We start from the raw sequence: 117,274 nt of genomic DNA on the forward strand, positions 1-117,274 counted from the left end.
GGAGGTGTTGAGGAGGGAGACTGGAGTATATATATAGTTGGTCCCATGTAAATATTCTGCAATTCAGTGGGCATCCCATATCCCCTTTCCCCATTCAAGTTAATTCCCCTCAATAAAAATACAAAACAAAGTGCATGGACTGTTTTCTGTCTTAAGAGTGACTGGAAAGCGTGTGCCTGGCTGGCCAAGGTGACAGGTGGACTACAATACTCAGCAGCCCTTACGTGGGTGCCGCTACATGAGTTAAGTGTATTTTTTTAACACGTATTTTTGTATTGATCACTACAGAGATATTGGTTGTGTGCATGTAGCGCTACCCCCTAAGAGACCTCTGGATTTTGGGTCCCCCTTCACCTGCATAGTCAGGCAACACCCATTTTCAGCAAGCAATCCACAGTCAATAATCCAGTCCATGAGCTTAATTTTGATAATTTATTGAGGGAATATAACTTAGATGGGGTTAGGGTGATATGGGATGCCCAGAACTGTATTTACAGAAGATTTCTGATGACAACGTGAACTGCTCCCACTTTCAGAATAGATCCAGGACTAAACTCCCACAGGATTAATCACAAGTCTTTGATGGATCCCCAATGCACCCAGTCCCAAACAGACAGCCAGTAATCTCATCCTTACTACAAAAATGCCAGTGCACCTAGCTTCACTGAACTTTTCCCCAAGCAGGGATGAAGGTGAGCTATACACTCTCCCGTCTGAAGGAAAGCTAGAATTTGCATCCAGCTGCTTTCTTCCTCGTGGCTTTGGGGTGGGTGGGGGGGTGAGGGGGGGGTGAATGTTTTGACGTTACTCACTTAGTTCCTCAAAATTCTGCAGCATAGTAGTGGCTTTTGTCCAGGCCTTAAAGACATGGATGAGCGAGTTTGTGCAGGCCAGTCAGGTTCCTCCACCCCAGAGTCCTGACCTCAACCTGATAGAAGACCTTTGGGTGAATTAGAGCGGAGACTGAGAGTCAGGCTTTTTCTCGTCCAACATCAGTGCCTGACCTCACAAATGTGCTTCTGGAAGAATGGTCAAACATTACCATAGACAGACTACTAAACCTTGTGGACAGCCTTCCCAGAAGAGTTGAAGCAGTTATAGCTGCAAAGGGTGGACCAACTCAATATTGAACGCTACAGACTAATGCCCTGTACACACGACAGGATTTTCCGATGGAAAATGTGTGATAGGACCTTGTTGTCAGAAATTCCGACTGTGTGTAGGCTTCATCACACATTTTCCATAGAAATTTCCGACACACAAAGTTTGAGAGCTTGCTATAAAATTTTCTGACAACAAAATCTGTTGTCGGAAATTCCGATCTTGTGCACACAAATCCGACGGACAAAGTGCCATGCATGCTCAGAATAAATTAAGAGATGAAAGCTATTGGCTACTGCCCTGTTTACAGTCCCGACGTACGTGTTTTACGTCACCGTGTTTGGACGATCAGATTTTCCGACAACTTTGTGTGACCGTGTGTATGCAAGACAAGTTTGAGCCAACATCCGTCGGAAAAAATCCATGAATTTTGTTGTCAGAATGTCCGATCAATGTCCGACCGTGTGTACGGGGCATAAGACTGGGATGTCATTAAAGTTCATGTGTGTGTACAGGCAGGTGTACCAATACTTTTGATAATATAGTGTAAAAAAAAACGCTGATAGTTTAATACTGCTTTAAAGAATAATTTGGGCATGGATATTTTTTACATAGTTACATGGGTCCAGTTTGGACATATAACTACAAAACGCTATGTGGGGCAGAAAACTAACACTGCACATCACCCAGAACACATCATCCCCACCGTGAAGCATGGTGGTGGCAGCATCATGTTATTTATTTTATTTATTTATTTCAGGTACTTATATAGCGCCGTCAATTTACGCAGCGCTTTACATATACATTGTACATTCACATCAGTCCCTACCCTCAAGGAGCTTACAATCTAAGGTCCCTAACTCACATTCATACACATACTAGGGACAATTTAGACAGGATCCAATTAACCTACCAGCATGTCTTTGGAGTGTGGGAGGAAACCGGAGTACCCGGAGGAAACCCACGCAGGCACCAGGAGAACATGCAAACTCCAGGCAGGTAGTGTCATGGTTGGGATTCGAACCAGCGACCCTTCTTACTGCTAGGCGAGCGTGCCACTACACCACTGTGCCGCCCATGTTATGGGGATCCTTTTCTTCAGCAGGGACAGGGAAGCTGGTCAGAGTAAATGGGAAGATGGATGGAGCCAAATACAGGGCAATCTTAGAAGAAAACTTGTTAGAGTCTGCAAAAGACGGGCGGAGGTTCACCTTCCAGCAGGGCAAAGACCCTAAACATACAGCCAGAGCTACAATGGAATGGTTTAGATCAAAGCATATTCATGTGTTTGAGTGGACCATTCAAAGTCCAGACCTAAATCCCATTGAGAATCTGTAGCAAGACTTGAAAATTGCTGTTCACAGACGTTCTCCGTCCAGTCTGACAGAGCTTGAGCTATTTTGCAAAGAAGAATGGGCAAAAAGGTCACTCTTTAGATGTGAAAAACTGGTAGCCAAAAAGACTTGCAGCTGTAATTGTAGTAAAAGGTGGTCCTACAAAGTATTGACTCAGGGGGGCTGAATACAAATGCACACCACACTTTTGCACATATTTTTTTGTAAAAAAAAAATTAAAAACCAGTTATCATTTTCCTTCCACTTCACAATTATGTGCCATTTTGTATTGGTCTATCACATAAAATCCCAATAAAATAAATATGTATTTGGTTTTAACATGACAAAATGTGGAAAATGTCAAGGGGTATGAAAACTTTTTCAAGGCACTGTATATAACATACCTGGCCAATGCCTCTGAAAGTTGGAAATCACTTAAGTACACAACACTGCTCCACTTGCTTCTGGGACCCATACTGAGCAGCTCGCCTAATGCATTCTGAACAAAGGAGGTCAGCTGCTTAGGCACCATTCAGAGATTCATGTGAAGAATTCTCTGGAATTCATCCTTAACCACTTCCCGCCTGGCATATAGCAAAATGACGGCCGGGCGGTGGTTGCGTTATCCCGACTGGGTGTTATATGTCATCCAGCAGGATAATAACTGCCGTGCGCCCGTGGGGGCGCGCATCGCTGCGATCGGTGGTGCGGTGTGTCAGTCTGACACAATGCTGCACCGATCTCGTTAAAGAGCCTCCAATGGAGGCTCTTTACATTGTGATCAGCCATGATTGGACATGGCTGATCACGTGGTAAACAGGAAGAGCCGTTGATTGGCTTTTCCTCACTCACATTTGACAGGGGGAGTCTATGCTGATTGTTTATCAGTGCAGCCCCCCTCAGATCCTGCCCAGGACCACCATCATGCCACCCAGGACCACCATGATAGCCATCTACACTGGACCACCAGGTATGCCCCCCCAGACCACCAGGGAAATGCAAATCTGTGCCAAGGCAGCTGCCAATCAATGCACAGGCAGCTGCCAATCAGTGCCCACTCACAATGCCTACTACTGCCAGTGCCGCCAGGGATGCCTATCAGTGCCGGGTATCAATGCCCATCAGTGCCGCCCAGCAGTGCCGCCTATCAGTGCCACCCATAAGTACCTGTCTTTGCAGCCTTTCAGTGTCGCCCATCAGTGCCGCCTACCAATGCCCATCAGTGCTGCATATCAGTGCCACCCATCAGTGCCGCCTACCAGTGCCCATCAGTGCTGCATATCAGTGCCCATTGTCAGTGCCCCTCAGTGCCGCCACCTCATCGGTGCCACCTTATCAGTGCCCGTCAGTGAAGGAGAAAACTTACTTATTTACAAAATTTTATAACAGAAACAAAAGCAAAAATTATTTTTTTTTCAAAATTTTCTGTATTTTTTTACTTGTTTAGCAAAAAATAAAAAATCGCAGAGGTGATCAAATACCACCAAAAAAATGCTTTTGGGGGAACAAAATGATGAAAATTCTGTTTGGGTACAGTGTTGTATGACCGCGCAATTGTCATTTAAACAGTGGCAGCGCTGAAAGCTGAAAATTGGCCTGGGCAAGAAGGGGGGTAGGTGCCTGGTATTGAAGTGGTTAAATATTTCTTACAAGTTCCTACCTGGATAAATATGTTTGGAATTACAAAAAAACAGCTTTTTAAAGTAGGACTTATTCAGGTGTCTCATTGACAACTAAAAACATTTAGGCTGGGTTCACACTTATGCAAACTGGATGCAGCTTTCTCCGCATCCAATTCCCATGACAGGAAACTGTGACCGGCTCTTAATGGAGCCGGTTTACACTTCTGCAGGGTGGCTGCAGAGTGGATTGCACAGGCCTCCTGTTGTGTCTTTGGTTCCGTTTCAGTATCAAATTCAGGCAAAAATTTGGGCCGGATTCGTCCCTGAAACGGAGAACAGGGACGCACCGGACCCCCTGCTGTGAGCCACATCCGATTTCAGTGTGACCCCAGCCTTAACAATCTTTTCTTTTTGGTATATCTTATGTGTTTAGTTATTTATTATTACATAAAAAAGCTTTTAAATGATCCATAACATAATAGTTGTTTATACATTTTGCATATATAGAATTAATGAATTATTTGAAAGTGTTTGATTAGTTAATTATTTTAGGTTATTTTTATATTTTAGGTTTTCAGAGTAGCTCAGGCTAAAAGGATAAATGAGTCCCATAATCATTCTTTCTAATACAAAATGAGAGTGCTATATGAAAAAATACAAATATTCTTGTTTTTCCTGCCAATGCAGCATAAATATGGTATATTTGTTTTTGAAATGTAATAACATAGTGCAAAGTGGGCGGGGCTTTAGGTTACATAATCTAACGTTGAATGTCCAATATCTCAAAAACCGAACAAACTACACCACATGTTATCACATTTTAAAAAATGTATACAATTTGTTTGTGCTAAGTGTGAGAGGTTTTATCAACTATAATGCGCAATATCTCTGAAACCAAACCAACACATACGTTCGTTTTTGCAGCACAAATCGGCACAGATGTAAGGCAAGCGAATCCTATCTTTGTTTTTAAATTTGAATAATGTTGGGGGCAAAGTTGGCGGGGCTCGATGTTGCATAATCTGAATTTGAGTTTCAATATCTCAAAAACCAAACCGGCTGAAACATTCATTTTTGTGGCACAAAATAGTTTTTAAGCTTAACAGCTGGCAGTCCCTCACCCTGTATCTTGGTTGTGTTCTGCCGCATGCAGTAAGCGCAAACTTTGCGTGTGCACAAGTGAGTTGTCTCAATAGGTGTATACAACGGATGTATGTCCATTTATTATAAATAAATTAACCTGCAAATAAAATAAATATTTTGGATGGTATTTCACCCATTGTTGTTTGTGCTAATTAACCTTGCTATTGTATGAAGGAGTTCTGTGTTGATAATGTTAATTGTGTCTTCTGAGCTTAAAGATGGCAAGTCTGTCCTAAAGGTCATGTCTCTTAGGCTGTCTAAAGGATTATATAATTAGCTCACGTTAATTAGGTTTCTGGTTACAGTTTGTCATCCTGCTGTATATATTTGTGTGAAATCTCAAATAAAACATTATTCCTGATATACTGGTCTGGTCTGATGTTTTACCCTACACTGAGCTACGACTAGTGAATGGGAAAGCTAAGGGGTCTTGGATTGTATAGTACCGGACAGAGGAAGCATTTACGGCGGACATCTTGAGTACGGGGTCCGTCACAGTATGTTAAGCATTTAAAGCATGTGAACGATAATTTGTTTAATGTTCACTCGTACCTTTCAATGACATTGCATGGCTTTGAAAATTCTTGTCACTGGTGGCGCTCTTTTGTCCTGATGGGCCTCAAACATATGGGAACTGCCTTGTGCAGGCCTTCTAAAGACGTCAAACTCTTTAAAATATACAGCATCAAAACTCATGTGGTTGCATGTTTGGCAAACATATGCGTCCCGCAATTTCAGTCAAATGAAAAGATAATTTCTTTTAGTAAATGTAACTCAATTAGAATGTAAAAATGCACATACCTTAAAAGTTTTGTCTAGATTAGTCAAAATACACCTTTTACATTTACAAAAATAATGTATAATATTAAGAACTAATGAAAATATAGTAAGGTACTTATAAATAAATGTTAGTTAATTTACTTTGATAATTTATGTTGAAAATTATTAAAATGTTATGTTAAAATTACAAGCCAACAGAATCATTTTTATCAGTGCAGGATTTGGAAGACTGAACTAACAGATGGTCAACAACGCATGTCCCATATGGGTATAAATCATCTGGGAAGGGTCCAAGACCTCCAACCGATATTCCCAGGGATATGGATGGTGAGAAAGAAAGCAGATCTAAGTGCTCACTGACAGACTAGTTTAAAGGGCTTTATTGATAAAATGCTACTCACAAACAGGCTTATGTAAAGCGCATTTCCAGAGCAGTATCGAAACTGGAAACTTCAAGATGGCAGCGAGTGACGTCAGAACGTAGCTCCTCCCCCGTACACGTTACATTTACAAGAGCTTCGTCAGCGGGTGGAGCTAACACACGGTACTCGTCCTCTTATATACACACACCCATAGTCTTTTATACTAATGAATGGTTGGGCTATAGACAGGAAATAACAGAGACGGAACTCCCAATCCCTAAATGTGAGACAAAAATAAAGAGAGAGATGATACCCTCTCTGATATGGTGGGATTTTAGAGGGAGGTAGTGTATCTGTTAATGGTAAGCCAGTACCACACGGGTTAATAAAAAGTATAAATTTTTATTAGGAATTGTTAAAAATATATATGCATTACAAACATAACATACAGGAACATCAACATGACCATAAAGTAGTTTGTTCAAAAATCATTCGTGATTAGTCAGCCGACATGTTTCGCAAAAAGTTTTGCTTCATCAGGGCATAAACGACATCACTGATTTATTCTAGATTGTATAAAGAACAAGTAATCATTAAGAATATGATTACATAATGGCCATCCATCAATACAAATCAAAGGCATGATACAGAAAATCTGGTAGAAAATTAATACTGGTAATGCTCACCTACTAATACAGGTCTAAAAGACAAAGCAGCCACCACCATTGCCAGACGTCACCTAGTACACCAACTGGAGCATAGTACCCATGGGTGTCAGATCCCAGAGGATAATGCCAACAGGGGAACTGGACCACGCAGATTAAGGCAAGAGTCTGGCAAAAAATGTGATAGAGGGAAATTCCTTAATTCCCTTAAAAGCAAAAAGTATATATGCAACAATAATGCTGTATCAGTTGTCCCACATTATGATAGGACAGAGGTAAATTCCAACAAGATATAATTGTAGAGAATAGGCTGACAAGTTCAACCTCCTATATAGCAATATGCTGTATATGGTATAAACCTAAGTATACAACAACATTTTTTAGAAAGCATTTTTACTTTATACTTTATAATTAAGTGGTAATAGATATATAACAATATGTAAAATAAAAGCTTAAAGGGTATAAAAGTGGCCCGGGTGTCTACACCAGAATTACTGTTGGCAATGCTATCTGCAGTTTAGCATATATAGTCATAGTGTTCACATGGGGGGGTGTGTCAAAGATATATATAAAAAATCAGATTGAAATAGTGTGGCACAATGGATCCAAGATGGCCCAATGGCAGGACAAGACAAAAGCACGCCAGTATGGACAAACATAACTATACATGATAACACAGCTTTATAAACCCCAAACCAACCAGGTACCAATATTCACGTGTAGGAACAATGGACATAAAAACATAAAGCTTACCTATAGAGGGAGTGTCAAGCAGTTCAACTCCTAGCAAGGAGAGCCAGTGCCTGCCAATGCCGATGGGCAGTCGCCGAGTGCGTCTATTAGACAGCACACTGGCGCCACCATCTTAAAACTGCGCGGTCCCACCGGAAGTGAAAAGGTCGCATACGACCTCCAGCATCACTTCCGGTCCGGACATCCCTGCATAGATGCGCGTGCACTCTCTGAGGGGGATGCGCGCACACTCACCCAGAGAGAGGCGCTGAGAGGCGTGAAGGGCATACGAGGGCAGATAGAAAAACTCCGCCCTCTAAGACAGGGACGTCCAAATCCCCCTGTCATAGGCTGAACGCAAACCAGTAAAGTACACTGCGGCATCAACATGGAGGGGCCACTCAACATTATCTGCAGTCTGTGCGGGACTGCAATGACAGCTATATACAAATATACAAACTTATACAAAAGCCTATACAGGGATCATTCCCTTATAGCAAACAAGCATGTATAGGCATAAATCTTAATGAAATTGATGAATACAAATGCACTAGTAATACCCCTAATCTCTATTTATGTTGTTTGATGGAAAAAAGGGGGCACATGGAAATTAAAGGGGACTAGTTGTGAAGGGTAAATGTGTCATCACAAAATAGGTTTATATGAGAGTGCTGTGTTGAGGCCAGGTGTGTGAGTAGCCTGTTGGCTAAAGATCCATTTGGCCTCTTTCTGAAGTATCCTTTTGTCGACATTTCCTCCCCTTTTGAAGTCAGGAATTACTTCTAAGGCAACAAAGGATACATAGGTAGGATCAAAGATATGATGAAGGCTAATATGCTTGCAAATAGGAGTATACAGTAGCCCTGCATCCAGATAATACAGATGGTCCTGGATTCTTTTAGCAAACGGACGTTTGGTTTTTCCGATATAAAATGCGCCGCAGCGGCATGTGGCGAGATAGACAATGCCAGTAGTAGAGCAGTCTGCATAGCCCCTGAGTTTGTGGAAGCCTCCTCTTGGGAGGGCGCATCCTGTACATTCGCTTATCCACGGGCAAAATTCACAATGTCAACAACAAAAGGTACCGTTGCCACCCTCTTCCCCCACTAATGGAGTTGAGGGCTGTAGGTGGCTATGAACTAAAGTATCCCTGATGGACTGGGATCTTCTGTAGGTAATCTGTGGTGCAGTAGCTACATACTTCGAAATGATGGGATCCTCAGAGAGGAAATGCCAGTTATTGTTGATAAGTTTCCAGAATGAATGTTGATGGGCAGTAAACGTGGTAATGAGTTTGGTGGTGGGATGTGGATCGCAAGTTTTTTGTTTGAAAATAAGAGTATCTCGTGTACTCTGTTTTGCTCGTTGATATGCCCTTTTCAGGACTTTCTTACTGTAGCCTCTATTAATCAACCTGTCATATAAGGCCTTCGCTTCCCGTTCAAAGTCTTTGTTTCTTGCGCAATTTCGTTGCAGCCGAAGATATTGACTGAAGGGTATACTATGAACGAGCGTACGTGGATAAGAGCTGGAAAAATGCAGTATGGTATTGCCAGCAGTCTCTTTTCTATAAAGGGTACTGAAAATAGACCCATCCTCATTGAGGAAGAGGTGTAGGTCCAGGAAGGGGATAGTGGTGATGTCCAATTGTATAGTAAATTTTAAGTTGAAATCATTATGGGAGAGAAGCTGCATAAATTCGGAAAGTGAATCCGCTGAGCCTGTCCATATGAGCAGGACGTCATCGATGTACCTCCGCCAGAGGAGAATGTGGAGGAGGTACATTGAGGCCCCGTCACTGGAAAAGAGGGCGCGTTCCCACCCCCCCAGGTATGGGTTGGCATACGATGGGGCACAAGAGGTCCCCATCGCTACCCCCTGTACCTGGAGGTAGGTGGCACAGTTGAAGAGAAACATATTGGTGGTTAGAATGTGTTCCCGTAAGGTGGTAATAAATTGGCCCATCTCCCAGCTGTTGGTATCTCGTTCCCTCAGGAATTCAGAAACCACTGCTATGCCCTGGGCATGTGGGATGCTCGAATATAATGCTTCAATGTCGATTGCTGCCAAGATCGCTCCTGGGGGTATGGTGAGTCCTTCAAGGACTTTGAGTAAGTCCAAGGTGTCCTTAAGATAAGAAGGCAGGCTTGTGACATGAGGACGAAGGTGGCTGTCTACATAATGGCTGGCAGTTTGAGTATGACTACCTATCCCCGATATAATCCAGGGGGATTTTGAATATTTTTGTGGACTTTCGGTAATGAGTAGAATGTTGGCGTGACAGGCCATTTGACTTCAAGATATTCACGAGTATCCCTATCGATAAGGCCTTGTTGGAATGCCCAGTCGATGATGGACAGATACTGAGATCTAGCTTCGGCGAGTTTTTGAGGTGGAACTTGCTGGTACCATTCACGATTATTAAGTATATTGTAACACATATTGATATATGCATCTTTGTTCATCACCACCACATTTCCTCCTTTGTCGGATGGTTTGATTAATAAGTCCTCTCTTTGCATCAAGTTGTTTAAGGCTATTTGTTGTGCTGGTGATAGATTGTTTGTCGCATATTTGGGAAGTTGCATAGCTTCAATTTGTTTGGTGGTTTGTTTCAGAAAGGCCCAGACTGCTGGGCATGTTTGGAGGTTGGGAAACTTTTGGGACTTAGCCTTGAATTTCACTGGTATAGGGGATGTTTCTATAGGGGGTTCTTATTCCTCAGATGAGGAGTCTTGAGAGTTACCATATCCCTCATTTTCATCCAATAGTTGGATCAATGTTTTGAGGGTCCTGAAGTCTTGAACTTTGAATCCCTTATATAGATCTTCATCTTTCTTTGCCCCCTTTCCCCTATCAGTGTCAAAGATATATTTGTATGTTAGATTCCTTGCAAAGATATGTAGATCTTCGACCAGGGTAAACTTATCAATTTTCTGTGATGGACAGAAGCTGAGTCCCAGTCTTAATACTTCAGATTCTATAGATGAGAGTTGATATGAGGAAAGATTGATGACATCTAGTCCCGGTTTGCTGTGGTCTGTTTGATGACAAATGGATCCATTTTCCCTGTCCTTTGTATCATTGGGGTGGCTGGGGGGTTGGGGGCGGGGCCTAAAGGGGCCGAGCCTACATTGGAACTACGTCCTTGATTAGATTTTGGTACAGCACCCAAATCTCGTGGAGGTAATGGTTCATTGTCCAGTATATCTCCAAACATAGGAAGGGAGGTAGTGGTTCCTAGAAGGGAGTCATTATGGGCTCCCTCCATTAAATCTGAATAAGAACTATTGGGAAGATGCCTTGAGGGAGAGACGATGCGTTTTTTGTTGGTGCCTCCTTGGGATTGATGTTCATTGCTGTTACCACGTTTGGGTAGGCGCCCCTTTCCATGTGGCCCACGTGTGAATTTTGTGTATGGTTTGTGAGATGAAATAGATGATGATGAGACAGAGACCTCAGAGTCAGATTTGTATGGTGTCCCCAGGCTTTTGTTTATCCGATATTGTCTACCCCGCTTATTACTCTGGCCTCTAGGCCAGCGATATGCATATCCTCCAGAAAATGCGAGTTTGTCTTTATAGAATTTAGTATCTTTTTTTGTGACAATATTCTTGTTATAGTTTTCTAGGTACTGTAGTAACTCATGTTCTCTCCTCTTAAAGTCAGTGCTGGTGGCAATTTGGTGTCCACTTATTCTGAGCATCTCTATTTATTTATCTAGTTCAATCAAATCTTTATTGTATTTAACTTTTAACATTGAGATCAGGTTTGCGGAACATTTATTTAGATTTTGTTCCCATTCCTCTTTGAAGGGTATATCAGTCACCTGAAATGATGGAAATATTTGTATTCTAAGTCCCTGAGGGCTTATTTTCTCCTTCAAGTAGCGATCAAGGAAGCAAATATGCCACCCCAGATTGGATTTTTTTCTCCGTGAGCCTTTTGAGCTTTAGGAAGAAAACATCCAAGCTAACCTCGATTTGTGTATGAGAAGTACAGGTACTTTGTATGTTGTCTAAAAACTGATCCCAGCTTGATCCTAAAAATTGTGACATTGTGAAATCAAAAGATAGGGGAGGGGGGGGAAGGAAGGGGGAAAGGGGGGAGGGGAAGGGAACATACACCCAATATATGTACACTGTCTTTGGACTCAGTTATATTCCTGATTACTGGTTCCTGATCCCGGCTTCCCATTTGACCTTGCTTCTGCTTAATACCTTGTTACCTTGCTGCCCGCCTGCTACCGAACCCGGCTATCCTTGTGACTTTGCTCCTGTTCCCTGCTTGACTCAGTGCTGTCTCCAAGTGCCTGTGCTGGCTGCCTGTCATCCCAGTTTCCTTGGGTCCAGCATACTTCTGTCTCCTGACAACAGAAATGTTCCTGCAAGCCACGTAACCTGAACCTGCAAGCTGGTGGGAGTTCCCCTTTAACATCGGCTGATCGACCGAGCATTATTCCAGCTCCTTACCTTATGTTCTGCCTACAACTCCACCTGCAAGTTCTGCAAGCAACACTTACAGGCACTTGTGTTACTCCTGACCCTAGCCACCATCTGTTCCACCTTCAGTGGGGCTTGGGCTGGAGATACAAGAGAGGCCAACCTACTCATATCAGACTCCTACTAGGTACTTGACAAAGATTCTCGCTGGCTTCAGCAGGTGCTCTGGAGGGGGAGGGAAAGTCACCTTTTTTTATTGGATTCATGTCCTTTATCACGTGGATTTTCTTCAGTGTTGTCTGGGACATCTTGTCCACCTCTTTCTTACTGGAACAATATTGGACTTTATTTTTATATTTTATTTATGTCTTATTGAGCTGTTATTTGCGCTGCACTCCTTTGTATTATCCCAATAAACAAGAACATTTGTCAGATTGTCATAGATAGTAACAAATACTGTACATTTATTGTTTACTAGGCAGTATGACTGCCATTTGAAGCCCTAGGAGCAACCTCCATATCACTTCAAACAGCTATAATAGAAAAAAAAAAAAAAAAAAAAAACACTTTGGTGAATGCCAGAATAACTGCATTATAACCCTAACATTCATTTTAGAGCAGGGGTCTCAAAGTTTTAGAAAGTCAACCATCACTGCAGCCCTCCACCAGTCGGGGCTTTATGGCAGAGTGGCCCGACGGTAGCCTCTCCTCAGTGCAAGACACATGAAAGCCCGCATGGAGTTTGCTAAAAAACACCTGAAGGACTCCAAGATGGTGAGAAATAAGATTCTCTGATCTGATGAGGCCAAGATAGAACTTTTTGGCCTTAATTCTAAGCGGTATGTGTGGAGAAAACCAGGCACTGCTCATCACTTGTCCAATACAGTCCCAACAGTGAAGCATGGTGGTGGCAGCATTATGCTGAGGGGGTGTTTTTCAGCTGCAGGGACAGGACGACTGGTTGCAATCGAGGGAAAGATGAATGTGGCCAAGTACAGGGATATCCTGGACGAAAACCTTCTCCAGAGTGCTCAGGATCTCAGACTGGGCTGAAGATTTATCTTCCAACAAGACAATGACCTTAAGCACACAGCTAAAATAATGAAGGAGTGGCTTCACAACAACTCTGTGACTGTTCTTGAATGGCCCAGCCAGAGCCCTGACTTAAACCCAATTGAGCATCTCTGGAGAGACCTAAAAATGTTCACCAACGTTTACCATTCAACCTGACAGAACTGGAGAGGATCTGCAATGAGGAATGGCAGAGGATCCCCAAATCCAAGTGTGAAAAACTTATTGCATCTTTCCCAAAAAGACTCATGCATGTATTAGATCAAAAGGGTGCTTCTACTAAAGTTTGGCCGGACAGCCAGCTCTAGGAAGGGTTCTGGTCGTCCCAAACATCTTCCATTTAAGGATTATGGAGGCTACTGTGCTCTTAGGAACCTTAAGTGCAACAGAATTTTTTTGTAACCTTGGCCAGATCTGTGCCTTGCCACAATTCTGTCTCTGAGCTCTTCAGGCAGTTCGTTTGACCTCATGATTCTCATTTGCTCTGACATGCACTGTGAGCTGTAAGGTCTTATATAGACAGGTGTGTGGCTTTCTTAATCAAGTCCAATCAGTATAATCAAACACAGCTGGACTCAAATGAAGGTGTAGAACCATCTCAAGGATGATCAGAAGAAATGGACAGCACCTGAGTTAAATATATGAGTGTCGCAGCAAAGGGTCTGAATACTTAGGACCATGTGATATTTCAGTTTTTCTTTTTTAATAAATCTGCAAAAATGTCAACAATTCTGTGTTTTTCTGTCAATATGGGGTGATGTGTGTACATTAATGAGGAAAAAAAATTAACTTAAATGATTTTAGCAAATGGCTGCAATATAACAAAGAGTGAAAAATTTAAGGGGGGGGTCTGAATACTTTCCGTCCCCACTGTACATTTAAATAAAATGAGAGATATTCCTGCGCTACCCGATTGGAAAAAGAAAGGAAGGAAAGGCAAAAAAGATAAAAGCTGTAGAGAACGTATGCGACTGCACAGCTGCACGCACCGGAAGAGGGCCAGGCATAAACCCAAATTAAACAGAAAATGAAAGAGGGAGGGGTGCTGCGCTAACCAGAAAACAGGACTGCTATAGATCTCCGTATGTGGTCAATTACTATGTGCTAATTGCCCATAACACATAAAATCGCATAGTAAAATAAAATCGCATGGTAAAATAAAATCGCACAGGTTAGCGTTGATTACTAAAAACCTTGTGAGATGTAAAAATGTTGTGGTAATCCAAAGAAATAATGTAAAAACGTCTTAATGTGGATAATAAAACGTGAATATATCTATAAACCATTCGATTCATATAAAACAGAATAATATTCTAATCAATAGTGCAGAAACATATAATATAAAGTGCTGGTGCTCAGGTGACCTGAATATATCTATTCAGACAAATTATTCCAAAACATGAAATAAAACAAATAAAAAATAAATACTGCAGTGATCAGTGGCAAAATAATAATATAATGACCCAACAGTAGTGATTCTAGAATACTGTGCTAATCTACAAAAATAATAAATGACATGCCAGTAAATCCAGCAAATAAAGTGCAAATGTCTTATAAGGGTGCACAGAAAAAGTGCTCAAAAAAACAGCAGTGGGGTGTCTGGGATGCAATTCACTCTGTGTCCTCTTTGTGCTACATACACTAGTGTGGGTAATGGCCCCTTACCTAGCGGTGCTAGGTCAACCGCAAAAAGAGTAGCTAAACCGCAGGGTCCTGAGCCTCAATCGCATCCCTATGTCCACGCTTGCCGGCGTTGAGAGATCCTTATGGCAGCTGGGTATGAATAGCTATAATCCTAGCTGGGGTCCTGGACCAGCGCGGGTCCTAGCTCATCCTCCACATCACAGATGTATATAAAGAGCGGATATACAGGACAAAGATACTAGATGGTGAAGTATGTTTTGAACAGGGTGGTCGCTTTATTCAAAAACATAGGTAAAATGTACTCACATTGAACAGTATAAAGATAAAAGCCTTTCTCCTATGAGCAGCGAGCTCGTAATGATTCCAGCAGTATGAAAAAGCCTATTCCGTCCCTACGCGTGACGTCACCGATCACGTGACTTCTTCAGGGGTGAACAAAATAGGCTCATTGTGGTCTTAAATAGTCTCTCCCATAGTGATTAATGGGCGGCCATTTTCTCGTAGCCGCGCCGGCCATTACTCAGTATCTTATGTGCGCGGCCATTTTTTTGGTTAGTAAAGGCTGAGTTGTCATACTCAATAGATAGATGCCAAATTAGCTGTGTGTTTCCATGGTCATGTGTAACTAAACATGGATACAGCCCAGTTCTATGGAAGGGGATCTGTTTATACATGTTATGCCATGTAAAACGGTCTATATTGATAAAATAGTATAATCTCGCTGAATCGCTGGCTAATAATTATAAATCTATAAAAGGCTGCCAATATGGTGCATAGAAAATTGATAGAAAATTATTTATTATTTAATAGATTAAAATGAATAAATTATTAAGAAAAATAGAAAAAATATTTAAAAATACTTTAAAAATTTTAAAAAAGAAAAAAGAAAAAATTCCTATATCAAATCTTTTTAATAGAATATTGTTATTTAAAAAGGTAAATTTGGATAAATGAAATATTCAAAAAAAGAGAATCCGCGGAAGGGTGATGGAATGGGCTTTTTCACTTCATATGTACACAGTGGAGGAACTACCGCCATAGCAACCCATGCGGTTGCTATGGGGCCCGCGATCGCTATGGTGCCCCGGCCCGCTGCCGAGTGTGGCCCTCCAGCCAGGCCCTCGGCATCGGCAAGCTCCTGTGCAGGGACAGAATAACCGGTGCCATCCCCGTCCCAGCGGCGTGACGTCACTCGGCCGGAGCCGCGATGGGAGGAGAGGCAAGAACTACTGCAGGCTGCAAGCACAGGCAGCGCCGCCGAGGAGGAAACTCATACACCGGTCCGTGACCCACTATTGCAGAGAGTCAGCAAAGCGATCACTCACATTTCCAGGTAGGGAAGCAGCACAACTAAATTAAGCTGATGCAGCCACCCAGTGATGCCATGCAGTCTGAAGAATACGAACTGTCTTTAGACTGTGACTTTGATTTTTGTAATATGCAGCGGGGGGGGGGGGTAAATGTCCTGCACTGTAACTGACTGCTGTATTAATGTCCTGCAGGCTGCACTGGTCACAATCACTGAGGAATGAATTTACTGGTCACTGAGGAATGAATTTACTGGTTACTGAGGAATGAATTTACTGGTCGCAGTCACTGATGAATGAATTTACTGGTCACAGTCACTGATGAATGAATTTTCTGGTCACGGTCATAGATGAATGAATTTACTGATCACAGTCACTGATGAATGAATTTACTGGTCACTGAGGAATGAATATACTGGTCATGGTCACTGAGGAATGAATTTACTGGTCACTGAGGAATGAATTTACTGGTCACTGAGGAATAAATTTACTGGTCGCAGTCACTGATGAATGAATTTACTGGTCACTGAGGAATGAATTTACTGGTCGCAGTCACTGATGAATGAATTTACTGGTCACGGTCATAGATGAATGAATTTACTGGCCACAGTCACTGATGAATGAATTTACTGGTCACGGTCATAGATGAATGAATTTTCTGGTCACGGTCATAGATGAATGAATTTACTGGTCACGGTCATAGATGAATGAATTTACTGGTCACAGTCACTGATGAATGAATTTACTGGTCATGGTCACTGAGGAATGAATTTACTGGTCACGGTCATAGACGAATGAATTTACTGGTCACAGTCATAGATTAATGAACTTACTGGTCACGGTCATAGACCAATGAATTTACTGGTCACTGAGGAATGATTTTACTGGTCACTGATGAATGAATTTACTGGTCACGGTCACTGAGGAATGAATTTACTGGTCACGGTCATAGATAAATGAATCTACTGGTTGCAGTCACTGATGAATAAATTTACTGGTCACGGTAATAGATGAATGAATTTACTGGTCACAGTCACTGATGAATGAATTTACTGGTCACAGTCATAGATGAATGAATTTACTGGTCACGGTCATAGATCAATGAATTTACTGGTCACTGATGAATTAATTCACAGGTCACAGTCACTGATGAATGATTTTACTGGTCACGGTCACTGATGAATGAATTTACTGGTCACAGACACTGATGAATTAGAAGTACTGTGCCACATGAGTGTGATAATCTGTTGTTCAATGGAATTAGTTTTTTTTTGTGGGGGGGCTGTTTGCAGGGGGGGCCCCATACAACATTTTGCTATGGGGCCCTGTGATTTCTAGTTACGCCCCTGTATGTACATCTACCTTTACTAGGGATGAGCTTCGAGTTTGAGTCGAACTCGAGTTCAAGTCGAACTCATGTTCGACTCGAACATTGGCTGTTCGCAAGTTTGCCGAACAGCGAACAATTTGGGGTGTTCGCGGCAAATTCGAATGCCGCGGAACACCCTTTAAAAGTCTATGGGAGAAATCAAAAGTGCTAATTTTAAAGGCTAATATGCAAGTTATTGTCATAAAAAGTGTTTGGGGACCCAGGTCCTGCCCCAGGGGACATGGATCAATGCAAAAAAAAGTTTTAAAAACGGCCGTTTTTTCAGGAGCAGTGATTTTAATAATGCTTAAAGTCAAACAATAAAAGTGTAATATCCCTTTAAATTTCGTACCTGGGGGGTGTCTATAGTATGCCTGTAAAGGGGCGCATGTTTCCTGTGTTTAGAACAGTCTGACAGCAAAATGACATTTTGAAGGAAAAAACTCATTTAAAACTACCCGCGGCTATTGCATTGCCGACAATACACATAGAAGTTCATTGATAAAAACGGCATGGGAATTCCCCAAAGGGGAACCCCGAACCAAAATTAAAAAAAAAAAATGACGTGGGAGTCCCCCTAAATTCCATACCAGACCCTTCAGGTCTGGTATGGATTTTAAGGGGAACCCCGCGCCAAAAAAAAAAAAAACGGCGTGGGGTCCCCCCAAAAATCCATACCAGACCCTTATCCGAGCACGCAACCTGGCAGGCCGCAGGAAAAGAGGGGGGACGAGAGTGCACCCCCCCTCCTGAACCGTACCAGGCCACATGCCCTCAACATTGGGAGGGTGCTTTGGGGTAGCCCCCCAAAACACCTTGTCCCCATGTTGATGAGGACAAGGGCCTCATCCCCACAACCCTGGCCGGTGGTTGTGGGGGTCTGCGGGCGGGGGGCTTATCGGAATCTGGAAGCCCCCTTTAACAAGGGGACCCCCAGATCCCGGCCCCCCCGTGTGAAATGGTAAGGGGGTACAAAAGTACCCCTACCATTTCACTAAAAAACTGTCAAAAATGTTAAAAATGACAAGAGACAGTTTTTGACAATTCCTTTATTTAAATACTTCTTCTTTCTTCTATCTTCCTTCATCTTCTGGTTCTTCTGGCTCTTCTGGTTCTTCCTCTGGCGTTCTCGTCCAGCATCTCCTCCGCGGCATCTTCTATCTTCTTCTCCTCGGGCCGCTCCGCACCCATGGCATGGGGGGAGGCTCCCGCTCTTCTCTTCTTCTTCATCTTCTTCTCTTCTTCTCTTCTTCTTTTCTTCTCTTCTTCATTTTCTTCTCCGGGCCGCTCCGCACCCATGCTGGCATGGAGGGAGGCTCCCGCTGTGTGACGGCGCTCCTCGTCTGACAGTTCTTAAATAACGGGGGCGGGGCCACCCGGTGACCCCGCCCCCCTCTGACGCACGGTGACTTGACAGGACTTCCCTGTGACGTCACGGGGAATGCCACAGGGAAGTCATGTTCCGTGCGTCAGAGGGGGTCACCGGGTGGCCCCGCCCCCCGTTGTTTAAGAACTGTCAGACGAGGAGCGCCGTCACACAGCGGGAGCCTCCCTCCATGCCAGCATGGGTGCGGAGCGGCCCGGAGAAGAAAATGAAGAAGAGAAGAAGAGAAGAAGAGAAGAAGAGAAGAAGAGAAGAAGAGAAGAAAAGAAGAAGAGAAGAAGATGAAGAAGATGAAGAGAAGAGCGGGAGCCTCCCCCCATGCCATGGGGGCGGAGCGACCCGAGGAGAAGAAGATAGAAGACGCCGCGGAGGAGATGCTGGACGAGAACGCCGGAGGAAGAACCAGAAGAGCCAGAAGAACCAGAAGATGAAGGAAGATAGAAGAAAGAAGAAGTATTTAAATAAAGGAATTGTCAAAAACTGTCTCTTGTCATTTTTAACATTTTTGACAGTTTTTTAGTGAAATGGTAGGGGTACAAGTACCCCCTTACCATTTCACACAGGGGGGGTGGGATCTGGGGGTCCCCTTGTTAAAGGGGGCTTCCAGATTCCGATAAGCCCCCCGCCCGCAGACCCCCACAACCACCGGCCAGGGTTGTGGGGATGAGGCCCTTGTCCTCATCAACATGGGGACAAGGTGTTTTGGGGGGCTACCCCAAAGCACCCTCCCAGTGTTGAGGGCATGTGGCCTGGTACGGTTCAGGAGGGGGGGGCCGCACTCTCGTCCCCCCCTCTTTTCCTGCGGCCTGCCAGGTTGCGTGCTCGGATAAGGGTCTGGTACGGATTTTTGGGGGGACCCCACGCCGTTTTTTTTTTTTGGTGCAGGGTTCCCCTTAAAATCCATACCAGACCTGAAGGGTCTGGTATGGAATTTAGGGGGAACCCCACGTCATTTTTTTTTTTTTATTTTGGCCGGGGTTCCCCTTAATATCCATACCAGACCTGAAGGGCCTGGTATGGAATTTAGGGGGACTCCCACGTCATTTTTTTTTTAAATTTTGGTTCGGGGTTCCCCTTTGGGGAATTCCTATGCCGTTTTTATCAATGAACTTCTATGTGTATTGTCGGCAATGCAATAGCCGCGGGTAGTTTTAAATGAGTTTTTTCCTTCAAAATGTCATTTTGCTGTCAGACTGTTCTAAACACAGGAAACATGCGCCCCTTTACAGGCATACTATAGACACCCCCCAGGTACGAAATTTAAAGGGATATTACACTTTTATTGTTTGACTTTAAGCATTATTAAAATCACTGCTCCTGAAAAAACGGCCGTTTTTAAAACTTTTTTTGCATTGATCCATGTCCCCTGGGGCAGGACCCAGGTCCCCAAACACTTTTTATGACAATAACTTGCATATTAGCCTTTAAAATTAGCACTTTTGATTATTCATGTTCGTGTCCCATAGACTTTAACGGCGTTCGCGTGTTCGAACGAACTTTTTTCCTGTTCGCATGTTCTGGTGCTCATCCCTAACCCTTACATAATGTCTCATGTAAATACATATGATCTGGACTACAGTGCAATTAACAGGGGAGGGAGGGAAGGTAAATAAGGCAATATCATAAACATATGCTGTTATTTTCTAGAGATAGCCAAGGGCATTGGAAAAGAGAGAGAGGGGGCCAAAACATGTTCCTAGGGGTATGGTAAAAATAAATAAGGTAAGATTAGATGAATGGGGTGTATAGAGAGATTGTTGTGTACACTGCTAATTAAAAATCACTTAAAAAAATTTCAATTCAAACTCGATATTCAAGCCTCTAGGTGCAAAAGTATCTAAAGTGAATATCCATTTGGATTCGAGCTGGCTGAGGGTCCTCACCTTATGCCCCCCCGCCAGTGCCTGACATACGGTTCAATTCCCCAGAATTTTAGTTGTGTGGGGTCTTTATTATGACACAACAGGAAGTGTTTAGATACACTGTGTTTGTCATACCCCTTTAGAATATTATTCACATGTTCTTTGATCCTTACCCGGAGGGGTACATTTAAATAGCGTGGTGTGTGACGCCCAGAAACAGCCTCCTTTCCTAGTCGATGCCTTGTACGGGGAAACGCGTCGGGTGGAGCCATAGGTCTTGATGTCACCACGCATCAGCTGGCTGCTTGAGCCACAGCTGTTTAAATATTGAATACCGCTTTTTGTTGGATGTCAGTGCCCATGGAAATCTTTGAATAGATTTTTTTTAAATTGAGTACTGCACCATGAAGCCTTTCTCTTCTATCTTATAATCATATCCATGAATGGAGTCCACCTTCTGGAAAACCTTGTAAGGAACATCGCAGCAGTGCCGAGCGGATATACGAGGAAGGATCCCGCTATCTTTAAGGCCTGGAGACAGACGATCTTCTGCTGAGTGATCCCTCCTGTGTGTGCTCGTTTGAGCCCTATAACCTGAGATCCACTGTATCTGGTAAGCGGCGTTGTTTGCTTTGATAATTGATGAACAGAAAAACCTCTTTGATGTCCTAAGAAGCCTGTATCTGTGTGCCATAATTTCAGCACTTTACGGACTACATTGCATAGGACTGTTTTTAATTTATCCCTTGATCACATGGTTTATTATGCATAGTATTGTTTTTATTTAATTACAGCACTTGTTTCCATTTTTTTGCATTATTTTGCATTTTTTTCACATAAAGAGGAATCTTTTTTTCTACTGTTTTTGGTTGTGCATTTTTTCTTTTGCACATTTTCACGAGCTGGATATTCAGTTTTTTTTAGATGCTGCACCAATTTTTTTAGTCAACATATTTTTGTAAAAAAAAAATCGCAATAAGCGCATATTAATTGGTTTGCACAAAAGTTATAGCGTCTACAAAATAGGGGCTAGATTTATGGCATTTTTATTATTATTATTTTTTTTGTACTAGTAATGGCGGTGATCTGCGACTTTTAGCGGGACTGCGACAATGTGGCGGACAGATCGGACACTTTTGACACTTTTTTACGACCTGCTGCCATATAACAATGGCGGATGGTCGGCAAGTGGTTAAGAGCTGTGGTTCTGAAGCCTAAACATGTTTTACCTTTATGCATTCCTTGCATTAAGGTAAAAAAATGTAGGCATCAAATGTTGCCCCTCACCCCTCCTTATACTTACCTGAGCCCTCATTCGATCCAGCGCTGAGCACATCTACAGTTTTTGTCTCCCCTCCCTTTCCGGTCTCGCTGGCTTTGCTGGGGCATCAGGAGCTACTGGCTCCCAGTGCTGTCAATCAAAGCCAATAACGCAGGAGTGGGGGGCAGGGCCTAGTCCCGTAGTCTGTGTCAATGGATGCAGCAGCGGGGCTCAGGAGTGAGCACGCATGAGTCCCCCATGGGAAGTGGCTTCCCGTGGGGGCACTGGATAGGAGGAGGAGCCAGCAGCACTGGTGGTGGGGGGACCAGAGAAGAGGAGGCTTGGGGCCGCTTTGTACAATTGCATTGCACAGAGCTGGTAAGTATAGATGTGTTTGTTATTTTTAGTAAACCTTTTTTTTCCTTTGCAATTGCTTTAAGCGATAGTAGAAGGAGTTGGAGCCGGGAGCTTGCATAATTAGTAAAAAAGATGGTGACCTATTAAAAGTCTGTCTGCACTTCTGAGACACAACAGAAGGTTGTGCTTTGCCTACTGTAGATCCACCAGGGTCAACCACATAGTGTGAGCTGCTCTTAATATAAGGAGGGTTTCAGCCTCTATCATGGTGGTCAGACCTGGCAAACTCCTTTAGATGCTCAAAAGTGGTCTGCTGCATGTTCTGCTCATTATAAGATATTTGAAAAGGCCACATTGCTGTGCATAAAGAAAAACATTCATCCAGTAAACAGGCATGACGGTTCAGGATTATTGAGCTCTCTCAAATGTGGCCGTCCATGCCAGAAGTTATTCACAGCATTCAAAAAGTAATAATTTAGCAGGGTTTCAGTACAGAAAAGTACCAGCATTTTGTTTGCCTATAATCATTTATGAAATTTTAATTTTGAATCCATATAGTACAGCTGTCATTAACAAAATGCAAGGGGCTGCCTTCCTGCTGGCTTCCTATAACCAATGTTATTTTTCCTGACTGTGAGTTTCGCAAAGTTCACTAGTTTTTTTGCCAAAAAACTTTGCAGGTTCACTGCCAGAAATATGAACAACCTTGAATGCAGTGCATAGTCTTTGTCCTAGTTCAGATGAGATACAAAAGCCATTCATTTAAACTAATGGATAACCCAACTCCACGTTTTATAAAAGGCTGTGTTACAGTGCCGGGACAAGGTCAGCGCCCAGGGTGAACATGCCAAACTGCGCTCCCCCAGGGTTGTGCATGGGTTAAATGCTCATTAATGCTTAGTACACATGATGAGAACATTGGATGAAAACAAGGGCATTTGGAGCGATTGTCTGATAATCTGATCAATAGTACCCAGCTTTCAAGAGCTGATTATGCCAGTTCATGTAAAAATATCACAAAATAAGCACAAAAAAATTTTTGTTAGAGAACAGAACAAATGATTTTCGTGTAATTAGCATGGTATTTAAAAAAGAAAATAAAAATAGGAATTCTGTAATTTCTCAGGTTGTCAGTAAAAAATGTGTTTCGCCAGTAAATTCCCCATGTTTTGTCAGTAAAAATTGCTGCGGGAGGTTGGCAACCCTGGTTTCTGGTCCGAATTCAGCCAAAATTTAAGACCGAAATTCAGACCTGAAACGGAGAACAGGGACGCACCGGATCCCCTGCTGTGAGCCGCTCCGCACAGCAGTGCGAACCCAGCCTAATAGATTCATCCATCCACACAAGAGAGGTAGATGCATAAATCCTCTTTACCGAGACATATTCTGACAGTGGGGACTCTCTGTCAGAATACACTGATCAACGCTGCAGCTGATTGGCTGAAAGCCGCTGGTCGAACAAGGTCTTCCAGCAGTCCCATTCTACAGAAGCTGATCTGATGGGGCGGCTTCTAACAGGCAAGGCCACACATAGATCAAAATTCAGCTGGTCCCTGCTAAACCAAAAGAATTGTGATCTGTGTGTACCCAGCTTTACCTTATTTCTTGGTCCACTAGGCTCTCCCAGGGCTGTGACTGGTCCTGTGGAGCTCCTGGGTGAATTGTGAGTGGTTGTGGTCACACGCTAGCCTCATCATACCATACAGGGACAGGGTTAATGTTTCTGGATGGTAAATAATAATGCTGAGTTCTGGGTGGAGGGAGGAGAGCACTGCAGCTGACTGGAGCAAGTCCAAGTTTTCCCCCAGCACTGCAAGGGTGGAATTTTACATCACCTGCTGTTTGTGGTCAAATCTTTACATAGATTAGAAATATCCTGGGACTTTTCGAGTGCTACATAGATGTAATCCACATACACACTATATTTTATTAAAATGCATGATTTTCATAAAGATACAGTGTGTGTGTGTGCAATACATCTATGTAGCACTTGAAAAGTCCCATTATATTTCTAACATATTTATAAAGATTTTACATTTACTTTAGTAAACCTGCACTGCAAGGGTCAGTACAGGTTTACAACACAGCATTGCACAGTGTGGATAGCAGAACAGGTCTGTATTTACAGGAGGAGAAAATCAGTCTGTTATCTGTCACTTATCTTCAGTTGGCCGGAGGAGAGAGGAAAGCTCCATGTCTGCTGAGCAGAAAGCAGTGATCAGGGCTTCAGTGTAGTGCTGTCTGCCTGCTCTGCCCACCTTCACTGTGGGCTCTCACTATCCGATCCAGCCGCCCAGCCTGTCAGGGATCTGTGCCCAGGAGAGTGTCTCTGTCCTTTCTGGGGAAGCCCGCAGCAGGTATAGGCACATTCTCGGCTCTGCTTTTGTACAGAATTAGCATCACAGAGGCTGAGACAAAGCATGATGCTCCAGTATTTTGGCGCGCCTTCCCACACTCCACCCAGGGCAGTGGTCCCGCCCGCCCCTTCCTTGTACCGGCTCTGCTGTGTTGGCAGGTGCCAACTGTATTATGTTTGCCTTTCAATTAAAGTTACTAGTTTGTGATGAACGGGTTAAGTTGCTGTGGTGTCTCTGCAATTTGGCTTGTGATGCATCCTGTAGCTGAGTTAGTAAAGTGGGCAGGGGTTGGTTCAGAGTGTGTTTGGAGATTGGTCATGGAACAAGGTAGGACCATACATGGAGAGATGTAGGGATACACCCAAATAGGGTTACCCCTCGGTGGTACCCAGGAATGGGGCTGTAATGAGTTTTATTATCTTTGTTGGGGAATGTTTGCAAGCTAAAGGTATGAGACACTGCAGGAAAGTCCAGTCCTACCTATTTAAAGAGGAATACTGACCATGTGATAACAGGGAATAAAGTTTTAACCTTCTGGGTAATGGAGAATGTCAAGTACAAAGAAGGAGAAGCAGTCAGTTCAGGTGAAGAGACTTTGGTGACTGGTAAAGAGGTTCTGTTGGAGCGGTGGATTGATGGCTTTATGATCCACCTGTTTTAAGCGGCAGAGACCCATATTCAGGGTTGCAGGACCCTCCTATGGACTTGGCCTGGACCATGAGTGTGCAAGGCCTCATGAAGTATGCAGCAGCTTCCCTCTATGCCTTTGGCAGTATTTCATGCTATTTGCCTCAAAGTAACCCAATATCCCTCAGTTGCAGGATAGGTGTTACTGGCAGGTGAAAAGACGGTATCCTTTTGGTTTGGGGCCTGGTGTAGTAGTTTAGCTTTCAGCCATGAGGGGTGCTAACTCACACAAGAGAACAATTTCATAATGCTAACACTTGATGAAGGTAATTATATAATGTTAATGGACCAAGGACCGTGCTGGGTATAATCTAAGCAGTTTTGGAAGAAATCTCATTGGATTAATTGAAAACTACAAATCAGGTAGAACTAAAAAGGAAAGAAAAGGAGTACAACTGTCAATGCAAACAAATTCCCAAGTCACACAAGGCCAAAAGTGGAATCCACCAGTGCATTTATAGCATCTCACAGAAGAACAACAGAGACTTGCTAGGACAACGTTATATGAAGAATTAGAAACTTTTGCAAAAAGGAGGGGGAATTTGGATGAATTCCTAATTTAAATATTTAGATAAACGTGATGGATAAGACACCAGTGCAAAAGTCTTATAACTTCGTACCAAAACCCCTGTACCAGGAAGTAAAGGTCTACATTCAGAAGCTGTTGGAAAGGGGATGGATATGAAAGTCAAAATTCCCTTACTCCTGCCCTGTAATCTGCATAAGAAAAAGATGGGAGCTTGAGACTATAGGGTTGATTTACTAAAGGCAAATCCACTTTGCACTACAAGTGCACTTGGAAGTGGAGTCGCTGTAAATCCGAGGGGAACATGCAAGGAAAATTAAAAGCAGCATTTTTGATTGTACATGATTGGATGATAACATCAGCAGAGCTTCCCCTCCTTTCCGATCTTCCCCCTATTTACAGCGACTGCACTTCCAAGTGTACTTTCAAGTGCACTTTTAGTGCACTTGTAGTGCAGAGTGGATTTGCCTTTAGTAAATCAACCCCTATATGTGGACAGACACCCTTTACCAGGAGTTCAAGACAAAATATCAAGACAATATAAGTGGCAACTCATGGTTCTCTATTCTAAATCAGGGAAGTGCTTACCACCAAGATATTATTTCTGAAGAGTCAAGGCATATGACAGCATTTAGTACACCCTGGGGTCTACATGAATGGGTTAGGATTCCTTTTGGTGTGATGAATGCCCTAGCAGCTTTTTAAAGATGCATAGAAGAGACACCGAAAGAACTAAGAGATGAATGTTGTGCGCCTTATCTTAAAGATGTACTCTGTTATTCCTCAACCTTTTCAGAACACCTTGAAGTACTGAGAAGGTTTTTCATAAGCTGAGTGTACATGGGGTGAAGCTGAGAGTAAACAAGTGTGAACTTTTTAAAAGAGAATAAATATTTCTTTGTAGACCTGTATTCAAATAAATCGAAAGGATACAGAAGTAGTGAATGCACTCAGAAAAAGAACACTAGAGACAGTGGATGAAGTGAGAAAATTTGGGCCTTGTAATGTAACATCTCACCATACTAGGGCACACTCTGCAGAGAGTAAAAGATGGGCTGTTCTGTTTTTTTGAAAGTGCTTGAATCAATGTTATCTTCAAGCTTTATTAATGACTAGAGAAGATTCCTGTCTCTCCGTGGACCAGTCAAGCAATTCCAATCCGACAAAGGAACAAACTATGTAGGAGCCTGCAAGGAATTTCAAATTGACACAGAAGATCCTGAGATTTACCTTCTAGGTCAGAGATGGACCTTCAATGACCCCACTAATCTCATATGTGATTGGCATAGGTAAAAAAAAATGCAGATGCTTATAGTTTGTCTAGAAATCTATTATGCAGTCAGGATGAAGTAGAGTTTACAAATCTGATCACACCACAGACTATTTCTGCTGCATGGAAAGGTGGCGGGCGGTGGAAAATGAGAAGGTCTCTGGGCACTGTCGTTAGTTCTACAACCAGAATCTACAGATCCCAGTAGTTTTCAAAATGTTGAAATTCAGGAAATTATCGCAAAGGATAAACTTTGTGCTGCCTAGCTGCAGGACGAGGCCATACATGCTATCATTGACTTTAAGAATAAAAATACTGAACCCACCAAAGTCAACAAGAGGTGCCTAGAGAGAAAAGGAAAACAACTTGCATGACTGGAATAAACTGACCTTTAGTGATGGGCTCGGGCGTGTTTGGATCGAGCCCGTCAGGAAGCCTGCACTGCACACCCCCAATCATAGGTAGTGTATGTATGTGCAGCTGCCAGTCAGGAAATGCCTCACTGCCTATGATTGGCGGTGTGCAATGACAGCTTTCTGGAGGGCTCGATCAGAACATGCCCAAGCCCATCACTACTGACCTTATGAGATGGCTAATGTCATTATGTAGGTGTTTCACCACTATCTGAGTTAACAGTTATGACACAACAAAATGGTTGTTCCAGAACAAAATGCCATTATAGAGCAGACAAGGTAATCCAGCTTGCAAGAGAGATTTTACTGGCCATTCTTGAAAAAGCAGATACTGTAACTAATTATGTCACGAAAAGGTGTAGTAGTCTGAAACAGAAACAACCAACAGTGCCAGAGTGGGCACCTATGGGGTGCATTAAATCTTAAGATTTTCTTTACCTAAAAAAGAGTGGTTATGAATACATATTGATTATAATTGATAATTAGAAAAACTGCAGCAGAGAAGATTGTCAATGACTTCATTCCCAGATTTGGATACCCTGAAAAATTATACCATGATTAGGGCAGAGAATTGGAAACCAACTTTTCAAAAGATTGAGACAATTGTCTGGAATAACGCATACTAGAACAACGACATATCATCCTCAAAGCAAACATGTTGAAAGATTAAATAGAAGATTATTGCAAATGCTTCGTACATTGGGAAAGGAAAAGAAAGTGTAAAGAGTATTTACCACAAATAGTTAATGCATATACACTATATTGCCAAAAGTATTGGGACACCCCTCCAAATCATTGGCTTCATATGTTGCAATCACCTCCATGGCCACAGGTGTATAAAATCAAGCACCTAGGCATGCAGACTGCTTCTACAAACATTTGTGAAACAATGGGTCGTTCTCAGGAGCTCAGTGAATTCAAGCGTGGTACCATGATAGGTTGCCACCTGTGCAATAAGTCCATTCGTGAAATTTCCTTTCTACTAAATGTTCTATGGTCAGCTGTTTGTGGCTGAGTTGCCGTTATTCCACTTAGTTATAATACCACTGAGTGGTAGGCCATGTAAAATAACAGAGCGGGGTCAGCGCATGCTCAAGCTTACAGTGCACAGAAGTCACCAACTGTCTGCAGAGTCAATAGCTACAGACCTCCAAACTTCATGTGAACTTCATATTAACACAACAATGCATAGAGAGCTTTATGAAATGGGTTTCCATGGCTGAGCAGCTGCATCCAAGTCTTACATCACCAAGTGCAATGCAAAGCATCGGACGCAGTGGCGTAAAGCACGCCGCCACTGGACTCTAGAGCAGTGGAGATGTGTTCTCTGGAGTAAAGAATCACGCTTCTCTGTCTGTCAAGCCAATGGACATGTTTGGGTTTGGCAGTGACCAGGAGAACAGTACTTGCCTGACTGCATTGTGCCAAGTGTAAAATTTGGTGAAGGGGGACTATAGTGTGGGGTTGTTTTTCAAGGATTGGGTTTTGCTTCTTAGTTCCAGTGAAGGGAATGCTTAAGGCGCCAGCATACCAAGACTAGAGTTGGGCGAACAGTTCAGGCCGAACATTGCCTGTTCATCCATTGAGAGAACAGACAAATTTGCAGGGCGCTCGGTGTGTGTTCGCCCTGCCGAACGCCCTGAAATACACTGCGCACTGCAGAGTGCATTCTGAGCCCCGATCGGGCAAAATTTTGCCCAATTAGGGCGCAGTGAATAGCTGGTTTTTGAGGAGCAGGCCAGGAAGCCGGCCACAGTGTCTTTAACAAGCTTCTCCACTGACAGCTGAATAAAAAAAAAAAACATTGCCGGCAATCAAAAATTAAAAGATAAAATGGTGTGCCCCCCAGTCCATACCAGGCCCTTCGGGTCCGGTATGGATTTTAAGAAAGACCCCATGCAAAAATGTAAAAAAGAAACGGTGTTTGGTCCCTCCCCAAAAATCCATACCAGACTCTTATACGAGCATGCAGCCTGGCAGGCCAGGAAAGGGGAGTGAGCGAGCCCCCTCCCTCCTGAACCATACCAGGCCACATGCCCCCTGCCCCAAAGCACATTGTCCCCATGTTGATGGGGACAAGGGCCTCATCCTCACAACCCTGAGCTGTGGTTGTGGGGGTTTGCAGGCAGGGGGCTTATCGGAATCTGAAAGCCCCCTTTAACAAGGGGACCCCCAGATCCTGCCCCCCATGTGAATGAGTATGGGCTACATAGTAGCCCTATCCATTCACCAAAAAAGTGTCAAAAAGTAACAAAAACACTGAGACCATTTTTGACAATTTCTTTATTAAAAAATAAAAAAACTGTGTCCCCTGATGTAGATTCATCGTCAATTATGACGCTGCCGGACCCAAAAAAATAAAAGAATCGCTCTGCTGTTAACTAAGGCACCCGCCCCCCCAGGGCATAGGACCTGGTATGGTTCGGGGGGGGGGCTCGCTCATCCCCCCCTTTCCTGACCTGCCAGGCTCCGTGCTCAGATAAGGATCTGGTATTGCTTTTTACAGACATATTATAACAAACAGGGTAGGGTGTTCCACAGCAAACAGATACTCTCTGGTCTCCAACAGTATAAAGCACATAACGACCATGCGGCTTCAGTTTCTGTTAGCAGGGTTTCCAGACAGCATAGCACTTGCAGCGGTGTCGACAGCAAGCATCCTAGACCCCACAGCGGCTGACACAAAGGAGAATTCAGCCATAACCGGGCTCTCCTCTTCTCTGTAGGGGCAGCAGACTCTCTCCAGCGCCAGACACACACAGCGACTCTCTTGCGTGGCAGCAAGCAGTAGCTCCTCCCATTGGTTCTTCTATTCACATAGCTCCTGGGTGTCTCTCAGTCCATCCACAGCTCATGTGATAAGGAATGTGATCTGCACTTTGTCACTTTCTCCAGGAAGACAGGGATTAAGTCCAGGAAACCTCTCTTTTAGCAGAAACGTTTGGGTTCTTCCCTATTAGTACAGATTTACTTAAAGGGGTTGTAAAGGTAAATTTTTTTTTTTTTTTAAATAACAAACATGTCATACTTACCTTCACTGTGCAGCTCGTTCTGCACAGAGTGGCCCCGAACCTGCTCTTCTGGGGTCCCTCGGCGGCTGTTTCAGCTCCTCCCCACAAGAACTAACCACCTTAATGCAAGCTCCTTCGCATGGTGGTTAGTTATTGGGGGCGCACTCCCGTGATACAGCCGGCGGCTATAGCCGCTCACTGTATCACTCGGCCCCGCCCCCCGGTGCGCCACGACATTGGATGTGATTGACAGCAGCGCGAGCCATTGGCTGCGCTGCTTTCAATCCATCCACTGTAGCCAATCAGCGACCAGGCTGAGCTGCAATAGAGATGACGGGAACGAGCAGCGGAGATTCGAGGTGTCAGGTAAGTAAAACGGGGTGGCTGGGGGCGGCGGTATTGTCAAAAGTTTTTTCACCTTAATGCATATAATGCATTAAGGTGAAAACATTTTTACCTTTACAACCCCTTTAATGTCACAGTTCACAATCCCCACAGTGCCATGGCAAAACTACTGAATTGCAGTTGGTTGCTAGGGACAACAGCAATAATGTAACTCCCCCCGGGTCTACTGAAGACAGAGTGTAACCTCCAGAGGCAGGGGGCGAGCTAGCATTTAACCCAGGGCTGAGTCCATAGTTATAATGGGGAGTTTGAAACAGAAATTAGCCTCCAAAAGCTCTATTTGTGATGTACCTGAGAGCAATGGTATGTCCAGCTGTTACATATCATTAAAGAGTCACCAAATGCTTATTAGAATGTGAATTGGTGCTATTTTTTAAACAAAAGTGCAGGGCCTAAGTGATCAAGAATGAATATAACAATATGATAATGAAAAAACAAAGTGTAAACAATCTACAATCTACAAAAACAACCAAACAAAAGCATGATTTTAAGGGCACTTTTACATGCTCTGACCCGATCGGACCCTCCAGTCTCCAATATGGAGCAGCGGGTGTCAACAGACGTGTCCGTTGACACCCGCTGACATCCAATCCGATACAGGCTGCTAAAAACAGATGGATGGGGATTCCTGCACCACCCGTCTGGTGGATCGGATGGCAGTTGGGTGCAAATGGACAGGCGGTCCGTTTCTATCCGACCACCCATAGAGAAGAGCAGGCTGTGTCTATGTCCACTCTGCATAAGTGGAGCGGACAGGGACCAGCCATCTGATTGCTCAGTGGGGATCAGCGGACAGATTGCCTGCCCAGCATTTGAGAGGCCTAAGAAGTGCATAGAAAGTCCCACAAACGTATGACTCTTAGTGGTAAATAAATAACTCCAACAGTTACCGGTGTATAGTGTTCAGCAAACAGCCTGAACATATCACCATGTGTTGCTCCAAACAACCACCTTTGCACACTCACCATCTATTAAGCTGCTTCAGAAAGAGCAGTGCAACTTGTGCAGTGGGCAGCTGGAAGTGAGGACGCTGACGCTGTACCCAAACAAAATTTACGGCCTTTTTTCGCACACATAGAGCTTTATTTTGGTGGTATTTGATTACCTCTTCGTTTTTTATTTTTTGCTCTATAAACAAAAAAATACCGACAATTTGAAAATAAAAACAATATTTTTTACTTTTTGCTATAATAAATATCCCAAAAAAAAAAAATGTCCTCCTCAGTTTAGGCCGTTATGTATTCTTCTACATATTTTTGGTAAAAAAATCGCAATAAGCGTATATTGATTGGTTTGCGCAAATGTTATAGCATCTACAAAATAGGGGATAGATTTATGGCATTTTTATTATTATTATTTTTTTACTAAGTAGCGGTGATCAGCGATTTTAAGCGGGACTGCGACATTGCGGCGGACAGATCGGACACTTTTGACACTTTTTTGGACCATTGACATTTATACAGCTATCAAAGCTAAATATAATAAATACAGTGATCAGAGCTAAATCAAGGGGTTAAATGTATGTCCTAGGGAGGTGTTTCTAACTGTGGGGGGATGGGACTGCCTGGGAGTAGAAAGAGATCGCTGTTCATAATCAGTATGAACAGCGGATCTGTCTCCTCTCTCCTGACAGAATGGGGATCTGTCTGTTTACATTGAAAGATCTCCGTTCTATCCCTCTCAGGAGTGAGGCACGCACATAGGCTCCGTCGTCACGCCGGGGGGCACGCGGGCACCCCCTAGAGCTCTTAAAGCAGCCAACCTGCCACAGAATAACTGCAGCAGCTGGTCCTTAACTGGTTAAAGTAGGACTATTCAGGTATCACATTGACAACGAAAAAAACATTTAGTAAATTTATTATCACATAAAAAAAAATGATCGTCCATAACAGAAAACCTTTTTGTTGTTTACACAGATTACATATATATATGATATTGATTAATTAATTATTTTAAAGTGTTTGATTAGTTAATCATTTGATTTAACTATTTAAAAATTGCATAATATATGAAAAAAATCAACAAACATAACTGGATATTCTGTTATGGGTTAGAATTCTATCCTTTAGACAGTGATGGCATCAGGATGAGTCTTCTCCAGAGGTTCTTTATCCTCTTCAACAAGTACCTAATAAACAAGAAGAGATAAGAAAACAGATTTATCAGATTGTCATATGGAAAAAAACAGCAAACTAGATAAAAAGAGAGTAACAAATACTGTATGTTTATTGTTTACTGGGCAGTATGACCGCCATTGGAAATCCTAGGGTGAACCTCCATGTCACTCCAAAAGCTATAGTGAAAAAAAAGAAAACTAAAAGGAACACTTAGGGCCATATTCATAAAGCAGTTAATCTAAAATTCACCAAACATGCACGTCAGGTTTAGGCTTTCTGGTGTATGTGCTTTAAATGATAAAGATTGATCCCCCCCCCCAGTGAATGTTTGGTGAACATCACTACTTTATAATTTTTTTTTTATTTAGTATTTTTTTTATTTGTATAGCATAGGGCAGCCTTTTTCAACCTATTTACCTTGAAGGAGCCCCTAGAAATAATTTACGTGTGTCAGAGAAGCCCTGCTAAATATTATTTTTATTTTAATATTATAATTTTGAAATTAAAAGTGTCACTCATGCAAAATTCAAAAATGGCTAACTAAAAAATATAAATATAAAGAGTATATGTCTGTGTTGTCAGCTGCAGCTAAAGTGACTCCACGTATAGATAGCCACGCTAACTCCAATGTGAATCAGTTACTGTGAAAAATAAAAATGATAGATGTAGCGCTCTCTACTTTTAGGTAGGTGCTGGGTTGGTGTTTTTCTAGTTGCAGGACTAGTGGCAGGTAAATTTAGCCAGGCCTGTGCTTCTATTCCAGGCCTGGTTGTTTTGATTTGGGAATGGGAGTGTTAGTATAGTGGGGGGTGTGGCCACCTACACTCTGGCTCAGAGATCCTCTCCTGCTTTCAGTGGAATTTTTCTGGAAGGGAGGCTGGGTTTGAGACCTGAGTGGCAGGCAGCTCATGTGGGGTGCTCTGACCAATCATTAATTTGCAATGGCAGGGGGCAGGCCTCCTATATAGGCTGGGGTCACATGCTTCCAAGGGGGGAGTTGTGAAGCACAGAAGAGACAGCATGGCGTGCTGAGGTGCTACACCGGACATCCCCATGCGGGGATGTGCCGTGTGCGCGGAGGAGGGATGGAGGAGCCGCAGGGAAAGGATATAAAGTTGAGGACCTTCATCTCTACAGAGTGCATCAGGTTTCTGTGACCGGGGAACACGGGACTTTGATACAAGGAGAAGGTCAGTGTAACGATGAAGAAGTAGAAGTGCTGGAGAGAGTAGCGTAGCAAACTGTGTGGCTGGGGAACACAGTATGGACAACAATGGACGGGCTGGAGCAATAGTCTGTCGTTTATTATGTGCTCAATTCACGTTTAATAACTTCCAAAGACTGAAGGGTGTTAGTATGCGGGTCATGAAGAAGGCGGTGCAGGTCTTTGACCTTAAAGAATTAATACCCCAAAGGAAGCATATCAAGTCGAGCAGAGGAACTATTCAGAAGTAGGGATGAGCCGAACACCCCCCGCTTCGGTTCGCACCAGAACTTGCGAACGGACCAAAACTTTGCACGAACATTAGAACCCCATTGAAGTCTATGGGACTCGAACGTTCGAAATCAAAAGCGCTAATTTTAAAGGCTAATTTGCATGGTATTGTCCTAAAAAGGGTTTGGGGACCCGGGTCCTGCCCCAGGGGACATGGGTCAATGCAAAAAAAAGTTTCAAAAACTGTCGTTTTTTCAGGAGCAGTGATTTTAATAATGCTTAAAGTGAAACAATAAAAGTGTAATATTCCTTTAAATTTCGTACCTGGGGGTGTCTATAGTATGCCTGTAAAGGGGCGCATGTTTCCCGTGTTTAGAACAGTATGACAGCAAAATGACATTTCAAAGGAAAAAAAGTCATTTAAAACTACTTGCGGTTATTAATCAATTGCCAGTCCGACAATACACATAAAAGTTCATTGATAAAAACGGCATGGGATTTCCCCACGGGGAACCCCACGCCAAAATGTTAAAAAAAAATGGCGTGGGGGTCCCCCTCAAAATCCATACCAGACCCTTCAGGCCGCAGGAAAAGGAGGGGGGGGGACGAGAGAGTGCCCCCCCCCCTGAACTGTACCAGGCCACATGCCCTCAACATTGGGAGGGTGCTTTGGGGGACAAGGGCCTCATCCCCACAACCCTTGTCCGGTGGTTGTGGGGGTCTGCGGGCAGGGGGCTTATCGGAATCTGGAAGCCCCCTTTAACAAGGGGACCCCCAGATCTCGGCCCCCCCCTGTGTGAAATGGTAAGGGGTACCCTACCATTTCACAAAAAAGTGTCAAAAACCGTTTCTTGTAATTTTTAACATTTTTTACACTTTTTTTGTGAAATGGTAGGGTACCCCCTTACCATTTCACACAGGGGGCCTGGATCTGGGGGGTCCCCTTGTTAAAGGGGGCTTCCAGATTCCGATAAGCCCACCGCCCGCAGACCCCCACAACCACCGGGCAAGGGTTGTGGGGATGAGGCCCTTGTCCCCATCAACATGGGGACAAGGTGCTTTGAGGGGGACCCCAAAGCACCCTCCCAATGTTGAGGGCATGTGGCCTGGTATGTTTCAGGAGGGGGGCGCTCTCTCATCCCCCCTCTTTTCCAGCGGCCTACCAGGTTGCGTGCTCGGATAAGGGTCTGGTATGGATTTTTGGGGAGACCCCACGCCATTTTTTAAAAAATTTTGGCGCGGGGTTCCCCTTAAAATCCATACCAGACCTGAAGGGCCTGGTATGGAATTAAGGGGAACCCCCACGCAATTTTTTTTTTTAATTTTGGTTCGGGGTTCCCCTAAGGGGAAGTCCCATGCCATTTTTATCAATGAACCTTTATGTGTATTGTTGGACCGGCAATTCATTAATAGTCGTGAGTAGTTTTAAATGACTTTTTTCCTTTGAAATGTCATTTTGCTTTCAGACTGTTCTAAACACGGGAATCATGCGCCCCTTTACAGGTATACTATAGACACCCCCAGGTACGAAATTTAAAGGAATATTACACTTTTATTGTTTCACTTTAAGCATTATTAAAATCACTGCTCCCGAAAAAACGTCCGTTTTTAAAACTTTTTTTTGCATTGATCCATGTCCCCTGGGGCAGGGCCCAGGTCCCCAAACACTTTTTATGACAATACCATGCATATAAGCCTTTAAAATTAGCACTTTTGATTTATTTCTCCCACAGATTTTAAAGGGTGTTCCATGGCTTTTGAATTTGCCGCGAACACCCCAAATTGTTCGCTATTCAGCGAACGTGCGAACAGCCGATGTTCGAGTCTAACTCACTCGAAGCTCATCCCTATTCAGAAGTAGTAAATCTTCAGCCAGATTGATAACTGGAAGCAATAGTCTGCAGTAAGGACTGGACAGGGGAAATCCATCATCAAGGCCAAGGCCATGGATAATAACCTATCCTTCTGAACTATTGGCATCTCATACATCCCTGATATCTCTCCAAGTTTCATCCCACAAATAAAAGCAAGAAAAAGGAGTAATTGACTGTTTATTGTCTGTCTGGGTGACTGAAAAGGGGATGGCAGCAGGGTGATTGGCGGATTGCTACAACCACATCAGCAGCCCCCATGGGAGTACCGCTACATAAATATGCACCAACACCACTGTGTACTTGTGCCCAATTATTCAGACATACAATCCTAAAATCATTATTTTGTTACAAAAATGTCCATGCAAACAAATGGTGATCATTGGTGTGTAATCACTCTCTCGGCTTCTGTGGACGGAGCGTCGTGACAGCCATTAATACGAATTGCTGGATAGACTTAGTGCCAGTCGGAGGGCACTTTTAAATGTGAGTTGGCAATTGTATACTCAGTGTTTTATTTAAATTCAATAAATATTTTGCGCAATGATAGTATTTCTCTTATTACATGACTGAGTGTGAGGGGAGATCATATAAGTGGACACAGGATCCCTGGTGAATTGGATGATTATGCTATAATGGTAAGGGTAATATGGTGAGTGAGAAATTTGGCTGGTGGAGGATTACACACAAGATTTGTGGTGAACAGCACGCACAGCAAGGAATTGGACACGTAAAAATTTTAGGAGTGTGATTACACACCAGTGATCACTATTTGTTTGCATGGACATTTTTGTAACAAAATAATGATTTTAGGATTGTATGCATGAATATTTGGGCACAAGTACACAGTGGTGTTGGTGCATATCTATAATTTTTATTGTTTTATTTTTCATCTTTCACAGTAACTGATTCACATTGGAGTTATCTATACACCTACACATCTATAGCTCATGACACATTAGCATGCTCAGTAAGTTGTGTAAAGTTTAAAAAAAAAAATAAGGAAAGTGACATGGCTAATGTATTTGAAACCCAGAGCAGGGCATTTTACACCACTTCCTGCTCTATATCACAATAAAAATGTTAATATAAAAATAATAATAATAATGGCCAAAAATAAAATGTAGACCCTCAAAAGTGTAGTGTCTCGTGGTGGATAAGTGCCTCTTATATTGGTGGTGAGTAGAAAAGCCCCTTTTCATTGGATGTCAGTAGGAAATCGCCCCCTTACATTGGTGGTGTTTGTAGAAAGGAGATTAATTTGCCACTACCTGAGGAAGCTCTAGCTACATCTGAGGAAACTCTATGGGATTCTGCTTGAGAAAGCTTGGTGTAGAGAATAGTTAAAAGCCTTGTCTGTTTTTTTTTACCTACTATTTGTGTCATTTAGAAGATTTCCTTTTGGGTCCTATGCCAGTAACCCAGCCAGAAGTTCATAGTGCCATAGTAACAGTCTTTTATCAAGCCCTAACAAAGGTCTTCTATTACATCTCATTGTGATTTTAATAACATCCACTGCTTAAGCCCTGAGAAAGGGGGGGCCTTCCCCTCAAAACACATTGGCTGTATTTGATGCTTTAAACCAATAAACATTTCAAATAGACCTCTAAGTGATATAAACTTTTGTACTAGGTGTTACTTAAAGTGGTAGTAAACTCTTGTTGCTTATTTTTACCTACAGGTAAGCTTTATTATATTTCCTAAACGTGCACCGTTTAGGAGATATTCTAGTGAGCAGCAGCCAGTGACGTCACCAGCGCATGCGCTCTGAAGGAATGGCATACCAGTGTTGTCCTTTCCGAGCTCTGTGTTGTGACTCCCATCTGCAGGAGTGACGTCATTGTGACACAGCCAATCAAGTGACTGCAGCCTGTGATCCCGGAAGGAAGACTGGGTGAAGATGGAAGCAGTGACAGTGGGCTTAGTTTCAAGGTAAGTCTTTCATAATGTGCTAGAATGCATACTAGCACATTATGCCTTTACCTTGTAGGGAGTGTTTTTTTTTTTTTTAAACTTGTCCATGTTTACTACTACTAGAGTTTATCATCTACTGAGCGCACTGAAGGGTAGCAGCCTTGGACCAGAACAATGTCCACCCATACTATTTCTTTATCACAGACCAGCTCCTTTGATGGAGGATGCATTCTACTGTATATTCATCAGAACCAAGCCTCACTTCCAATGGGACAATGCCATCACACACACAAACACATCAGACTTTTTCTTATCTTAGGAAACCGGAAAGGTAAATATGAAAATATTTTTGAACTTTCTATGTCTTCAAGCTCTGCAGCTTCCTGAGCCACTGCGGGTATTCAACACTTACAGGTTTGTCAAATACCTGCTCCTCTTATCGCATGCTGTCTGGTTTCCACTGTTGACTCATACATTCTGTAGTGATGAAAAAACCTGTGTAATTGCAGCATAGGGAGTGTTGGCATTTTCATATGTTTTGTACCTTATCTGGGCAGCAGGATCCACACAGACTGTTCAATCTGTAGATGATAGTAATGGTGGATGAGATCACTCCCCAGGAACCGATGATCAGCAGCATGACCAGGACTCCATATGAAAGATTCTGCCAACAAAAATATTAGGAAATGAAACGTAGTGAAATAAATACTGAGGGTCTGTTTGGAGTTCTATAAATCCAGTGAGATTGGTGAATTTACCAGTCAACACAAAGAACAGATTTTCTTACCCAATTCTGTTTTTTACTGTAACCACATAATCAAAATTATATGCTAAAAATCTTATCTAATTTCTTCTCTCTCCTTGATGTCGTCTTTTCTTGCTGAAAATCGACTTCTGATTCCTGGATTACTGCTGTGTCTTGACCAATGTAGGGCTTGACAGAGCATCATTCCTGCATAATTTGGTACAACACCTTAACCCCCCTTCTCCAAAGAAATTATATGAATACACCTGCAAGTATCTACAGAAGACTGCAAATCCAGAACCCTCTGTTCATCTAAGAAGATGTAATTTACATGTATTCCCTTGGAATTGGACATCTCAATTTCTGAAATCTTCCCTGCCAGTATCTGTCATTATTCTGATAGTGCCTCTGAAGCTAATAATGGCATTCTAATTGGCCAGGAAAATGGCGAGAAGGGAAAGAGTGGAGCTCCGAGTCAAGATAGCTTAACTACATGCCCACCCGCCTATTTAAAGCAATTCTGTCCCTTATCTAAAAACCTAAATTCAGTAGCCTGCTTTAATAGAAAAAGCTGGATGCTTTCCTCCCTGGCAAGTGTAAGTGAAATTGTCATACTATCGAAGAGCTAGGAGCATCCCAAACTGTGTTAAAAGAAATGTTCAGGGGGTTTAACTCTCCAACATTTTCCAATCTCTTGGTGTCTGTACTGTATTGGCTGAGATCTCTGGGCACACCTGCTGTGCCCATTATGAGACACTATTCCAGGTCACAGGAACACCCAAAAGCTGAGTCAGCAATTAGGCCAAGAAGATCTCACTGTTGGAGTAACCAATGCATATAGAGTACCAATGATTGACTAAGCTCACCAGGCTCAGCCTCTGAATATAACTAAAATAACACTTTTGAATTAAATAACCTATAAACAGCAAGCAACACTGCCACCACTAAACTACAAAGGCTGTACCAAAAGTAATGCAAAATTTGGCATAACTGTAAATTAATTAGCATAGGTTGTTCAAATTTCACATGTTGGTAGAGTAACACTTCCTCCATAGTAACTCTTCTTCTCTTCTGCTTTTGTATTGCAGGTGTTTCGGCAGTTATTCCACCTCACCTATTCGCTTAATGATAAATATATTTAGGTTACGTTCTATGAGGAGGTGAGTTGCCATCTAGATAAAGGAAGACCCATAGACGTGTATCTGGATTTTGCAAAGGCATTTGACACAGTTCCCCATAAACGTTTACTGTACAAAATAAGGTCCATTGGCATGGACTATAGGGTGAGTACATGGATTGAAAACTGACAACAAGGGCGAGTTCAGAGGGTGGTGATAAATGGGGAGTACTCAGAATGGTCAGGGGTGGGTAGTGGGATCCCCCAGGGTTCTGTACTGGGACCAATCCTAACTAATTTGTTTTAACAAACAACCTCGGGGATGGGGTAAACAGTTCAATCTCTGTATTTGCGGATGATACTAAGCTAAGCAGGGCAATAACTTCTCTGCAGGATGTGGAAACCTTGCAAAAAGATCTGAACAAATTAATGGGGTGGGCAACTACATGGCAAATGAGGTTTAATGTAGAAAAATGTAGAATAATACGTTTGGGTGGCAAAAATATTAGTGCAATCTATACACTCGGGGGAGAACCTCTGGGGGAATCTAGGATGGAAAAGGACCTGGGGGCCCTAGTAGATGATAGGCTCAGCAATGGCATGCAATGCCAAGCTGCTACTAACAAAGCAAACAAAATATTGGCATGCATTAAAAAGGGGATTAACTCCAGCGATAAAAAGATAATTCTACCGCTCTACAAGACTCTGGTTCGGCCGCACCTGGAGTATGCTGTCCAGTTCTGGACACCAGTCCTCAGGAATAATATACTGGAATTGGAGTGAGTACAAAGAAGGCCAACAAAGCTAATAAAGGGTCTGGAGGATATTAGTTATGAGGAAAAGTTGCGAGCACTGAACTTATTCTCTCTGGAGAAGAGAAGCTTGAGAGGGGATATGATTTCAATTTACAAATACCGTACTGGTGACCCCACACTAGGGATAAAACTTTTTCGCGGAAGGGAGTTTAACAAAACACGTGGCCACTCATTAAAATTAGAAGAAAAGAGGTTTAAACCTAAACTACATAGAGGGTTCTTTACTGTAAGAGGGGCAAGGATGTGGAATTCCCTTCCACAGGCGGTGGTCTCAGCGGCTAGCATCAATAGTTTAAAAACACTATTAGATAAGTACCTGAATGACCGCAAGATACAGGGATATACAATGTAATACTGACATATAATCACACACATAGGTTGGACTTGATGGATTGTGTCTTTTTTTTTTTTCAACCTCGCCTACTCTGTAACCATTAACAAAACAATGCTCTTGTCAATGGTGTTATCTCTGCAAACACTCTGTAGCCTTCTGTGGATTTTGGACAGCCTGCGCCCCGCTTATATCAAGAACTCAGAGACAGCACATTGTCTCCTCTACTTAGTTTTTTTTCATTGCAGTTAAATAATTCCATTACTATATTATAGAGGAAGAGTTACTCCAACAACATGAAATTTGAACAACCTATGTAAGTTAAGAAAAAGGTTATGCCCATTTTTGCATTGCTATCGGTACAGCCCTTGTATACTTATCACTGCTCTGGACACCTAACTACAAGCTAATCTCTTAAAGCTTCAACGACAATATGTAAGCAGTATAGATTTACATATCCACTGCATGCCTTTTGTTTTTGACCCCTCAGACCTTGGACAATGTAATATTAGAGGTTCAAGTACATGGCCAGTCAAAGCCATGTTTACTTTAGCTACCTCAACAACCTAACTCAAATAATAATGGGTGATGAATGATGATTATGTGTGATGTTACGTAATTATTTGAATTTGGTTGGAGGATGATGGATCAAGAATAAGCAATAATATTGGCAAGCAATATACTGTATAACATTATAAAAACAAATATCCAATGAAGGGTTTAATCCCCTGTTGCTGATGATGCCCAGAGAGCAAGGATAGAAGTGTAGTTACAATCATACATGCATGGTTTGATAAAGGTATATATTTTTTTAGAACCCAACTCCATGCAAAACCTTTTATCTAGTGTTGATAGAGCTTGTAAATGTAAGAACATCAATTAGACTTTTTTTTCACCAGTTCCATCCCCTTTGGGGAGATTTCCCCTCAATGTCTGTACTAACAAGTGATGGGAAATTTCTCTAGTAGGGACACCCTTTTTGCTGACTTTCCTTCCAGCCCCAGTGTTCTCATTTCTTGTACAGTATGAAAAGAAATGAAGAAGAATCTCCCCAATGGGGTCATGGGGGCATATACAAATTTAGAAACATGATACAATCAAAAAATGTTTAGACAGTATAAACTACCTCAAAAAAATATGAAACAATCATGTGGATGCATTGTGAAATACAGTTTTTTTAGGCACCATCCCTCTAAAGATACATGAGAAAGTGAAGTAATTTTCCCCTGACTTATGTCCTCCATAAGTTCTCAGATGTAATAATTTGTTGGTACTTTCTGTTTAAAGTACATTTAAGGTATAATATCTTATCTACCTAAATTTTAATATATGCAGCTTTTCTGTTGCTTGTTACTGGCATGGATTCTGATGAAGCCTTAATAGTGAAACACGTTGATCCTGCACGCTCATCTTTTGTGGACAGAAGCTGATTATATATAAGATACTGTAACATCTTTTCAAATTGTCCAGCAATGCATACAGTATATTAGACCTTATGTCTGTGGATTTAAAGACAATATTTGTTTTTATTATGTCTTAAAATAAGGATGTATACTTTTTAAGAATTTCTGACTTTGAATGTGCCATAATCAAAAAGTCCCTTATCTCAATCTCCACTCCCTTTCAGTGTAATCAGGAGAGAATGATTTCATTTTATCACACCTTGCAGGTTATAGTGCACTCTTTGGGAAGCTCACAGTGTGCAATAAAATCAGAGTAAGCTATTTCAGTACAGTAGAGGCATCTGTTCAACTGTGCAAGGATAAAGGAAATCGGGAGTTTTGCTTTAAAGTGGTTGTAAACCCTTACATATATCTACTGAAGTGACTATCCTCAGGTGATACGCAGAAAGGAAGCAAATCCCCTACATCATTTGTACCTATTTATCTGCAGCCTACATCCATTACAATTCTAGAATATATACAGCATTTCTGAGCTTAAGAAGGCAGTGGGCAAGAATCTGATGACACATAGGTCTCAGATTACACTCAGCTACCTGGTATGAGTGGAGGGAATGGACACACCCCCTTCTACACCGTCTCATAGGGAAACATGTACAGCTGAGGCTGTCAGTCACCTTCCGTGCACTTAAGAGTGTGAAAAGTGATGCAGATAACATAGGAAGGAGAGCGCAGCCAAAAATCAAACTCGGTACCTTGGATTAAGGATAGTACTCATTATAGATGGATGGTGAAAGCAAAGCCAGCTATTTGCTAAAAGTATTTAACGACTCATTTGATGATATAAATTACTTATAGTACATACCTGTTATGATCTAAATCATATCTTCTTTACTATAAGTATAAATAGAATACACCTTAACAGTGGTCACTCTTGAGTTTTATGGATAAGCTTGTGTATAAATTTAGATGAAACGTGTTATGGTTTTGGAAATGGGACCCCAAGCTTTTTTAATAAAACATTATTTACATTTAAAAAATATTGTATCCATATTATTGAAGGCGATGTTTTCTGTTTAAGCCTTTTGATTGTACTCTGTTTTTATATTTATAATTGAAGGAAATAGTTTTCACTAATTATTGGTATATTCATTTGTGATATCCGTGCGATGTCAACTCCAAAATACCCAAAAGTGAAAAGATAAAATGTTTTCTGGAGTTCGGGTTTAAAAAGTATGTAAAGATGAAGGCCATTCATAAAATGTTGTCACCATAAATAGATTGACAGTTTGCTGGCATTGATTCAGGTTCCAGTTGGTGTCTTGGATATACTGGCCGTAGCTGTTATTTGGTAGATCATCCGATTGATATCTGCTAGGCTGAGCACTATTTAGGAGACTTTCACATGATTTTGTTTCAACGTAACTGTGCCAATAAAACCTTCCGTCCTCAATAAGTGTAAGACCAGCAACAGAGACACAAAAAATCAGCAGCTGGCAGATAAAGGAGAGGAACACCTAAAAGGAAAAAAAAAACTATATTAATACATAATTTAAAACAAATAACATACAAAAGCCTCTAGACCAGCCATTCTCAAGAGGGTTCTGTGGAACCCAAAGATTCCTCCAGAGGTTTCTAGGGGGTTCCTTGAGTGGTGGTTGATTGATCTCCCTTTTGATGACGCTTACATAGTTATGGGGCGTGACACCAACAATCTTTAGTGGTGGCATTCTGTCCTCCACTGCTGAACTTTCTTATGACCACCAATGTTTGGGACATTTTTCCCACTGACCTCTGATGGATGGATGATGGATGTTTGGCCGAGCAAACCTCCGAATGCAGTGTGAAGCAAAACATTTAAAATTATATTATTATTATGATTATTTTTTATAACTGGGCCCCTTTAAGTATCACTCGCTATAGGAAAGTTTCTGTTACCCAGAGCACCACTGCAAGTTAGATATGGCTTTAAGACTCATCCCTTTAAATAAAATTGTGTTAGCAAGCTCATCTAAAGAACAAAATAGACAGCCAATCAGTGCCCACATTGTGTGATTTGTTTTTAAATTATTATCTTATGTTATGTTTGAATCTGCTTTGCATTATGTCATTTTGTAAATCATTTCTTGTTCTGCACTATGTTGTATTATATGCAGAGGTGTTTTGTTTTTACCAAATTATACTTGCGGGTCAATACCTAGGGCAGCAAAGATAGAGGGAGTAGCACCAAGTTTTCAAATGTCCAAAAATAGGATAATGTGTGTTCTTGTTTTGCTTCCCTCTTCTGAAACCATCTCTTCTTTATTTATTTTTTCTTGGTACTGACAAAGTCAGCAAGGGACTTAAATAATTGTTTTCAGTTACCACTACCACCTCTAATGTGGCACCAGGACAGGAAGGGAAGATGGTTACAGAGGACAAGGAGAAGGCAGCTGTGCTAAATGCTTTTTTCTCCTCAGTCTTCACACAGGAAAAGGAGTGGTGTACCAACCATGACAGTTTTATTAGTAACATGTCACAGGATCAACCCCTGTGGCTAACAGAGGTCAGAGTCCGGAAAGGATTAGAGAAAGTTAACATAAATAAATCACCAGGACCAGGTGGCTTACACCCCAGAGTCCTTAAAGAGCTCAGTCAGGTTACAGCCAGACCGCTATGCTTAATCTTCATGGACAGCTTACTGACAGGATTTGTACCAGCTGATTGGCGAAAGGCCCACGTGGTACCAATTTTTAAAAGAGGGCAGAGATCTATTCCTGGGAAGATAGGCCTGTCAGTCTTATGTCGGTTGTTTGTAAACTATTTAAAGGGATTATAAAGCACCATATCCAAGAATTTGCTGACTAAAACAGTATAATTAGCAGTAATCAGCACGGGGTTACAAAAGATCGCTCTTGCCAAACCAACCTATTAACCTTCTACGAAGAAGTGAGCTGCCATCTGGACAAAGGTAGGCCTGTGGATGTGGTATATCTGGATTTTGCAAAAGCATTTGATACAGTACCCCACAAACGCTTAATCTACAAGTTGAGGTCTGTAGGCATGGATCATAGGGTTTGTTCTTGGATAGAAAACTAGTTACAAGGTCGTGTCTAAAGGGTTGTGATAAATAACATATACTCAGAATGGTCTAGAGTGGTTAGTGGGGTACCCCAAGAATATATCCTGGGACCAATTCTGTTTAAATGATTTATAAATGATATAGAGGGTGGGATAAATAGCTCGATCTCAGTGTTTGCTGACGACATAAAGATGTGTAGGGCAATAACAATGCAGGATATAGAAACTTTACAAGAGGACCTGAATAAATTCATGGAGTGGGCTAATGCCTGGCAAATGAAGTTTAACATTGAAAAATGTAAGGTAATGCATTGGGGGAGGGGTAAAAATATAAATGCAAGTTACTCATTGGGGAGAACCGCTAGGGGATTCCAGGATGGAGAAGGATCTAGGGGTCCTAGTTGAAGACAGACTGAGCATGCAGTGTCAAGCTACGGCTACCAAAGCCAGCAGAATATTAGCATGCATTAAAAAGGGAATTTATTGGCAAGATATTGCCTATGCTTTATCCAAAATATCAGTCAATACAACTTTAATTGAAGCAAATTATAAAACACTTCTGCGTTGGTATTTGGTCCCGATCAGAGTTGCAAAGATGCACCCATCTGCGTCGCCCACCTGCTTGAGGCGTTGTGGCCAGATGGGTACAATGTTCCATGTTTGGTGGCAATGCCCTGTGGTCACTAGATTTTGGATTCGTATATTTAATCTAGTATATTCTGTGACGGGGGTTAATATACGGAGATCCCAGGACCAGCGCTTTTTCACAAATTACCTGATGAGGTCCCCAAAAAATCGACAAAATTAATAGCATATATTTTTCTGGCAGCTAGAATTACTGTTGCTAAATACTGGAAGCAGTCGATGGTTCCTCTTGATTACGTGAAGAATAAACTTAACTGGATCATGGTTAACGACAGATTTACCTGTGTCCTTCCTAATTCTACCAAGAAGTTCGATGCAACCTGGGACCCATGGATTCGCTATCTATCTACACCTTAAAGCGATTCTTTCTTTCTTTTTTTTCTTTCTTTTTCTTTCTTTTTCTTTCTTCTTCATTCCCCTTTTCTTAAAATGCATGTTGACCTGGTTATTGTTGCTAACTATGAGATGCTATGACAGAACATATATCTCTATGCTTACATGATACTAGTAGAAATGTATACAGGGGTTCCCTTCCCAATCCCCCCCCTCTTTCTTCCCTCCCCTCTGTTCCTCACAACATACATTATTCTCCCTGTACAAGTCATTCCTAATGCTATAAGTTAAAGTAGCTTGAGTCAACCTGTAACCGGTCCCTACTCGGTTAGAAATTTATTATTTTTTTTCTTTTCATTTGATTCTACAGTGAATGACTTAATATTTGGGGTTATATATTATGTTACATGGTTAAGTTAATTGGCATTTCCGCCAAAGACATTTTGCATTAAGTTTGCTCTGTTTATTATATAAAGGTCCTAAGTTTATGATTATTTGAAAAGGAGCACTATTCGTGGGTGCTCGATACTCATTCCTGTTTTTGTCACTTGTGCTTTATACAACATTGATACTTCAATAAAAATATTTAAAATTAAAAAGGGAATTTACTCCAGAGATAAAACGATTATTCTGCCACTTTATAAGACTCTGGTTTGGCAGCATCTGGAGTATTCTGTCCAGTTCTGGTCATCAATCCTCAGAAGGGATGTGCTGGAGCCGGAGAGAGTCCAGAGAAGGACAACTAAATGAATATGGGGACTGGAGGACCTTAATTATGAGGAATGACTACAAGCACTAAATGTATTCCCTCTGAAAAAGAGATGCTTGAGAGGAGATATGATAGCGTTATACAAATATCTCAATGGTGTTCCCAGCGTAAGTATGAAACTTTTCAGTCCTAGGGTGTGTAAGAGGACACGGGGCCACACGATGAGACTGGAAGAGAAGCTGTTTAACCTTAAGCTACGTAGGGGATTTTTTACTGTCAGGGCGGTACGGATGTGGAACTCCCTTCCACAATTGGTGGTGTCGGCAGGAAGTATGGATAGTTTAAAAATACTCTTGGATGGGCATCTTAGTGAAAACAATATATGGAGATATGGGAAATTATTATTTTTTTACACACGTACACCTATACAGGTTGGACTGGATGGACTGTTGTCTTTATATAGTTACATAGTAAGTAAGGTTGAATATTTAGTCACCACCAGCTCCCATATATTCCACCTTCAACCACCATGAGCCCCCAATGGGAAGCTCTCGCAAACCCTCTCTCGCAATAAGTTGCCCTAACACACTGGCATTCATAAAAAACCTTCCCTATAGTAGGGGGTATTTACACTTTACACCAATGTAAAATGACATTTAAAGTGACCACCTATGTAAAAGGGCAATACAGTGACCACCAATGTAACAGGGGCATTTACACTGTTCACCAATGCCTCCAATATAATAATGAATATTTGAGACAGCAGTTTGAATGCCGCTGGGATCCCAAGTGGATTCTACTTTGCATCTATGATTGATATTATCACAAAACTCGAAGTAATATTTACCACCTCAATACCAGACACTTTCACCCTCTTCCTGCCTAGGCCAATTTTCAGCTTTCAGTGCTGTCAAACAGTTGAGACAGAGCTTTGTTTTGGTTGTATTTAACCACCACTGTTTTTTTTATTTTTAGCTAAACAAAAGAGAAAAGACCAAAAAAAAAAAAAAAACTTTTTCTTCATTTCAGTTATAACATTTTGCAAATAAGTAATTTTTCTTCTTCACTGATGGGCACTAATGGAGCTGCACTGCTGGCCCCTGATAAGCTGCACTAATGGGCTCTGTTGGGCACTGATGGGGCTGAACTGATGGACACTGATATGCTTCACTGATGGAAAGCTGGACACTAATTGGCACTGTAAATGTGCCCTGTCACAGGAAAGCCAGCTATCAGCTTTCCTTTCCTCAGACAGTGACAGCACTGAGGAAAGGAAATGCCGATAACTGGCATTTGTTTACATGTGATCAGCTGTGGTTGGTGAAGAGCCAACATTATTGGCTCTTTATCCTGATCAGTGATGCGCTGTGTCCGAGGGACTAAGCTCGCCACCGATCAACATGCATGTGTGGCAAGAATGGGAGGACGTCATATGACGTCCTCCCAGAACAAGAGCGGTCCTGCCCAGCCGTCATTGTACAATGAGCCAGGCGGCAACCGTTTAAAAAGGGGGCATCTGGGTGATGTATAGGCTGCCCCCATACATAGGTAAACCTCCAAGGAAAACCTTGGGAAATATGTACTGTATATGGTTGGATGAAAGAATTGGGGCGCCACACCGAAATGTTAAAATCCAGTGTTGTTTCAAAACAACATTGTCAACATTATTGAGCACAATAGCCAAAGCATTTTGGGGTCCTCACTCCACCCCCTTCATCAGGGATTAAGAAAATGGCTGTTGGAGGCTGGAGATAAAAATCGGGAGAATTGTATGTTAAAAGTTTCAATCTCTTTCAGCAGCTGGTGTATCCAATGTATGTAATAGTGGCTAGTGTAAATACCTCTGTTACCATGGTCATTGTAATTTAAAGTTGATCTTCACTGCATCTGAGCAACACAAACCAAAAACACTATTTAATTCATATCTTTCTTTTTTTTTTCAATAATTTTTATTGAGGTTTAGAAGTAATGAAAGTTAACAATCTTTGTTATACATCAAAACTTAAAATGAGGTACATATTAAAGAATGTATATGGCAGAATATAATTACCAATCATGATCAAACACTGTATCTATAACAAGTGCTGACTGTAAGGTGAGCTGTGTAGTCCAATCCCCCCAGACACCCCACTTGGGTGCAAACTGTGTCATGGGGGAGCCTGGAACACATCTCCCCTGTAGATCCAGTGAGCTTTTAAGAATAAAATTTAACAACTTGGGGAAGCATTAACAACTTATATCAATATAAGGTTACCTGGTATGTAGACTCATAAGTACATGCGTATATTGATTAGGAATATAGAGGGATGTGTGGAGTATTACAAAATTGTTCCAGTGTTACAAAGTTCCGTTAGTTCCGAGTTAGTTATATCAGGGAGTGTTTATTCTTTCATGCCACTCTAGCCAGTGTGACCATTGTTTGGAGTTTGAAGGCAAGCGACCTTCGTATGTAGCAAACATTCATTCATAAGACCCATTGGACCCATTGGTGTGTACCAGGGTAGTTTTTACTCAAGCTATCTGAGGTTCTCCAGTGGCGGACAATGGTAAGTCTGGTGGCCAAAAGAATGTGGGTTATTGTAGTGTGGAAACAGTAAGGTATGTTCAGGAGGGCTAGCTCTGGGGAAGGAGAAAGCAATAACCCTGTCACTTCTGTGAGGATTCAGAATACCTCTAGCCAGAGTTTAGTTGTTTGTGTACATTGCCAGAGAAGTTGGAACAGACTTCCTATTTCTCCGCATTTTCTCAAGCACAGTGGTTGTGTGGTAGTGTCATATGTGTGGAATCTGGATCATAGAGGGAGTAATGTACCATCTAAGGGTAATTTTGTAAACTAGTTCCCAGAGGCTCAAGGATGTAGAGGCTTTGTAATTAGTTTTAAGTGCTGTTCACCACTGGGATTCGGTGAATGAGCATCCAATATCTCTTTCCCATTTTAATAATGGTAGGGATTTTCTAAAAGATGTCTTGTCCCCTAGCATAATGTAGAACAGGGATATACCTTTTGTGTTTGCTGTAGATGATGAGAGATATGTCCATACGAGGGGGTGTACATCAGTATGTAGGTGCGGATTGCAAAGTAGACAGTGTGTTATTTGTGTGTATTTATAGTAGTCCATCGGAGTGAGCTGGAAAGAATTTTGTAGTGATGTGAAGGGTCGAAAGAGGTTGTTAGAATAGAGGTCTGAGACAAAGTGAATGCCTTTGTCTTGCCATGTTTTTGTTGAGAGATTGAGTATTAGTATAGAGAACACAGATATCGATAGTGGTATTCTATAGGGGGAAGTTCCTTTGGAAGCATTGGTTAGTAGGTATTTAAATGCCAATCTCGAGGCAACAATGGTGGGTGAAAAATTAATACTCTGTGTGTTCCTTTGAAGTGAACTGAGTAACCAGATGCTGAGAGCCCGACCAGGGACTTGGTATGTTTCGATGTCTAACCAGGGGCTTGTGTATTCGGGTATGAACCATGTTTTAATTTGGGCAAGTAGTGCAGCGTTATAGTAATCTCTGAAGTTGATGAGTCCTGCTCCTCCTATCAATTTATGTTTTATGAAAGTGGCGCGGGAGCATCTCGCTATTTTTTTTGCCATATGTAGTGTCCAAGTATATTTTGCAGAGAGGTAAAGAATGAGCTAGGGATTGAGATTGATAGTGATCAGAATAGGTAGAGTAGTTGCGGTAGTTTATGCATTTTAAATGGTCTACCTGACCATGATAAGGCAAATTTGGGGAATTGTTCCAATTCTTTTGGGAGGCTGTTCAGGAAGGGAGTATAGTTAGCTTGGTAGAGGTAGGATGTTTTGTTGGTTAGTTTTAATCCTAAGTAGGAATTAGAAAACAAATATCCGTACACATGGGCTAAGGAATCTAATTCTGATTGGTGTGTGGTAGGAATTACTAGGGGCAGAATACACGATTTAGAGTCGTTCACTTTATAATATGAGACCTCGTTGAATTCAGAGTTTTTTGTACGGATGCCAGGGAGGTTGTGGGGTTAGTCAGTAATAATGTCAATGTCAACAATGATAATATCATCTGCGAACAGATTGATTTTGTGTTCAGTGGTTCCGATTTGAAAACCTGAGATGGTACTTTGGGTTTTTATTTTCTCTGCTAGTGGCTCCATAACTATATTAAAGAGGATGGGAGAAAGAGGGAATCCTTGTCTGATGCCGTTACTTATGTCAAATGTTTTGGATAGCATGGAAGAACAATAGACTGGAGCTGAAGGGTGGGAATATAATGCCATTATCGCTGAAAGTATATGGCCCTGAAAACCGAATTTCTGTAAAGCCATGGCTAGATATTGCAAGTGTACTCGATCAAATGCCTTCTCTGCATCCAAAGATAGGAGCAGAGAAGACATTTTGTGTGTCTCAGCATGATGTAGGATGTTAACCATCCTTCAGGTAGTGTCTGAGGTTTGACGACCTTTTTTGACAGTAGGGTACATCTCTCTCCTTTCTGTTCATCTGACATGCCTGCCCTGTGCCTGATGCTGGGCCTCCATTCTATGGTCTCCTCCCCCTCAGCTCCCTGGTGAGATGTATTTCCGCTGCCCCCTGCCTTGGGCCACCCCCTCGGGGCCCATTACCTGACAAGTAGGTACTGGATTACTAGCTCTGGCTTCATGTTGTTGTCCAATCATAACCTATACTCCAATACATTTTACTTGTTGTTACAGACATCAGATATACACATTAGCCCCTGATGAAGCGAGGAGAGCTTGCAAAATGCTTATTACTCTGTGATCACCATGGACACTTCATTCAAAGTCCCACGGCGAATTTTGTTTCTCTGGACGACCTTTTGTGAAGCCAGATTGATCGGGTGGATAAGGGTTGGATTAAGGTCAATCAATCTGTTCACTATGATTTTAGCATATAGTTTTATGTCATGATTTAATAAGGATATGGGATGGAAATTTTGTGGGGTATTGGGTTCCTTCCCTTGCTTTTAGCATTTCTTGAGGAAAGGAGGCAGAGGAAGCAGGATTGTTGAACAGCTGGACTAGATACCTATTCAGGATAGATTTGAATTGTTTGTAGTATTCCCCTACAAAGCCGTCTGGGCCCAGGGATTTATTGTTTGGTAGGCTGTATATGGCTCTGTCGACTTCTGAGATTGTGAAAGGAACGTTTAGTGTTTCTATTTGTCTGTCAGTTAAGTGTGGAAATTGTACTGAGTCTAAAAAAGCTTGAATGGAGGTGGGATTTGGTTGTGTTAGGTAAGGTTCATTTTTTAGGTTATACAGGGCACTGTAATAGGCGCTGAATGTATCAGCCATATCTTACGAGTTTCTTAATTTTTCTTTTGTGGTAGGGTGGTAGATGAAGGGTATGCTTTAACATGTTGCCCTTTGGCAACAAAGCTGGAAAACTCCTAGCCCAGCAAATCAGAGCTGTAAAAGTGCATTTTGCAGCGTTTCTGGACTTTGTCAAATTTTTCTAGAAGTAGCAATCTTAGTTCTAGACGTAGTTGGATTAGTTTGGATTTAAGATCAGGGTGTGGTTGTTGTTTATTTAGTGAGTCAGTGCTTTGAATATCTTTTAGTAAGTCGTCAACCCGCTGCTTCCTTCGTCTCCTGTCCCTTGCACCAAGTTGAATAAACATGCCTCTCATAAAAGCTCATAAAAGCTTTGTGGGAAGCCCACAATATCGAGGTGTCAGATACTGAGTCATCAGTCACTGAGCCACTGAGTTAGAAAAAAGGATTTAAGTTCTTGGTAGAGGAGCAGTGAGTATTTGGGAGATTGGAGGATCTGTGTGTTTAGTCACCATAGATATGCTGGAGAAGGAGGGCTGGGATGTCCTCTATGGTAATGCTCCTGGTGAATGGTGAGACCATGTGGTGGGAAAGATGTTGGATTCTGATACTTTCTGTAAAGTCCATTGGTCAAAGAGGAAGAAATCGATGCGGGAGTAGGAGTTATGACAGGGTGAGAAAAAAGTATAGTCCCTCTCTTCTGCGTGTTGGCATCGCCATACATTGTATAGTTGGAATATAGGTAGCAGTGGTCCCAGGGAGGGTTTGCATCGGATAGAGGAGGAATCTAGGATGGGATCCGAGGTGATGTTAAAATCGCCACACCATATGTTTGCTCCCTGTTGCACAGTACTAACTTACTTGTGGAGCTTATGTAAGAAGCATAGCTGATGTGTATTAGGGGTATATCCTGTAATGATGGTATATACAGCATCGTTAATGGAGCAAACGAGGATGATGTATCTGCCATCATGGTCTGCCTTACAGGTATGGAGCTGAAAGGTAAGTGTATTTTTAATGGCAGCAAGGATGCCTTTCTTTTTGGCTGAGGCGCAAGCAGAGAAGGTGATAATGAAATTTTTTGTGCGTGCAGCATGGTGGATTGGAAGTCTGGAAGTGGGTCTCTTGTACACAGAGAATGTTACATTTTGATTCTTCTGCTAGTTTCCATAGAGATCTTTTCGCAGGATGGTTGAGACATTTGGTATTGATGGTTAGGATTGTAATGGCCATAGTGGTAGTAGATTATACGGTAAGACTGTGGTTTGGTGAATTTGAGAGATTTAGAATATTTCTTGAGGAGATATCTTGTTAGAATCGATGGAAATAGCAGTATGTTCCGCTGGATTCTATGAGATGTTTTAGGAGTTGTGGTTGGTAACCAGATGTAGGTACTATGAAATGTGTAAAAGGAAGAGAACAAGAGAGAAAAGAAAAAGGAAAAGTTATAACAAAAAATCTAGGTCAATAGCTTAGAAAAGACTTCCTGAGCGTGGGCACAACCGATGCCAGGAAGGTAAAAAAAATTGGGGTGAAAAGTTTCTGAGGCCGAATGTGGACTTGCATGACACAGGACCTTGTAGAGGTGGGTGTTTCTGCGGTTGCTGTTTAGTGCGGGTGATGACTGTTCGTTCTCTGAGGCAATGGCTGGTTTTGTTTACTCTCTTCATTGCTCTGATCCATGGGTGTTGTAGCAGGTGGATCTGGAATGATATGCCATCTCTGTAGGAGGTGTAGACCTTCTTGGAGTGTGGTCACAATATGCTTAGAGCCATTGTGGGTTACAGACATTTTTGTTGGTGCTATCCATTGGTATAGGATTCTGTGATTGTGCAGTGCCTTGGTGATGGTGCTGAGTTGCCTGCGGCGGTTTAGTGTGTGTTGGGAGAGATCTGCAAAAATTTGTAGCTGACTGTATGTGTTTCCCAAGACTTTCATTTTTTTGCATGAGTTGTTCCTTTACATGATAAAAGTGGATGTGGAGGAACACATCTCTAGGTACTGCTGCGGGTAGGAGGGATGGTTTAGGGAGCCTGTGTATGCGGTCAATGACCAATTCTATGTTTTTCAATTCAGGCATGAGAGATTTTATTTTTTTTTTCTTTGTGCTACTTCAATTCTTTTGGGGTAGTTAATTCACCTTGTCGGTTCATTCTATTCCCCTCTCACAATCACATCATTGTAGCTCATATTCCCCCTTTTTTTTCCTTTTTCCCCTTTCTCTCCTCCCTTCCCTTTCCTTCCCCTCCCTTTCCCTTTTATCTTATAATATGCACTCTCCCCTTTCCCCCTTTTTTTTTAATATTGAAAATTTATATAGTGTATATAAATACATTTATTCCCCCATACCAACGTTAAGTCTTATACCTCCCCCCCTCCATCCCCCCCCAAACCCCTCTATCTACCAGTTATACCAGTTATGATTCCGGACCTTTCTCTCGATTTCTCTTCAATGTTCCTCTTATTAGTTACCTATATTTTTCTTCTGTTCCCTTTCTATTCTCGACCCTAAGCTCCCATGACTTCGGAGTATCTCAATGTTAGTTTGAATTTAACCCAATCCTGCCATTTTTCCTTGTAGACTTCCAAATCCTCACTATCGCTAAACCTCAGGTACTCCAAGTTTTCTATCTCGTTTACTTTATTGCACCAGTTCCTCATTGTGGGTCTTAATGGTTCCTTCCAGTGTCTGGGTATAAGACTTTTGGCTGCATTTAAGAATGTCGGCAATAGGATTCTCACATATTGTTTAGTTGGCATATTTATCCCATGAAATAAGCAACACCACGGATCGTCTGGGATCGTTATGTTGGTTATTTCCCCGATTGTTTGCCTTATCTCTTCCCAGTATTTATTAATTTCCGGGCATTGCCACCAAATATGGGACAACGTCCCTACTTCTTTACACCCTCGCCAGCAATATTTCGACTTTTCGTCTTGATATTTGTATTCTTTATCAGGGGTAATGTGCCATCTAGCTAAACATTTATAGTTTATTTCTATCATATTCCAATTTACTGTAGTGACGTGTACCCGGCGCAATATTTGTTTGATCTCTTCTTTGTTTAGAGATGTTCCGAGTTCGGACTCCCATTTTTCAATGTAGGATGGTATCTCTGGTCCTATCTTTTCCAAAAGTACTCTATATATCTTTGAAATCACCTTCTTCTTTCCCTTATCGACACAGATTTTCTCTAAAGGGAGCAGGTTTGCTTCCGATCTTATTGGCTGGGGTAGAGATTCTATAAAATGTTTTAATTGGTTGTACTGCCATTCTTTAATCGATCTCCACTCCTCTTTACTCTTTAAGTCGTGGTATGTGTAGATTCTACCCTGCTCCATGATGTCTTTCAATTGTGCGTTTTCTAATGTTATCCATTTCCCAAACCATACTTCCATTCCGGGGGTAAAATATTCTGTGTTAGTAAGTGGTATTAGTGGTGAGTTGTATTCCCATTTTTCTTTCTTGTGTAAATGATCCCATATTTTTAGTGCGTTACCAGTGATATTATTTGTGCCCTTCCCTAGTTTTCTGAACCGTGGCGGGATCCATATTATTTTACCTAAATTAACTGTGCTCATAGTGCTTTCCATCTTAACCCATCTCTTTTCTCTATTTTCTTTTACCCATTCTACTATCCGTGACAATATTACAGCGTTATAATAGTTTCTGACATCTGGTGCACCCCAACCCCCTCTTGTCTTTTCTTTAGTTAATTGTGTCAAACTTATTCTTGCTTTTTTCCCTCTCCATATAAATTTAAGAAATAGCTTCTGTATTGTTTTGAAAAAAGCCTCCGGAAGTGGGATCGGTAACATCTGCATTTTATACATGATTTTGGGTAGGATGACCATTTTAAAAATGTTAATTCTGCCCCCCCAGGATAGGTTTCCTGTTGTTCTATTTAACTCTGTTTTAATCTCGTCCAATAGAGGGAGGTAATTTGCTTGATATAAGCTTGCGCTGGTTTTGGTTAACTTAACCCCTAAATACTTGATTTCTTTTTTACCCCATACTAATGAAAAGTTTTTTTGGAGTATAACTTCTTCCTTTTTTGATATATTGAAAGTTAAGGTCTCAGACTTCCATGGGTTTATCTTAAAGTTTGATACCTCACCATACTCTTTTAAAGTCTTCATTAGATTTGGCAGGGAAATTCTTGGGCTAGTCACATAAAAAAGAATGTCGTCCGCGTACGCCGCTAACTTATGGGTTTCCTCCCCCACCTTTATCCCCCTTATGTCTGGGCTCTGTCTTATCTTGGAAAGGAGTGGTTCCAGTGCCAACACGAACACCAGGGGTGATAATGGACACCCCTGTCTCGTTCCGTTGAGCATTTCGAACGGTGCTGATAATGTCCGATTTATCCTTACCCTTGCTGTAGGTCTGTTATATAAGGTCTTAATACGTTTTATCATTTTCTCACCTAGACCTATCTCTTCCCACGAACGCTGCATGAGGCCCCAGTCTACCCTGTCGAATGCTTTCTCAGCATCAATCGACAGGAGTAGACCTGGGGCCCCACCGTCCTTCATCTTCTGTATTGCTAACAGGGTTCTGGTTCCGTTATCTCTCCCCTCCCTCCCGGGGATGAAACCTACCTGGTCTGGATGTATTCTATTTGGCATTATTTTTTTCAACCTGTCCGCAAGAATTTTTGCGTATATTTTAGTATCTAGGTTTAGGAGAGAGATAGGTCTATAGCTGGAACATAGCGTTCCATCTTTCCCTTCTTTTGGGATAACAACAATAGTGGCCTCCAGAGCTTCCTTACGTAGTTCCCACTTCTCCCCAATCCCATTCATGTAGGAACACATTTTTGGGACCAAAATATCTTTGAATTTTCTATAATAGAGTTTCGTCAGGCCATCTGGCCCAGGACTTTTCCCCGCTGGTGTTTCTTTTACTATTTTTGTTATTTCTTCCTCAGAGATAGGGGCTTCTAGTTGACTGATTTGCTCCTCCTTCCTGTTTCTGCTCTGCCTCTTCTTTAGTTCTTAGTTTATTGATGGTGTATAGGCTCTCGTAATACTCCTGAAACTTCCTGGCAATTTCTACTGTTTTATGTACAAAATCCCCTTTACCTGTCTGTATTTTGTCTATATAGTTTGCTGATTTTTTTTTCGCTAGGGCCTGTGCTAGATATTTCCCAGGCTTATTCCCATATAGGTACCTTTCTCTTTTTACTCTGTTAAAAATCCTTCTTGTTTCTTGCTCTATAAGGTCTCTCATCTCCTCCCTCTTGCGGCTGAGTTTTAACAAAATTTCACTATCATTTTTATTCTTATAGAGCTGTTCTAGTGTATCAATTTCTTTACCCAGGACCCTTGTGTTCTCTCTGGTACTCTTTCTCTTCTCCGCCCCCTCCTTAATCATGATGCCTCTAATGTAGGCCTTATGGGTTTCCCACACCGTCATTTCTGATACCCCTTCCGTGTTATTTTCTTTGAAATACATCTCTAATTCTTTTTTCACTCGTTCTTCTATTACTTTATCATGCAGAAGTTCCTCATTTAGTCTCCACATATTACTTCTGTTGTTAAACTCTCCTATCTTTAGTTGTAGCGTCACTGGTGCATGGTCGGAAAAAGTCATTATGCCGATGTTTGTGCTAACAGCCGCCTCTAAGAGCCTATGTTCTATAAAAAAAAAATCCAATCTAAAGTACGACGCATGGACAGGGGAGTGGAATGTATAGTTTCTTATTTTGGGGTGCTGTACCCTCCAAACATCTACCAGTTGGTATTGGTGCAATTTCTGTTTTAATTTGTTCCTCCATCTCATTCCAGTCCCCTGTACATGTGACGTACTATCCACCTTTGGTTTCATACAAAAATTAAAATCACCCCCCATTATTACACCCCCTCTCTTGAATTCCATTAGATCTGCTGTTGACTTCAGTAAATGACCAACAGAGTTTTTGTTTGGGCCATAGATGTTTGCGAGGGTGCACTCTACTCCATTTAATTTTCCTCTCAAGAATAAGTACCGCCCTTCAGGATCCACCCTTCTCTCGTCCAAATCAATTTGTACTCCCCTCGCGAACCCTATGGCCACTCCTTTTGCTCGGCTGATCGGGGAATCCCCATAATACCAAAGGGGGTAATCTTTCGAAAATATTTTGTAGTTCTTATTTATGGCGAAGTGGGTCTCCTGCAGCAGTACTACGTCCGCCTGCAGGAGTTTAAGTTCGCCCACTATATTAGCCCTTTTCATGGGAGCATTTAAACCACGTACATTATAGGTAATTATCTTTAAGCCTTCCAGCCTTATTTACACTTTTTTATGTTTGTTCATATCTCCTTGGTAAAGTGAGGTCCTTATCCTTATTTTTCCGTTGTTTTCTTGGTAGATACCCCCTACCCTCTCCCCAAACCGCCCCCCCACCCACCCCAACCCCCCCTCCCCACTCCCCCCACCTCCAACCTCCCCCCTCTCTGTTGGGGGCGTCTGGTCTTTCCAAGACCTGAAAACCCAGGGGCCCACCCTCTCCACCTAGCCCTCTGGTTGTCCCCCTTGAGGTGGAACTCGGACTAGGCATCTCTGTATCCAGTGCTCCCCCCTGCTTCGGGGATTGCCCATGTCTGCCCCCCCCTCACTCCAGCCCACCCCGGCCCCCCCAACCTCCCCCCCAGCATCTTTCAATTACTACTTTGTTATTTCCATACTCTTTGCGGGTTCGGTTCTGGTTATCTCCTTTTGGATTTGAAAACTGGCTTCCAGGTCTGCTGTTCTTCATTGGGGTCCCTATTTCCAGTTCTTTCCCACCAACCCGGGACTTCCACTAATGGGATCCCTAGACGGTTGCAAAATGTTTGTGTTTCTTCCGGAAATCTTAAGGTTGCCAAGCGGCCCTCTTTGTACCCGTTTAAATATTCTTGGGGTTTTCCAGCTTGTTTAACTTCATGCGCTTTAAGCTGGTCCAGTAGAGGTTTTAACACTCTTCTCCTGGCCAGCGTTTCCGCTGCCAGGTCTGCGAAAATCTGTAAGTTCGTCTCTCCGTACTTCACTGGTATGTTCTTTTTCATATACGCCTTCACTGCTTCTTTGTCCTTGTAATTGTGGAATCTCGCTATCACATCTCGTGGGACGTCTCCGTTGATTACTGCGGGCTTGCGGATCCTATGAACTCTGTCAAATTTTATTTTACCGCTCGTATTGGATGCAGTGATCATTCCCCCAAAAATTATATCCATCTTTCCATGTAGGTCTTCTTTTTCTCCTTGTGTCTCGGGAAGGCCTCTTATTCGCAGGTTCTTCCTTCTGCTCCTGTTCTCTTGATCTTCTATTCTATACAGAATACTTCTTTGTTCTTTTAGAACTTCCTCTAATTGTTTTTTGAGACCATCGAGCTCTTCACCATGTCTGTCCAACCTTGTTTCCGCCTCTTCCACTCTTTTTAGAGTTTGATTCATATCTTCTCGTAAGGAATCAATTTCTCCTTTTATTGAGGTTTCCAGCCTCGCAAACATTTCGGCCATTTCGCCTTTTGTTGGTAATTGATTTTTTAATTGGGCTTCAGCTGTTTCTTCGTCCAGTATCTCATCACTTACAGTGTGGGAGTCTATCTCTGCTGGTTGTCTTCTTGTCCCCATCTTTGGTAGACTCTCCGGGGCTTTGTTCTTAGCCCCCGTTTGTTTGCCTGGGCTATTTTTACTGCTTTCCTGTACCATGTACTTCCTGATGGTACCCGGACTTGCACTTGTTCTCGGCTGGTTAGATGCCATCCCCTTTGTTGATTTGCCTCTCATGCCTTCCTTCCTATTCCCTAGTATTCAGGAGTTTCCACCCTGCCTTACCTTCTATTACACTGATCCCCTCCCCTCCTCTCTAATCGCCTTGTTGGACTGGTTTTGCCTACCGTCCGGGGTGGGTTCCTAAGTTTTGGCGATTGACTATTGTTGTCTAATTATTGCCTAACGTGGCACGGTCCTGCCAACAGTACCAGCAGAGGGGGTGTTTAGTGTAATGGTATTTGAGCAAAATATATTCCTCCCCCGGACCTCTTTAGTGCATTATAATATACTCTGTTTCTCCAATCCACTATACCTCCCCCGCGATCGTTTGGTACGCTATTTCTCAGCCCCTGCTACCCAATTCTCCTGGTTCTCTCGCACCTACGAGCGTGCCCCTCTTACTCCCACATGTCCACTGTGTGTTAGCAATATTAGTGGTGTAAACTGTCTTCTATATTAGATATTCAATAGTTCTTGCAGGTTTCTGATCCTAATCAGGGGTAGGAGCAATCGAAGATTTGGATGGAAGCTCCGCTTTGACTTGCTTAACCTGTATATGACTTTTACAGTTCTTATGATTGTTATTTCCTCCTCATGGAGGCGGCTTGGCGTTATTAAGAAGAAGCCTCGTCCTGCCCCTCACGCTTCTTGCCCCTTCGCTCCATCCAACCTATGACCATAAGATTTATACAGAGTTCTACTACCAGGTCATTTCGTCTAGCATCTAGCATGGGGATTACTGTTTTAAACTGATCCACATTAGGAGAAATTGGAGAGAAAAAAAAAAACACAAAAAACCAAAAACAATACAGTCCTGCTCACTCTTCAGCATCCAAAACACAGGGCATGTAGGGCATTATGTACAACATTAGAGGTTTGGTGTAAATCAATTTAGTTCAGCTCAAGTTCCTCCTATTGCTTGCCATTACCCTTTTTTTTTTTTCAAGTCGTTTGCTTCCATAGATCTGATGCCGGAGGGTTACAGACCGCCTCCCCACAGAACACGTTCCCTTTCTTCTTTCTTTTTCCCTTCTCACTTACCCTCTGTCTGGGTCTCGGCGCCTTGAGGCTCTTACCCTGTACCCGGCAGCTTCGGCTCTGCTTCTCCTACTGCCATGCCCCGCGCAGCTCCTTCAGAGTCCATCAGGCTACTACATCGCTGTGTGTCTCATGTGCTCCCTGCCCGGAGCCTGTTTGCACGCACCACACGCTGTACAGTGCCAGGAGCTGTCTCTATGTATGCTTCTTTCTTCAAGGAGCTGTGGGAACCGAGCGCTACCCCAGCCACTGCCAGCAACACTCATCCGCACCTCCCCAGCTCCCAGCCCAGCCCGGAGGGCATGGGGGTATCCGCTCCGACACGAGCCCGATGGAGAACCACAGGTAAGGCAGGAGACGCCAGATATAAGAGTATGCTACGGCAGGTCACAGAAACACGGGGTCACAGAGACCCGAGGTACAGAGGGGGGCCGCAAACGCGGCTATCGCTGATACTGTTCGATGGGGAGAGCATCAGGGGGGCCCCGGGCATGAGAGATTTAATCAGGCACTGCCCGTATGAGGGTAGGCCAGAGAGTTGCACTGATTCTGATATTCCACAAATTTGAATGTTATTTCATCGGGATTTATCCTCAATGTCCGCCAATTTGTCTTTTATCTACTTGTATCTTGTATTTGTTTCTCTTGTGTGTCAATGATGTCATTGACTGTGGAAGTAATGCCACAAATATTGGTTTCAACATGACTGATTCTATCCTCCATGAGATTTAAACTGTGGCCTAGATTCTGCATGATAGACAGCATATCAGTTTCAAGGGAGCTCCTTAGGGACACTAACACGTCCTTTAAGGTTGTGTCTGCTGCTTTCCCCACTATGGGGCAACCAGTGATAATGGAGTCGTTTTGCAGATTCTGTTGCAGCAGTGTGACTGGCTTATGAGGAGTATGGCTTACCTCACTGTGTTCTGCAAAGGGATCCAGTCTCATTCTTGCTTTGGCCGGGCTACTGGAAGCACAAGATCGTGGTGGGGATAACTGTAATCTCATCACGCGGTATGTGGGCCCTTCGGGGTTGAGCTGGGAGCTTGCCGACTGCCTGGGCTGTTGAGGAGAGATAGAGAGACGCTGCTAGTGCTTCTGTGGAGATTCTGCCCACTGCGCCATTTTGCCCATGCCTCACGACCGGTTAATATGAGTATTCCATGAGCTTTTAAGGGAGCCGGCTGTCTTTCCTCTTCTGTGCTATGGTCCTCGGAGGTAGCTCATGTACTATCGCAGCTCTGATATTTGGGATTTTCTGCTGGAAAGCAGGCAGACGCGGTGTATGTGGTCCTGTGTGTGGAGCTCACTTCTCATGCGTCCATCTTGTCCGTGCGCCGGCCAAGCCCCCTTTAATTCATTTTTAATATTCAAAGCAAACTCCCCCATCCACCCATGTCTCTAGGCTTAATTTTGTTGAGAAATCACTTTGAAAAACACCCCCTAGCATTTCTGGCTGTGGCCATCTTGAGCAGATCATTTATGCATCATTTACTTTCTGGAATCCATCTGTCCTTAGCTCAAGCATACATGCAGGAGAGTGTGCTTGGCTAAGAAAACCATTCCTGAAGACTCCTGGAATCAGGGCCGGGTCCAGCATCCTCAGCTCAGCAAGAGGGGCCTGGGTAGCCTTACAGATGATCGGTGTGGTGGTGGGAGGAGTTAAAAGCACCGATCTTCCTGTGTAGCTTTCAATGAAGCAGCCGACAGTCGCTTCTCCTCCTCTCTCTCTTGCAGCTATCAGCTGCTTCATTGAAAGCCAGACAGGGAGATTGGTGATTGTAACCCCCACTGCCCCACTGATCATCTTCGACTGCCCATCAAATGTCCCTCAATCTCTGGGTCCCCTGCCCATCTCCCCGTGTCTTCCTCCGGCTCCTCATGCCCTCCTCCAGCTCCCAGGCCCCACACTATATAAAACTGCTTACACGGTGCAGAGTAAATAATGCAGTGTATTGAAGTGGTTAACGGGAACCTTATGACAGAATTAAGAAAAACAACGGCATGGGCCCTTTGGGTCTGGTAAAGATTTTAAGGTGAACTCCACGCCAAAATAAAAAAATTGGCGTGGGGTCCCCCCCAAAATCCACACCAGACCCTTATCCGAGCAAGCAGCCTGACAGGCCAGGGAGGGGTATGAGTGAGCGCCCCCCCCTCCTGAACCATACCAGGCAGCTTGCCCTCAGTATTGGGAGAGTGCTTTGGGGCGCATGTTAATGGGGACAAGGGCCTCTTCCCGACAAACCTGGCCGGTGGTTGTTGGGATCTGCGGGCGGGGGGCTTATTGGAATCTGGAAGCCCCCCTGATCCCGCCCCCCCCATGTTAATGGGTATTGTGTATCGTACCCCTACCCATTCACCAGAAAAGTAAAAACCACAAGACATCACATGACATCAGAGGGGGCGGGGTCACCCAGTTACATCAATGGGTTACCCCGCCCTTGCCAATTTAAGAGCTGTCAAAGCGTAGAGAGAGCAGTCACCGGGAGGCCTCCCATGGAGGTGGAGCGTTTTCATTTTTGCTATTTTTCGGGTCCATCAGGCGGTGGGATTGACAATGGATTTACACAATTTTTTTTTCTTTTTTAATAAAGGATTTGTCAAAAACTGTGTCTTGGGGTTTATACTTTTTTGACACTTTTTTGGTGAATGGGTACGATGTACCCGATACCCATTCACATGGGGGGGGGGCCTTGTTATGGGATGCCCACTTAACTTTAGCTTCAGGGACATTCTTCCTATATACAGTATCTACATACAGTCTCTATGTACAGCCCTACTTCTTCCTCCAGCACACGCTTGCAGAACCCAACTGGATCACTGTGAGAAGATCTGACAATCACTCAGTCAGATTAAAGGCAATATAAATTAAAGCAGAAGTAGGGTGCTACTACCCAATATGATCAGAAGATTTTTTAGAGCTACCTGGGTGCGGAGAGGCAGTCGCACAGCTGCAGTAGCAATCATGAGAAAAGATGGTCCACAACTCCTTGCTTGCTCTTTAAAATCTTCAAAATTTATAGATTCTCCATAAAAGAAACAGACAGCAAATGGAAATGCGTTTCAGCCTTGTGGGCCTTGTTCACTACAAATGCCATATTCAAAAATGCCACAATATATAGCGTATAAACCCCTCCTGGCAGCACATGTCAATAATTAGCCAATTAGTAAATAATCAGAGATACTTGGAGAGGTGAAACACCATACATGGACAGACATAGATTCAATCGAGATACAAACATGATTGGTTCCATGATCAAAAAAGGACATTTAAATCCAAGAAAATAGCAATACGAAAACTAATACTGAATAAAAAGAAAAAATTTTAAAAAGTAAGCAAGAATGCCCAGTGGGGAGGGGGGGGGACAAAAACAAAAAACAAACAAACAAATAAATAAATAAATAAATAAAATATATAATAGTACTAAAACGGAAGAGGCAGGTAGTGCAAAAAAGAAATCAACATAAATGTAAATCTGGGTCCCATCTGAAGTTTAACCCCTGAGGGACCCTGTTTTATTAATCTAAATATCCGCCATGCCTCTATATCTAAAAGTTGTCTGTTCCTATCACCACCCCTGGGCATAGGAGTCAATCTCTCAATGCCAGTAAACCTAAAGGAGGACATGTTACCAGCATTCTTTAACCATTTCAACCCTTTCCCCTCTTCCTGCCCAGGACAATTCTCAGCTTTCAGTGCTGTCGCATTTTGAATGACAATTGCGCGGTCATACAACACTGTACCCAAACTAAATTTTTATCATTTTCTTCCCATAAATAGAGCTTTCTTTTGGGTAATATTTGATCACCACTGGGTTTTTTTTGCTAAACAAACTAAAAAAGACAGAAACAACGAAAAACAACATTTTATGACCAAAATTTTTGAAAAAAAATATGTTTTCTCCTTCACTAACGGGCACTGATAAGGGGGCACTGATGGGCACTGATGAGGAGGCACTGATATGTAGAATTGATGGGCACTGATATGCAGCACTGATGGGCACCGATAGGCGGCACTGATAGGCAGAACTAATGGGCACTGATAGGCGACACTGATTGGCACTAATAGATAGCACTGATGATGATGTACTGACAGGTTTTACTGATGGACACTGGCACTGTGATTGGCATTGTTGGTGGCACATCTGATGGGGCTGTGCTGATAATCAATGTGCGTTTGGATTACAATTATGTTCTCCTATTCTTGTTTTTAAAGCACGTGTGGTGCATCCAATGTACTGCAGGTTGCAAGACATGCAGCAGATCTGATACACTACATACTTAATGTCAAAGCTTTCTCCAGTGGTTGCTGAATTGAAAGATTTAGTGCATAAATTAACATGACAATATCTGCACGTTTTAAAGTTGCATGGGTAGCAACCTGTATATGAGAGCCAGGTGGGTTGGTATTTTTTGGATGAAAACAAGCTAGGTGACAGCAAGGAGCCCAAGGTTGGTGCTCGTCTTCTAGAAAAACGACAGCCTGATTTTAAAACTTTGTAGAGAATTTTGTCTAAGTAGAGGATGGGAATATTTTCATTAGAAAGAAGATCCTCTCTACTCTTGGCCCTAGCATTATCTAATCCTCTCTGTACAACTGATTTGGGGTAGCCCCTTTGGTCTAGTAATATAGTTATAGTCTGGCATTTCGCATTGAAAGGGGCTCGAAGGAATTGCTCCTCTGATGCCAGAGTGAATTCTCCAACTGGGATTGCACAAATTGTGTGGGATGGGTGGCAGCTGGTGGCAAAAAGAGTAGTATTTCCCGAGCATGGCTTTCTGTAGGTGCAGGTGTGTATACAGTAGCTTTAGTATCTGGATCCCCACACAGGGAGATATCCAGAAAGTCAATGCTCAGGGAGTTAAAAGAGACTGTTAACTGAAGATTCGGCTCATTATCATTAACAAAAAAATGTAGAGTCATCCCCACCCCACACCATCAGCAGATCATCAATAAAGCGACCATACCAGACTAGATTGTCTGCAAAGGGGTTGTCCAAAGAGAGGAGCCCACTATGAGCGGGACCCTGAGGCCCCTTGGTTGTGTTTCAAAAATATTACAGTGTCCAGCTTGTACTCTTCCTCATGTGGCTACTGATGCCAGTACCACCTCTTCAGGCACTGCCAACCCACCTGGCTGCAGCTTCCCCTTTACAAGCCCTCCAGACTAACTTCTCCACCACAGTCCTCCAGACTGACACTCTGAGCCCAACCGGTTGATTTTCAGGAGATCTCCCAGTAATGCTGACCTGCTCCTGCTGTCCTCTCTCCTTGCTTTCGTGCCTAAAGGAAGAGCTTCCTCCATGTGTTATGGCAGGATCCTTCCAGCACCAGAGCCCCGGACAAGGTCACTCCCTCTAGACTAGGGGGCACCCTTGGGGGCCACCAACAGCCTCCTCAGCACTCCATCTCGATTTTTGGCCTGCCCTCCTGCCAATCCTTTATTGGGGATTGGCTGAGGCCCTCATAAATATGCCAAGCAGCTTCTCCTAATCTCCACTCACTATGTCTATAACATTCTCCAATGTTCCAGAAAACAGGGGGAGGCACCAGAGAGGCTGCTAGGATGAGTCATCCAGCCCTGAGTCACTGAACCCTGACCCAGATTCACAGCTCAGGCTTAGCCGTGAGCTAAAGAAATTTGCCTACACTCACACCTAGCACAACCAGAGGGTGCTATATATATATTTATAGTCAGTATAATATATGTTAAATTTCTAGGAGGGTGGCCGAAGATGGGCTCTTTTCTCCTTTCTACCCTGTCCCTACTAGAGCAAAGTTAAATTAACGTTTATATTTACTTTTATTTAGATTACCTTGTCAACAAAAAGCCAATGGGTTTTGGGGGTTCAGAAGGTCTCTCTTCAGCAGTGCTCAGTACTGTTGAACAAAGTCTGTAGTGGGCTGATAAAATTGAAGGGATTCTGAGAGATAATTAGCGCAATTGGGTTAAAGAGGAGCTCCAGGCCCCTCAGAAAGAAATAAAAGTCAGCAGCTACAAATACTGTAACTGCTGACTTTTAATATTAGGGCACTTACCAGTCCAGGAATCCAGCGGTGTCCTCACCCGAGCCAATTTTTTGATCGGCTATCAGGTGCTGCCACTGCCATCTCCAATAAGGGAAAACGGCAGTGAGGCTTCACAGCCAGTTCCCTACTGTGCATGCATGAAGCGCACTGCGCTCTGTGATTGGGCTGGCTGCAGGGGAAGGAGGAGGGGGCAGTACTTCCGGGTCAGTTCGCCACTGCGAACTGAGTGGGAAGTGGGAGTGGGTAACTGTCTAAACCAATGTAGCACCTGTAGTGTATGCTATAATTAAGGTAGGTTTGTTAGCATAGGAACATTTTTTTGGCTCAGGTCTAAGCCTGAGCTGTGAATCTGGGTCAGGGTTCAGTGAGTCATGGCTGGGTGACTCATCCTGACAGCTCTTCTGGTGCCTCCCCCCGTATTGGAAGGTTGTAGAAACTTCTAGAGCTAGTGGGTGGAGGTTAGGAGGAGCTGTTTGGAATATTTATGAGGGCCTCCGCCAATCCCCAGAAAAGGGCTGGCAGGGGGCGGGTTCACCTCATAAATAGGCATGAGCCATGACAGCAGGGACAGTTGAGTGGAAGATGGAGATAAAGTTCTGTGGAGAATATCGGTGGTCCTATAGGGTGCCCCCTAGCCTGGAGAGGTGACCTTGGGCTGAGGCTGGAAGGACCCTGCCACAACACATGGAGGAAGCCCTTCCTGGAGGTACAGGAGCTAGTTGAGGACAGTGTGAGTACAGCAGAACTACTGGGGACTTTAAAGGGGGAGACTGCCATACATAGCCAGTTCTCCCTGAAGACCACATTCTGCCAAGTCTTCATCCCTTCCCTGGGAGATCTCCCGCAGAGTCAGCCAGGTGGGCTGGTGTGAGTCTGGAGGACTGTGAAGTAAAGTTAGCCTGGAGAGCTAGTGAAAGGGGCAGCAGCTGCAGCCAGCTGGGTTGGCAGTGCCTGAAGAGGTGGTGCTGGGACCAGTTGCCACAGGAGAGAGAGAGTGCAAGCTGATCACTGCGTACTGCTACACAACAAGGGGATTCAAGTTCCTGCCTGCAAAGGGCCATTGCTAAATCTGACTGTACCAGTCAGATTCATCTACAGTGATCCAACTGGAATCTGCAAGCAAGTAAAGTGCAGGAGAGACAAATAGGCTGTATATAGATTGTATATAGGTTATGTACAGGAAGGTATCCCTGAAAATGTTATGATATAAAGAGGTACCCCGCGCTGCCCAAACTAGTGGTAGCAGCTAACACAACAAACAGATAATTTTGTTGAAATAACAGAAGTGCATAAGTGTAGCGCTTAGATAATTGGGTTGGTTAACACCAACTATTAACTATAGAAAGTGAATTGCAATATATCAGTGTGGCTAATAAAAAACAGAAAATCGCAAAAATACCACATATGGCATGTGTCTTGTGAATTAAACAATTAAATGCAAAAAAAAATCATATATAAAGAAAGTCCGTGAAGAGTTTTGAAAGCCAACAGTGTGTAGTGAAAAAAATGAATGAAGATCCTATTCACCACATTGGCATAAAAAATGGAATAGATAAAAAATGAAAACACCAGTGTAATGAAGCTCCCACCAAGGCAGATGTAGGCTTACCAGATAGTTTGAACTCAAGAGAACATACGTTCTATATATATAGGCTTAAATCATAAACCGGCAACCAGGATGGAATCTTGGGGATCCTCTGCGGTTGGAACCCAGGGCGTCCCGAAACTTTACAAACAGTTGATCTCCATACGGGGATGGTTGCACATCAGGTATGTATGTTGTATGTTGATTAATTGGGTGAGGGGCATGAAAAGAAAGGGCCACATAGCATAATTCCGTATAAACGTGAGATTCAGTAATGTCTGTATGCCATTTCCTAACAAGTCCCTGAAGATGTTGCTAAAGTGTTGTTGCTTAAGTCAAGTGGGCATCCCATAATCTCCCATCCCCATCCAAGTTATTAACCCTCAATAAATCACAAACAAAGTCACTGACTCTTCTTTGTCTTTGAAATGCCTGTGAAAATTTGGTGTGCCTGGCTGTGCAGGGTGGGGGATCCCAGTTCACTGTGGCTCCTTAGGGGGGTGAGCTACATCAGGTACCCACTCCCCCCTCCCCCCTCCCCCCCACCCTAAAGGGGCCAAATGTGGCAGCGCAGGAGGAGAGAAGGCAGACAGGCTAAAGTGAAGCTTCACCATATTATTCTATTACATTGGGGGTCAATGTAAATTCCCCTGTTACATTAGTGCTCAGTGTAAATACAGCACATATGTTACATTTGTAGTCCCACTTACGTTAGTGGTCAGTGTAAATCCCCGTTACATTGGTGGTTAGTGTTATATTCCCTTCTACATTGGTGGTTAGGGCTAATGCCTACTCAATTAAATAGGGGTTCAATGGAAAAAGGGCCCTGTTATTGGTGTCACCGGGTATACGGTCCCTATTCGTTGGTGTCAGCGAAACCCCCCTCTTCCCTATTCATAACTAGTCAGAGGTTAGTTACCTAAAGCAGAAAATGATGGGAAATTTAAAAAAAATGGGAAAACTTGTTCTGGTGACAGATGTTTAAGAGGGAAATATCCCTAAAAAAATTCTTTTCACTTCTTGAATCTTTGAAAACGCGTGAAACATGTCAGGACTGAGCCCTGCTGCTATCCAATAAATAGGAAAAGTTGTTGCAGCCCTGACAAAAGCGGCTCCAGACAAATTTGCTTGGTGCTGTATACTGGAAGTATAAGGAGGAAGCTGATGCGGCACGCACTTGCGGGGGTTGGGCAAGGTCAAAAGTGGGTGTGGCCAAAATAAAGAGTGTTTGTTCACAGTCTATGACTCGTAGTTTGTGCGATTTCTCTGCAGACTATTTACATGCCCCTGACTCCTCTCTGCCATTGCTTATTAGCTAGAAAAAGTTAAATGCAAACTCTAACTGAAGTGGTTAGGACTATCTAACATATACAGCATGGCAGTCAGGATGTAAAAAAGCAACAAGGAATATGAAGTGAACACTTTAAGGCTTGCTGGCAAGACAAATGGTAAATTACAAGCACATATATACCACAGAACAGTTAACAAGAATATGAGGCCTACATACCAAAAAACCATGATTCTTTATGTAAGCCACAACTTCAGATAGTCCAGCGAGCATGAGCTAAAAAGTGTAAAAATAATTGAATGAAAATTATGTAAAAAATAATCACAGTGTTAAAGGCAAGGATGTTCCTGCCTTGAAGCAGCATTAGAATACTTTCCCATTTGGCTATCCCTAGTGGTAGTTTGAGAAAATCTTCTGACCTCCTCTCTTTGGCCTTAGCTGTCCCCTGTCCCATGGATATTGCAGAAGCAGTGTGGCAAAGTAAAATATATTATTCCTCTGCTTTCCTCAGACCAGACAGCAATCCACAAAGTTTTGGTGATCCATCTCAAAATAATTCCCACCACTACATGCTTTCCAAGCCTCTGCTTGGTTCTTCTGCTCTTTACATCAGAATAATATGACTGCCCCATCACTATTCCTTTTGCTTTTTGATAATTTTTAGCTACTACTACTTTTCAGTTCTACTTACAAACAGAGGGAGACAACAGGAAGTGAGAGGAAATCTACACCTAGGAAGGGAAATTCACTCCTGTATGAGTTATTATGGGAAAAAGGTGTCTCCACTGAAAATTTAGCACCAATCCTTGTTTCCACAACAACCCAAAATGATCTGTTCCGACTTGCAAACAAATTTAAATTAAGAACAAACCTACAGGGACAGCCTGTATATACAAAGTATCTCACAAAAGTGAGTACACCCCTCACATTTTTGTAAATATTTTATTCTATCTTTTCATGTGACAACACTGAAGAAATGACACTTCGTTATACAAGCTGTACACTCACTACTTTACATTGTAGCAGTGTAAATTTGTTGTCCCCACAAAATAACTCAACACACAGCCATTAATGTCTACACCACTGGCAACAAAAGTGAGTACACCCCTAAGTGGAAAAGTCCAAATTGGGCCCAAGTAGCAATTTTCCCTCCCCAGTGTCATGTGACTCGTAAGTGTTACAAGGTCTCAGGTTATTGCTGTGTCATGGGCCTTGTCGGCCTAGGCCTAGGGCGACACTTTGCGGGGGGCGGCAAAAAAGCCGATCCCGCGCGAAACCCCCTCCCCAATCTGTCCTCCCGCGCACTCGAACTCTTCTTTTACCCTCCGAGTGCGCGCACGGTATTACGCACAGTAGAGACAAGTGGGAGTGCCGCCCCCTCCCGCCTCCTCTCCTCCAAGCGCCAGTAATTGGCCACAGGCATTCCGCCCTCTTCCTCACCAGTCTGTGCCCTTCCCCGCCCCATGTCGGAGGTGTTTGCGCAGACGTCATCCCGTGTCAGTGGAATGGGGAGAGAGCGGGTGCACTGCTATTGGCTGTGTGGTGATCTGTATGTAAATTGGGTCAGCGTGCCCAACCAAAACAGTTTGGAGGAGCAGGGTTAGGGGGTGGTGATTGGGCGTGTCGGCTGTCAGCAAAGTGCATCTGTTCCATGCATGCCTAGTGGTAGAAGACATTTTGTGGGTGGGGTTAATACTGGGGGAAGAAGTGACAGGTGGTCTTAGGGATTTTTGTACTGGAACCTTACAGGATAATGACAGGCAGAATTATTTGTCAGTGAGCTATGTCTGCTTCTTATTCCAGAGCCTCAGCCCTCACCTGCAGCACACATACTATGCAAATACTGACTTCATTACAAGTCAGGCCACACCCAAGTCAAACCTGTGCAGTGGAGGTTAACCACGCCTCTTGCCCCACCCACCAATTCATTTATTTTATTTCTAGGAATCCACTGGAAGTTCAACATGGAACCCCATGGCAAAGAACTCTCTGAGGATCTGAAAAAAAAGAATTGTTGCTCTACGTGAAGATGGCTTAGGCTAAAAAAAAGATTGCCAAGACCCTGAAACTGAGCTGCACTGCAGTGGCCAAGACCATACAGTGGTTTAACGGGACAGGTTCCACTCAGAACAGGCCTCGCCATGGTCAACCAAAGAAGTTGAGTGCACATGTTCAGCATCATATGCAGAGGTTGTCTTTGGGAAATAGACGTATGAGTGCTGCCAGCATTGCTGCAGAGGTTGAAGGGGTGGGGGGTCATCCTGTCCATCGCAGAAGGAAGCCTCTTCTAAAGATGATGCACAAGAAAGTACGCAAATAGTTTGCTGAAGACAAGCAGACTAAGGACATGGATTGCTGGAACCATGTCCTGTGGTCTGATGAGACCAAGATAAACTTATTTGGTTCAGATGGTGTCAAGCGTGTGTGGCAGCAACCAGGTGAGGAGTACAAAGACAAGTGTGTCTTGCTTACAGTCAAGCATGGTGGTGGGAGTGTCATGGTCTGGGGCTGCATGAGTGCTGCCGGCACTGAGCTACAGTTTATTGAGGGAACCATGAATGCCAACATGTACTGTGACATACTGAAGCAGCTTATGATCCCCTCCCTATGGAGACTGGGCTGCAGGGCAGTATTCCAACATGATAACGACCCGAAACACACCTCCAAGACGACAACTGCCTTGCTAAAGAAGCTGAGGGTAAAGGTGATGGATTGGTCAAGCGTGCCCCACAGATGCTCAATAGGATATAGGTCTGGAGACATCATCAAATGGAAGGTGGAGGAGCGCAAGGTCTCTTCCACTCCTCCATAACAACATCACAGAGCTGGTGGATGTTAGAGGACTCCAGTGGCAACCTGCGAAGCTCTGGTGACTCCATGGCCAAGAGGGTTAAGGCAGTGCTAGAAAAAAATGGTGGCCACACAAAATAATTTAAAAAATTTGGGCCCAATTTTGACATTTTCACCTAGGGGTGTACTCATTTTTGTTGCCAGTGGTTTAGACATTAATAGCTGTGTGTTGAGTTATTTTGAGGGGACATCAAATTTACACTGTTATACAAGCTGTACACTCACTACTTTACATTGTAGCAAAGTGTCATTTCTTCAGTGTTGTCACATGAAAAGATAGAATAAAATAGTTACAAAAATGTGAGGGGTGCACTCACTTTTGTGAGATACTGTGTGTGTGTGTGTATATATATATATATATATATATATATATATATATATATAGTAGGGACGGAAAGTATTCAGACCCCCTTACATTTTTCACTCTTTGTTATATTGCAGCCATTTGCTAAAATCATTTAAGTTCATTTTTTTTCCTCATTAATGTACACACAGCACCCTATATTGACAGAACAACACAGAATTGTTGATATTTTTGCAGATTTATTAAAAAAGAAAAACTGAAATATCACATGGTCCTAAGTATTCAGACCCTTTGCTCTGTATTTAGTAAAAGCACCCTTTTGATCTAATACAGCCATGAGTCTTTTTGGGAAAGATGCAACAAGTTTTTCACACCTGGATTTGGGGATCCTCTGCCATTCCTCATGGCAGATCCTCTCCAGTTCTGTCAGGTTGGATGGTTAACGTTGGTGGACAGCCATTTTTAGGTCTCTCCAGAGATGCTCAATTGGGTTTAAGTCAGGGCTCTGGCTGGGCCATTCAAGAACAGTCACGGAGTTGTTGTGAAGCCACTCCTTCATTATTTTAGCTGTGTGCTTAGGGTCATTGTCTTGTTGGAAGGTAAACCTTCTGCCCAGTCTGAGGTCCTGAGCACTCTGGGGAAGATTTTCGTCCAGGATATCCCTGTACTTGGCCACATTCATCTTTCCCTCGATTGCAACCAGTTGTCCTGTCCCTGCAGCTGAAAAACACCCCCACAGCATGATGCTGCCACCACCATGCTTCACTGTTGGGACTGTATTGGACAGGTGATGAGCAGTGCCTGGTTTTCTTCACACATACTGCTTAAAGTTAAGGCCAAAATGTTCTATCTTGGTCTCATCAGACCAAAGAATCTTATTTCTCACCATCTTGGAGTCCTTCAGACGTTTTTTTAGCAAACTCCATGAGGGCTTTCATGTGTCTTGCACTGAGGAGAGGCTTCCGTCGTTCCACTCTGCCATAAAGCCCCGACTGGTGGAGGGCTGCAGTGATGGTTGACTTTCTACAACTTTCTCCTATCTCCCGACTGCATCTCTGGAGCTCAGCCACAGTGATCTTTGGGTTCTTCTTTACCTCTCTCACCAAGGCTCTTCTCCCCCGATGGTCATCCCAAACGTCTTCCTTTAAGGATTATGGAGGCCACTGTGCTCTTAGGAACCTTAAGTGCAGCAGAAATTTTTTTTGTAACCTTGGCCAGATCTGTGCCTTGCCACAATTCTGTCTCTGAGCTCTTCAGGCAGTTCCTTTGACCTCATGATTCTCATTTGCTCTGACATGCACTGTGAGCTGTAAGGTTATATATAGACAGGTGTGTGGCTTTCCTAATTAAGTCCAATCAGTATAATCAAACACAGCTGGACTCAAATGAAGGTGTAGAACCATCTCAAGGATGATCAGAAGAAATGGACAGCACCTGAGTTAAATATATGAGTGTCACAGCAAAGGGTCTGAATACTTAGGACCATGTGATATTTCATAAAAAGAAGGAGAAAAGAGGAAAATCTTTCTCCAAAGCAAATGGGATTTTGCAAGGAAATACTATGCCCATCAATAGTAGGTAAAGATCAATCGAGTTGATAAAAATACAAATTTTATTTGAATATAGTTAAAATATATAACAAAAATTGACATTTATAAGAGAATATGACCATCCAGTAGTATATTTCAGAATTCATACGTGACTATCAGCCAACATGTTTCGCAAAGAACTTTTCGCTTCATCAGGGCTAGACACGATATCACTGATTCATATTAACTGTATAAACAACAGACAATCTAGAGTTACATAATGGTCATACATACAATCAAATCATAATAAACCAATTCTAAAATGAAATATTTATTTCAAAAATTCTCACCTACTAATAAGGGTCAGAAGAACAGAGCAATCACCACCATTCACCGGGCATCAGCTGTTGAACCAACTGGTGCAGATTATCCCTGGGTGCCAGATCCCAAACGGACAATACCAATAGGAGGACTGGACCACAAAATTAAGGGCAAAAAACTGGTAACCCGTACTGAAAAAAGAGACAGGAAACCAATAAGTTCCTATACACTAAAGATTGTAAATAATACTGCTACCTAGCAGTGAAATGATATTCAATCATAATTATTAATAAATACTGATCAAACACTCACATAAATCTTTTGGATGTGGGGTCTATTTACTAAATTTGCATAGGGGTAAGGGGCAGCCTATTAGTGGCTGAGAGGGCAAAAATGCTAAGGACACCCCCTCATATTTTAGGGGAAGGGATCCTCCCAAATAGCAGATAATGAATATTGAAAACAATGTATGTGAATAGTCAAACCTCAGTACCTTGTGTCAAAATGCTGACAATCTGATGGGGTAATAAAACCCTCCAAGAAATTACATAAGGCCATATATCATTATCCACCACATTCAACGATAGTGAAGTATAGGGACGCTGTTACTAGGTTTGCCCCCATCATAAAGCAGCCTCCCCCAGAACGTAAGACAGCAAGCAGAGACAAAATACCCACATAGGCATAGACTTACCCCTAGTAAGGAGGTAGGAGGGAGAAGCCTAGAGTAGCTCCTAGTCAGGAGAGTGTGTACTGTATCTGCCCGTCGCAATGGATGGCTGCAGGATGCGCCTAACAGACAGCACCAGCGCCTCCATCTTTTGAATTGTGTAGTCCCACCGGAAGCAATAAGGTCACGATTGACCTCCGGCATTGCTTCCGGTCCGGACGTCCCTGCAAGGGATGCGCGCGCATCCAAGGGGCGAATGCGCATGCATAAATTTCAATGGTATAGAGGGTGTTATTGGACCTGTTTCTTCCTCAGATGGGGAGCCTTCGGAGTTTCCATATCCCTTGTTTTCGTCCAATAATTGAATTAACGTTTTGAGGGCCCTGAAGTCCTGCACTTTAAATCCCTTATAAAGGTCTTCATCTCTCTTCACCGTTTTTCCCTTATCGGTATCAAATATGTATTTGTATGTTAGATTTCTTGCGAACATGTGCAAATCCTTCACTAGAGTAAACTTGTCCATTTGCTGTGAAGGACAGAAGCTAAGTCCCAGCCTTAGTACCTCCAATTCTATCGGTGTGAGTTGATATGATGACAAATTAATAACATCTAATCCCGGTTTACTGCCGTCTGTTTGATGACAAATGGGTCCATTTTTCCAGTGCGTTGTATCATTGGAGTAGTTGGGGGATTGAGAGCATGGCCCAAAGGGGCTGGGCCTGTGTTAGAGTTACGGCCTTGATTGGACTTAGGTACAGCACCTAATTCTCGTGGAGGTCCTGTTTCAATGTCTTCAAACATGGGAAGAGGTATAGTGGTTCCTGGGAGAGAGGCACCCGAGGCTCCCTCCACTTGATCTGAATGCGAACTGTTGGGAAGATGTCTAGAGGGAGACATCATACGTTTCTTAATAATACCTCCATGGCCTTGATGTTCATTACTATTTCCTCGCTTTGGTAGCCGCCCCTTTCCATGTGATCCCCGTGTGGATTTAGATGATGGTTTATATGATGAAACCGACAATGATGACACAGAGACCTCAGAATCAGATTTGTATGGTGTTTCTGTGTTCTTATTTGTCCGAGGGTATCTCCCTCGCTTGCTATTTTGGCCTCTAGGCCATCGGTAAGCATAGCCTCTCAAAAAGGCAAGTTTGTCTTTTATAAAATTTACTCTCTTTCTTCGTAACAATATTTTTATTGTAGTTTTCTAAGTATTGTATCAATTCATTTTCTCTCCTTTTAAAATCCATGTTTGTAGCAAGTTGGTGTCCATTTGCTTTGAGTGACTCAATTTCTTTATCCAGATCGCTTAATTCTTTACTGTATTTGGTTTTTAACATTTCAATCAGGTTTGCGGAACACCTATTCAGATTCTGTTCCCATTCTTCCCTGAAGTTAGAATCAGTCAAATCAGAAACGCACTCTCTTCTCTAGTGAGGGGGCCGCGATGTACCTCTGCCACATTCTTCTTTGGCGGAGGTACATCGACGATGTCCTCCTCATCTGGACAGGTTCGGTGGAACTACTCAATGATTTTATGGAACTTCTCTCCCACAACAACTTTAATCTTAAGTTCACCATTCAATTCGTGACGGTTACCATCCCCTTTTTGGATTTGCGTCTTGTCCTCGGAGAGGACGGTTCCATTTTTAGTACACTTTATAGGAAAGAGACAGCTGGGAATACTATCTTACACTTTTCCAGCTCCCATCCTTGCACGCTGGTATATAGTATACCCTGCAGCCAGTATGTCCGGCTACGACGGAATTGTGCCAAAAATGAAGATTTTGAAAGAGAAGCAAAAGCACTCTATGACAGGCTGCTCAACAGAGGCTACAGCAAGAAAGTCCTGAAAAGGGCCTACCAACGAGCCAAACAGAATGCACGCGACACCCTTATCTTTAAACACAAAGTACGTGACTTACATCCCACCACAAAATTAATTACGACGTTCACAGCCCATCAACAAAGAGTTTGAAGTCTTATCAGTAATAATTGGCATTTCTTCTCTGAGGATCCGGTTATCTCAAAGTATGTAGCCAATGTGCCACAAATCACCTACAGAAAGTCACGGTCCATCAAGGACACTCTAGTTCTCCTGCCTGTGGATCAAAGAAGGCACTGGATGCCTCCTCCCAAGAGAAGGCTTCCATAAGCTTAAGGGTTATGCCGACTGCTCCATGACAGGCATCGTTTACCTGGCTATGTGCCGTTGTGGCGCGTTTTATATAGGCAAAACAAAACGTCCATTTGCCAAAAGAATCCAGGACCATCTATATTATTTAGATGCAGGGCTACTTTAAACTCCCATCTGTAAGCACATTGGTCTTTGATCCCAGTTTTGTCTCCTTCTTCGCTCTAGAGGTCATACCTAACTTCGAAAGGGGAGGAAATGTAGACAAAATAATACTGCAACGTGAGGCCAGATGGATATTTAACCAACGAGCGACCTATCCACCTGGCCTCAACACAGCACTCTCATTCAAACCTTTTCTATGATGGGTGGAGCTGGGATGATATGATTAATGTACAAAATGATGTTATGAACAGCACTTATAGTTGTGTCATGTGCCTTTAAATTTTCACATTTCATATATTATACATACAGGACTTTTCTGTTGAGTCTCTATTTACCTTCTGCTTACTAGTCCCATATTTGGTATGCCCAAGTATCTACTAGATGGGGCAATCCCTTATGTGTGGTGGGAAAGATGCGGGGCACTATTATCGTGCCTCGGATCTCTCTACCCCTATTGTCCCACCATAGAAGTGATCAACTAATTACAACGTACTTTGTTAAATTATATTAAGCCTATGCATGCATGTTTTGCTTATAGGGAAGGATCCCTGTATAGGCGTTAGCAGGTAATTATATATATAAAGCTACAAATGTTTAAAATATATAGTCCTTGTTGGACTACTTTATCTGCTCCCCCTATTCCCAGACTATCTCTGTGATCTATTGGTGGCAGGGGCCTTAGATAGGGGGACTCGGACATCCCTGCTCAGGGGGTGGAGCTGTTCTCTTCCGCCCCTACTTGCCCTTCACACCAGTGAGCGTAGTATGGGCAATGCGCGCGCACCCTTGGGTATAAATGCGTGCGCATTCACCCCTTGGATGCGCGCGCATCCCTTGCAGGGACGTCCGGACCGGAAGCAATGCCGGAGGTCAATCGTGACCTTATTGCTTCCGGTGGGACTACACAATTCAAAAGATGGAGGCGCCGGTGCTGTCTGTTAGACGCATCCTGCAGCCATCCATCGCGACGGGCAGATACACACTCTCCTGACTAGGAGCTACTCTAGGCTTCTCCCTCCTACCTCCTTACTAGGGGTAAGTCTATGCCTATGTGGGTATTTTGTCTCTGCTTGCTGTCTTACGTTCTGGGGGAGGCTGCTTTATGATGGGGGCAAACCTAGTAACAGCGTCCCTATACTTCACTATCGTTGAATGTGGTGGATATATGGCCTTATGTAATTTCTTGGGAGGTTTTATTACCCCATCAGATTGTCAGCATTTGGACACAAGGTATTGAGGTTTGACTATTCACATACATTGTTTTCAATATTCATTATCTGCTATTTGGGAGGATCCCTTCCCCTAAAATATGAGGGGGTGTCCTTAGCATTTTTGCCCTCTCAGCCACTAATAGGCTGCCCCTTACCCCTATGCAAATTTAGTAAATAGACCCCACATCCAAAAGATTTATGTGAGTGTTTGATCAGTATTTATTAATAATTATGATTGAATATCATTTCACTGCTAGGTAGCAGTATTATTTACAATCTTTAGTGTATAGGAACTTATTGGTTTCCTGTCTCTTTTTTCAGTACGGGTTACCAGTTTTTTGCCCTTAATTTTGTGGTCCAGTCCTCCTATTGGTATTGTCCGTTTGGGATCTGGCACCCAGGGATAATCTGCACCAGTTGGTTCAACAGCTGATGCCCGGTGAATGGTGGTGATTGCTCTGTTCTTTTGACCCTTATTTGTAGGTGAGAATTTTTGAAATAAATATTTCATTTTAGAATTGGTTTATTATGATTTGATTGTACGTATGACCATTATGTAACTCTAGATTGTCTGTTGTTTATACAGTTAATATGAATCAGTGATATCGTGTCTAGCCCTGATGAAGCGAAAAGTTCTTTGCGAAACATGTTGGCTGATAGTCACATATGAATTCTGAAATATACTACTGGATGGTCATATTCTCTTATAAATGTCAATTTTTGTTATATATTTTAACTATATTCAAATAAAATTTGTATTTTTATCAACTCGATTGATCTTTACCTACTATTGATGGACATAGTATTTCCTTGCAAAATCCCATTTGCTTTGGAGAAAGAGATTTTCCTCTTTTCTCCTTCTTTTTATGATATATGTGTATTAGGGATTGGGAGATCTGTCTGAATTATCCCCTGGTTATAGTCCAACCATCTATATTTTTTATGTGATATTTCAGTTTTTCTTTTTAAATACATCTGCAAAAATGTCAGCAATTCTGTGTTTTTCTGTCAATATGTGTACATTAATGAGGAAAAAAATGAACTTAAATGATTTTAGCAAATGGCTGCAATATAACAAAGAGTGAAAAATTTAAGGGGGTCTGAATACTTTCCGTCCCCACTGAGTTACGAACGGGTTAGGGACTGCCTGTTTGTTCTTAAGTCGGATTTGTTCGTAAGTCGGAAGCGCATGCGCAGAACGGCAGAGACGTTGTTTTCGGATGTTTTCCAACGTCGTTTTCCAATGGGCCCACCGATGCCGCCTCCCGTTCGTAAGTAGGAGTCGTTTGCAAGTCGGAGGTTTGTAACTCGGGGACCTCCTGTATATAGTTTTATTGGTTGCCATTTTTTCCCACCTTGCTGTTATTAGGAGATCTTGTGCTAGCCTCTTCTGGGTTAAGGCCTTGGGAGGGAATTAACTTTATTATCCTATTGATTGCATTGTAGGGTTTGAGTGGTAGTGACCTGAGGAAGTGACGTGTTCAACCCAGTGACGTGTTCCTCTTCCAGTGTGTCAGAGTCCTATTGTCATCTGTGCGCAGAAATGAACAGTAGGTCCCTGAGAATGGATCTACAGGGATCCTCTGTGCTGATCCAGAAGAAGGGGCTGGGAATATCTTAAAAGTGCCTGCATATTTTCTATCATTTTAAGCGCATTGGATGTGTTATTTTTGAATTATATATAATAAACTGTGTTACACTAGGGCCGATATGCGCTCTCTCTATATTTTTATCCTTCTTTAACCACCTCCAGTCTGGGCCAATCCAGACATTTCTCTCATACAGTACATGTAAAAATCACCATATTTTTTTCTAGAAAATTACTTAGAACCCACAAGCATTATATATGTTCTAAGCAGAGGCCCTGAAAAATAAAATGGTGGGTGTTTACAGGACAAAAAACACTTTAATGACTTAGTACATGCAAGCACACTATGATACCCAATTTGTGATAAAATATAGAAGATGATGTTACGCCGAGTACTTAAAAATCTCCATAGGCGATGCTTTAAGAGCCATTACAGTTTACCAGTTTAGATTTAGAAACTAGAGGTCTTGGTGCTAGAATTTTTGTCCTGATTCAAATGGTCAAAGAACCCATCGCTTTGTCCTGAACTTGAATAGTCAAAGTAACAGGTTTGCTATGTAAAAGTGACTGCGGCAGGTTGTACTCACCGAAATTCCCATCCAGAAAGGGGCACCTGTAAAGAAAACAGGTAAACTTCCTCCATTTGAATTTATTGTAATCAAACCCACTGCAAGACACATGACGCCCAAGGGGAACTGAGAGACCTACAGTATGAAAGAAGAGAGTATTATGGTTTAATAAATATGGTTTAAGACACTTTCATTTCCAATCATTTTTATTGAAGAATTCAAAAGATAAAAGGTTCAATCAATATTGCAAGGTGACATTTGAACCATGCAAAGATAGAATTGCATAAGGTAGAAGCCTAGATCTAAAAAAAAGCTCAAGTTATGATAATACAAACAAGGCCAGTTATTGGTTGGGGCTGTTGCCATTTAACAGCATGGAGCACATGGAAGGGTGATGCATTTTAAACAAAAACAAAGAAAGAAAGATTCCTAGATAAACTTACCAACCAGCCCACAACAAACTGAATTGTCCTGCCTAATGGTACATGTTAAAAACAGGAGTTTAGTTTGCATACATTTTCAAATGTAAGTATAGCACCCTCTAGTGTGAGAGGAACTATAGTCTGACTCATGAGTCATGAAACCTAAATCAGGGTTTACTAAAGTTTAGGGGTGGGTGACTCATACAGGCAGCTCTCTGGTACCTCTCCCTGGGTCTGGAAGTTTAGAGAAACTTCTAGAAGTTAGTGGGCGGAGGCTAGGGGGGCTGTTCTGCATGTTAAAGGGAGCTTAGCAAATCCCCAGGCAGTGGGCCTGGCAGGGGACTAATTGAACCCTTAAATATGGATGAGTAATTCCAGCAGGAGCGTCGGTTGGAAGATGGAGATGCAATGCTGAGGGATCCCTGCTGGGGAGGGGCTCTACCTCAGGCTAGGGCTCAGGTGGCTGGCCTGGAAGCATCCTACCACAGGAGAAGTTGAAATGAGGCTATCCCGAGAGGCAGCAGGAGCATGGAAAGAACAGTTTGAGTACTACATCATGGTGCAGGGACTGACAAGGGGAGAGACTTCCACATGTAGCAGGTCTCTCTGGAAGATATTGGTGTGTTTAAATCTTCCCTACCTTGCCCTGGGAGATCTCCAGAGAATTAGTCAGGTAGACTGGTGAAGAGAAGCAGCCAGGTGGGCTTGTGGAAGAGCAGTCGGGTGGGCTAGCATTTCCTTGCTTTGTGCATTGGTGCGCAGTCATGTTGGAACAGAAAGGGGCCATCCCCTAATTAGGAGCATGAAATTGTCCAAAATGTCTTGGTATGCTGATGCCTTTAGAGTTCCCTTCACTGGAACTAAGGGGCCAAGCCCAACCCCTGAAAAACAAACCCACATCATAATCTCCCCTCCACCAAATGATTTGGACCAGTGCACAAAGCAAGGTCCATAGACATGTATGAGCGAGGTGGAGGAACTTGATTGCCATGCACAGAGTCCTGACCTCAACCCGATAGAACACCTTTGGGATAAATGGAGTGGAGACTGCCAGCCAGGGCTTCCCGTCCAACATCAGTGCCTGACCTCCCAAATGCGCTTCTGGAAGAATGGTCAAACATTGCCAAAGACACACTCCTAAACCTTGTGGACACCCTTCCCAGAAGAGTTGAAGCTGTTATTGCTGCAAAGGGTGGGTCAACTCAGTATTGAATCCTACGGACTAAGACTGGGATGCCATTAAAGTTCATGTGCGTGTAAAGGCAGGTGTCACAATACTTTTGGTAATATAGTGTATATCATATTTACTTGTTTTACACTTTTTTGGGAGGTATTTCTTCACTTACTTCCTGGTTTCCATGTCTAGGCAAATTATGTCATACATCCCAGGAGTCTTCTGGAGGGAAGGGAGGGCTCTCAGCTCAGCCCATGCCTAGAGATGGCCACAGCCAGAAATGATAGGGGGTGTTTTTCAAAATTATTTCTCAGCAAAATAAAACATGGAGGCATGGATAGATGGGGGAGTTTGCTTTAAATATTAAAAAATAATTATATAGCATTTTTGGTTTGTGGTGCTCAGATGCAGTGCAGTTCCACTTTAATGTAGAGTGCGGTACATTGCATACAGAGTGGACTTGTGTGTTGTACAGAGTGGCGTGGTGTGAAGTATATAATGTACAGCAGAGTGTACACAGTGGAGAAGGATGTAGACATTCAGCTTAGACATGTGCAGAACAGAAAAATGTGTTTTGTTTCGCATAGATTAATCATTTTACTAATTTTGTTTAGATGATTCGTTTCAGAATTTGTTTAGTTTTGTTTTCGTTAAATTTCATCTTGTTTATTAATATTCCAACGAATTCCAAATTTTCGGAAAGATTCAAATTCAGATCGGTCTAAAAATCATCGACCGATTTGAATTCTGTATGAAGAATAGCTGGTTGTTAAGCAACGGGCCAGGAAGACGGCCGCTGCGTCCTTAGCAACCGATGACTCATCAGCTGTCAGCAGGCTTCCCCAGTGACAGCTGAAAGGAAAATAAAAGAATGCAACAGAAAATTCAGAAAAAAACAGCGTGGGTTCCCCCAATACATACCAGGCCCTTTGGGTCTGGTATGGATTTTAAGGGGAACCCAATGCCAAAAGATGAACAGCGTGGGCCCCCCCAAAATCCATACCAGACCCGTTTAGACCCCTGATACCTCACCAAAGCCCCCAACAGGACTGATAAAAAAAAAAGAATTGTAATAAATCTATCTACCATCTACTGCTTGCCTTCCTCCCCCCAAAAAGCATTGTGAAAAAAAATGTGTAGCCCCCTGGTCCTAAACTGGGGCTACTATGCAAGTTTAGTTTTTGGCTGGGCTGTAGACAGCTCAGACTGAGTGTGCAGTTTATATCTGGCCTTTCCCTAAGCTCAATTGGGTTATGCATTTCTCAGTGTTGCCAGGTGTAACTGGTACCTCAGGCCTTAGTATGAGGTTGTACAACGAGACAGAGTTATAAATATTTATATTTCTTTCAGCCAGCCCAGTAGGAGAATCATGGCCCTGGTCCATTTTGGGAGAGGATATATATTTGGGGTGGGCCATGTGCTCGCTCTCTTGCCTCAGGCCGTCCTGCTGAAGTGAGCTCTGTTCTTAGGCCCAGAAGCCTGTCTGCAGCCTATGAATGCTGAGATGGTCCTGAGGCCGTCTTGCCCGTGTGGAAAAAGCAAAGCCAAGCCAAGCCAAGGTGAGAAGATCCAGGAGAGGATCCTTGCTGGAGAGACCCAGAATGAAGGCTAAAAAAAAAAACGTACTTGAAGTGTTGCTGGGACGGCTTAAAGGTTCTGGCACTGTGAAGCTGTACTTTTTCTGGATCCGAGCAGTCTGTAAGTGATCTGCTGCTGGTATCTGAGACCCCTACTACCTTTTTTTCCAAATTCAACATCAAAGCTGTGAAAAGATCAAAAGTGACTGGCATCCATCTTCTGTTCAAAACTCCCTATTATAGCCCTGGAGAATATGCTAAATCGCTCCATGCCTCTGGAGGTATCACCACGCTTTTAGAAGACCCAGGGGGTGCAACAAATGAAAAAAAAAATGAAATTGTAAAAAAATGATTTTCGAAAAAAATATTAATAAAAAACTACTGACACCGTACACTGCACCACTGACTCTGTCCATTGCCCTACTGACTCCGTCAACTGTCCCCCCCTCCCCCATTCCCCCAGAAGCACTGTGAAAAAAAATATTTGAAAAACAGATATAAAAAGATAATAATAAATTGTAAAAGATAATTAAAAACAAATCTACTGACACTGTCCACTGCCCAACCAAATCATTGCAAAAAAATAATACAAGAATAAATAGTAAAAAATAATAAAAAATAAAATAAAAAACACTGTCCATTGCTCTACTGACACCATTCACTACCCCTCAAAAAGCATTAAAAAAAATTGAATTGTAAAAAAATAAATAAAGAACTACTGACACCATCCTGCACATACATTCCACACTTCTCTCCTTCACATACTACCAACCGTCCTTACACTCTGCACCCCTCTCCTGCACATACTACCCACCATCCTACACTCCGCACTCCTACCCTGCACATACTACCCACCACCATACACTCCGCACTCCTCTCCTGCACATACTACCCACCGTCCTTACACTCTGCACTCCTCTCCTGCACATACTACCCAGCATCCTACACTCCGCACTCCTTTCCTGCACATGCTACCCACCGCTATACACTCCGCACTCCTTTCCTGCACATACTACCCACCGCCATACACTCCGCACTCCTCTCCTGTACATGCTACCCACCGCCATACACTCCGCACTCCTTTCCTGCACATACTACCCACCGCCATACACTCCGAACTCCTCTCCTGCACATGCTACCCACCGCTATACACTCCGCACTCCTTTCCTGCACATACTACCCACCGCCATACACTCCGCACTCCTCTCCTGTACATGCTACCCACCGCCATACACTCCGCACTCCTTTCCTGCACATACTACCCACCGCCATACACTCCGCACTCCTCTCCTGTACATGCTACCCACCGCCATACACTCCGCACTCCTTTCCTGCACATACTACCCACCGCCATACACTCCGAACTCCTCTCCTGCACATGCTACCCACCGCCATACACTCCGCACTCCTCTCCTGTACATGCTACCCACCGCCATACACTCCGCACTCCTTTCCTGCACATACTACCCACCGCCATACACTCCGAACTCCTCTCCTGCACATGCTACCCACCGCCATACACTCCGCACTCCTCTCCTGTACATGCTACCCATCACCATACACTCCGAACTCCTCTCCTGCACATGCTACCCACTACCATACACTCCGCACTCCTCTCCTACACATACTACCCACCGCCGTACACTTTGCACTCCTCTCCCTGACTATACTAGCCACTGCCGGACACTCCACACTTCTATTCTGCACATAATAATCACCATCATACACTCTGCACTCCTCTCCTACACATATTACCCACCGCCAAACATTTCACACCCCTGTCCTGCACATACCACCCACCGCTGTACACTCCCCACTGTACAATCCCCATTTAACATTACCACATTCTGCACCATGTAAGTCATCTCAGACTCTATTTAACCACACCCCCTTTAAGCCGCGCACAATATTTAGCCCAATTTAAACCACACCCAGTGTTTGCTGTGGTGCGCTTAGCGCGCTATTTTTTTTTGTATCGATGCCCACTTTTGATCTTGCACACAGGCCCACTGATTTCATGATATGCCCCTGCAAAGTGGAAAAGTGAACGAGGATCAAATAGAAAGGAGTGGAAGATCTTTAGGACACAGGGGTGGAGAGGTGGTGGATGCACAGCACTGAGGAATGAGGCAATGTCTTGACTTTTTACAGGAAGTGTAAAAAATATGCAAATAAATTTACCATCCCATATCCTTGGATCTATCTGCTTATGCGTCTTCTTTTCACCATGTGCTCAGTTCAAGCTGTTGAGATATTTGGCTTTTTTTTTTTTTAACCACTTCCTTCCCCGCCTTTTGTCATATGACGTCCGCAGATATCTCTAATCCTGGACGGGCGTCATATGATGTCCTTGGCTTCCCGTCGGTATAGGAGGCACGCGCGCTCCCGCCGCGTCACAGAGGAGCAGATGCGCATGCCTGGCGGGCGCGATGTCTGCCGGGCACCTGCAATCACTCGTGACAGAGCAGAAACGTGGATCTGTCAGGGGAGAGGAGACAGATTGTGTGTTCCTAGTATATAGGAACACTGATCGGTCTCCTCCCCTAGTCAGTCCCCTCTCCCCACAGTTATGCCCCGTACACACGGTCGGACTTTGTTCGGACATTCCGACAACAAAATCCTAGGATTTTTTCCGACGGATGTTGGCTCAAACTTGTCTTGCATACACACGGTCACACAAAGTTGTCGGAAAATCCGATCGTTCTAAACGCGGTGACGTAAAACACGTACGTCGGGACTATAAACGGGGCAATGGCCAATAGCTTTCATCTCTTTATTTATTCTGAGCATGCGTGGCACTTTGTCCGTCGGATTTGTGTACACACGATCGGAATTTCCGACAACGGATTTTGTTGTCGGAAAATTTTATCTCCTGCTCTCCAACTTTGTGTGTCGGAAAATCTGATGGAAAATGTCCGATGGAGCCCACACACGGTCGGAATTTCCAACAACACGCTCCGATCGGACATTTTCCATCGGAAAATCCGACCGTGTGTACGGGGCATTAGAATCCCTCCCTAGGTAACACATTTAACCGTTTGATCGCCTCTTAGTGTTAACTCCTTCCCTGCCAGTGACCTTTATACAGTTGTAGCACTAACTCACGGTGGAGCTGCTGGTTTAAGCGGGTCTCTTACCTTCACCTTGCTTCCCTTGGTTTCACCAGCACCGGGTCTAGGGGTTCCATTGAGTTTACTTCTGGACAACACACGCACCAACACTGGAGTACGTTTTCAATGCTTTATTGAACAAGCAAACTTTAGGAAGTAGCAGGAAAGAGGCGGAAAAGGAAACTTTCAGGAGAAACTCAAATATCTTCTTATAGAATCTTAGCGACAAATGTCCTGGTAGAATTCAGATAATTAAGTGGAATGTGCTCCCCTTGTGGGACACACTCCTTGCTCGTCTGGATAGGCCTCTCTCACCAGTCTAGCAGCCAGTACGCAGCACGAATCAAAAGTCTCTGCCACAGACTTATTTGGGGGGTAAATTGATACGATCCTCTGCCACAGGATGTATCAGATTTTCTCTGCAGTGAAAGTCAGTCACAGTGCCTGAACCTTTAAGCTGAACCGGCAACACTATGCTGTATAGTTACTTCTTTTGGATACATCCTTCGACCGAGGCACCAGGCCCCTCTATAGACCAGCACACTGCATGATCTCTCCAAGACGGGTCCTCCCCTGGGATCTCCTTGGTTGTCCAGCTTCGTCACACAGGTCCGACAGCTCAGGACCATTCCTCGGCCGCGGTGGTAGGCCTCAGACAAGCCTCTGGGCCCACCACTACTAGTAAAATAAATATATATAATAATAAAAATGCCATAAATCTATCCCCTATTTTGTAGGCGCTATATTTTTTGCGCAAACCAATTAATATATACGCTTATTGCGATTTTTTTACCAAAAATATGTAGAAGAATATATATCGACCTAAACTGAGGAAACAATTTGCTTTAAAAAATAAAAATCAGGATATTTATTATAGCAAAAAGTAAAAAATATTGTGTTTCTTTCAAAATTGTCGCTCTTTTTTTGTTTATAGCACAAAAAATAAAAACCACAGAGGTGATCAAATACCACCAAAAGAAAGCTCTATTTGTGAGGAATAAAAAAAAAATGCAAAAAATGTCATTTGGGTACGGTGTTGCATTACCGCGCAATTGTCATTCAAAATGTTACAGCGCTAAAAGCTGAAAATTGGCCTGGGCAGGAAGGGGGTGAATATGCCCTATGACCCTGCCCCCCACAAGTCCGTACCATACACATCCTTTACACCTAATAAAACTTCTAGGTTTCTTCAATAGCGATGAGCCAAGTTGCCCTGCATTTGGTCCGAGTAGGGACCGGTGAGCTTCAAAGAGCACCTACTAGCACCCGTGACTTTCCTAGGAGCCAATGACAGTGGAGCAGTAGAAATACAATGGGCTGAACAGGCCAAAGTTTGTTCCTTAACTAGGTTCAGACAGAACTGTCAGCTCATTCCTAGTCTTCAACACAGAATTATGATCAGCCCTCAGTGCTGCAGAGAATGGTCCTTGTGTACTTATTAAAAAGCCAGGCTGTGTTGACTCTCGCCCAGGGGGTGTCTTAATGTCAGCCTGGGCTCTCTTGAAGTGGGTTGAATGATACTAGTCATCATTCTGAATGGAAGAGGAATTGTGGCCCACGATGGAGGATATACTCATTACATCATTTGACCTGTTGTCATTATGAGAACCCACAAATTCAACATGTAACCAGTCTAACCTAGAGAGTCACCAGAACTCCAAGAATATTCTTTTTTCCCTCTGATTTATTATAAAAAGTTACAATCATCTAATGTTTTGGCCTCACAGGTTCCTTTCTCAAGCCAAAATAGTACAAGTTTTTCACAATACATCACTGAAAAAGAATACCCTTGGAGTGCTAGTGACTTTATATATTCAGTGGCAGAGGCAAATGTAGAAATAGAGAGACTGAATATTGAACCTTGTGTTCAGGACTGTGTAACCTGGACTGTAGCTGATAACTGCTGTGGAACTTCTTCCTTTGTTGCTGCTTTATTATCCTTCAAAAAAGGAGGGGGGGGAGGCCGGAGGCCACATGGGACTTTAAATGAGGCAGTAGACAGGTTGGAGTAAGGTAAAAAAATGTGTACAAGTTTATTAGTAAAAAATTCTGAGTATACAGCACATGTGAAAGGTTACGTGTGCATGCGCACAAACCATAGCCTACATGAATGCATGTGTAGACAACAATCAAAGAAAGTGTATCTAACCATATATAATTGTAACAAATATACACTGTACAATAGATGCATAAATATATGCTGGGGAGCACAGAACACATGATGTAAAAGGTGAGTATGAAAAATAAAAAATAAAATGATGAAGTACATCAAAAAATTGATCAATATCAGATCCAATTAAAAGCCCAGTGGCTGCATCCTTGGTGCCCGACGCGTTTCTGTGAATACACTTCTTCAGGGGCGGATGCTACAGGATTTCTGAAATTACAAAATATGAAGCCATCAAAAAATAAAAAATAAAAATAAATACGACCAGAAAGGACAGTATGTCAATTTCTGGGTACTCACAATGTAGCCAGACTGTGGTACAAGGCAGGGACTGGGCACGGAATATGCTCTCCCCCGGAGCTGGGGTGGCAGGCACTTGAGCGCAGGACAGGCGCACACCGGCATCATCCTCAAAGCACAACCATCATCTCCACAACAAAGCCAATCATGGGTCAGGGTGGTGGACAAGGATCTAAAGTGGATGAGTAAATCCATGAGGATAATCAAAATGCTGGCACTTAAGAGTAAGGGGAGTAAAGAAAGTAATATGATCATGGGGTATTACCTTGGAGGTGCTTGAAACCAGAGCTAACCACCACTGTGGCGTCTGCATGGTGTAGAAAGGAGAGGGGAGGATGTGCCCGGGGCGACGCCTGATATGCGTCCCGACCGCGCCAATGATTGCCACCGACGTCACGCTACGGGCCGACAGTGCGTGGGGCGGGGCCCCTGCTCGGCGGCAGGGACCCACCCAGGCTGACGCCATTGCGTACAGCTACGTCGGCACCAGATGGAAAACAATGCGCCCGCACAGCGGCGCCAACTAGTGACGTCATGCGCAGGAGCATTGCGTGGCGCCGATGCGGTGTGGGCATCCACCCGATCCCCCACACCAAACCAGCCCAAAAACAAGGGGGCGGACGTGGGGGGGATGGGGAGGGCACGCAGAACGCATCGCAGCTCCGGGAGAGAAACAACCCGAAGCCCAGAACCCAGCCAACACACTGGATAGTGCAAGGTGCGCCCAAAGTTGAAGCAACATGTAGTTGCACACAACTATGTGTGTGGACCATAAAGGTACACTGCCACACATAAATCAACCCCAACAATGGCCAGCAGGGGATAACTGCTTGGCAAACTGTCTACTGCCTCCATCCCTATTGAAATTTAATGGAACGGTTGGGACTTTGAGTGAGGCATGGGGTTGTGCCTCCATCCCGAATACATGAAAAAAGGAGGGGGGGGAGGCCGGAGGCCACATGGGACTTTAAATGAGGCAGTAGACAGGTTGGAGTAAGGTAAAAAAATGTGTACAAGTTTATTAGTAAAAAATTCTGAGTATACAGCACATGTGAAAGGTTACGTGTGCATGCGCACAAACCATAGCCTACATGAATGCATGTGTAGACAACAATCAAAGAAAGTGTATCTAACCATATATAATTGTAACAAATATACACTGTACAATAGATGCATAAATATATGCTGGGGAGCACAGAACACATGATGTAAAAGGTGAGTATGAAAAATAAAAAATAAAATGATGAAGTACATCAAAAAATTGATCAATATCAGATCCAATTAAAAGCCCAGTGGCTGCATCCTTGGTGCCCGACGCGTTTCTGTGAATACACTTCTTCAGGGGCGGATGCTACAGGATTTCTGAAATTACAAAATATGAAGCCATCAAAAAATAAAAAATAAAAATAAATACGACCAGAAAGGACAGTATGTCAATTTCTGGGTACTCACAATGTAGCCAGACTGTGGTACAAGGCAGGGACTGGGCACGGAATATGCTCTCCCCCGGAGCTGGGGTGGCAGGCACTTGAGCGCAGGACAGGCGCACACCGGCATCATCCTCAAAGCACAACCATCATCTCCACAACAAAGCCAATCATGGGTCAGGGTGGTGGACAAGGATCTAAAGTGGATGAGTAAATCCATGAGGATAATCAAAATGCTGGCACTTAAGAGTAAGGGGAGTAAAGAAAGTAATATGATCATGGGGTATTACCTTGGAGGTGCTTGAAACCAGAGCTAACCACCACTGTGGCGTCTGCATGGTGTAGAAAGGAGAGGGGAGGATGTGCCCGGGGCGACGCCTGATATGCGTCCCGACCGCGCCAATGATTGCCACCGACGTCACGCTACGGGCCGACAGTGCGTGGGGCGGGGCCCCTGCTCGGCGGCAGGGACCCACCCAGGCTGACGCCATTGCGTACAGCTACGTCGGCACCAGATGGAAAACAATACGCCCGCACAGCGGCGCCAACTAGTGACGTCATGCGCAGGAGCATTGCGTGGCGCCGATGCGGTGTGGGCATCCACCCGATCCCCCACACCAAACCAGCCCAAAAACAAGGGGGCGGACGTGGGGGGGATGGGGAGGGCACGCAGAACGCATCGCAGCTCCGGGAGAGAAACAACCCGAAGCCCAGAACCCAGCCAACACACTGGATAGTGCAAGGTGCGCCCAAAGTTGAAGCAACATGTAGTTGCACACAACTATGTGTGTGGACCATAAAGGTACACTGCCACACATAAATCAACCCCAACAATGGCCAGCAGGGGATAACTGCTTGGCAAACTGTCTACTGCCTCCATCCCTATTGAAATTTAATGGAACGGTTGGGACTTTGAGTGAGGCATGGGGTTGTGCCTCCATCCCGAATACATGAAAAAAGGAGGGGGGGGAGGCCGGAGGCCACATGGGACTTTAAATGAGGCAGTAGACAGGTTGGAGTAAGGTAAAAAAATGTGTACAAGTTTATTAGTAAAAAATTCTGAGTATACAGCACATGTGAAAGGTTACGTGTGCATGCGCACAAACCATAGCCTACATGAATGCATGTGTAGACAACAATCAAAGAAAGTGTATCTAACCATATATAATTGTAACAAATATACACTGTACAATAGATGCATAAATATATGCTGGGGAGCACAGAACACATGATGTAAAAGGTGAGTATGAAAAATAAAAAATAAAATGATGAAGTACATCAAAAAATTGATCAATATCAGATCCAATTAAAAGCCCAGTGGCTGCATCCTTGGTGCCCGACGCGTTTCTGTGAATACACTTCTTCAGGGGCGGATGCTACAGGATTTCTGAAATTACAAAATATGAAGCTATCAAAAAATAAAAAATAAAAATAAATACGACCAGAAAGGACAGTATGTCAATTTTTTTTTTCATGTATTCGGGATGGAGGCACAACCCCATGCCTCACTCAAAGTCTTTATTATCCTTCTGTCAGTGTTGACTGGGTTAAACTGAATATTCACTAATGCAGAAGTGCAGCAGCCATTTTTAAGGAAACCTCCTTGCAATGCTCATCTATGCATTATCTCTATTGCAAGGGGCAGCCATCTTGGCTGGGTCTGGATCAGTCCATGTTATGCAACAAAGCAAGAGTCTTAAAGATAGACAGGGTGTAGACTGGGCTACTGCTGATAGCTGAACAGAGCCCTACCATAGCTGACCACAATTGGGAGAGACCTCAGAGAATCCCTAATCATGCAGGACCTTGCCTCGGAGACTGGGAAGCTTCTCCCTGGGTGGGTTGTTCTAGAGAGAACCCTTCCATTGCTTGTAAGGAAGGAAAATAGGGACTTTCTCAGCAGGATTGAAAAAGGGAAATCACAACAACTCTTTTCTTGTCTGGAACCTTGAACTGAACCAGAGTACGTGCCCTGAGTCTGGTAAGAGACTGAAATGAACTCCTACTGTTTTTCTGCCTACTTGTAGTTTCCTCATTGAGCTAAGAAACCTCTTTTGTTCCCTCTCACTCCCATTTGTTTGGAGTGAGCAGCACACATGAGTATTGAAACGAAATACCTGGGGCTGTCCCAAACATGCCCCTGGTAGAAAAGGAAATAGGACTATCTCAGTGCCGAAGGATTAGGCAGGAATTATAATAAAAATAACATTTTATTAATAGAAAAAAGGTTTCAAGGAGTCGATGAACCCCAGAGATCATAAGGGGCACAGAAATATAAATCTTGACACAGTCCTTGAGGACTAAGGATGAGTTCAGGCGTGTTCGCAAACTGCACGTGCAGAGTCCTTCAGGAAGTCGGCACTGCACAGCGCTAATCACAAGCAGTGAGACATTGTCCCGATGCGTGGCTGCAGAGATCGGGAAATGCCTCACTGCCTGTGATTAGCGCTGTGCAGTGCCGACTTCCTGGAGGGCTCTGCACGTGCAGTTTGCGAACCTGCCTGAGCTCATCCTTATTGAGTACTGTGTCAAGATCTACATTTTGGTGCCTCTTATGATCTCTGGGGTTCATCGACTCCTTACAACCATCACTGTGCATTGTTCATACAAAAGGTTGCAATCATGTTTTTCTATTAATAAAATGTTATTTAATATAATTCCTGCCCAATCCTTGGGTACCGAGATAGTCCTATTTCCTCCATTCTACCAGGGGCATGTTTGGGGCAGCTCCAGGTATTTCATCTTAATATCAAACCATTATGAACAATGGTACCTGCCGCCACCTTTAGATCAATTCGATTGAGGCATTTCTTTAAATTACACATTAGTTGAGGTCATGAGCACTGCTCTATGAACACTACAAGTTGAAGAGTCCCTAGTCAAACTGGGGAGCAAGCAAGAGAGGATGGGTACGTTACTACCAGGGATGAGCTTCGAGTTCGAGTCGAACTCATGTTCGACTTGAAAATCGGCTGTTCGCAAGTTCGCCGAACAGCGAACAATTTGGGGTGTTCGCGGCAAATTCGAATGCCGCGGAACACCCTTTAAAAGTCTATGGGAGAGATCAAAAATGCTAATTTTAAAGGCTTATATTCATGGTATTGTCATAAAAAGTGTTTGGGGACCTGGGTCCTGCCCCAGAGGACATGGATCAATGCAAAAAAAAGTTTTAAAAACGGCTGTTTTTTCGGGAGCAGTGATTTTAATAACGCTTAAAGTCAAACAATAAAAGTGTAATATCCCTTTAAATTTCGTACCTGGGGGGTGTCTATAATATGCCTGTAAAGGGGCGCATGTTTCCCATGTTTAGAACAGTCTGACAGCAAAATGACATTTCAAAGGAAAAAAAGTCATTTAAAACTACTCACAGCTATTAATGCATTGCCGGTCCGACAATACACATAGAAGTTCATTGATAAAAACGGCATGGGAATTCCCTACAGGGGAACCTCGAACCAAAATTGAAAAAAAAAAAATGACGTGGGGGGTCCCCCTAAATTCCATACCAGGCCCTTCAGGTCTGGCATGGATATTAAGGAGAACCCCGGCCAAAATAAAAAAAAAAAAAAATGACGTGGGGTCCCTCTCAAAATCTATACCAGACCCTTCAGGGGAACCCTGGCCAAAATAAAAAAAAAAAAAACGGTGTGGGGTCCCCCTAAAAATCCATACCAGGCCCTTATCCAAGCACACAACCTGGCAGGCCGCATGAAAAGAGGGGGGGATGAGAGAGCGCCCCCCTCCTCAAACGTACCAGGCCACATGCCCTCAACATTGGGAGGGTGCTTTGGGGTAGCTCCCCAAAACACCTTGTCCCCATGTTGATGAGGACAAGGGCCTCATCCGCACAACCCTGGCAGGTGGTTGTGGGGGTCTGCGGGCAGGGGGCTTATCGGAATCTGGCAGCCCCCTTTAACAAGGGGACCCCCAGATCCCGGCCCTCCCCCCTGTGTATAATGGTAATGGGGTACAAAAATACCCCTACCATTTCACTAAAAAACTGTCAAAAATGTTAAAAATTACAAGAGATAGTTTTTGACAATTCTTTTATTTAAATGCTTCTTCTATCCTCTATCATCCTTCGGTTTCTTCCTCCATCTTCTTCTTCTTCTGGTTCTTCTGGCTCTTCTGGTTCTTCCTCCGGTGTTCTCGTCCAGCATCTCCTCCGCGGCGTCTTCTTCCCTTCTCCTCGGGCCACTCCGCATCCATGGAGACCCCACGCCATTTTTTTTTTATTTTGGCCGGGGTTCCCCTTAATATTTATACCAGACCTGAAGGGCCTGGTATGGAATTTAGGGGGACCCCCACGTAATTTTTTTATTTTAATTTTGGTTCGGGGTTCCCCTGTGGGGAATTCCCATGCCGTTTTTATCAATGAACTTCTATGTGTATTGTCGGACCGGCAATGCATTAATAGCCGCGAGTAGTTTTAAATGACTTTTTTCCTTTGAAATGTCATTTTGCTGTCAGACTGTTCTAAACACGGGAAACATGCGCCCCTTTACAGGCATACTATAGACACCCCCCAGGTATGAAATTTAAAGGGATATTACACTTTTATTGTTTGACTTTAAGCATTATTAAAATCACTACTCCTGAAAAACGGCCATTTTTAAAACTTTTTTTTGTATTGATCCATGTTCCCTGGGGCAGGACCCAGGTCCCCAAACACTTTTTATGACAATACCATGAATATAAGCCTTTAAAATTAGCACTTTTGATTATTCATGTTCATCTCCCATAGACTTTAACGGTGTTCGCGTGTTCGAACAAACTTTTTGCCTGTTCGCATGTTCTGGTGCGAAGTGAACAGGGGGGTGTTCGGCTCATCCCTAGTTACTACATACGTTAGGACCATGGAGAACAAATGCACCGCCCCCTGACATGAAGTTCGATCAGAGAAGAAAAGGAAATGGGAGATTTGGAGGGGTCAAGAGAAATAGAAGATACTTTTTAAAGTTAGGAATATACACTTAAATAGAATTGTCTTTATTTATGTATTGTTTTTAGAAAAACTGTTACATTAATGGGCCCTAAAAACAGGGTGGATTTGCAGTGTCAGGCTTACTTTAGTTTGTTTTTTATTTTCCTCCATACAGATGCATTGTATTCTAAAAGTGGATATTTCCTGGTTCACTCAGCATTCTGACAAGTAGTGGCCATATATAAAAACAAAAATACAAGCTATTCCAACTTCTCCCTTTGACTAGGGTTATGGAAAAAAACAAACCTGTACACAGGGCCGGATTTCCCACAAGGCCACCGAGGCCAGGCCTCGGGGCGGCAGTGGTACAGGGGCGGCGCCGCTCCTGCAACGAATTCTCGGCCGCCCCCCACACTAACATAGCAGCATGTGATGCAGCGCACCCGGGCGCCAGAGAGGTGGGGGCGCTGAAGCACTAGAGTGCTCCTCTCCCTCCTCTTCCTCCTCTCTGTGTGTGTCCAGACTGAGGCGGCGTCATCCGCAGGTCACCGCCGCTGCTAGTTTTACGATGCTCAAGCCTGTCCCCCCTCCCTCCTCCTGTCAGAGAAGAAGGAGAGCAGCCGAAGGAGATCGGAGCGGCTGGTCTCTGTGCGGGGGAGGGGGGAGGGGCGCGTGTTCTCCTGTGTCCTCCTGCGTCTCTCACTCCCGCCCAAGCCTGTCTCCATCTGTACACTAATGGAGGGGGGTTTGTCCTGGGGGGTCTGTACTAGTGAAGGGGGGGTTTGTCCTGGGATGTCTGTACTAATGGAGGGGGGGTTGTCCTGGGGGGGTCTGTACTAGTGAAGGGGGGGTTTGTCCTGGGATGTCTGCACTAATGGAGGGGGGGTTGTCCTGGGGGGGTCTGTACTAGTGAAGGGGGGGTTTGTCCTGGGATGTCTGCACTAATGGAGGGGGGGTTGTCCTGGAGGTCTGTACTAGTGAAGGGGGGGTTTGTCCTGGGATGTCTGCACTAATGGAGGGGGGGTTGTCCTGGGGGGTCTGTACTAGTGAAGGGGGGGGGGTTTGTCCTGGGATGTCTGCACTAATGGAGGGGGGGTTGTCCTGGGGGGTCTGTACTAGTGAAGGGGGGGGGTTTGTCCTGGGATGTCTGCACTAATGGAGGGGGGGGGTTTGTCCTGGGATGTCTGCACTAATGGAGGGGGGGTTGTCCTGGGGGTCTGTACTAGTGAAGGGGGGGTTTGTCCTTGGATGTCTGCACTAATGGAGGGGGGTTGTCCTGGGGGTCTGTACTAGTGAAGGGGGGGTTTGTCCTGGGATGTCTGTACTAATGAAGGGGGGGGGGGGTTGTCCGGGGGGGTTTGTACTAATGAAGGGGGGGGGTTGTCCTGGGGGTCTGTACTAATAGAGGGGGGTTTGTCCTGGGGGGGGTCTGTACTAATAAAGGGAGGGGTGGTTTGTCCTGGGGGGGGGGTCTGTGCTAATGGAGAGGGTTGACCTGAGGGGGGGTTTGTACTAATGGAGAGGGGGTTGTACTAATGGAGGGGGAGTTGTCCGGGGGGGGGTTTGTACTAATAGAGGGGCGTTTGTCCTGGGGGGATCTGTACTAATGAAGGGAGGGGGGGTTTGTCCTGGGGGGGATCTGTACTAATGAAGGGAGGGGGGGTTTGTCCTGGGGGGGATCTGTACTAATGAAGGGAGGGGGGTTTGTCCTGGTGGGGGTCTGTACTAATGGATGGGGGTTTGTCCTGGGGGGGTCTGTACTAATGGAGGGGGGTGGTTTGTCCTGGGGGGGGTCTACACCCAGGAAAGTACACCCAGGACTCCAGAGGGAGAGGACACTGCTGAGGGAAAACCATTAGAGAGAGAGAACCCGGCTGCCCTGTGCCACCAGAGGGAAAGCCACACAGCCTGGTGCCATCCCTGGCGGAGAAAGGAATGGAGTCATTGCAGGAATACAGATCTGGGTGCTACCCAGCGGAATCGCCACGGGCAATTCAGAGTGAGCTGACTCCTGATCAGAGGAACCATTGCTGTATCGCTGGGTCAGGTGAGAGGGCCGATCGGCCATTATCTACTAATGTCCATAGGAACTGCAGTCTCTGACCGTCTCCTGTATCATGTCTGCAGTCTCTGACCGTCTCCTGTATCATGTCTGCAGTCTCTGACTGTCTCCTGTACTATGATTGCAGTCTCTGACCATCTCCTGTACTATGATTGCAGTCTCTGACCATCTCTTGTATCATGTCTGCAGTCTTTGACCGTATTATGTCTGGGGGCTCTTTCTGGTGGTGTGTGTGTGTGTGTGTGTGGGGGGGGGGGGGGCGGCATTGAAGGGCCCGGCCTTGGGGCGGCAAAGGGAGTAAATCCGGGCCTGCCTGTACAACCTGTTTGAGCAGATTGTTATTCACCTGTATGGGAGCTTAACCTCCCTGGTGGTATGATTATTTCAGATTTTAGGTGCTAAAAGCGGTACCATTATTTTGCACAGAAATTTGGTGTTTTATATTGTAGGCCTGTAATTCTTAGGAATAATTCACTTAAATCTGTCCAAACAAGAGTCTAGTAGACATCCCGGGTATGATAAAGTTTAAAAAACGAAATAAAAAATTATAATATAATAAATAACTATAAATAATTATAACAAATAATAATATAATAATAATAAAAATTATTCAATAACGTAACCAAATCATAAAGACTGAAATTTGCTCAGTTGCAGAATTGTCTCTTTCGTTAGTTTTAGTGTTTGATGACGGATTTCCCCACAAATCACTATCACTCATTTCTGCGAGTGATTCTAATTTATTATCACTGTTTTCTAGCTGGTCTAAAGCTACTTTTGATGTAAACGGACGGTTTTGGTTGCTATGGACATTCTCCAGTTTCCAGGCAGAAAGAACAGTTTTTATAATATAAAACTGCATGCAGGAAACTGGGCAAACCACTGGGGACGTGTAATTATTTGATACAGTACTGTAATCTGTAAGATTACAGTGTACTGTATATGTATTGTGTGTTTCACTTTTTGAATTTGCCGCCGAACTCCATCCCTGTGCGTCGCAACGCTCGCAGGGAACGGAGCTCGGCACTGTGAATCGAGCGAGACACGGCGGCTCGCAGATCACAGCAGGGAGACATCGCAGGATCCAGGGGACAAGGTAAGTATCCTCTACATGGATCCTGCGATGCGATCCCGAGTCTGGCTCGGGGTTACCGCTTTTGGTATTGAAAATCCACCCCAAGCCAGACTCGGGAATACCGCCATGGGGGTTAAGGCCTGGTTCACACCTATGCATTTTTTTTTAGTGCATTTTTAGTTTTGCAGAAACACACTATAGTCCATTTAACATGGTTTTCTATGGATGTAGTTTATATCTGTGCATTTTATGGAAAGGGTCAGGATTCTTTGTCTGGTTTTTGGTTCCATAGACGTCAATGGTTTAAAGATGTGTATTGAAAAATGCAAAATGCACCTGCAATATGCAAACTACAACCTGTCCAAGTGTGAATCCTGCTTTAAGGAAGGAAAATAATTTTTTGTCTGTAAATGTAACACTATTCCCACCTTTAGTTCTTTGACATAAACACTGGCACAGCAATACTTTATATTCCATTCCACTAGCTAGGAGCATGGACCAGGCATACTACAGCTAGGAAACATCACCATTTTTTTTCTATAAATTATAATGAATGAGCTTGCCCAAAGTTTGGCATCTCTCAGACTCTGGGTTCAGACCTCTATTTTGTGTTATCCAGGTACTCTCATACACCCTTCCTATCTCTAAATTATTCCTAATGATGATCTGAGCTGCGTTGGCCATCTACCGGCTCGGGAAGGCAGCTTACTATTAGGTGATGGGATGTCAATCGTGTGATTTAAGGTGGGGGACAAATGGGAGCACTTTGATGGAAGTGAAGTGGAAATGCACCATAGCCGCTGAGTTAGCAATATTTTTTTCATATTTACATCTCTAAAGTCAGAAAATTGAGCTGAGCCAGTAACACAATAGGAATGCTGGCATTGCCAGCCAAGATCTGGTTAGTTCCCAGGGATGCTCATTATCTCTGATTTCCATGTATTTACTGCCACTAGTTGTCTTACCCCAAGCACTACAGGCAGTGCAGTAGCCTTCCCAATGGATGTAGCTGGTGCCTCCCTCCGAATCTTCCTCATGCTATCAAGACGGTCATTAAGGGAGTCCCAGAAGGTTCGTTGTGATATGTTAATATTGATCACTGATCCCTCTGCAGTTTTGCAAGAAACCTTTCCATCCTCCGTTGTCACTACACTGACTGACATTCTGTAAATTTAGAAATAAATGTTGTGAACAAACTGAAATTGCACTTCTGAATCAGCTTGCAAGCTAAAACAGTATATACATCCCACCAATATATGCGTACTGTATTTTGTTTAAACTTTTCACATTATCACCAGCCAGTTATTTTCACATTTCTTCTATGGAGATGGAAACGTTTAAAAAAATCAAAATTTTGTTCAAAATTTCAGTGAAAATCTGGAGAGTTTGGCAACATTTTACCATTTTTTTTTACTTAGAAAAATGCCTTTCATAAGTACATAAACAATTACCTTTGTGGCAATCAAAAATTTCCAAAACTAACGAAGGTGTGTTGCCTTATGCACCAAATGCCTCTGGTATAAAACGTAACCTTTATGAAGGATTTTTTAATAAATCGTATATAAACAACTGTGTGTGTGTTTTTACTTCAAGGAAGAGTTACTTGTTCAATCTAAGGCCCCATACACACTATCAGATTTTCTGCTGATTTTTTCCTTTAGATTTACCAAAACCATATAAGATGAGGTCAAACCTTAGGAGTTTCAATTTGTATGCACTCATATTATATGGTTTGGTAAATCTGAAGGAAAAAATCAGCAGAAAATCTGATAGTGTGTATGGGGCCTTAGATTGAACAAGTGTTGGTGTTGATGGTCAGTAATTATCACGAGCTCTGCTCTGCAAACTTACACCTGTCCCTCCTAATCAGAGAGAGAAAAAGAGATGGGGTGTTGTAAGTGTGGGCATTGTAAGGCATACCTACAACAAAAGAACTTGTGAACCCCAAGGATGGTAAAATACTCATTGTGAACCCCAAGGATGGTAAAATAGTCAAGTTACAGTAATTTTTTAATTGTAGCTCAGAAGGGGTGATATATGCTGCAAAATGTCCATGCCCACTTATGGACACTTATATGTGGGAAAGACAATTCGCCAATTCAGGTGTCATGTCCTGGAGCATATAAATGACACACTGTTAAAGAACGATGGACCTATAGCAAGACACATGTAGCAAATGCATGGAGTAAAACCCAGATCGTTTGAAATTTTGGGTCATTGAACAAATTCAACTTTGGCCGAGAAAAGGAAATTTAAATAAAATTCTGTTAAAAACTGAGGCGAGATGGATATTGCATCTCAACTCACTCTCTTCACATGGGCTGAATGAGGGATTTATATATCTGCCATTTGTGCATGAGTAAAGTTCTTTAGTATGCATCTGGATGCCTCAAATTTGGTATATATTGATTGTGTAAATAAAAGGAGGAAGAGTTGGTGATGTGGAGTATGGGGCAGCCAACATGGTAATATAAAGGTTGGCAGAATAAAAGGAGGTCTTCTATGGGTCGCAAACTTGAAATAAAAACCTGTGTTAGCTCAACCAACCCTATGGTAGCACATATCTATGGAATTCACTCACCATACAAACATGATTAGCAAAAAAGATTTATTGATATCAAAGGTAAGAAAAAGACATTAAAAAACATTATACATACATTAACATCAAAGCTATGAAAACAAAAGGACCATCTCTGGACAGGTGGTACAAATTCACCCAAGTTGTAGAAGCACTGGGAATGCTGTAATACAGCTGGGATGATATCCCCAGGTCTAAACGACCTATGAAAAGTGACCCAAATGTTGATTCAAGGTAAAACTGTTATTTCAGAAAGGGAGGATAGATGTGGTCATACCATGAAGTAAAAGCTATGATATCAATAGTTCTCCTGAACTGCATTGAAGAACTGTGGACAAGTGGATGATTGTATTACGGTAGAAGTTGGCTGTAATGAAGTGGGGGAGCGTTGCTGGGTAACAGTGGTCAAGAAGAGGTATGCAAATGGAATAGTGATAACTTTGGATGACCGATAAGGTACTGTGTGGCTCACTGGAACCATAGAAACATAGTACTCCTTGGCCTCCCTCTCACTGTACCAATCAGAGTCCCTATCCGCTCCCAAACCCCAAATGAAACAGCAATATGAAGACGTAATCCTTTCCAGAATATGATAGTTCTTCCCAAAGAGTGGTAAATATATTGATACTTATCAGCGTGTGATTCAGTCCACAGTACGGGGTTCGGGGTAGATTTCTCCCTTGTCTTTGAAAGCATCAACCTTGCAAGGTATGTAGAACCATGTATGGGTCAAAAACATGTAGTCCAGAGATGGGCCGAACTGTCCTGACCGGTTTTTCCCTGTCGGCTGCATCAGAGGCTGGTTGCCAATGCAATCCCCTATCTTCTATGGGTCACTGGAAGCATTGTAAGATGACAAGTATAAGTCCTATCTATAAATACTTCCATACATTCACTTTTTCCTATCTGGAGGACCTGCCTTCTGTCTTCCCTCCACAAGATGGGGATAACGCAAAAGTATGTGCTGCCAGAGTGGTAGCTATCTTGGAAAAATATTATAAATAGATGGTCAGAGGAGTAGGAAGCAATTTTTACCATGTGGGAATAGTTTTTCCCCCATGATTTTTGTTTCACGCTTTATGTTGGTGGGCCTTACATTTTTCTTTAAACACCCCTTACAGAGCTCTTAATTGAGTGAAACATGTAGGGTTTCCTTTTTGTTTTTGGGGGCACCTTTGTTTATTTTTGGAGTTTCTCATATATGGTTTAATAGGAAGGGAAGTTTGGTTTATGTTTTGGTAGTTGGTCAGCAGTTCTAGTAGCTTGCAATTGGGAAGCTTTTCAGGTAGCAAGACTTACTAATTTAATTACTCCAGCGCAAAATAGGTACCTTCAACTAGGCTATTGGATAGAGAGAGTTTATTTGATGGGAAGGCATTTTTGGAGACTATTACATGGGAATTAAAGTAATCCAGAGTAATATAGGTACCTTTAGCCAGCCTATTGGAAGGATAGAGTTCAGTGGCGTCTCCAGCTTTCATATTTAGGGGGGGGGGGGGGGCACAGGAACAAAAGTAGGGGGGCCAACTATAAAATGCATTTCTTTACCCATACCCAGGGTGTGCTACGTGCAGAGTACTGAGTTCAGGGTGTGCTGGGTGCAGAGTACTGAGTTCAGGGTGTGCTAGGTGCAGAGTACAAGGTCCAGGGTGTGCTACGTGCAGAGTACTGAGTTCAGGTTGTGCTACGTGCAGAGTACAGAGTGTGCTACATACAGATTCCTGGGTGTGCTACGTACAGAGTCCAGATTTCAGGAGTGCCACATTTCAGCTGAAAAAAAGCCTGGAGTAAAAGTATACAGTGCAAACACTGTCTGCAGCCATGAAAGATACAGCCACAGCACCTGTGATCATCATTATCATGCTGATGATTACACTGTACTTCAGCATGATAATGATGATCACAGGTGCTGTGGCTGTATCTTTCATGGCGGCAGACAGTGTTTGCACTGTATACTTTTACTACTCTTGTGAAAAGTAGTAACATCAGTATATTGTAGCAACATCTGCAGTCTGAGTCTCACTCTAGTACTATACTAGCCTGCTGGCTGAAAGAAAAAAATATATTTAAAGAAGAAGTAAGCCCTCTATCGAAGCGACCCTCGTTCACCTCCTCCGTTGCTGACATGTTGACTCGGCGTGTCTTCCGGGTATCGCTGCTCCGGCGCTGTGACTGGCCGCAGCAGCGATGATGTCACTCCCGCGCATGCGTGCTGGTGCCACCACTAACGGCATGATCGCCGTTAGAAACGGCAGGCTCAGTGCACCTGCGCCCGATGTCTACGACGCATGCGCCGTAGACATCAGTGCTGCTATTTCTGCCAATATCTCCTAAACCTTTTAGGTTTGGGAGATATTTCTTGCACCTACAGGTAAGCCTTAATCTAGGCTTATCTGTAGGTTAAAGTGGTTGTAATGGGTTTTCAACCACTTTAAGGACTGTAAAGAATGTATGAGGCTGCAGAACAGTTGGAAGTAATCTTGGAATGAAAGGGTTCCATGCACACAGTCAGTGTGTGGACTCCTAGTTTGGAATGCCCAAATCTGAGACTGGAGGCTGCAGGATGTGTTCAGTGCAGATTTATGGGAGTGAAGAGAAGAAAGTAACAGCAGATAGTGAACTGGAAAGGGGAGGGGGATGAGGATCGGTGTGAGTGTCTGATCACTGCATAGTCTTATCAGGAGAATGTGGAGCCATGTAGTACACAGAGGGAAGGAAAGTAAAGCTGGGGGTGAAAGATGCCGATGTATCAGGAGAAAGTGAAAGTAACTTTTCTCCTCTCTCACCTCGATCATTGCAGGAACTTCTGCAGCTTCTGGAAGCCCGCGGGATGAATTTGCAGGGAAGGACAATGCACTGTGTGTACTCATTGGCTGAGGAGGCAGAAGCACCGCCCCCTGCTGCCTTCCCAGCCAATAGGTAGCTGAAGCTCACGATAAGTGCCTTCATCCCTCCTGACATCATACGGGACCTCTCAAGAACCGACCTGCTTTACAATGCAGGCAGATCGGGGACAAATGTATTTTCAGCCGGTATCCAGCGTCTGCAGTTCGGCTCCTGCAGCTGATAGGCTACACTAGCCTGACTGCTGTGAAATTGACTGATGCTCTGGGGGGGGTTTGTCCCTGCATGGAACAGCTAAGAGCCCGAGAGCCGCCATTGATGTCTCTCTCTCCCCTCCTTCCTCTCTCGCACTGAATGATACACAGACGATCTGCTCCTTCTCCCCCTCCCCTCTCCTGTGTGTGCTCTAGGGAAGTCAAGTGTGAAGCCAAGCGAGAGAGGAAGGAGGGGAGAGAGAGACATCAATGCTGGCTCTGACGTCACTGTTTGCTAGATACGAGGCAGTTATAGCAACCAGTGGCCGGGAGTAGACTCAGGAGGTGGATCCAGGGGCCAGCAACACAGTGGCTCAGTCCATACCTGTCCCCTGCATGCAAGTGTCCGTTTTTTTTAGTTGGGGGCACATAGGGGGGCACAATATAATGTTGGGGGGGCATGCCCCCCTCTGGCCCCCCCTAGTGATGCCACTGATAGAGTTTACCTGATAGGCAGATTTGGAGGCCCTTATATAGGAATATTATTGAGATCTCTATACTGGAAGATTGTTCTAGGGATTCCAGTTATTTATTCATAGACTATCAACAGTCCATGTGAAGAAATGGAACAGGCAGAGACGATCGTAGAAATTTATCCAGCAACCTCTGAAGTTTTAGTAGCCAGTTCCACTGTCTGTTTAGATTAGAACATAGAAAAGTGACAGCAAAAAAAGAGTAATCCATGAAGTCTGCTCATTTATTTATTTTTTGTTAACTTTATTGTCTGAGTATAGATCTATGTTTGAAGCATTTGAAGACTGTCTCACTACCTCTGCTGGTGGTTTATTCAACGCATCAACTACCCTTTCAGTAAACTAATACTTTCTAAGATTAGTTTTGAAAGTCCTAATCTGCCTACCTGGTAAACTCTCTCCTTCCAATAGGCTGGCTATAGGTACCTCTAGTACTCTGGAGTACCTCAAATCCTTTGTAGTAGTCTCCAAAACTGCTTCACCATCAAATAAACTCTCTCTCTATCCAAAAGGCTAGTTCATACAGGTAGTTCATACATACTAGGTACATATTTTGCTATGGAGTAACTAAATTGGTGGGTAAAGCAGGGTAACTTTTAATAACTCATTTAGGAATCCTGCAAACCTTTTGGTACCTTTACTGCTCAATTATTATAGAGGTCATTATGTGAGAAATTATTTTCATAAGGTAGTTATTTTTATTGCCATGGTTTATACATTTGGATACTTTTTGCATCTTAGTTCTAGCTTTGTGCTTTGCAGGGAAAATTCCCCCCTTTTTCTTTTATTGCAGAGTGGAGCCCCATATAGGTTTTTTTCTTTTTCTCTCTGATTAGGAGGGACAGGTGTAAGTTTGTAGAGCAGAGCTGTTTTCACCTGTGATAATTATTGACCACCAACACTTGTTCTATCTAGCTCTCCCTTGAAGTAAAAAACCATTGCATATGTACAATTTTTTAAAAAATAAAGGTTACTCTTTATGCCAGTGGCATTTGGTGTGAAAGCAAACACACCCTCGTTAGTTTTAAATTTCACCATTTTGGCGACGGAAGAAGCAAAATGAAGGTGGTTGTTTAAAGCCTGATTCACACCTATGTATTTTTTGTGCTTTTTGCAGATTTGCACTACAGAACGTGTTCCATAGGAAACCATGTTAAATGGACTGTAGTGCAAGTCTTCAAAAAGTACAAAAAATGCATAAGTGTAAATCAGGCTTTAGAGTGCTATGGGCTTTAAATAGCTCCATAGGGTCACAGAAACTCATTTAACAGCCCTGGGCTTGTTTCTCTATCAAAACAGCCCCTAATTGGCCTATATTCAAAGACATGTTCACAAATCAGTAGAAAAAAGTGACATAAAAAAAGTATGCTACAGTACACAAGCAATGGTCAAATGCATAGCGACAAAAACAAAACAAAAAAAAAACCACAAATATGAAGAACACGAAATGAAGAAAACAAACATCACCAGCATCACCACCACAGATAAAGTTTGCTTATAAAAGTTTTTTTAAGTTGTTTAGTTAATACAATTTAGAGTTCCCAGTTCAGCAAAATTAGCAGCAAAATCAATTTCTTTTTTGTGTTTCACTTTTGCTGATAATGGTAAACAGGACAAATAAAGAGGGCAAATCTCCCTTATGGGGACACAGACCACAAACCTTACCTAATACGTAACTAGGAAGCTCAACCCTCTCTGCGCCAAAAGATACCACCACCATCTTTTTATTTTAACATGATTTATTATGATTCAAAAAACATGCAATTAAAGGAAAAAAATGTATTTAATTAATGAGAACATTTAATGTAACATAACTCCTGCCATCCACATGAATCAGATTATTTGTCTCACAGAATTCTAATATGCTACCTAAAACACTTTCTGTATATCTGGCGACACTCCTAAATTATATAATAGATATACTCACATTTGAAAGTGTCTTGGTTGTCGCTATGTTCTTTCAGGAAAGGTATGGTAGCTTAGATGTACCTGTTTTTGTGCCTTTTGTTGTCTTTCTGGAATAAAATATGTTAGGAATGCAGAGGCGGAGAAGGTGTCAGGTGTTTAGCTAGAATCTTCTTAGTTCCTCTTTGGTTGGGATTTCCCAACCAGTGCATTTTTAAACAACTTTTAAATCATAATACTGTTCATATAGCACTGTATTATCTAAAATAAAAAGGTGCAAAGCAGCAAACACCACACCAAATGTAATATGTTCAAAATCTTTGATTCAGTAGGTTGTGGTCCCCAAAGGTCCTAAGGGTTGGACTGAAAAAGTGACCCAATAAAATGCCTGGGGTATCCACCAGAAAGAGAGGGGGAGGTAGGAGATCCCTTATAGTATGTATTTAACCACTTGCCGATCGCGCTATAGCAAAATGATGGCTACAGCGCGGTCGGCCAGTTCTGGGAGGGCGTCGTATGACGTCATCTTGTGATCGAGCCCACTGTGGCGCGTGCCCGACGCTCTCTGTGATCATTGTGACCTTCGGACACAACTGATTACAGATCAGGGTAAAGAGCCAATCACAGCGGCCCTTTACCACGTAATCAGCTGTGTCCAATCACAGCTGATCACGATGTACACGCACTTGCCAGTTATCGGCATTCCTTTCCTCTGGCTGTCACAGTGCGTGGCGAGAGTTGGTAACTGGCTAGTGTGAAATGCGACATCTGTCTTGATGATCAGTGCAACCCCAACAGTACCCATCAGTGCTGCAAATCAGTGCTCATCAATGCTGCAAATCAGTGCTGCCAATCAGTGCCCTTCAGTGCGTAGTGCATATCAGTGCAGCCTTAGTGCCTCCTCATCAGTGCTCAATAGTGACACCCCATCAGTGCTGCCTATTAGTGCCCATCAGTGAAGGAGAAAAATTACCTTCTTTAAATTTTTTAAAAGCAGTAATCAGCATAGATTCATGAAGAATCGTTCTTGCCAAACCAATCTATTAACCTTCTATGAGGAGGTGAGTTGCCATCTAGATAAAGGAAGGCCCGTAGACGTGGTGTATCTGCATTTTGCAAAAGCATTTGACACAGATCCCTATAAACGTTTACTGTACAAAATAAGGTTCGTTGGCATGGACCATAGGGTGAGTATGTGGATTGAAAACTGGCTACAAGGGCGAGTTCAGAGGGTGGTGATAAATAGGGAGTACTCGGAATTGTCAGGGGAGGGTAGTGGGGTCCCCCAGGGTTCTGTGCTGGGACCAATCCTATTTAATTTGTTCATAAACGACTGGAGGATGGGGTAAACAGTTCAATCTCTGTATTTGCGGACGATACTAAGCTAAGCAGGGCAATAACTTCTCCGCAGGATGTGGAAACCTTGTAAGAAGATCTGAACAAATTAATGAGGTGGGCAACTACATGGCAAATGAGGTTTATTGTAGAAAAATTTAAAATAATGCATTTGGGTGGCAAAAATATGAATGCAATCTATACACTGGGGGGAGAACCTCTGGGGGAATCTAGGATGGAAAAGGACCTGGGGGTCCTAGTAGATGATAGGCTCAGCAATGACATGCAATTCCAAGCTGCTACTAACAAAGCAAACAGAATATTGGCATGTATTAAAAATGGATTAACTCCAGAGATAAAACAATAATTCTCCCGATTTACAAGACTCTGGTCCGGCCGCACCTGGAGTATGCTGTCAAGTTAAGGGCACCAGTCCTCGGGAAGGATGTACTGGAAATGGAGCAAGTACAAAGAAGGGCAACAAAGCTAATAAAGGGTCTGGAGGATATTAGTTATGAAGAAAGGTTGCGAGCACTGAACTTATTCTCTCTGGAGAAGAGACGGTTGAGAGAAGACATGATTTCAATTTACAAATACCATACTGGTGACCCCACAATAGGGATAAAACCTTTTCGCGGAAGGGAGTTTAACAAAACACGTGGCCACTCATTAAAATTTAAAAAAAAAAGGTTTAACCTTTTTAAGCCTGGGTTCACACTATAACGCGCTGCGGATCGCACAGGAGTGCTGTGCGTCCCTGTTCCCCGTTTCAGGGACGAATCAGGGCCGATTCTATGCCTGAATTCGGCCCTGAAACGGAGCCAAAGACGCACAGCATTTTTGTGCAGTGCGCTCTGCAGCCGCCCCGGAGATATGTGAACCGGCTCCATAGGGAGCCAGTCACATTCTCCTGCTATGCGAATTAGATGTGGGGAAATCCGCATCTAATTTGCATAGGTGGGAACCCGGGCTTAAAGTTCTTTACTGTTCTTTACTGTAAGAGTGGCAAGGATATGGAATTCCCTTCCACAGGCGGAGGTCTCAGCGGGGGGGGGGGGGGCATCAATAGTTTCAAAAAACTATTAGATAAGCAACTGAACGACCGCAACATACAGGGATATACAATGTAATACTGACAAATAATCACACATAGGTTGGACTTGATGGACTTGTGTCTTTTTTCAACCTCACCTACTATGTAACTATATGTAACTATGTAATATGGGTGCAGTGCTGCATGACTGTCCAATTGTCATTAAATGTAGTTATTTTTTCACTTAAGAGAAATTTTAAAAAAAGGAAATAAAAAATGACTTACATCTGGTGAGGTTGTGGTGAACCATGCGGGTGGAACCACACAACCAACGGGGTGCCAATCCTAGATCCCTTATGGGTTCTCAGGTGGGGATAGTACTGGTAGGACAGGAGGAGGTAGAAAGACCATCAGTGAAATGAATGGCAGAAGCGCCCGATTTGGTGTGTCTAAGGATGTCTGTATATCACAAAAGGTACCACCACCTTCATTTTAGTTTGAATGATTTATAATGATTCAAAAAGCATGCAGTTAAAGGAAAAAATTGATTTAATACACGCTTTAATGAATGAGAACTTTTAATGTAATATAATTTCTACCATCCACATCAATCAGATTATTTGTCTCACAGAATTCTAATATTCTACCTAAAACTCGTTCTGTATATTCCTTTCCCCCCACCCCAACTGGCCCCCCGTCATGCAATTTCCCTCTTTGCCTGCTCTGAGAGCATCTAGACACAAAGTCAGTTTACTACAGCAGATCAGGCAGTGATTGAGATTGGTTGCCAGAGGATGCAGCATATCATTACCACTCGTTTACTGGTTGCTAGAGGTTACAGCACACATTACAATTCACTAAGCTAGATGTTACACCACATCACTTCTGCTTGCTGAGTGGTTGCTTGAAGTTACTGCACATTATTACCTTTCACTGATTGGTTGCTAGAGGTCTCTGCACATTATTACTGTTCACTGATTGGTTGCTAGAGGTTACTGCACATCATTACGGCTCACTGATTGGTTGCTGAAGGTTACAGCACATCATTTCCTTACTGCCTGGACTGGGGAGGTGTGGGGTACCTGGACACAATTAATCCTTTCATTGCTGGCAGATGAGATCCCACTTGGTTATTAAATACACTTGAAACACAGATCTGAAAGGGTTAATCATGCACTTCAATTTCTTTGCTAGCAGAACCCTAATAGAAATGCATGAAATTTCCAGGAGGGATCTTCTGGCATTAAGAGAGCCATCATGTGCTTCCCCTGGGATCTACTATTTCCACTCTGTAGCTGCCATGGCACATACCTGAATGTACCCAAGTTGATCGATCAACTTGGGTGCAACCAGCCTGAGGGATTTTACATGCAATTATTCCTAGCAGTTGTTATAGCCACTAGCAATATTCACTGCATTCTTTTGGTGGGGACGGCTTCCCCAACCTCCTGCTAGAAAAAGACAATGGCTCAGCAGCAGGAATTGCCCCATCCACACTGACTGTGCTGATGGGGGAATCAAGCAACTTTATTTTCTGTAACCATGGGTTGCAGGAAAGAAAATTGCTCTGTCTTTGGCTGACCTAAGCCTCTCACAACAGCACACCTGCTTGCCCCACAAGCTGCGATCACCCCCAAGGTAGTTCCTAATAGTTCATGCTCTAGTGGTGGTAACATGTAGTGGCTGCAAAGCCTTCTTACCAGATCCAGCGACACAGTAGCAGTGGTCTCTTCAAGCAGGTGTCCGGGGTTGCCCATGGCGACTCCAGTAGGCAGTGCAGCAAGGTCCATATCCTGGCAGTGGCTCAGCAACATGACCCTCTCTCTCTTGCAGTCTCCCCCACATGGTATTTGCTTGGTTGTTTTTCAGCAGCTCAGTCTCTGGGGGGAACTGTTCCACATGTTCCTCTCACTAACTCCCCCTAGAACACTGCACTGTCCTGGTGACAAATCTTGCTCCCTTCTTCTTTAAAAGCAGGGTATAGTTCAGGTACCATGGGACTACATGTCCCATCATACCCATTGATTCTCTTCTGATTGGCTGCTTGACCTGCTTAGCCAGAGGGAGGTGGAAGAACAAGCAGCGATTAGACAGAGCTGTCTGCTGACAGGAGGAGAGGAGGGGGTTGGGCCAGCGGGTTGCAAGTACACAGTCAACTCACAGCTGCACCTCGCCCCTGTCATAGCACAGCCAATCAGAGACCTGTAGGGGCTCGTGCAGTGGTGGGAGGAGAGATCGCTGCTCAACTACATTGATATGAAAGACAGGCAGGCCGCGTGGGCCCCTGTAGCTAGAGGCAATCCTAGATATTCCACCTGATTGGCTGCTTGTTCTGCTTAGCCTGAGAGGGAAGAACAAGCAGCGATTAGAGAGAGCCGGCTGCTGAAAGGAAGAGGAGGGGTGAGCGGGTTTAGTAATCAGACAACTGCAGCTGCGCCTCTCCCCTGTCATAGCACAGTCAATCAGCTACACTGATGACAGGGAGGCCACACGGGTTCCTGTAGCTAGGAGCAATCCAAGATATTACACCTATGGTGAGCTCAAGAGGCAGCTGCTTTGGGCTCCACAAAAATGAATGGGCCCTGGGCAGCTGCCCCTTTTGCCCTTAAAGACGGCCCTGCTGGTGAAACTCTTAATTCCTATAATAGCGACAAGCAAGACACTTTCAAATGTTAGTACAGCTATGTTCTTACAGGAAAGGTATGGTAGCGTAGATGTACCTGTGTTTTATGCCTTTTGTTGTCTTTCTGGAGTAAAATATGTAGAGATTGCAGAGGCGGAGAAGGAAGAAAACCACCAATATTGTCTCAGGTGTCAGGGGTTTAGCTAAAATATTTTTAGTTCCTCTTTTGTTGGGATTTTCTAACCAGTGCATTTTTAGACAACTTTTAAATCATAATACTGTGCATATAGCACTGCATTTTCTACAATAAAAAGGTGCAAAACGGCAAACACCACACCAGATGTAATATGAACAAAATCTTGGATTCAGTAGGTGGTGGTCCTCAAAGGTCCTAAGGGTCAGACCAAAAAAGTACCTCCATTTTCCATTCCATCGCCATTTTTCATTCTCATCGTCTCCGGTCTGTGAGCGTGCCCACGGGCTGGAGCTCGGGACATCACTGACTCTCCAACCACCTTTACATTCCCTCATAAATCAATGTATGTCTCTCACAATGTGTGTCTCTATATATGACTCTCTCACTGTCTTTCTAAGGCTTGGATATAAGTGAATCGGATGTGTTTTGAACCGCAGCCAATTCGCATAACGTGAACCCAAGTGGCTTTCAATAGAGCCAGTTCACATATATGCGGGCCAGTTGTGATGCAAATTAAAAAAGGGTCCTGTGCATTTTTTTTTCACTCCGGTTCAGGTGGGCCCTTTTACACCTAACGCAGTGGGATGCAGTTGGCTGAACTGCACTCCAACTGCATAGACAGTTCAAATTCAAGGTAATCCTATGGGCATAGTTCATATTATTGCAGTGCTGTGCAGTGAGGTCAAAAAGTGCATTGCTGCCTTTTTCTGCACTGCAAATGCGAAACAAAAATGCATGCAAATGCACTACAAAGCATCACAGTGCACATAAAAGTCCATGGAAAGAAAGACAAAGGAAGTGACCTCACAGGACGAATGCAGATAGAAAAACACGCCTCAACTGCATGTAAACGCGCATCAACTGCAAGTAAAAGGCAGATCAAGTGCATGTATCTGTGCAAGGAAAAAACGCACAATAGATGTGCAGCTACTAGTGTGAAAGTGAAGCCCCGAAGGAAAAAAAAATAAATAAATAGCATAGGGCTAGCATGACTGGGGGACAGTGAAATCAGGGCATTGGCAGCTGGAGTTTTTTGCAACCAACCAGCCACCCCCCACCAGCACTCAACCCCCCACCCACTGTTGATGGGTGCAAGGCAGCGTGGTGCAGTGGCTCCATGTCCTCTCCTATATGGCGTCTTCCAGCTCCTCTCCTTCCTAGGCATCCAAAAGGATCGCCTTCCCTTTCAGCCAATAGGGTGACCGGTGTCAAAAGCGGCTTCCAGATTGGCCGGGAGGAGTATCAGTGTTACAACAGCGAATATTTATATGCTGTTGTAACACACCTGGGTGGGATCAGAGCACACTCTCTGCGACTCGAGCCTACCCTATTTTGAAGCCCATTAGAGCCTCTGGCTTTAATCGGTACTTAAAAAAAATCCCCCTCCCCCCCACATTGGAATCCATGCGCTGGTGTCCTGAAAGGGGGCGAACGCATGGATGGGGGAGGGGGCGGCACCCCTGCGCCCTTAATAGATGGGCCGCCCCTGAATCAGGGAGAGAGCGAGTTCATTTAAAAAGTGAAGAAAACAAAATAGTTAGAGTCCATTACTGGGATCGATGGGTTTTCCCAGTGGGAAAAAGGGGCTGCAGGAGTCTGGTAGGAGGCTCGGTAAACTTCCCGGCATCTGGAGAAGGCACATGGAGGAAGACTGTTCCCCCCCACCCCTTCATTGGATCAGTTCCTCTTTAGGTGGTCATGTTGGTCTGACAGTTGAGGTCTTTGGAGGAGTTTTAAAAATCTGCTGTGAATATTATATTAGAGACCCATCTAAGGTATGGAGTCCCCTGTGGAATGCCAGTTAATGGTTGGTTAACTGGAGGGTTAAGCTGAGAGGTATCTGCAGAACATTGAAGTTGTCTCTGAGCTGGTGTGGTGAGGCTGGGAACCGTGTAACTAGTTACGTAGATACAAAAGTGGATACTTGATACTTCGTGCCTCCAAAGACCGGCAACCTTATGTTTATTGTATTATTACTTTTGTTCCTGTTTTAGGCCCCTTTCACACTTGTGCGACTTTCCCTGTGACTTTGGACACCAGAGTCGCATGACAAGTCATACCCCATGATTCCCAATGATAACCATTTATATCTGTGTGACTTCAAGTCACACCAACTTCAAAGTAGTCCCTGTACTACTTTGGTCCAACTTTGATGCGAGTTGAGATCCATAGACCTCAAGTTTTAAACAGGCATTCCCTGAAATTGCAGCAAAATCATGCAACTTTCAAGTCGCAGCAGTGTTAAAGGGGCATTAGGCTGGGTTCACACTATTGCAAATTGGATGGTTTTCTCGCATCCAATTCGCATGTCAGGAGCCTGTGACCGGCTCTCAATGGAGCCAGTTCACACACCCCCGGGACGGTTTCAGAACAAATCTTTTGCGTCTTCTGTTCCATTTCAGGTCCGAATTCAGCCAATAATTCAGACCAAAATCTGACCTGAAATGGTAAACAGGGATGCACCGGACCCCTGCTGTGAGCCGCTCCGCACGGAGGATTGTAAACCCAGCCTTAAGGAATGTTTGTTATATTTGGTTATTGGTTAACCACTTCCCACCCATAGGCCATCATATGACATCCTGGACTTTGAGTGGGGATATCTGAATGATGCCTGCAGCTACAGGCATCATCCAGATACCATCTTTTTCAGCCGGCGATTCTGTGCACCATAAGAACAATGATAGTGGCAAGTCAGCTGCTTGATCACTCTTACAGGCAGCGGGAGGGGGGGCATCCGGTGCTTCTCCCAGCTCGCCTCTGAGATCGGCGAGCAGGAGAATGGATCAGTTGTCGCCGGGTGCTGGGGGATGTGGCTGGAAAGGCCGAGAGAGGTTTTTTTTTTAATCTCAGCCTTTTCAGTATCAAAGCGGGGAGGTTTGCAGCTGCAAAGCTGCTTTTTTTCCCTGCCATACTATGGGCACATGAGTTGTGCTGTATTGCTTAGTTATATAAAATGTTCAGTTTATATTTTCTTTTTAGGTTTACAACCACTTTCACCCCTTTGCGCCTAAGGGTAAAACAAATCTTAATGCATCTGAATGCATAATTTTGCATCTTTGACATGTGTTAGTAAAACTGTACATATCATCACAACTATTTTGTGCATCCAGGTGGATTGCACCTTGTTTTTTTCAGGACAAATTGGGCTTTAATTTGGTGGCAAATTGTTAATAAAAAAAAATCAGGAGATACTCATTACAAAGGAAAACTGTCCCAATAAATGTAGCTGTATATTTTTTACTACTATCATAACCTACCACCAAAGAACAACCCAAAATAAATTCTCCCACTCCTGATAATCACAGCTTTACCACATATATGTTAGTTAATGTTTGTATCTGTAGTAAAACCCAAAAACAATGATGCTCATTTTGCTTTTTTGTTTTTATCCTACCTAAAACACACTGATACTAATTGATTAAAAAAAAATCCTATCCAAAAAAATACTGACCCTGACATTTGACCCTGTCCTTGTCCCAAACACTAATCCTGGCACTGGCCTAGATCAAACCTTGACCAAGGTATTTTTTTTTTTTTTAATTATTTATTTATTTTTTCCACATAGTTTTTTAATTTTTTTTTTACTCTGCATTCACATGCTCAACATGTTTCACTCATTGCTTCATCAGGAAACCACCCACAATATTTAAATACATCTGGCCGCATGCACTCTGACTCCTCAGAAGATGGAGCACAAATCCCAGGAGGAGGTAGAAAAGTGTGTAATAATAAAATTTGTTTGGGAAATCACCATATGATGGTGCATAGACAATAAACCTGGACAAAAGAGGTGTCCCATGGCTCCACTCCTCTGTTCACAACAAATTAGGCCAACCACTGGGCATGGGACCCAGAAGCTAGTGGAGATCACAGGAGTAGTGGCGTCTACTCTAGTGATTTACAGCTTC

General features: G+C 43.4%; 1 protein-coding gene across 1 annotated transcript; it reads right to left on the reverse strand.

Annotated features, from left to right (window-relative positions):
• Positions 1 to 32,946: 32,946 nt before the first annotated feature.
• On the reverse strand, positions 32,947 to 112,477 carry LOC141106380 (transmembrane protein 176B-like). Its single transcript, XM_073597113.1, has 9 exons — positions 112,248 to 112,477; positions 110,833 to 111,006; positions 108,202 to 108,289; positions 101,091 to 101,289; positions 81,906 to 82,022; positions 70,764 to 70,820; positions 44,122 to 44,367; positions 38,987 to 39,106; positions 32,947 to 33,233 (listed from the first exon to the last, which is right to left on the reverse strand). Exons 4-9 carry the CDS (start codon positions 101,286 to 101,288, stop codon positions 33,171 to 33,173), a joined length of 801 nt encoding a protein of 266 aa, XP_073453214.1. The 5' UTR covers position 101,289; positions 108,202 to 108,289; positions 110,833 to 111,006; positions 112,248 to 112,477; the 3' UTR covers positions 32,947 to 33,170.
• Between the last annotated feature and the right edge of the window lie 4,797 nt (positions 112,478 to 117,274).

This window comes from Aquarana catesbeiana, linkage group LG08, assembly GCF_042186555.1.
Source record: "Aquarana catesbeiana isolate 2022-GZ linkage group LG08, ASM4218655v1, whole genome shotgun sequence".
In the NCBI taxonomy this organism is placed as follows: domain Eukaryota; kingdom Metazoa; phylum Chordata; class Amphibia; order Anura; family Ranidae; genus Aquarana; species Aquarana catesbeiana.

Bases quoted from the DNA above. Each gene is read 5' to 3' on its own strand.
- LOC141106380 (XM_073597113.1), bottom strand. From the start codon at position 101,288: ATGTCAGTCAGTGTAGTGACAACGGAGGATGGAAAGGTTTCTTGCAAA. The intron at 39,107-44,121 runs GTGACAACATTT...TTTTGTTGGCAG, and splicing joins AAACTGTCAATCTATTTATG to AATCTTTCATATGGAGTCCT. The intron at 33,234-38,986 runs GTACAAAACATA...CTTGTTTATTAG, and splicing joins GATCCTGCTGCCCAGATAAG to GTACTTGTTGAAGAGGATAA.